This window comes from Eubalaena glacialis, chromosome X (genome assembly GCF_028564815.1).
Source record: "Eubalaena glacialis isolate mEubGla1 chromosome X, mEubGla1.1.hap2.+ XY, whole genome shotgun sequence".
Classification (NCBI taxonomy): Eukaryota; Metazoa; Chordata; class Mammalia; order Artiodactyla; family Balaenidae; genus Eubalaena; species Eubalaena glacialis.
The window spans coordinates 122,977,609-123,099,504 of NC_083736.1; the positions used below are offsets into that span (position 1 = coordinate 122,977,609).

Below are 121,896 nucleotides of genomic sequence, written 5' to 3' on the forward strand. Positions count from 1 at the left end.
ACTTCACTAATGGATTTAATATTATCATAAAAATTCCAAGCCAACCCCATCCTATCTGAGAAAAGTTAATGTGAAACTGCTTACTTTGGTTCTTCCAGAAACTTGTCTGCTAATAAAGTATTTAATATGTTTCTTTCATGAGTGGGTATTTCTATATAGTTTTCTAGAGGACATGGAAAATTCCTGGGTGCCAGTATTAATCTCCTCCTTTCTTTAATGAACTGAGAATCTGATCCAATGAGATTAAACTTTCCTCACAGACCAAGATCAGGACTCTGCTGTTAAAGTTCTGGATGAATTTTGGTTTTTGCACTAGACATAAATTCACAGCAACCCCTCACCTACAGAGGTTAATCTCTCTATCTCTTCTCCACCCTGGCCTTAAGACATCACAGCTAGCATGCTCTCCTATCCTTAGATGGCTGGCTCCCCTTGCTCTATGCTTAATTAAATAGTGAACAACTTCATCAAAACATCTAGTATATTGGTCAGAACTCAAGTACACAGTGAATATTAATATATTTCCCTTGAAACAATGTCTTCTTTTGATATTAAAAAAAAGGTTTCTGTGCTAATTATGGGTTTTAAATGTTTATCCAGATTTTGTGTCAACTCTGAAAAAGAAATTTCATAGACTGGAGGCATTAGAGAAGTTGGAAGGAAACTTAGAAAGCCAGGGCAAGGGCCCATGAGCCAAGTTCAGCCTGTAGACATGTTTTATTTGGCCCCTGTGAATATTTTAAAACTATTTAGATTAGTTGCCAACATTGAAAAATCAGGCAGTTTCACATAAAAATATGGATTTCTGGCTTTTCTTGAAAAAGTGGATAAACCTGGCCATGTCAGGCCCACACTGCAGCATGGCACATATGGGGGCAAGCATGCTCCCGGGTGTCAAGGTCCTCCCTGCCTGACCTGTCTGACCCCAGGAGGCCTTTGAGTCTGTGACTCCTGAGCTAATTCAATTCCCTCTTGAGGTTTGGAGACAGGCTTGGAGATTACTGCTCAAAACTAGTCATCAGCTGATTACTTATCAATTCCTCAATTTGTTGACTCAAATGCCAAGCGTATTATTCATAAACAGATAAAATTAGGGAAGAGCTAATTCTTCTAAATGTTCAAAGGATTTTCTTGCTTGAATGGCATCTCTACTGGTGTGTTTAGGCTTTTGAAATATAATTAACTGAGAGAGGAGCTAAAAGGAGCCGCAGCTAAACAAAGATCGGACACATCTTAAAACAATAAAATGTACTTGGAATCATTCTTTTTTAAACCTGTGTCCCACTTTAACTCTGACCTCCTCTTTACAATTTTCTTTCATTTCTCTCCTCTTCTTCTGAACTCGTAAGCTTTACTTATAGACCCGGGTAACAAGTAAGTTAGTACTTAAGCATTCATTCATTTAATAAATATTTATTTGAGCACTTGCGAGATGCCAGGGGCTGGTCTAGGCACTTGGGATGGCACAGAGGACAGAGACGAAAGTCCCTTGTGCAGTTTACAATATATTGGTCATGGCTTATATTTCTTGGGAGTCTTCTACAGCAGACTGCACAGTGTTAGGCACTTAGTGGTACATGAATAAATACTAATCAATTCATTAGCCAATTGATGATTGAGTCAAGGACCCTGGACAGTCTTCTAGGAGCAGGCTGTCAGTAGGAGAGCCTGGTATGGCAGGACTTAGGTATGCCCTATTTGCAAGAGATAATGTCCCTGGGATAAAACAAGGGGAATAAAGCAAGCATGAGGAGTTCTTCAGTCTCTACGTCTCACATAGGTCATGAGAACTCTGTAATACCTCTATGGAGAAGTGAGCAAACCTGCAACTCAGCCCCTCAAATGTGAAAGGAGACGTTGTAACTGAATGTCATCAGTGTCCATCCTCTTGGGTATAAAAGATAGAAACAGGTCTCTTCCGAGAAGAGAAGCAGTGACCAGGTGGGGCTCTAGTGTTTGGCTGTGGACAAGCCTCTTATTGTCTGGCCCTTGGAGGACCGTGGGTAGCAGTTGGTGTGTGTATTGGTGAGGGGGAGGTTGGCCTCTGGAATCTGCTCGGACTATTGAAATAGTTCAGAAATTAAGACAGAAAACTCCCAGTAGAGATCAGAGAAACCAGAGCTGGTCATATCTGATGATTACTAAATCGTATCTTAGTAAAAACTAAAGGGGTTCCACTGAGAACTCCCGGCTGCGGTCTCAGAGTTCTGAACCTTCCATTCCTTCTATTAGTAAAAGTGACAGGGAGAAGGGAATCTTGCCGATCTATGATCCAAAATTCCCCCCAAACAATTATGTTAAGTCAATGGTAAATCATGATCCAATATCTCTTTTAAAAATTATATGCAACGGTGAGGAACACATACATGAAAAGAAGTCAATCTGTGCAAGCGTAGTGGAGTCAGAGTGCCTGGGGTTGAATACCGGGCACCCCTCTTGACTATGCAACCCTTGGTAAATTGCTTAACTTCTCTGAACCTTCAGTTTCCTCATCTATTAAATAGGATAATATAGTACCTCCTTTGTAGGGTTACTAGGTTGGCATATAAGCCTCAACTGGCCGACCTACCTTTGGGTCTCATATTTTTATGGAGATCCTGGATTAAGTAATTAAATTTGTTTTTCTCTTCCTAAAAAAAAAAAAAGATTCAGTGAAGTTGTACATGTAAAGCTCTTTTTAAAATGTCAGGCACAGAGTGGTCAACAAACATGAACTATTTTTCTTTCTTTATTCCTGCCTTGTAGAACTAAGGCACTTTACATTTGTACTGAATTCGCAGCAATTAACAATGTGGTATGCGAGCTAAGAGGCTGGGGGTTGGAGCAGATAAGAAAAAGTGATGCCTTAAAGCGATGGTAATTTCAGTCAGTCTCGTCTACTTCATGGCTGTCTTCATAGTTGAGTTTTGCAGAGAAGTGCCTCTTACTCAATTCCCAAATATAGACCTAACTCCACCGAGAATGGCTCTCACTCCTAAATCATTCCAGTCTAGAAAACAAGTCAAGAATTATTTTGCCTCCATTTTTGTTCAATTTTGCCAAACCCATTAATCAATAAACAACATAAATCATCTAGCTCTTCAGAATTCAACTTCTGTTAATAGTCAGCCAACTCTAAGCTCGATTTAAACTGAGGGTGAGAGAGTGATGTGTATTCGTACTATAAGCATATATGGTAGGAGTCTGCATGTGATGATCTGGACTAAGAAAATAATTATACTGACATGATTTAATCCCAAACAGAACAAATCTCCCAAGCTTAAGCTGGCTTTTCCTCACTGGGTCTCTCTGGCCTCCCTCAGCTCTAGTAATTCTAAAAAGGGAATGCTAGGCTATGATACGTGTGACCACATTTTGAAAAAAAAAGTTTTACAGTTATCAGTGGCTTTCAGTTCTCAAGTAACAGAAAAATGGTTGACTATTACACCTAAATATTCTGAATATGTCTTTGTTTTGAATTGCTTTTTCTCCAATGATATTGTTTGCTCTTAAACAGTGAACAACTGAAAAATTAATGGATGAAAAGTAATGTTTAATTAACTTGTTTCATCAGACACCAAGTCCACTGCTATATTTAGCAACTGAACTAATAGAGAAAGCTGCTGCAGAATTAGTCAGCACATCAGCCTGTTAAATATCAAAGAGCAGAGGAGGACTTTTGTCTCAGCATTGAACCAGAGACTGAAAATGCATCTAATTTTAGCATTTCCAGAGGAGGATAAAAAGATGTGAAACACAATAATCAGGGAAAATGTCATGCACAGCCTAAGTATGTGTTTGTCAGAGGAGAAACGCTGGGAGAATGGCAGCATAAAGTAAGAGGTCTGCCCAGAAGCCAGAATTCATCATCACAAGTAAATTCTTTAAAATAATTACCATTAAGCCAAGACTCCCATCTACACAAGAGGTCCTAGGGACTAATACAGAATATTGATTAGGTGGCGGGTTTTTTTCTGAAAGCAGTTTCATGTGGTCTACTTTAGCATTTAAGGGCTCCAGGGCATCATCAGTGCAATTGAAGGGAAGGATTAAAGGGATAAAGGAAAAGCTTACTTTTCAGGGTGAGTTTTTATTTTCTATAGAAAAGCTTCTTTTATTTTGAGGGTGTATATCCAGGTACAGATGGAGGGAGGAGAAAGTGGGTGAGATGGACACTCCAAGAGATCCCAGCAATCCTAATATATTTTAATGTTTTTATTGTATTATGAAGGCAAAGTTCACATTCTTAATGAACAAAGTAGAAAGAAAAAAGAAATGTGAGCTTTGATTACTTATGATAATTTTTAAATTATTATTATTTTTAGTATCTTTATTGGAGTATAATTGCTTTACAATGGTGTGTTAGTTTCTGCTTTATAACAAAGCCCAGAGGTAAACCCACATACCTATGGTCACCTTATCTTTGATAAAGGAGGCAAGAATATACAATGGAGAAAAGACAGCCTCTTCAATAAGTGGTGCTGGGAAAACTGGACAGCTACATGTAAAAGAATGAAATTAGAACACTCCCTAACACCATACACAAAAATAAACTCAAAATGGATTAAAGACCTAAATGTAAGGCCGGACACTATAAAACTCTTAGAGGAAAACATAGGCAGAACGCTCTATGACATAAATCACAACAAGATCCTTTTTGACCCACCTCCTAGAGAAATGGAAATAAAAACAAAAATAAACACATGGGACCTAATGAAACTTAAAAGCTTTTGCACAGCAAAGGAAAATATAAGACGAAAAGACAACCCTCAGTGTGATAATTTCTTAAAATTTATTTCGGTATCCCAAGACTCTGGACCAGTGCTTGGCACATAGTAGGTCTCAGTAAATATTTGTTGAATAAATGAATGAATGGTTTCATGTCAAGATGGTGAAGTGAGCATATGCATAGTTCTCCCCACACTATTTCAAACACATAGGAATGATCTATAAGGTCTTTAAAGATATATTTAAAAGTACATAATAATCAAATGTGAGAGGAAAATCAGCATAGATCTAAACTCCAGTGGTAAGCCACGAGCAGTCGGGGCCAGGACTTCAAGTCCATGGGGGAATGGGGCCAAACTTGCCCAGTATGTGGTACAGGACTGGAACCAGGATCCCAGTATGAAGCCAGAGTCCAGGACCATGCTTTCTCCCTGCAAGCAGTGGCTGAAAAACCTCTGCCTACCCACAGGGATTGGGCCAGGATCTCCTGCTTGTCTTAGGTGGCGGCTAAGGCAGAGAACTCTAACTAACATGAGACTTATACCTGGGCTTGTGCCATGTGGGTATGGGCATTAGGACTGCTAAATCTTGCAGGGAAGAAGCCTTGAGCTGAGCTCCCAGTAACTTGAGGCAGCTGAGAAACCACCCCCACAGGGATAGGCATGCTGAAGAAAATCCCCAAAGAAGATTAACTCCCAAACAAAACTGTTTAATTTATAAGAAGTTGGACACCATGAAAAGTAGTCAACAGACCCAATAACTGAGGAAACGGAGATAACAGAATGGTCTAAAAAGGACCGTTAAGTAAGCTTGTGTAAAATCTTCAAAGACTATATTGTGTTTGCATGATGTGAAATACCATTATATAGTATGCTAGCCTTTGTGTAAGAAAGAAAGAGAAATATGTATATATGTATCTGCTAATATCTGCAAAATATGTTTTGCAGGAAGGATAAACCAGAAATTAAGGAAATTGATTGCCTAAAGTAAGTGGATATGAATGGGATGCAAGGGAAGGCAATGGGACTTCTCTGAGGGTATTTTTGTATATTTTGTCTGCTAATTACATTAATATTTTAGATTTTTAAAAAATAAAATTGAATCAGTATGAGAAAAAATCTAAAATTTAACATAAACAAATAAACTAACCTAACTGTATATCACACTGAAAATATAACTACACAGTAGAATAAAAAGGAATTAGTCCAATAACTTTTAACACAGTACTCTCACTGTACACCCTCAGTAGGCTATATTATACAGATAAAAAATAGCTGCAAAGCAATCATGAACATTTTTAGTAGGTTTATTATTGGTAAAATATTGCTATAGCAATTCTGAAGCTATTTTGTATATATCATTGGATTGAGCAAATAAGTAAATATACTGTAAATGAGCAAATACACTGGGAGTCAGGATTCTCACTGTGGGTAAAGGGAAGTACAAACTACATTTTGGGGAAAAGAGAGGAAGAACCATGTGGTGTTAGACTGGCATATAGCTATTAGAATGAACTCGTGATTTTAAAATATATATCTATCTACTAAAAGGGCTTAGAAGCAATGACATTCCAGTTGTGATGAGCACACAGCACCTTGATCTTGTACTCTAAATACCACATGCCTCGGGTTGAGTTCTCTGCAAACAGACATTGGGATGGAGTTCAAAGTACAAGATACTTACTAGGGATCAATAAATGTATAAAGATGGGGGAGGGGAGGAAGCAGTGTTGAGGAGAGAAAGAAGATTGCAAGCCTGCCAAAGCTTCAGTAAACCCAACAGGGAGCTCTGGAGCTGGTATTTTGCCCCCAAAGAGTGACCCACATCAAGGTGAAAAGCTGGGTCTTTATATCCTTGTCTCACTCAGTCACTGGATGTGGGCTCCTCCAGGAGGGCATGCATGTAGGTGAAGTGGTTTTGCAGCTGAGGCAGACCCTGAAGGAGCTGGCAGCTGGAGGCTACCCACTGACTACACTCCCCACAGCTGGGCAGTAAGTCCTTTCCTACAGGGTGATCTGGATGGCACATCTCCATGACTACCACACTGTTCCTCATTAAAAGGAGCTAGATCTCCTTGAAAAAGGGGCTCATTCCATGTCCAGGGCAAGGAAAGAACAAAGTGAGCCTGGAACATCTTGTTATGTGTGAAAGTGAGGAAATGCCCCCAATTTGATAGACTTTTGTAAAAAAAAAAAGACAGGAGCCAGCTAGAAGGGGCCCCCGCTAGCCAAATTTGAGATAATGTGAGCATCAAAATGAATAAGGGCAGGAAAGAATTATAACACATTGAATAATAATAAATAAAGAGCCCATGAGTTCATACTGATACTGAAAAAAGTTCCAAAAAAAGTGGGAGGAGAAGGGAAAGCTCTTATTTATAGGAGAATTCCAACTAATCAATGTAGAAGAAATGATAGAAAGTCATTTTATAACCACCACACTAACAACTGATTCAGGCAAAAATCATCACTGGGGACTTCCCTGGTGGCACAGTGATTAAGAATCCTCCTGCCAACGCAGGGGACACGGGTTCGAGCCCTGGTCCGGGAAGATCCCACATGCCACGGAGCAACTAAGCCTGGGCGCCACAACTACTGAGCCTGCGCTCTAAGGCCCGTGGGCCACAACTACTGAGTCCGCGCACCTAGAGACCATGCTCTGCAACAAGAGAAGCCACCACAATGAGAAGCCCGCGCACCGCAATGAAGAGTAGCCCCCAGTCGACACAACTAGAGAAAGCCTGCGTGCAGCAACGAAGACCCAACGCAGCCAAAAAAAAAAAAAAAAATCATCACTGGATGCTAAAAGTATCAGGTGAAAGCATGTTGAGGACTAGGACATTCACACTGTCTCAAAATATCACTTCCCAGATCTTACTAATTACAAGGGGGAAAAGGAACCGTTACAATGCGGAAGTCTGGTGGAAACCACCTGAACCAAGTGGTCAAACCTCGCATTACAATAACAGGACAAGCCGACATCATGCGCCTTCCGATGTGATGCACTAACGCACTAAGAACACATCACTTATGTTGTATCCCTGCCAAAATGTAAAAAGTCACACAAATCTAAACTGAGGTACATTCTAGAAGAAAAACTGACCTGGACTCTTCAAATTGTCAATACCATGAAAGCCAAAAAATAAAACTGGGAAATCATTCTAGATCAAAGCAGACTAAAGAGACATGACATGCAATGCTGGATTCTTGATTGGATTCTGGATTAAAAACAGCTATAAAGGATGTTATTGGAACAACTGGGGAAATTTGATTATGGGTGCAAATTCAATGATATTACATCAATGTTACATTTCCCAAGTGTAATAATTGTACTGTGGTTATGTAGGCATATGCCCTAATTTTTAGAAAATGCATGTTGAAGTATTTAGGGGTGAAGTGTCATGTCACATGTAACCACAGCTACCAAATACTACAGGTAGATAGATAGATAGACAGACAGATACATAGATACATAGATAGACACATAGATAGATGGATATAGACATCCACACACAGATAAAGCAAATGTGGAAAGCTATTAACAGTTGGTGAGTCTAGGTGAGGTATATATGGATTTTCATTATACTGTTCTTGCAACTTTTTGAAAGGTTTGAAATATTTCAAAATAAAAGTTGAGAAAAACAAAAAATACAAACAAAATACCCACAACATTTCCAATGATAAAAAGGGGAAATTAGCATACATAAAATTATAATAATAGATTTTGAAATCAGAACTTGCAATTATAAATCAATTGAATAAAGAATAGAAAAACAATAGAACAAAACAAAAAGATGTTTCTTTGAAAATATCAACAAAATTGAAAGCCTTTAGTTAGAATGTCCAAGGGAAAAAAGTAAAGAAGACTCAAATTATTAAAATCAGAAGTGAAAGAAGTTACATTACTACTGAATTTACAGAAATTAGAAGGATTATAAGTGAGTACTATGAACAAATATATGCCAACAAATTAACCTAGATGAAAAAGAAAAATTCCTAGAAAGACACAAACTACTGAAATTGACTTAAAAAAATAGGAAATCTGAAGAGAGCTATAATAAGTAAAGAGACTGAATTAGTAATTTTAAAATTTCACACAAAGAAAAGCCCAGGACCAGATGTCTTCACTAGTGAATTTTATCAAATATTCAAAAAAGAATTAATATCAATTCTTCACAAACTCTTCTAAAAAGGAGAAGAGGAGGAAACCCATCCTGACTCATTCTATGAGGTATTACCCTGTTACCAAAGCCAAATGAAGACGTCACAAGAAAGAAACTATACACCAGTATCTCTGATGAATATAGATGCAAAAATCCTCAACAAAGTACTAGCAAAATAAAGTCAGCAACATGTAAATATATAAGAAGTATTATACACCTGACCAAGTGGGATTTATCCCAGGAATGCAAGGTTAATTTAACATCGGAAAGGCAATTAACGTAATTCAACAAATCAGTAGAATCAATAGAATTGATATAGAATATCTATATCAGCAGAATAAAGGACATGTGATCATCTCAATACACTCAGAAAAAGCACCCTCAAAATCCAACATCCCTTCATGATAAAAACACTCAACAAACTAGCAAGATAAAGGACCTTCCTCTACAAAAAATCCACCACTAACATAATATTTAACGGTGAAAACCTGAAAGCTTTCGCACTAAGATCAGGTATAGGACAAGAATGTCCATTCTTATCACTTCTACTCTACATTGTACTGGAGGTTCTAGCCAGTGTAATCAGGCTAGAAAAAGAAATAAAAGACGTCCAGATTGGAAAGAAAGAAGTAAATCTATCACTACTTACAGATAACATGATCTTGTATGTGAAAGTGTGTACAGAGCCCACAAACAAACCTATTAGAACTAATAAATGAGTTCAAGAAAGTTACAAGGTAGACGATCAATACGTAAAAATCAATTGTAATTTGATATGCTAGCAATGAACAGTCCAATAGTGAACTTAAGAAAACAATTCTGTTTATAACAACATCAAAAGGATAAAATACTCAGGGATAAATTTAACCAAAAAAGTATAAAACCTATACTCTGAAAACTATAAAATACTATTTCAAGTAGGCCCAAATAAATGGAAAGACATCCCATGTTGATGGATTAGAGGACTTAATTTGTGACGATGACAATACTTCCTAAATTGATCTACAAATTCAATGCAATCGCTACCAAAATCCCACCTGGCTTTTTTGCAGAGATTGACAAACATCATTAGTCATCAGGGAAATGCAAATGAAAACCACAATGAGATACCACTTCACACATACCAGCATGGCTGTACTAAAAAAGACAGGCAATAACAAGTGTTGGTGAGAATGTGGAGAAATTGGAACCTTCATATATTACTGGTGAAATTGTAAAATGGTGCAGCCACTTTGGAAAACAGTTTGTCAGTTCCCCAAAAGTTTAAACATAGTTACCATTTGACCCAGTATTTCCACTCCTAGGTCTATATCCAAGAGAATTGAAAACATATGTCCACACAAAAACTTGTACGCAAATATTCGTAGCAGTTTTATTCATAATAGCTAAAAAGTGGAAACAACTCAAATGTCCTTCAACTGATGTATGGATAAACAAAATGGAATGGACAAACTAAATATCCATGTAGTGGTCTGTTATTCAGCCCTATAAAGGCTGAACCTTGAAAACACTGTGCTAAGTGAAAGAAGCCAGACACAAAAGGCCACATGTTGTGTAATTCCATTTATATGAAACATCCAAAATAGGCAAATGCAGGGAGAAAGAAAGTAGATGAGTGGTTGCCAGGAGCTGGGAGGGGAGGGATCGGAAATTGCTAGGGGAGTGACTGCTCACAGGGTTTGTTTTTGGGTCATGAAGAGGTGCTGGCATTAGATAGTGGTGATGGTTGCAACTCTGTGAATATGCTAAAAACCAATGAATTATACACTTTTAAAGGGTGAATTTTATGGTAGGTGAATTATATCTCAATTAAAAAACCAACAGGTGTTAGTTAAGGCTATAATGGCAGTCATATTGTAATATGTAAATGTATCAAGTCAAGATGTTCTATGAAAACAGCAAAACAAAACTTGTAAGTAAAATCATAAACAACAAAAACACAAGAGTTGGAGGTGGAGGTGGGAGAAGTTGTTTGGGAGAAGGATAGAGATACTCATTCCAGTAGGCTAAATGATCTAAATAGAATGTATAACTTCTAAAATGATGGTGGCAGAGAGAGAAGGAGAGGAATAAAGTCATGATGTTGAGTCAAACAGATAAACAAAAATAAGTTGCAGAATGATATATACTAATGGTACCAGTATTATACATCAAACATGAAATCGTAAAACAAAACCAACTCATAAGAGTGGTTGACTCGGGAGAGAGAAGGGAATAGAACTGAAGGCAGCGGCCAGTATTAAATATTAATCTGCACTATTTAATTATCTTATTTCCCAAAAGAGACTTAAAATATAAAGTGTTAACAGCTGTTAATTCTGAGTGGTAGAAGCATGAGTGTTTAGTCTATTACTCTTTGTACATTTTTTTTAAATGTCTGAAAGTTTAAAAAAATATATAGGGAAATGTCAAATTAGATTTTCAGCCCACTTTTATTGATTTCATGTGTAATCTTGAGCAAATCACATAACTTTTTTCTAACATGATTTTTAGACTGTAAAAAAAAGATTTACCAATTGTACTTGTAAAAATGGGCATTTCAAGGTGGAAAGGTGGGGAAGGAATCTAATATTTGCTGAATATTTGCCGACTGTATGTCTGACATTATGCTCTGCTCTACATGTGGTATGTAATTTAATTCCATCTTCATATTAAGCCTGTGATTTAGATAATGCCAGTCCCAAATTGCAGATGTGGAAACTGGGATGAGGAAATTAAGTCAAACTAGGTTACGAATATCACTGGGGATACATGAAGAATTGCCAGGAGTTCATGCGCACATTGAGTTGTAAAGAAATCAATGTCTAGACTTTCAACTTCCTAACATGGATCTGCCGAGAACAGTGAATCTCCCGCAGGTGGGTTCTGCTTTCCCACCTCCTCTTTGTCAACAGCCCTTCTCACATTTTACAAAAGAAAAACAATCCTCTTCCCCTGCCCCCCTCCATCGCTAATTTTGTTAGGACCTCCTGGTACCTAACAAAGGGACCAGCCAAAGTAAGGGTGTTGGTGTGGAAAAACGAATGACCCTATTTACTGCTTAACGAGAACTTTTGCAACACAGGTGGATTCTAATGCTTTGTTTTCAACAAAATTGCTGAAGGATTTAATGGAGTTATCAGTTAATAAAGCATTAAAATTAATTTTTGATGATAGATCACGATGGGATCTTGGGTACGCAGCTCAGAAGAAATACAAAGAATTGTGTGACAATGCTGTGAGAAAAAATTTCATTTCCTTCTAACTGTTTCTGTGACCAAAGCTTCTTGGTGTTTACGTTTTTAAATAGTAAAAAAAAGAATCAAAGTAAAATCGATACTGAACCCTATCTCATTGTAGCATTAAGTCATATTTATCCACAAATGCATGAACTAATTCAGAAACACCTCATCCACCTCTAAGATACATTTCCAAAACATTCTTACATTGTATATTTAAATTATTTTTCAAATTTTATAAAAGTTAATTTTTTGATCAATTGTTTATTAAGGATAACTCTATTCAGACAACTTTTTAAAAACACGTAGAGCCTTATGGTGATAGGAAATATTAAAAATTCAATTTAATTACTCTGGCAACTGATGGGAATGTAAATTGGTGCAGCCACTATGGAAGACAGTATGTACGTTTTCAAAAAATTAAAAATAGAACTACCATATGATCCAGCAATTCCATTTCTGGGTATTTATCCAAAAAAACAAAAACACTAACTCGAAAAGATAAATGCAGGACTTCCCTGGTGGCCCAGTGGGTAAGACTCCACGCTCCCAATGCAGGGGGCCCGGGTTCGATCCATGGTTGGGGAACTAGATCCCGCATGCATGCTGCAACTAAGAGTTTGCATGCCGCAACGAAGATCCTGTGTGCCACAACTAAGACCCAGCACAGCCAAAATAATAAATAAATAAATAAATAAATAAATAAATATTTTTTAAAAAGAAAAGATAAATGCACCCCAGGTTCACTGCAGCATTATTTACAATAGCCAAAATATGGAAACAACCTAACTGTCCATCAATGGATGAATGGATAAAGAAAATGTGATTTATATATAAAATGGAATATTATTCAGCCATAAAAAGGAATGGAATCTTGCCATTTGCAAACCATGGATGGACCCTGAGGGCATTACACTAAGTGAAATAAGTCAGACAAAGAAAGACAAATACTGTATGATCTCTCTTACATATGGAATCTAAGAAAAAAACACACAAAAAGCAAGCTCATACATAGCACTGATTAGTGGTTGCCAGGGGCAGGGGGATCGAAAGGTAAAAATAAACTAATTTTAATTCATGTTTTTATTTTTGTTGCAGAGAATTATATATAGAGAGCGATCAGAAGCCAACTTATAAGCACAAAATATGTTACATTAGGACAAAATTCTGTGGGAGAAGTGGAATGGAGATATGAGTTTAAGGAGAAAAAAAGCAATGATGTAAAATTTCCAACTGTTAAAGATATTAATCATGTATTTTTAAAATAGCTGATGGTGGGTATGAAACGGCTATTGTATTCAGATTCAATTGGACAGACTCAAAAAGTGATGTAACCATTTTATTTTAGAATGTCAGTATTTACTTTATACCCCCAAATAACTTCCCTTGTAACTATTTAAACATGGGATGAAAAACGTTTAGATATCAACTTCCAATATGTGAGCGGGTAAATAGGTTTTCAAAATTATTTTAGGGAGCATGTGAGTAAAAAATGTTTTACTTTAAAATTTTTTTCTTTGTTTTTAACCTTTTTTTCTTTTTACTATAGTCACCAGAAGAAAGTTTGAAGACACCTGAGTTTATAATTTGCCCTGGGTCGTACAAGCAACAGGTGGTCAAGCTCACTAGCCACACAGCAGTGATTACAGCACTTACTTCAAAGAGCTGGAAACTTTATAGGTGAGATAAGCTGTCTTGAGTATATTAAATGCAATCAGAGCAAGAGACATTTATGAAAAATGCTATGAGAAAAGGGAGAGGTTATTTTCAGCTGGGGTATCAGAGAGGAGTCTGAACAGGTTCTGGCATCAGAGAGATGGGTCTTTGTAAAATGGGTACAATTTGGACCAGGGGAGACGTGGGTGAGAGAAGGTATGAAAGATTAACTCACCCATCCATTCATCCAAGAACCATTAACTAGAAACATATCAGCCAAATATAATAAATGAGCCTTGAAAATATCCTGATTGGAATAAACAAACTGTAAAAAACGTTTGGGAGACATCTGGGAAATTCTGAATCCTGACTGGGTATCTGTTGATATAAAGGGATTTTAGTTAATTGCTTTGAGGTGTGACAATGATATTGCACTTATGTTAAAAAAAAAATCTCTATCTTTTAGCAACATATACTGAAGTATTTCTGGATGGAATATGATGTGTTGCATTTGCTTTAAAATAGTACAGTGGGGCTTCCCTGGTGGTGCAGTAGTTAAGAATCCACCTGCCGATGCAGGGGACACGGGTTCGAGCCCTGGTCCAGGAAGATCCCACATGCCACGGAGCAACTAAGCCCGTAAGCCACAACTACTGAAGCCCGCGCACCTAGAGCCTGTGCTCCGCAACAAGAGAAGCCACCGCAATGAGAAGCCCGCGCACCGCAGCGAAGAGCAGCCCCCGCTCGCCGCAACTAGAGAAAAGCCCGCGCGCACCAACGAAGACCCAGCACAGCCAAAAATAATTAATTAATTAAATTGTAAAAATTCCTTTAAAAAAATAAAATAAAATAGAGTGTGTGGGGGGCTTCCCTGGTGGCGCAGTGGTTGAGAGTCTGCCTGCCAATGCAGGGGACGCGGGTTCGAGCCCTGGTCTGGGAAGATCCCACATGCCGCGGAGCAACTAGGCCCGTGAGCCACAACTACTGAGCCTGCGCGTCTGGAGCCTGTGCTCCGCAACAAGAGAGGCCGCGATAGTGAGAGGCCCGCGCTCCGCGATGAAGAGTGGGCCCCACTTGCCGCAACTAGAGAAAGCCCTCGCACAGAAACGAAGACCCAACACAGCCAAAAATAAATAAATTAATTAATTTAAAAAAAATTAAAAAAAAAAATAGAGTGTGTGTGCGCGTCGGAGGAAATGGATAGGGAAATGTAAATGAAATAAATAAAATTGGTGTTGATAATTGTTGAAGATGGATGTTGGGTACATGTTAGTTCATTATACTATTTTCTCTGTTTTGTATATGTTTATATTTTATAATGAAATACTTTTTTAAATGTGAATTTTATTTTAATCTCAATTCCTTTATGCTCTTGCATCTAATTTTTTTCTTTAATAGTAATCTTTTATTTATTTATTTATTTTTATATTTATTTTTGGCTGTGTTAGGTCTTCGTTTCTGTGCGAGGGCTTTCTCTAGTTGCGGCAAGTGGGGCCCACTCTTCATCGCGGAGCGCGGGCCTCTCACTATCGCGGCCTCTCTTGTTGCGGAGCACAGGCTCCAGACGCGCAGGCTCAGTAATTGTGGCTCACGGGCCTAGTTGCTCCGCGGCATGTGGGATCTTCCTAGACCAGGGCTCGAACCCCTGTCCCCTGCATTGGCAGGCAGATTCTCAACCACTGCGCCACCAGGGGAGCCCTATAATGAAATATTTTTAAAAGAAATATTAATTGAATGCCTACCATATTCCAAGTGACTAGAGGTATAAACAGGAAAGACACATTGCCTGCCCTCAAGATGCCTATGACCTGGTGGGGGAAGCAGATCCCCAAAATCAACAGGTCTGTAAATGATCACCTGCTGTACTCACAGTATAAACCAATTGCCTTGGGAGCAACTAATTCTGACTGACTTGGTCAGGGTTTACTCCGAAGACGAGGTAAGGTTTGACTGTTTCACGAGTAGAATTTACAGGACTTGGAGACCTATTACACATGGAAGAAGGAGTAGAAGGAAATGGAAGTTTACCTTGGGCACCTGGGCGGGGGCGGTGCACCATTAACGAAGATAGGGAATACAGGAAGAGAAATGGGTCAGGGTAGGGGTAGGCATCAGGGGTATACCTTTGAAATGTACAGATGTCCAGGAAGACGTTGAAACTGTGTTCTAGGCAGAAGTAACAAAGGTTTCCAAGGGGGATGTACAGGGTGCGTTTCAAGACCCTCCTAGACCTCAGGCTGATGGCCCATAGGGTCTGAGAGGGAAGAGGTGGGAGGTAAGGCTGGCCGCAGCGGTAATGTGCTCACTGGGAGTTAAGCTGGACTCCACCATTGCCACCACGTGTGATGATCATGAAATGGTGCAACTGTCAGTAGGCTTGAGGCCCCTTGTGGAAGAAGGGGCTTGAACTCTGTGGGTTACATGGATAGAGAAGTCATGAAGATGAAATATTCAGCATCACTTTGTAAAAAGAATCATTTACCAGAAAGAAGCAGCCACTTTGGATGACCACAGTAAAAGTGATGAACTCTCTTCTTTCATTGTTTTGGAAGTATAGTATACTGATTTGGATTGTGGGCTCTGGAGCCATGCTGCTTGGTTTTAAATCCTGGCTCCAAAGTTTCTTAACCTCTTTGAGCCTCAGTTTTCTCACCTGTACAGTGTGGATAATAGTGTCTAACGCAAAGAGTAAATAAAATGAGGAACAAATAAAATGATGCATATAAACTGTCAGGTATGTAATACAGTTTCAATAACTTAGAATCATTGGTCAGAATGCACTTTTTGAAGAGAAGGCAAAGGACTCGACTACTTCATATGCCGATAAATGCTTCATATTTCCTTCCCAGGGTGCTTTAAATTCTGTCGAAATCTAAGACCCTTCTCCTCAGGCCTATTTCATTACTCAAACAGAAATGAAAAAGATCAGATCTGAGATCATACCATCTGATTTCAGTCTGTTTAATTTCTTTTTGCTTCTTGATGCTGAAAACATTACCAGAATGTGGCACACAAGTTCACAAGTTGGGCCGCCTCTTTCCTTTCATCTGTTTTGCTTATTCTGCAACACAGTCTCCCACATATTTTAAGTGGAACATTTTGTTTCCATGACCCACAAAAGTTGAGTTCAAATCCAAGGAGATGAAGTGTTCAGAGGCAGACAGGGCTGGCCTAGGGTGTAGACCAAGCGTGGGCAACGTGGGCGATCTGGGCCTTGCACCTAGTAGGAGCACGTCAGGAATATCTAAAGAAGGGAGGAAGGGAGGAAAGAAGGTGGGGGGCGGAGAGGAGGGGGAAGGAAAGATGGAGAAAGGAAGTGGGGAGGAAGAAAAGGATCTTGTGAGGAATGAACCACAACTAACACTGATGAGTGCCAAAGGATGGCCAGAAGGTTCCCTGGGAGAGGGCCCTTCATAGAGCCCTCCATCTTGGATGTCTCTTGGCTGTTTGGGGGCTGGGCGCTGGGCTGGTACTCTATTCCGGGAGTTGCCTGCAGTGGAGCTAATTGTTCAGAACCTTCTTGGCATCAGGGTCGGGCAGATTGACTTCTTTTCCTAGCAAGCATGAAGCCACAGCCTCTCCTGCCAACCAGAAAGACCAAACGTCAGTGCTTCTGAGGGCTCGTTATGAGAAAAGGGAAGGGCCACGCGCCTGGTGCCAGGGGGAGAGAAGGGAACCTTGCAAGGGCTTAGGCTCTCTCATAAGGGAGGCCAGCGCCCAGTTTGTGCACCCCTGGGGAAAATAGGAGTCATCAGACTGGATTTGCTTGATCTATACTTACGGCTGGCCGCCCTCCACCCAGCCCCCTGATCAGCATCTTTACAGTGGAGAATTCCTTTCAGCAGATGGAGGGCCCGTCCTCCTCGTGGACCCCAGCTCTCACTTCCTCTGGGCTAGGCAGGCTTCTCTCATCAGCAGTCCCTCCCTACTGATTATCCCTCCACATGCTCTCATCTCTCAAATGAAAAAGAGAGAAAGGAATCTTCCCTTGTCCCTAATTGTCCCTCTCGTTCCACTCCACTTCTGTTCCCCTTTACAGTGAAATATCTCAAAACAATTGTCTATACTATGCTGTCTCTACTTCAGCTCCAATTTCCTCTCTGAACCTCTTCCATCAAATCCTTCCACTTCCCTTCACAGGCACCACCCTAATCGAAACCACCATCCGCTTTGACAGGGACAACTGGGAAAGCATCTTAACTAGTTTCCCTGTTTCCATCCTCAGTCTCCTCTGAATCTTTCTCCACATGGTAGTCAAGGTAGTCTTTTAAACACATGAAAGAATGCTCAACATCACTAATCATTAGAGAAATGCAAATCAAAACTACAATGCGATATCATCTCACACCGGTCAGAATGGCCATCATCAAAAACTCTACAAACAATAAATGCTGGAGAGGGTGTGGAGAAAAGGGAACCCTCCTACACTGTTGGTGGGAATGTAAATTGACACAGCCACTATGGAGAACAGTATGGAGGTTCCTTAAAAAACTAAAAATAGAACTACCATACGACCCAGCAATCCCACTACTGGGCATATACCCTGAGAAAACCATAATTCAAAAAGAGTCATGTACCAAAATGTTCATTGCAGCTCTATATACAATAGCCAGGACATGGAAGCAACCTAAGTGTCCACTGACACATGAACGGATAAAGAAGATGTGGCACATATATACAATGGAATATTACTCAGCCATAAAAAGAAATGAAATGGAGGTATTTGTAGTGAGGTGGATGGAGTTAGAGTCTGTCATACAGAGTGAAGTAAGTCAGAAAGAGAAAAACAAATACCGTATGCTAACATATATATGGAACGTAAAAAAAAAAAAAAGGTCATGAAGAACCTAGGGGCAAGACGGGAATAAAGACGCAGACCTACTAGAGAATGGACTTGAGGACACGGGGAGGGGGAAGGGTAAAATGGGACAAAGTGAGAGAGTGGCAGTGTACATATGGACATATATACACTACCAAATGTAAAATAGATAGCTAGTGGGAAGCAGCCGCATAGCACGGGAGATCAGCTCGGTGCTTTGTGACCAGCTAGAAGGGTGGGATAGGGAGGGTGGGAGGGAGGGAGACGCAAGAGGGAAGAGATATTGGGGATATATGTATATGTATAACTGATTCACTTTGTTATACAGCAGAAACTAACACACCATTGTAAAGCAATTATACTCCAATAAAAATGTTAAAAATAAATAAATAAAAATACAAATAGGACCTAGAATACCACTCGACAATAAAAGAGAGCAAACTATGGATACACACAACTTGGATGACTCTCAAGGGAATTAGGCTGAGTGAAAAAACCAATCCCCAAAGGTTACAAACTGTATGACTCATTTACATAACATTCTTGACAGGACAACACTGTGGAAATGGAGGACAGATGAATGGTTGCCAATGGCAAGAGACTGGGGGGACTGGGGAGGGGGTTGAGGCTAAAGGAGCAACAGGATGGATTCTTGTAATGATGGAACTATTTTGTATCCTGACTGTGGTGGTGGATACATGAGTCTACGCGTGATAAAGTTGGATAGAATTAAATACACACACGAGTACAAGTAAAACCAGGGAAATAATAAGATTTGTAGATCGTACTAATGTCAATATTCTGGTTATGATCTTGTACTATAGTTTTGCATCGGGGGAAGCTGGGTAAGGGGTACATAGGATTTCTCTGTATTATTTCTTACAAACGTATGTGAATCTACAATTATCCAAAAGATAAAAGAAACAGGAAAGAAATATAAATCAGGTCATGTCATGCCCCAGGGGTGAAGCCATTCATTCACTAGCCTCCCATTGATTTTGGAATAAAACCGTCTGACTATTGACTAGGATGCAGTCCATGATCTGGTCTGTGCCAGCCTGCCCAGGCTTATGCTACCCTCCCCAGCTCTCCTGGTGCCAATCACAACCACCACCTCTTAGCCCTAAAGCAGCAAGATTTGCCCCCTCCTGGCTTTCATATGTCTGCTCCCTCTTTTTGCAAGCCTTTTCCCTGGCTCTTCCTATGGTTGCTTCTTTCATAACTTTCAGGGCTCAGCTTAAATGCCACCTCCTCCTTTCCTAACCACACAATTTGCACCCTCTCCTTTTGCTGCACAGGCCTAATCCCAAATTTGATTATTTTGTCACTTCTTAATCGTCTGTCTCCCCACTAGATTGCAAGCTCCCAGGGCAGGGTGGAGGGTGTCCTGCTCGACTCTGCCATGTATCCTCAGCGCCTGGCACTGTGCCTGGCACACGGTGAGGGCCCAGTAAACCGAAGGTTGAGTGAATGAATGAGTAGCCACGTGCCGCTTTGCCATCAGTGCTTTTTCGAATGATGCAAAGCCCTCTGTATGGTAGCTTTGGGCTCATGATGGGGCTCCTTTCGCTCCCCCCTGGCCGATTACTAAGGGGAAGGGTCGCCGGTGGGTCCTTCGGCGTCGCTCAGAACCACGGGGCTCCTGCAGTCAGGGGCCGAATCGGGGTGCGCTCCGGACGCGGGCCGCTTTGCAGGGGGTGCGCTGGCTAGCGTAGGCCCCCGGTGAGGCCACCTTCGCCCGACTCTCTTTGTTGCTCCCACCTCCCCAGCGCCGGCCGCGGCTGCCTGCAGTGACTCGTGACTCCCCGCCGGCCTCGAGGGCTGCGGCGCGAGGGGCGGGGGTGCCCCGGGCGCCCCCAGCCTGCCCTCCCCTCGGTCTCCGGGGCGGGAGCCGGCCCTCCAGGAAAGCGCTCGCCCCTATCTCCTCGCAGCCACCTTCCCCGCACAGCCGCGCCTTGCAGTCAGCGGACCGCCCCCGAGGCGGGAGCACGTGGCCGCGCGGGGTGCGTGGCGCCCCCGCGCCGCCCCCGGCCGGGCCGGCTCCCGCGCGCGCGCGCACACCCCGCACAGCAGCCCCCGCAGGCCGAGCCCCGGCTGGCGCACGCCCCGCCCCGCCCCGGGCCAGCCGCGCCCGCCCCCGCCCCCGCGCGCGCGCACCCTCCCTCCCCGCCTCCCCCGCGTGCCCCTCCCCTCGCGCCCCTCCCGCGCCCTAGATCCAACGCCCGGCCGAGGGGGCTCAGTCCGCAGCGCCGCCGCCGCCGCCGCGCCTTGGCTTCGGTGCTGGCAGCGGCCGCCGCCGAGACAGCCGCGCGGGCGAGCATCCCCAGGCAGTAAGCCCGCTTTCTCTCCGCGTGTGCGTGCCTGCGTGTGTGCCTCCCGCCCAGCGGGCCCGCGTCCCGGGAGAGAGGCTGCCTCCTACCCCGCAGCCGCCGGTCGCGGGCTGGCCCCCGGGGCGGGTATCCGCGGCCTCGGGCCTCGGCCGCCCGGCCGGGGGCGGGGGCTGCGGGATGGCCGGCCGCGGGGTCCCCTCCTCTGCCCTCCCGCCGGTGCGTGCCTCAGCCTCCCTCGGGCTCTCGCCGCAGGGGTGGCGGGCGGAGGGGACCGGGAGCGCCTGGAGGTGGGGGAAGCGGGAGGGAGGAGGGGGCTCTCCCTGGTTTCCTCTGCGGAATGGTGGGGAGTGGAGAGAGAGGGAAGGGGGCCCCTGGGCTTTCTTCCCGAGGATGGCGGGCAGTGGGGGGGTTGGGGCGAGGTGGGGGGCACCTCTCGGTTTTCTCAACGAGGATAGCCGGCCGGGTTGGGAGAGCGGGTGAAGATGAAATGGGGGGCTCCCCTCGGTTTCCTCCTCGAGGACGGGGAGGGAGCGAAGGGGAACCGGCCTCGGTTCGCACGACGAGGCGGGCGGGGGTGGGCGTGGGAGGGACTGGAGGTGAGGGGCTTCCAAGGTTTGCTCGTCGGGGATGCTGTGGTGGGGAGGAGGAGGGGGAGGATCCGCGCTGGTTCTTCTCTAAGGGGATGGCGAGGGGTTGGCGAATGGGGGTGGGTAGGGGGGGGTTTCAGCTCCAGCGCGAAACCTAGAGAAGCAGGAGGAAGGTTTTGTAACATGGGTTGAGCCTTAGAAGGTGGATTTTCAAAACTGCAGGGTGTGACCTTTCCGTCTCAAAAAGCGTGAAATCCCTACAAGGTGCCGTCTGTTCTAGGCTCTGGGAGAGAGGTTTCTGCTTTCGAAGTTTCTCTTTCTCTTGCATTCCTCGCGGCCTCTTCTCAGGCGTCCAGGACTAGGTGGAGGTTTGGAAATCAGCAAGGAAAGATTGTGTGTGGTTCGTGTTCGGTGCTGTATTATCTTCTGCGTTTGAGACTGTGCGGGATTCTCAGGTTTGTTTTGATTGCCCTTTACAATAAAAACCCTGTACCAGCGAGACCCCTTGGGAAAAGAAGAGAACAAGGTTTATTAAGGGGACTCCAGGTTTGGTTTTTGAATTTCCTGAAGTGCAAGAGATACGTCGTTGTAGCATTTTGCTTGGCTTTCAGAAGACGTAGAAATAGAATAAACGTATGTCTTTGCTGGAAGTCCCCTATATTCATTTAAATTATTCCATTGGGATTATCTGAGCCCCCTTTGATTTGAATTTGGAATAGATCCAGTTTTCCTAATTGGAGCCATCATTTTGTAATTGCCTGTAATTCGTTCCTGGGTTATCAAATCTGTGGCAAGCTTATAGAGCAGTAGGAATAATTTTTTTTCGTTATCTTGATTAAGACAGTTTTAATGTAAATTTTATGTTGTTCTTTGGAAATGTGAACATTTGCAGAATAGCATACATTTAAATTCCGAGCCCCTTGGAATTTTGCAAAGCCTTTCCCTCCCCAGCTCATCTCCAGGAACAGAACCCTCCCCGTTCTTTACACTGAGGAAGCAAGGGCTTCTGGGATGGTAGCTTTGCCTTTGGAAACTCATGCTCATATTTGCTTAGGAAGAATACATATTGAAAAGGTTTAGGCCTTTAATGTGGTGACACTATACGTGCTTTCCCATTTTGGTTACATAAGGTTCCAATCTAGTCTTTACCTTCCGTCTTTAAAAATGCTTATTTAACATTTTTTAGAGCAAATATAATCTTTATGCAACAGGAAATTGGTCAGATACGCCATGATTTGTGTGAACCACCTACCAGTAAGTATATAGTCTAAGACTACCATATGGATTCTGTAACCATATATAGTTTTTGAAATTCTAGGCTACCATTCCCATATTGAATTTTTGGAGAAGGAAAGCGTTTTTTTGTTTTTTGGGTTTTTTTTAACCAAGTCTAGATTTTTGAGTGAAACTTTTAAAAAATGGTGCAAGATTTAAATTGGGAAAATTCCTCATATATGACACCAGGAAATTGAAGCTAATTTAATATGGATCAAACTAATAGACCACTTAAACATGATAATTTATTTGTGTACTGGAAATGATAAACTTGAAATGTTTTAAGTGGAAATAGAGGTTTTGTCTCAAAGGTGGACGAGAATACATTTATTTTTTTTAATAAATTTATTTATTTTATTTATTTATTTTTGGCTGTGTTGGGTCTTCACTGCTGCGCGCGGGCTTCCTCCAGTTGCAGCGAGCGGGGGCTACTCTTCGTTGCGGTGCCCGGGCTTCTCATTGCGGTGGCTTCTCTTGTTGGCGGAGCATGGTCTCTAGGCGCGCAGGCTCAGTAGTTGTGGCGCACGGGCTTAGTTGCTCCGCGGCATGTGGGATCTTCCCGGACCAGGGCTCGATCCCGTGTCCCCTGCATTGGCAAGCGGATTCTTAACCACTGTGCCACCAGGGAAGCCCCGAGAATGCATTTAAACACTATTATTTGCACCATTTCTAATGTTAATGTGATACCCATTCTATATACTGGGCAATGATCTTAAAATAATACTTTAAAAATACAATTTAAATCTGACTTCTTTTTTCTCTTATGAATAGAATGCTGGGAGTGGTGAAATCTTTTGCAGAGAGAAGCATGTGATGGTGGTGGGCCTTAAGTTTCTCTAGACAAAAGGAGTAAATGGAGTGTCTTTTACGCAGCTTTTTAAGAACCTGTTGTTTGCCCTGCGGGACTGGAGAAGGGAAAAAAAAAGATAAGGAAACTTGAAAAATTAACAAAAATATGATCAGATATCTTTCTAAATATTCTTTAAATTTTTGCTCATATCCATTTGAAAAGTAATTTGTAAGTCAAGGCTTTGCGTAAGACATTGACTCTTACCTCTAACGTTTTGAGGTTAAGAAAAAAAACTGTTCACTGAAGGATGGCAGCTAACCTCCTGAGGCTGATCCATCCCTCTTTTCCTGCTTCCCACCTCCCGGTTGCCTTCTTGCCCTCTTGTGCCAGCAACTTCGGCTTTTATAATCTTGTGGGAGTTGAACAAATGTTCGTGCTTGCTTGACCTTTGGGCCTTATCTGTTTGGCTGCTTTCCCCAACTTTTGCCTACAAAATTTTTTTGGTTAATTGAATTTTCCAGTTGTTTAGGTTTGGAGTAAAAGGGAGCAGACTGTAATTATTTTCTCTTAAAAGATCTTTTCTTTCAGCTCCTGTTGGACGAGAGCAAAGAAAGTTTCTTTCTTTTTTTTTTTTGTCAACAGAGTACTTAATTAAGCAGAATATATGACCATTTATTTATTCAACCAACATTTACTGAGTTACCGCCTCTGTTAGAGGCTCTGTGCTAGGTGCCGGGATGCACAGTGGATAAGAAATGGCTCCTGCTTTCTGGTGCAGTTACTAAAATGAAAAATAGACAGTGAATTCGTTGTGCATAATCAAGAGTTGTCCAGAGTCTTTTGGACTTTAGCATAGCACTTTATGTACAGTAAACATGCTTCAGCCATGCAAACAGGGGAGCCGTTTCTTTCCAGGGTATTAGTCACTGCATAAATTCCATCTCACCTTCCCAATGAAGACATACTTTGTCAGTTTGGGTAATAACATGGCTTATAAGTCATCTTAAGGTCAATGGCCTTTTAAAATTTTATGTAACGTAATTAGGACATAGCAGATTCCTTGATATTAAAGTTCAGCATTTTGTATGACGGTATAGAGTAGTGAAAAGACAACCAGGCCAGCATTCCTTCCTGTGACTTAAAGCAGCTTCTGACAGCAAATTGGGCCAAAAAATTTATTTTTCTATGGTCACCTTTGAATTACAGGTACTAACGAATGATGGAGCCCAGAGGAGTAGATAAGACTAAATGGGAGGGCGAGTAAACCTTTGTCCTCCTGCTGGGCTGCCTACCGAGGTGGTGGAGAATTCCCATCTGCAGATAGTGCTAGACGAGTGGTTTTTAACTGGGGCAGTTTTGTCCCCTAGGAGACATTGAACAATGTCTGGAGACAGTTTTGGCAGTCACAGCTTGGGGTGTGTCTAGTGGGTAGAGGTCAGGCAACGGGCTTAAACATTCTAGGATGCAAGGGGCAGTCCCCCGCAACAGAGAATCATGTGACCCAAGTTGTCAATAGTGCTAAGGTTGATGTAATTTCCTCTATGAAATGCAGTAGAACTTAACTTCAGGAGAGTAGAGAACACTAACAGTGTCTTGACGTGACTGAGTTGTTGGCTGAGCTTACTTTACTAGTCTTTAAAGTGACTAGTACCTGAACATCGACCCAAATCACGAAGACCAATAAAAGCTACCATTTATGGTACTTAGCTCTGTGCCGGGCACTTGTATACATTGTCTAGTCTCTTCATTTTTTAAATTAAGAACCAGGCTCAGAGAGGTAAAGTAATTTGCCCTCGGTTGCACAGCTGGTCGCGGTTAGGAGACATCAAAATTAAGATTGTCTTACTCCTCAGAAGTTCATGGTTTTGAGCACAACGTCGTACTGTCTCCCTTGTGGTGTGCTCTATTCAAAGTCTTAACAAAATTAAAATTGCTACATGTCCTATATACCATTGAGTTTGCTGGAGAGTAATTAAAACCATGAACGTTAAACTTGATCATACTTGAAGTAAGTGGCCAGGAGTAGGGGGCGAAAGGGAACTGGTTACTTGAAGGCCTACTATAGTTCTAGAAAATATGTGAGTTGAATTTACACCCATTATGTAATTTGATCCTCAAAGGAACTCTGCAAAGTGGTTATGATGCACATTTCACAGATGAGGTTAGTTAAGTAACTTGTCTAAGATTGCACAACTAATAAGCAGCAGAGTTGGGATTTGAACTTCAGTCCCGTGACTAAGCCACTGTCCCTTGCTGCTTGGTCTGGAGCTTGGGGTTGCTGAAGGGGAGTGAGGCAAGGAGCCTGCTGCAGAGAGGTGGGTGTCTGGTCCTGGGTAAAAAGTCACTTCGGAGGTAATGTGTTGTAGACACAGATCACATCCAGGTGGAGAATGGAGAGGTGAACTCTTATACTCTACCTTCCTCAGCTGAGGAGAATTCAGTTGAACATGAAGTTTGTTCTAGAGATCTACCCGCACTGAGCCTGCCGTTGTCATTTTGGGGAACTTTATTGTCTATCTTCCTTGAAAATTTTACTTTTTATGGTGGTAAAGCTGGAAGTTACCTAATTGTGTTTATATCCTTTCCGCAGCTTACCTTCAACCTTTTTTGGACTGTCGTATAGAACTTAACAATGATAGCATTTAGTTTTGTAGTCTTTGTACACAATTTAAACATTTGTTTTTGCTGTGGACGTTGTTTTTATAACAAGCGTCATCAAATTCATATTTGTGTTTTCCATATGGGGGGTGTGTTTTGTTTTGACAACTAAATATTTATTTTAACTTTTGATGTGTTGTGTTTTAGAGCATAGCAAGAGGAAAAAAAAAAAAAAAAAAAAAAACCCAGCCCAATAGCAACCATATTTTGTCTGGAAAGCTTTTTTTTTTTTTTTTTTTTTTTTTGTGGGTAGAAAAAGTACCTCATGTTTCATTTCATTTACTTTAAACTGGAAAGGAATTTTAACCATGATTCTCAAGGGCCAGGATGCTGGAAAAAAAAAGTTATTTAGATAAAATGTATGTTTTGATTTCCACGTAGGACTGTGAGCCATAGATTCTGATTATAATAATAATGTCCTGATTCTGACTACAGCAGCCAGCCACTTGGGTAATCAACCACTGTGTGCAGACACGCATTGCGATACTGTCTGATTTCGTACCCCCGCCCCATGATTTTAGAGTAGACTTGAGAGATCTGGTAAAACTTGCAAGAATGCACTAATCCTTTTGAAAATCTATTTTTTAAATGGTAAGAGTGGTACTTTTTCATTGTAGGGAAATTTAGAAAATACAGACAAGCCTAAAGAAAATAAAAATCAGTTATAATCCACCACCCAGAAGTTAGTGACAATGTTTTGTATTTCTTTTTTAAATGCAGTGATTTTTTTCATGGTGGACTCAAGTCCATTGCAGAATCTCCAACTTATAAGTGTAGTCTAAGGTTTTTTAAAAATTTTACCAAAAGATCCTCTGAATTACTGTTGCATCTCTAGATAGAAGTCATGGTCATGAAGAGTGAAATGGGAACGCCACCCGAGAGTTAGAGAATGATCATGTGGCCTCCTCATGTAAGCCCCTTAAAATTCTTCCTCCTCCAACTTGAGTAGTAGAATTTCAGCGCTAGAAGGGACTGTCAAGACCCACCCCCCGCTTTGTTTTAGAGATGAGAAAACTGAGGCTCAAAGGGGCCAAGTACCTGATCCAAGGTCATATGATGTGTTAATGTCAGAGCTCCAATTAGAAGTTTTAGGTCCTCCATACTAGGTAAGTTTTAATTTCCTAATTAAAAAATTCACAGCCAGAACTTTTTGTTGCCTTGTCCCTCAAAAGAACAAGTTATTATGGTGAAAGTATATTAACTATATACTGAAGGATACCAAAAAGGCCAATTTTTTCCTAATTTCAGAAAATCATCAAAACAGTTGTTTGCAGAAACTTATCATATTATTTGCTTTACTGAAATTGAACATTAGTGGTGGGGAACCTCTTTTTTGCATCTAGCCTTTAATTTCCTCTGGCCTAGGGAGCAAGTACAAGTACCGAGGCCTATCGAATATGCCTAGAGTCACAGAAATTCAGCAACGACTTCGTAAGAGTCTTTACACATACTAGCCTGAAAGACCCCAATTGGAGCCATCGCTGCATGAAAGTTTTCTTTTCCTTTATAAAATGAAATGTCTGTTAAAATTGTGGTAAAGTTCAAATTGTGAGAAAGAAATGGTAAAGACTGCATTTGCTTCCAGACTCGGGTAGGAAGTTAAGTTGTAGCAAATGCTGGCACAAGCGCATGCGCGCACACCCTCACATGCGATTGTTGTTTTAAATCTGGCGCTGTTAAAAAAAAAATACGTTCTTCGGCTTCCCGCCCTTTCTTTCTTCGCCCTCTTTGTTCTTTCTGTAGCTGTGTGGGCCCCTCTCTCTTCGTGCCTCCTTTGCCTGGGTGTCTATTTTACTCTCAGGGTGACCTTTTTTCGGTCCAATGGACTCTGCCCACTTTTCTTTTTCCGGGCTCCAGAGTCATCATCATGTTTACCTGCCGCTGCGTCTTCCCCTTCCCGCATTTGCCAGTATTACAGTTACCCCAACCTGGGCCAGTTCCATTTTCCAGCCTAGGATGGTCAGGGAAGCTGCTCTCCAGAACAGGTGTCGGGTGAGACCTGGTGTCCCTTGATACAGAAACGTCACTGTTCGAATAGAATTAAACAAAATACATCTGGAGATTACATAGGCTGTGTACACATGTAAACCTGTGAACGCAAAATCATCCCTTTTCTATGGCCGGGGCCCCAGCAAACACTAAAGCTACGTGAAATAATGAATATGGATACTCACTGCCAAGGGCTTACTATTTGAACAAATGAGAAAATTGTACCCTTGCCTAGGGGTGTGTTGTGAAGTAGTTTTTGCTCCTGTTCCTCATTATTGCCTGCTAATGAATATGTGCATTGTCAGTGAGCCGCCAGCTCTTCCCAGCTTCCTGCAGTACACTGTATTTCTCTTCTGAAAATGGGTTTTTCTCTGTATTTAAACCAATGAGATTTGCTTGAGCTTCATTTTGGAACTACTATGGGTGTAAAATACACAGATAGAAGATACATGTGTACTGGCTTTGTAAGTGCAGTGAAACCTAGGAAAAGAAAAGAGCAGTCAAAGTAAGTCTTGGTTGCCAGCACTCTACGTTTTGTGGGATTTATATTTTATTCACGCACCTAAAAACTCTGGTTCTAGGGGCAGGACACGAATAAAGATGCAGACGTAGAGAATGGGCTTGAGGACACGGGGAGGGGGAAGAGTAAGCTGGGACGAAGTGAGAGAGTGGCATGGACATATATACACTACCAAACGTAAAATACATAGCTAGTGGGAAGCAGCTGCATAGCACAGGGAGATCAGCTTGGTGCTTTGTGACCACATAGAGGGGGGTGGGATAGGGAGGGAGGGAGGGAGACGCAAGACGGAGGAGATATGGGGATGTATGTATGCATATAGGTGATTCACTTTGTTATACAGCAGAAACTAACGCAACATTATAAATCAATTATACTCCAATAAAGATGTTAAAAAAATAAAATTAACAAACCAGAAAAAAAAAACAACCCTGGTTCTTACATATATTCAAGGCATAAAATGTTCCATAGACCTTCTAATCACAAGAATTTGTAATATCCACCGAGTTCTAAATGTGCTTTTCAATACTAAGGATGTGATAGATGGGAATGTAGAGATGTTACCGTCAAGGTTGTTTTGACGAGGATGGTACAAAAGTAAATTTCTCTACTCGATTAACAAGTTTTGTTATTCACTTTCAGTTTTAGAGTGCGGATAAGGCTGCTTGGCTCCTGTCAGATTAAAAATGTGTGATTTATTAGGAAGAAGTTAAGGACTGGTTTTTCAGTGAATCTCTGCCGGGTCTAGTATTAGACTTTATTCTTGTTTGGGAAGCTGATGGCCAGCGTCTGTCTATAAACATAATCAATCATCTGTACTTTCGTGTGACCAGTTGAACTGAAGTAACAGGTGCCCCCCCCCCCAGGTTTCTTAGAGACTAAAGAGTGCACACACACACACACATAAATTCCAAAAATTTGTGTATCACTAAGCCATGGTAGTTGATTTAGACATTTGAATTAACAAAATTTTATGTTTTTCAATAGTTTGTAAGAAACACCCTGTAAATAATGGTAGTTTCACATACTTAAAACAATTTTTATAAAAAGTCCTCAGGCAGATGGCTTCTAGAAGCTAAGGAGACACTTTAAGTTCCTTGTCAAAGATTCTACGTCTCCAGATGCCAGGGTCAGTTCAAATTTTCAAATTCTAGGCCCTTCCCTTCTAGGCCATAAGATGCAGAATTTTCCAATGTAGTAAGCACACCTAACCACACTAAGGAAAGAAACCAAGCAGCCAAGCTAATAGGAGGTGAAAATGTATACTTGCATCTACAGATAAAGCAGTCGGCCTTTGTTAGAGAAACTTTTTAAACATCAACTCCCCCCCAATTTATTAAAGAATAACTAACAGATATAATTGTATATAGTTAAAGTGTACAGCATGGTACAATAAATAAATCTATTTTAAATAAGTTACAGTAGATAGATTAGTTTGGGATGAACAAATACACACTACTGTATACAAAACAGAGGTTCGGCTGAGGGGAGGGCCGCTTCAGGGAGGGGCTCAGCCTCGGTCAGCAGGCTTGTTGCTTTTCTGGTCGCCACTCCCCCGGCCAGCCCGGCAAGACGCGCCAGTAGCGGGGCACCGATTCCTCTCGGGCTCGTGGGCGCTGCTCTGAGCAGCGTCCCCCTTTATACCAGAAAGCTGGAGGGCACCATGGGGAAAACAAAACAAGAAGAAAGTGGAGGAGGTGCTAGAAGAAGAGGAAGAAGAGGAAGTGGTGGAAAAAGTTCTCGACCGTCGAGTGGTAAAGGGCCAAGTGGAGTACCTCCTAAAGTGGAAGGGGTCCTCAGATGAAGACAGCACATGGGAACCAGAAGAAAACCTGGATCGCCCCGGCCTCATTGCCGAGTTCCTGCAGTCACAGAAAACAGCACACGAGACAGATAAATCAGAGGGAGGCAAGCGCAAAGCTGATTCTGATGCGGAAGATAAGGGGGAGGAGAGCAAACCAAAGAAGAAGAAAGAAGAGTCAGAAAAGCCACGAGGCTTTGCCCGGGGTTTGGAACCAGAGCAGATTATTGGAGCTACAGACTCTAGTGGAGAACTCATGTTCCTGATGAAATGGAAAAACTCTGATGAGGCTGACCTGGTCCCTGCCAAGGAAGCCAATGTCAAGCGCCCACAGGTTGTCATATCCTTCTGTGAGGAAAGGCTGACGTGGCATTCCTACCCCTCGGAGGAGGATGACAAAAAAGATGACAAGAATTAACTGTCCTGAGTACCAGCCCCTGTCACATCTGACTGTGGGTTTCAAGTGGGGAAAGAAAGAGTTCTACTTGTCTTGACACCATAGAGGTGGCTTGAGAAGATGTCCTTTGAAGAGCCAGTATAGTTTCTGTGCCCTACAGCAGCCCAAGTGCTTTAAAGCTGCTCCATGCTGTATAGTTTGCACACCCATCCCAGTGGAGGGGAAGGAGGGTCAGTGTTTCAAGGCAACCCGTTCTGAACTTTGCTGAGAAAAGCAAAGGACCTTCTATGAAGGACAAAACTTGCAGAATGGGATGTGGGAGGGCTATAAACATACTGTAGATCTTCAAAGAGCATCTCTGCAACCCACAGCTTTCTTCCCAATAGTGTTAACTCTGCATTTTTACAGCATAGCATGTATGTAGTTTTTGGCTATTACTGGTGTATTATTTGGGGTGGGAGGGATGGGGGGGGGAAAGAAGGGAGATGGGTTAGGGTCATTTTTGTTAAAATTTGGGGCCTGATGGGGGAAGTGGTGAAACAAAGGAAAGAACAACTAATGATGATTTGGTTCTGTGTCCAGAATATTTCATCCTTTCAAAAAATGTCATTGGCAACCTAAGTGAGGACTGTGAGAGACTGTTTAAAAGCTGTGAATGCCTGAAACTTAGAAGCCAAGGTGTTCCCTGCCTGAGCTTAATGCTGTTCCCAACAAAGGACCAAGCCAGTTAAGAAGTTACCAAAGCTGCCATTTGGGGGATGGAAACTGGTTGAGGAGGAAAAGTCTTACTGGAGTGGATACACAGGCACATCATTCTGTCTTAGAGGTGATAATTCTTGAAATTGACAAGAAGACCCTTTCTTTTCCAATTATGAAGTTATAAATATCAGCTTCTCCATCCAAGCCACTGGCTGAAGTATTTGGGGAAGGGCAGAGGATGGTATAGGAGGTGGGAGAGTAGGGAAAGACAAGGGCCGGTGCTCTTAGGGTGGAAAACTCTTGGAGCCTCTGTTTTTTGAACTTTGAAACCATTGGTGGCAGGGTTCAGTCACTGACAGCACAAGTTCACTGAATCACTTCAGGAGTTGAATGATTTCTGAAGCCCTGGTCTCAGGAGAAGATTAAACTTTCATACTGGGGCAGTGGTTCACTTTAAAACAAAACAATTTTTTTTAATCCTAAGAATTAACTAAAACCCAAAATGCTGTCTTGAATCATGAGATCCATCAGTTCTTGACATCGTCTAGACCTGCATCTAGAACTCCGTTGTAAAATCATTTTAGGCATGTGTTAGGTTTCTGTGAAAACTTTTGTTTAACTGTTAAACTTCATACCAACACTGTCAGTTTTTGTCTTAATGAAAGTATGGATTTATAAAAAAAAACACAAAAAACAAAATAGATGAACAACAAGGACCTACTGTATAGCACAGGGAACTATATTCCATATCTTGTAATGGAAAGGCATCTGAAAAAGAATAGATATATTCATATATGGATAAGTGAATCACTTTGCTGTGCACCTGAAACTAACACAACATTGTAAATGAACTCTACTTCAATCTAAAAAATGGTTTAAAAAATAACAAGAAAAAAGAAAATGAAGTGTACAATGTGATGATTTGATATACATGTACGTTGTGGAATGATTATCAAGATAATTTAATACCCACTGTATGGAGTATCATTTATGTACAGTAGACTGCATCCAGTTAAGGCACGCAGCTTGACGAGTTGCGGCAGCGGCATAGAGCCGTGTGGCGCTCAGTCCCCCCACGCTTCCTCGTGCTCCTTTTGCAGCGCATCCTTCCCCAGGGAACCACTGATCTGCTTTTGTGTGAGAGCTGCTTTCTAAACTTAGATTTGAAAGTGTGTGGGTCTTTCTCAATCCAAAGACCAGCTATAAACCCAGAACGCTGTTTTCTTCTCTATATTTAAGATCAAATAATATGACAAGGAGATTCCAGGTTTGACTTCTTAGAACCTTTTCCTGGTGGCCTAAAGACGAGTACTTAAGATTTTGCCTGCAAGTAAACCACAGTCTCTGTATTGAATAGCCTCATTACATACTTGGATTGAAGGGAAATCAGAGCCAAGAGAGAAACAATCCTGATAAAACAGAGAGGCAGCATATGCTCTTCTGAAGTAGATAGGGTGAGATGTCAAATCCCTCAAGGACAGGACAAATAAAGTAATTTGAATTTTGCTTCACACTTATTCATAAATTAAAAATGAAAGCATCAGGATAAATGTTTTACACCTGTAGGTCTATACCTCCAGCTAGTGTGTGTATGTAATCATTATTCAGGAATAACCCTATCCCTAGAGCCTTCCAAAAGATTTGAAATGGGTTTCAGAGGGAATTTTCAGTGGATGGAAGGTGTACCATCTTTACACACTTACGTGCAAAGCCGGCTTTTAACATGCTGAATGTTGCTTTCCCATTGATATATTCAGTTGAATGAATGATTAGGCAATTTAAGGGCTAGAGTATTGAGACGCAGTTTGTCCCTTCCTCACTCACCCCCTCAAAATAATTCATGTCACCGTCCTTTTATGTCTAGCTGGCTCTCCTTTCCATTGCTGCCGCTCTGTCCTGCATCTAGTGTCCATCTGCCACTCCTGATTTCTACTGTTTCTGCCCTTCCCTGCTTTCCTTTCCCAGTTTTCTTCCTCCTCTTTTCTGTCTCCCGATGCTACTTCTCTTACGCTGCTCTGCTTTCTCATGACAAAGCTGTTTTTATAAACATCTCCAGACCAAGTCATCAGCAGACTAATTCCAACATGTCAGATGTCATCTTGGAGACTGTTTTTCTTACTTTTTGTTTTGTGGTCCAAGAATTTCTTCAGACTCCTTTTTTTGGGGGCCATACTGGAGGTCTGAGAGTTGTGAATGGTTGGTTTTCACATAATCAAAGTTGAATATGTTTGCAGGGCTATGTTATAGTCAGTCTTTGAAACCATGAATCATTGAAAAGAAATGAATGATGTACATTACAGCGTTCCTGTGAAACTTCCCTTTACAAAGCTACAGCAATTAAAATGGTCTTGAGGAAAGGAGATGTATTGTTCCTCAGAATGTACTGGAAAGGTTTTTTTGGTTTGGTGTTTTTTTTTTTGTTTTTTGGGGGTTTTTTTTGCCACACCGTGCGGCTTGTGGGATCTTAGTTCCCTGACCAGGGATCGAACCCGGGCCCTTGGCAGTGAAAGTGTGGGAGTCTTAACCACTGGACTGCCAGGGAATTCCTGGAAAGGGTTGGTTTTTTTGGTTTTGTTTTAAAAAACAAAAAAACTTCAACATTTGTCAAAATCTGTAGAATGCACAGCAGAAAGAATGAACCCTAATGTAAACTGTTGACATTAGTTAATAATAATGTATCAGTGATGGCTCATCAACTGTAAAAAAAAATACAGTAATGCAGGATATTAAAGGTAGAGGAAACTGTGAAGGAGGTATTGTGGAGGTATGTGGAAACTACTTTCTGCTCAATTGTTCTGTAAATCTAAAACTGCTTTTAAAAAATATTATAAATCTATTATTTTTCACTTGGGATTCAGAAATACAATGAATATATCAGTCACTTTTTATTATTAATTTGTAGATAAAAGCGCAGTGTTTGTTTTTAAGTACTAGTAACGTAAGAGAAGTGCCTCTTCGTGAGTGCTGTAACTTGTACCATCGGTTCCCTGAATAGTGAAAATGTGAGTTCCCGGGAGAGCTGCCTGGCGCCGTTCACTGCTGTCCGGTTGCACAAGAGTTACTGAGCAGGTTAGTGTGAGCACTGTGTTGGGGCTTTGTCTGTCTGCCACCACTGGGGCATCGTGCCATCTTTGTGGTGGAGTGGAGCCCTGGGCTTGACAAATCCCGTGCCCTACAACCCAGTGAGCCCTTTTTTGACCCTTGCATTTGTGGTATCCCTAGCAACAGTGACGATCGGTGAGCTCATGCCAACTCTTGCAGCCAATATCCAGGTCAGAGTTTGATTGCTTTCGGCCAGAGGCTGTTGCTTGGCTTGTAGTAGCATGGACCTGAGACCAGAACCTCTGGGCAATTACTCAGCGTGGCCAGTGTGACAGTAAAGCATGTGAAAAGATGAGGTCTTTTAAGGTCTTATTGCCAGTGGTTTCTATATACTGGAACTGGGTGATTCTTTTTTTTTGACCTGGGTGATTCTTATGAGCAACTACAAGTACGTGTTGCTTCCTTGAGTTGGCTGTGTAAACAGAACATTCTCTGTAGGCGTTAGTAAGTGCGGGGTGGGGGGAGGGGGGGGTCAGGCCTGAGAAGGACATTGAGGCTGAGGGAGACAAGCCAACATTGGGATGGTGTTAAAGTCACTGGAAGAGGAAAAATTGAGAAAGCATCAAGAATTGGAATATAAATGACGGCAGTCACTCAAGGAATCAAGGAATGGATGTCTTGGGGATGTGGTTGTTCATGAAATGCGTCCATCAGGTCTGTGATTAGACGCAGGGTCAAAAACTTCATACAGTTAGCTGCAAAAATACTCATGAAGGGGGGAGTTGGTTATAGAGTTCACCTATTTAACTCATTAAATTTTATTGTATATTGGAAGAAAATTTTTAATGTATGAATCTGTTACGTATACTCATTGTTATACCTGTTATTAAAGAAGCTTTCACGTATTTTTTTTCTTGATTCGCTGCTTGACTGGTCGACTGTACATGCGGTCCTACCTCTGTTGGAAGCAGCAGATTTTAACGGGGAAGGGGAAAGAGGGGACAGAGAGAACCTCTCCCTTGAGTCAGAGTCCGTGATGGAGGCTGGGGATTCCAGTTTGGCTGCCGAGATCAAGGGTTACTCTGGGCTGGTGGTGAACCAAACGGTGGCACAGCCGCTGCATTCCTTGTGGTCACGTTCACGATTGACACCAGGTTCTGTGAGCTGACTTGATTGTACAGCAGTTCCTGTCCATTGTAGAGGCGGCAGAACTAACCGTCTGGCCGAAGCATCCTGTGTTTGCCCCAGGTGTAGACAGGCCCGGTCAGTCAGGAGGCCTGCCCCAGTCATGCTCCTCTCAGCCACGCTGCTGGAAATAGCTAGAAGGCCTGTGGAGGTGCAGTGGCGATGGCAGGCAGGGCGGGTATGTCACAGCGTCCTCTTGCCCCCTGTTGCTCACCCAGTCACTGCTCGCTGCCCTTTGGCTCCTCTTCATCTCCCTTCCCCTCTATCTCCTGTTTACCCTTGATTCAGTTACTTGTGGATTTTCTGTTAAGGAACAAGGAAGCAGGACCTCAGCACCAAAAAGTCAGGGCCCCTTGGCTGAAGCAGTCAAGCCCAGACTTCCCCCACTGCTGGGCTGTTACAGCTGCGTGGGCCTCTTGGGTGTCAGATGGAACTTGGGGTACTTGTAAAAGTTTCTAACATACAGCTTGAAAGTTGATTTGTGTCACCTTATAAACTTATCGTTCCTTCCACTTTTAAAACCCTATAATTTTCCTTTATGTGTGTGTTATTGTCCCTATAGCAGACACTGGCTGCGTGCATGCCGATGTGAAGGGTTTATTCTGCGGCTAATTGATTGGAGCAGGGCTGCCCAGTGGCCAGCATGTAAGGAAACAGTTCATAGGGTACCAAAGGCAGCTTCTAGAGTATGAGTCCGAACACTTCCTTACATGAAATCAGCAAACGTTTATTGACTGCTTGTTCTATGTGCTAGATGCTGTGGGGAACGTTAAAAGCAAAAAGGATCTCTTCAAGGAAGGAACATCCATTCTAATTGGAGAAGCTGTTAGAGACGCATTAAGGATTTAGTGGAAAGAGTACTGAACTGAGAGGGAGGAGGAGGGAGTCGGGAGTGTTGAATCCCAGCCCAAGTTCTACCAATAACCATCTGATCCCTTGGGCAAAGTACTTCCCCTTAGTACTTAGTTTATAAAAAGGGAATCGGACTGGATAATCCCTAAGACTTTCTATAGATTGGTTCACAAACAAATGGGTTCAAAAGGTAAACAACAGTACAAGGCAGTAATAGGATTCCAGAAGACGGTACCTTCTCTTTTGCCAAATGAAATATGCATGTAATAGTTAGTATTATGTGTAAATGATACATATATTTATACTGTATAATTATACTGACTATAGACCAGTATTTCTCAGTCGGGTCCTTGGACCAGCAGCATCAGCATTACCTGGGAGCTCGTTAGAAATGCAGACTCAGGGGCCGCATCCCAGACCTACTGACTCAGAAGCACTGGGAATTAAGCTCAACACTTTGTGTTTTAATAATCCCCACCCCCCCCCCCGGAGGCTGTCATGCCCACTAAACTTTGACTGTGGGCTCTAGGAATTCGGGGCGGCGGTTCTCAAACTTGGCTGCACATTAGATTCCTCTGGGGGAACACGGGGGGCACCAAGACGTTACTAGTTGCTCTGGCTCCCCAGGTGCAGCCAATTTGAGAATCACTGGTGTAGGGACGGTGGCGTGCACCCAAGCACCTGTTACTCAGTAGGGGTGACAGAGCTCAGAGGCACGGAGTCAGCCAGAGCCAGAGCTGAGTGTGGGAGAAGGGGAAAAGTGGGTTTGAGTATGACTGGAAGGCCTTGAATTTCATGCTAGCAATTTGGCCTTTAGATTACAATGGAGGAAAGTTGGGGGGAAAGGGAGTGATCCGTTCAAGCTGGTACATTTGAAAGGTCGTTCTGGCGGTTCTGTGAAGACGGGAGTGCATCCATAGTCAGGAAGTCTGGTGAAGTAGTCTAGGTGTGAAGTAATCATGCACCAAACTAGGAATGTAGAAATGTGATTATAAGGAAGAAAAAGTATGAAAGCTCTCTTGCAGGACAGATGGCTAGGATTTGGTGATAGCTGTGGGGTGAAGGCACGGTTAGAATGAGTCTTTGGCTCAGGAGTTCCTCTCTTCTGGGACAGCCAGTGCTCTCCAGATGCAGCTATCAGAATCGTCACGTTTTCTGCATCTGTACTTATCCTTTGTCCCTCATTGCTTTGATTTTGGAGTTCTAATTTGGGGGGTGGGTATTCCCCAGTGACTTATAGAAAGACACAAATTATAGTCGTCCAGAAGGCTACCCATGGTCATCGGGGAGGGGGGGGGAAATCCTATTTCTCTTGACGAAAGAATGCTTAGAGTTGTGGGAAAGTTGTAAACTTGGCAATGACTAATTCAAGCCTCTCAGTCAATTAAGTGAATTTTTATTTTATCATTTGTTTTATTTGGGAACTGTTGTTAATAGTCACTGAAAGAACATCAATCTTCGTATTTTTAAAACAAAACAAAACAAAAATACCATTGAACATTAGGGCAAAGGGCAAGAATTTCGAGGTTTTACCTTTTGACTTTAGCAAATATTTGCTGCTCCATTTTTCTTGCTGGATTTTGCCATTTAATTTGTTTTTGGTTTTTGGGGTTTGGGTTTTTTTTGCATTGTTCCTACTTGTTCCTCATGCCTGATAATTTTAGTTCCCTTTATTCTGTTATTAATGGCTTTTTTATTCCTAAGTATTCTTAATGTTTTATTATTTTTTTTTGTTTTTCTCCTTTTCTTTAGTCTTATAAAGCTCATTAGCCAGCAGTTATGTAAAGACATATGCAGAAAATACGTATAGTCTGGGTTTTTTTAACCTTTTGACCCCTTCACCCATTTCCCCACCCCCTGCCTCTGGCAGCTGCCAATCTGTTCTCTGTACCGGTGAGCTTGTTTTTTGTTTTTTAGTTTTGAGATGCTGTGTATAAGAGAGATCATGCAGTATTCGTCTTTCTCTGACTAATTGCACTTAACATAATGCCCCGGAGGTCCATCCATGTTGTTGCAAATGGCAAGATTTCCTTCTTTTTATGTCTGAGTAGCATTCCATTGCGTATACATGTACTGCATCTTCTTTATCCATTCATCCATTGATAGGAACGTGGGTTGTTTCCATATCGTGGCTATTGTAGGTAGTGCTGCAGTGAACGTGGGGGTGCAGATATCTTTTTGAGTTAGTTTCTTTGGATAAATACCCAGAAACAGAATTGCTGGATTATATGGTAGTTCTATTTTTAATTTTCAGAGGAACCTCCATACTGTTCTCCATAGTGACTGCACCAATTAACATTCCCACCAACAGTTTAAGAGGGTTCCTTTTTCTCTACATCCTTGCCAACACTTGTTATTTGTGGTGTTTTGATAATAGCCATTGTGACAGGTATGAGATGATATCTCATTGTGGTTTTGATTTGCGTTTCCCTGATGATTAGTGATGTTGAGCATCTTCCCACGTACCTGTTGGCCATGTGTTTGTGTTCTTTGCGAAAATGTCTATTCAGCTCCACTGCCCATTTTTTTAATTGGATTGTTTATTTTGCCATTGAGTTGTATGAGATCTTTGTATATTTTGGATACTAGTTCCTTATCAGATACATGATTTGCAAATATTTTTCTCCCATTCCGTAGGCTGCCTTTTCATTTTGTTCATCATTTCCTTTGCTGTGCAGAAGCTTTTTTATTTTATGTAGTCCCACTTGATTATTTTTGTGTTTGTAGCAAAAGTATTCTTAATGTTTTAGTGTGCCAGTTAAAAAGGAACGCATGTATTTTTATTTCTTATCCCCTCTTTGTGACCACAAATTCTTTAAATTTGCATCCAGAAATGGCCCATCGAAATTGCTCCTTAGAGCTTATTTGGGGCCTGGTGGGCACACTGCTTACCTTTCATCCTTTTGTTAGTTTACAGGTTGTGCCATATCTGGAAGGAAAGACCTTTTCTTACTAGTTGCAAACCTGTAACAGCAAATTTGATATTTTAAAGGGTTCCATATATTCCAATGCAATATTTTAAAATGGTCACCACTCTAACTTTGGAAAAGTTGTGCACTTTTTAGTTTTCTGAAGGAACTATAAAAATCTAAGGATGAATCCAGAAGGATCACAACTTGAAATGTGTAGTATATCTAGTAGATACCTTTTAAAAATATAACCTCTCTTTTCCCAGACTGAGTAAAGATAAAACCTTTCTCTTTCCAAATTTTGAAGAATATTATAGCATATAAAATAATAAATGTAGAAACTTGTGTGGAATAAATGATCTTCCAGACATAGTATAGAGTATATTATGCTCCGTCTAAGGACACAAAATTAGATTTTATTATATTTCTATAACACAATATCCTCTTGGATTTTGTTTATTAAGTTAATGTGCTGGTAAAGACTCGATGATGTTGCAGATCCTGATTATGTTGAAATTATTAAAATGAGGCATCTTTTATCTGAACCATTTATTTATACCAATTAATTATTTTGCCGGATAAGAGCCACTTTATCAGTTCTTCTGCTAAAGGAAAGAAGCCAGTGGCCATCTCGTTTGTATTTCTTATTGCGTGTTATGGTAACATTTCAAATGTGTTTTTGGATGGTGCAAATGCCGATGTCTCTAACGACCATAGCAGCGTAAGCATTTGAATCGAAGCAGGATACATGAGAAGTCTAAGCGGCTGCTCAGTACCATCACAACTGTACCTAATTAAGAAGGTATTTGGGGTTCACTGCTCTTTGGTTTCTTAGGTAGGAGAGAATATTCTGAAGGACATGATTAAGGAATGGTTACCATGACAATCGCATTCAAAGAATTCAGAGGAGACAATGAATCTGTGGGGCTCATCCATTTTGATTGATTCAACTGGTCTTTTAGATTCATTCAAACAGCTGCTGTCTCTGGATTTTATTTTCCACGTAATTCACCCAATTGATTGGTGATTTGGGGATCATTTAAGCTTGGCTGTCCATAGTGATAGGATTGCCAGTGTCTGTGACCAAAATACCATTGTTAAACCTGAAGGAGAATGACTGTGTATGTTAAATGTCACTAGAACATAGCTTCTGGCTTCTGGAATAACATAAATGGTTTGTCTAATTTCACTTATTAATTCTGTCAGGGTGGGATAAGATTAACGTGATTTATTTTAAAGCATGACTGACCCCGAAGTGTTTGGGTTTTATTTTGGATTACTTTGCTGTCATCACATTTTACCCAGTGTGTTTGGCTGCTGTTCTGTTTTTACTCTTTGACTTGCGCAATATCATCAACACAATTTGTGTTATGTCTGGTCAGAGCCACAGTTACACACTGCAGATTGAAAAGTGTACCCAACTCTACGGCTCTGAGTGCCTTTATCCCCAACTAAATGTTAAGCGGGACACAGTAAAGTGAACTGGACATAGAAATGCTGTTAAAATCTTGCTGTACGTTTTTATCTTTCTTTGTGGGCTAGTTCTTGATGGTGAAACTATGAACCGTGCAACTCAAGACTCCTCTGGCAGGGGCCCAAGTTGGACCCCCATGCGAGAGCTCTGCCTGCTCAGCCTTTGGGCCTTTCTCTCTTCTGCCCTCTGGAGGGCATCAGGGAATATGACATTCAAGGACTTCCTCTGCGAGGGAGAGCCGGCATCTTGGTGCGGTTACTAGATGCCAAGTTCTCTGGCCTCCCCTGGCCCCATCAAAGCCTGAATTTGCAGAGGTAGGGAGCAGACAGAGAGAAGGCAGGGAAGGTACTGGCAGGGTTGGGGTCTCAGGGAGGAAGCTATTCTGGTTCTTTAGAGAACGGGATTCCTTCAAGTAGAGCCCAGCATGTATCAAATCCATCTCTAGGAAAAATTGGTTCTGGAAGGGTGAGTAAAATGGGCTAGTATAATAAGGCTAGAGTGTGATGGATTCAGGTTCAAAGTTTAAGTTGGGTTCGATCTAAGTAGGGGTATATTTGGGGCCAGGTATCTGAGGCAGCATATGAAATGGTTATCCAGTTTTGATAACCTTTTCACTCTGCGCCTGCTGTAATAGTAGTGATAATTACATATCTGATATTCAGTGAGTACCTTGTATGCGTGAGGCCCTGTTAAGTGCTTTATACGCACTGCCCTGTTGCCACCTTACAGCCTCTCTGTGAGGTCAGCTAACATGAGGTTCACAGAGGTTGTACAGTTAATATGAGGCGGGGCCAGTATGTGAACCCAGGCAGTCTGACTCTGGCGCCCTTGCTATGAACAGCTGCGCCGTGCTGCATTCTCCCCGCAGCTGCATGAAAGGGTGTGGCACCTTCTAGAAACTGAGTTTTATGTGAGTGGGGTGTGGGTGGTGGGAGAAGAGACTGAGCGAAACCTTTTGTGTGTACATACCATGCTAAGTCCTGGGAGATAGAAGAGAAGTCAGGGATTTCTGTCCCTGTCACCAAGAAACTTAAAGTCCTGTAAGACAAATGAGGTATAATATAAAACCAATGATGCATTATTCATATGATAGAATAAGAAAATATTATCTCTAAGTATAGGTGGGAAGGGGACTAGAAGGTATTCTATTGGAGTCAGTCACTTTCAAGCATTTGCTTTTGAAAGTTAGCTCTTCGTCGCTGGCACAGATTTGCCTTCCTCTGGGCTTTTGATCTGGCGGACAAGACCCCTGTCTCTATAGTCAGCAGACTTGTCCATTTCAAGTTTGGAAGAGTTGTCTTCAACTGTGACAGTTGTCATTAAGGTCTCTAAACAGATGAACCCATTAGCCTATTGAACTAACTGGACCAGGTACTTATTTTCCCATTCATTAACAGTAAAAAAAAAAAAAGTCTCTCACCACTGCTTGTTTGATGATCGGCCTGGAACCGGTTGGTTGGGGCACGGGGGGCAGTTATGAGCCTGGTTATAATCCTTGGTTTATGTTTGCCTTATTTCATTGGGTGGATGCTTCTTGAGCACCTCCTGTGTGCCAGGCAGTGTTCTGGGTTTGGGAATAGAGCAGTGAACAGAGGAGACGGGGCTGGGGGGGCCCTCCTCTCTGGGAGCTGTCTTTTCCTCAGATTTCATTTGCTCGTGTACATTTTACAGTTCATATAGAAGTGCCTTTGGTGTGAGTTTCAGGATTTCACACGTTGGGGATGATACAGTGATCACACTGCCTTGCTCCTCAGCCCCAGCCAGTCCTTTCTGAATGATGGGGGGCGGCTAGGGTGGTGATGCCAGCGTGCCCGTGGGGAGGCCTCGCGGGTGTGGAGAGGGCAGCGTGTCAGGGTATACCGTCTTTGTGTCGTGATGGGAAAAGCACGGGGCACACCTGTTTCCTAGGCATGCCCACCAGCCTGCGTCCTAATCCTGTTGTTGATTGGAGATAACTTCAGCGGTCGCAAGGCACCTCATCTCCATGGCAACACCTCTAAATATTCCTCTGGTGACTCGTGCTCTACATTCTTTCTGGATCTGAGCCCTCCTGTGGCAAAATATTCTAGAGCTGTTAAAAGAGGGGGAAAAAAAGGCTCAACTAATAAATCTATTCTAAAAGACTGAGTCATTTGTTTTGATTACCCGGGTGATTGCCAAGTGTTAATTTAAAACTGAAATAGGCCATGAGCTCACTCCGCTAACAATGCTGAGTGTTTGAGCTAATACAGCTTGATAATGAGGGGGCCAGATCCACTGCCGGTGCGAATGTTATATGATAAACAGACATTTGGGGAAATATGCAGAACATCTTGGCAGTTTTCCTTTAGCTCTAAGGGTTGTAAATACAAAGTAGAACGTGTTACCGTGAGCCATTTCAAAGGAAGTTGATTTTTGTTTTTGTTTTTGTTTTTTAGGAATTTCTAACTTTTCTTCTGAAAAGGTAACTTGACCTCTTGATTCTCATTGTCTCCTAACTTAGGTACGTCGGAGGTTGTTGTCAGCTGCGTCCCGCCCTCACTGAATACATCCCGTTCTGCACACATCCAGTGTGAGGTAAGTTTTCCGAATCGCCACCCATTCTTAACACTGATCTCCACCTCCTGATGTGTGGTGTTAGGCTCAGCGTTGTACAAAGGTCTCTGTCTGTACCGTAGACTTTAAGGGGGTTTGTTTTAATTGAGCTGAGCGACATCACCGCTTACCCTAGATGCTGGGTCTCTGGGGAATGCCTTTTCAAGGGCAAACACATCTCATTTGCTTTTCATTTGGGGGCATGGAAAGTGAATGTGGCAAGCACAGCAGAACGGTTAGAGGTCTGCTTGAGGGTATAGATCTGCTCGTGTTGCCCGTGAACAGTAGGGAGCAGGAAAGCTGCATGGAGCAGACCCTGGGCCGGAGCCCGGCAAGGCTGGGCCGCCCGGTCAGCTGTCAGAACTCTCACGCCTGGGGCGAGCCGAGCCGAGCCGAGGTGTGGAGCTGCGACTGCAGAATCTGGTGATTTGGAGTGTTTCCATGGAGCCACATTAACGTGGGCCGCCAGATCTTTTTCTCACTAGGACTAAAGTTCTAAGCGCAGCCGCGTGGGTGTGAGCAGTGGGGTGCGCCAGGCCTTCCGTTTAACATGCCCTGGATAGGCATCCTCCGTCCTCTTCCTTTCGCCTCGGTGGCTTCTGGACACTCTGTGATGATGCCGGCTTACTCATTTCTCTCTCTTGAGAGATGGGGGACGTTCACCTTTGGATGTGGAAAGGGAGGGAGTCTGCAAGACGGTTCCTCCAGGCACAGTGTAAGGGGCCACGGTCTTTCTGCTTTCTGGGCCCCAGTCTCCTTGTGTTTATAAGAGAGGTGGTGACAACTACTGAAGCCCGCGCGCCTAGAGCCCGCGCTCTGCAACAAGAGAAGCCACCGCAATGAGGAGCCCGCCCACCGCAATGAAGAGTAGCCCGCGCTCGCCCGTAACTAGCGAAAGCCCACACACGGCAACAAAGACCCAACGCGGCCAAAAATAAATAAATAAATTAGTTTAAAAAATAAATAAAATACTGTTTAAAAAAAAAAAAAAGAGAGAGAGAGGTGGTGACATTTGCTGCACCGGACCACTCAGGATTTCCACTTGCATCCATCGAAAGGTTGCTGCGTTTTTGCCTTCCCCTCCACCCCGCCCCATTCCATGCTCAGTCCCACATTCAATGTAGGGCCTTTTATTTCAGTTAGGGTTTATGCTTCCTCGGTGGTGAGAGTTGCCTTTCTTACATCTACTTGATGCAGGATTCTCCAGAAATTTTAAAATATATATGCAAATATATTAAACCCTAAATACGACTATAAAATATAAACTCTAAAGAGTGAAAAAGTAGGACAGCTTTTTAGAAGTGTTTAATCTGAATTTGATCAATTTCATCCATTACAATGGTAGCTGGCAGTCGTTCCCGGGGCCTGGGGCTTTAAACTGGCCCTGTGACAAAAGCTTCGGCAGTTTTTCTCAGCTGTCAGCCTCAGTCGACTCTTCCATCTTCAGATTTAAGCCCTGGCATTACTATCATCCACAGCCTTTACCTAAAAGGGTTGTTTCCAGACTTTTTTTTTAAATGATAAAAGCCTGTCTTCGAATAAAAACATGAGGTCTAAAACCCCAGTAGAGAATACCCAGCCAGAACTGCCTGGGCTCAAGTAGGAGGCTGCGACTCTTCTCCTCCAAGGAGCCCTAGGGCAGTTGAAAAGCAGTGCCCTGTTTAAGGAGCAGAGGTTTTCACTCTGTGCCCTTTCACAGCTCTTACTTTTATTTTTCCACAGCAAGAGAGACTAGACTGTTGAAGGACATACACAGATGAGTTAAAAACACCCTCCCATCAGCTGAGTTGGAAATGCTGGCCAGGTGAGGCTTGGCCATTCACATGCATTGTTTGCCCTTAGTAATTCCACAGCAGTCTGCAGCCTTGACAAACTCTGTCAGTAAGAAAACTTTAATAGAAACTATGTGTACAAGACTGTATTCTTAAAATGGAACATTTTAATTTGAAGTCCTTTGAACACATATTTGAAGTGGTTTGTGATACTAAGAATACCCCAATGACATCTTTAATTTGACCAAAACTTAGCATCTTTGGGTTTTCTTTTAGAGCAGTGAGTTTCTCAAGCGAGTTAATGAAATAGAATCCATTAAGTTCTGTTTCACCGTGACAGAAATCTATGGGATTGATGTAAAACAGTTTAACAGTCACGATGCAGTGGTATCTTATGATCTTTCTTCCTTTCTTTTATTCATTCATTCGTTCAGCCCTACTGTGGACTAGGCCAGGAATGTAGGAGTGAGCAAAACAAAAAGAATGTGATACATTTTCGTCTGATATTCTTCAAGTATAGGACATCCCTAGATTACTTTTCCTTTTGCAGAAGAGGAAACTGAAAATTGATTTTCCTTTTTAAATTAAATTGCCCAGTATTGAGTAGACCAGTATGGGTTCAGGGGTACAAACCAAAGTCCCTGTCTCCAGTCTGCTCCTTGAGCCTGTGAATTATGCCACCTCCATATAAGTGTGTGCAAATAATAAAGGATGCCTTAATTCCTGGGGATGCAGCTGTGCCTGGGACCCAAATGCCCCCAAAATGAAAACAAATGTAAACTGTATATTTCACACTCTAGTTTTTTAAAGTTTATTTGGAAAAATTGGACAGTTTAGGAAAATGGACTCTGCAGTTTCCACATGAGGATATATATTTTTTTTAATGGTAATGTGTCCCGTTTTATGTTCAGTACAGTATTTATCACAGGTAAACTTTACAATTCAGGAACTTGAAATTGTTCCATTTGGCTGCCCTTTAGGTATGGAATTACTTGGAACAAAAACTTGAACACAACATAATTCTTAATGCGTACTTGAGCTGGGTACTCTACGTATTTGTTTTTGTAGTAGAGACGATAATGAGACATTTATTTCACATCTAGGAAATATTTGTATCATTGACATATGGTCACTTTCATGATTGATTTGGCAGTTTTTAATATTCACAAAACAAAATTGTTAAAAGCAGTAGTCATAGTTATTTGATTTGTACCATTGGTCTTTTTTATTTTTAACTTACTGGGTTGACTCTTTTTTTTTTTAACATCTTTATTGGAGTATAATTGCTTTACAATGTTGTGTTTGTTTCTGCTGTATAACAAAGTGAATCAGCCATACGTATACACATATCCCCATATCCCCTCCCTCTTGCCTCTCCCTCCCTCCCACCCTCCCTATCCCACCCCTCTAGGTGGTCACAAAGCACCGAGCTGATCTCCCTGTGCTATGTGGCTGCTTCCCACCAGCTATCTATTTGACATTTGGTAGTGTACATATGTCAGTGCCATGTACCATTGATCTTGACGTGACCTCTCTTCTTGGTGCACAGATGGGTCACACAGGCTTAAAGAGTTTGGAAACCGTCCATCTGGAGCCAAGGTCTGAAACTGGTGGGCTGGATCTGGCACACAGAGGGGTTCTTTTAAAATTTTAAGTGAATTGCCAAGCATTTAGGAATTGAGAGATGTCACATTTTTTAAAAAATGCAGATTTTCATCATCTCTTGAGATATCAGAAGATCTGGCAGCATGGAGCCTGCATTCCTGTTGGGCAACGCTAGGCTGGAGCCAATAGCCGCTGGATCTTTAGATAGAGCATGAACTCTGAAACTTGCCACAGTTGCCAGCGCTGTGTTATCTCCTTGACACTAAGGACAAGGGTCAGGTGCCATTATCTGAATGTCTTACTCATTTGTAAGACCTGCTTGGCTCTTACGTGCATGTGACTTTTCAATCCCAGGTGTGGGTGAAATTGCGACTACAAAGTTAGAGCCATCCTTCCTCTCAAAACCTCAGCATGTGAATTTTCAGGTGCATGATACGCTGGGTGATGTTCATTTGAAGGGGGTACCTTAAAAGGGTTGAGGGTAGACATCTGAGGGGAGGGATCCCTTCTGATGGTGCCTGATTCAGAGCAGGAGCATCGGCAGAGCTGGGGGGAATCCCGTGGTCTGTGTCGGTGCTTTTCAGCCTTTAACATGTAGATTCTGGTGCAGCAGGTCTGGGGGCAGGCCTGAGCTTCTGCAGTTCCAGCAAGCAGCTGCTCATACCACGGCTGCTCTGAGGACTCGCCTCTTTGAGTGGCGAAGGGGACTCTACCCTAAAGCAGTCCTAAGAAAGAGCAGTCATGCAGTGGTGGTTCTAAATATCTCTTCCTTTGGCCCGAGAAAGAGAAGGAGATCTTAACCAGGCTCTTTGGGGTTGAATCTTCATTAACAAACCTTCATTGACAAACCAGAAGTGGGTTCACTTCTGGTTGCAGCAGGATAAATTTTTTTTAATTAATTATTTTTAATACAACATAGCCTGTGTAAAAGAGAAATCCAACTTTTATTTTAAATCTTGTTTTAAATTAAGTGCTTCTGATAAAAAAGCTAGATATGTTAAAGGTCGAGAATCATGAAGTAGGAATTAGAGCTTTAAATTGTATAATTATAGGAGACTGTGAGAGACTCCTAGAAACTTATTTAAATAAGACCACAGAAAATAGGATAATAATCAAATCCCTGGAAGTATGATAACCTTGTAACTATAAAGTGATATAAGTCAGGGGAATTCCCTGGCGGTCCAGTGGTTAGGACTCCGCGCACTCACTGCTGTGGCCCCGGGTTCAATCCCTGGTCGGGGAACTAAGATCCCGTAAGCCGCGCGATGCAGCCGAAAAAGAAATGATAGAAGTCAGAAAGGAAGAGATCAATGGATTCAAATATATAAAAATGTGCTGAGAGAGTAGATCTTAAGTATTCTCACTACACATACACAAAATGGTAACTGTGGGGTAATGGCTGTGTTAACTTGATTGCGGTAATTATTTCACAGTGTATGCATATGTCAAGCCATCACGTTGTATACCTTAAATATGTACAATTGTTGTAATTATACTTCAGTAGAGCTGGGGAAAAAAATACTGAAAAGGAAAACAAAAAACTAAAGGAGATGCTCCATAACTGTTGGCTGAGTGAATTCTCCAGTAGGTAGACGGGTAAAAGACATTCATGTTCTATCACAGAGTAAATGAATGCATGAAAAAATGTTCAGCCTCACTGGTATGCAAAGATGAGCATATTCAAACAGCAGTGAGGTACATTTTCCATCTGTAAAATCAGCAAACACAAAAAGAAAGCCCAATGCTAATATGGTTACCGTGGAACCAGTAAACACTTACTCATTGCTGGTAACATTGTAAGTTGGTAAAAAGCTTTTTGGAACATTATTTGGCAATATATGGCAAAAGTCACAAAGATTGGTACCCCTTGATCCAGTAATCCTATCTGGGGAAATGTGTTCGAAGAAACAAGCTGTTCTAAGAAAAGAAAAAAGCTGTGTGTTATGGATATTCCTCACAGTGTTATTTGTAAGGACAAAAAATTAGAATTTAAACATCCAACATTAGAGAAATGGTTCATTTATTCAACAGATAGTTTTGGTTAAGTAACTATGATATCTCTATGAAGTGGAATTCCATGAATTTGTTCAAAATTAAAATGTTGATGCCTGCAGAGCAGTATGAAAGAATCTGTATAATACAGCTTTACTAAAAACTGCAGGATGCAAAACGGTATATGTGCTCTGATTATTACCTTGTGAAGTGATGTGTACGTATGGACAAGACCTAGAAGGCACCTGGACAAATGTAAGTAGCACTCTGAGCTTTTGTTCGCATTGTTGTCCTATTGTTTGTACATTTTGGAGGTTGAGAGTCTTCAGCTTTTACCTCCTTAAATCAACGCCACATCACAAGCAGTGATGTTTCCACTGATCATACAGTAGGTGCTTAGTAAATAGCTGTGAAACATGATGAGGACTCCTGCTCAGGGCCTAAACGCTGAGTTCCAATGGTATTGTTCCTTCTTGATTGCTTTGTTCCACCACCCCGAGCCCCCCTTTTGCTTCCTGTGGTCGGTGGAGAGGCATCTTGGTGTCCCACGTGACACAGTGTACATGTCTGTCTCGGAGCTTCTCATTGACGTGCAGCAGGGCTGGGGCCCGGACCTTCGCGTGCCCGGGTTCCGTGTTTGCTGCAGTAGAGCCTCGGTGGAGCCGCGAGGAAGGGCAACGCCCATTTCAGCTTCTGGTTTCCTTCAGAGAAGCAGCAAAACTCCACCTCAGTGTCCTGAGCCTTCTCCCAGCGCCCCCTCCCCTCCAGTTGTGTTCCCCATCTCCCTGCTCTCAGTATACTTTTCTCCTTTAATTAGGCCAGTTACTTCATGTCTGTTTTTCTTTTTTGACATGGTTTCCTCTGGCTGTAGTGCCACATATTTTCCCCATTTGTCATTGCCTCTGCAGCTTCGTGTTGCAATCGTTTTTCAAGTGGAACAGAGAGCACACTGCTGAGGGGGGCAGCTCTTGACTCTTTGCCTGCCCTTTGCCTGCATGAGTGTTGCTATTTCTTTTGGGCCTAGTTCTGTTTGGTTTTGTAGTCTTCATCGTCAGTTATGTTTGGACTGAAAGATACTTAAGTAAAAATAACGGTAAGTCAGAGAGATGTCTGGCAAAGGTGCAGCACATTTGTTAAGGTTGCTGGTTTATTTATCTCCCCTGTCTCTATGGTGACTAAATCCGGGGCTGGGATTTAATGGACTTAATTTTGACCTCTTGTACATCTCCTGACTTTCCCAGCCTCTGATATAGAAGGAATTCACTTTCACTATAGGAGAGAAATTGCCTCACTTAGAGAAAGGGTCCTAACTGGACTCTGGAAAAGTGGTATCTCCAGGGTCTTCGATTCTTCTGCTGTCTTTGATCAGAGCTCGTGTAGCACTTGTAGAGAAAGCGGAGAAGTCTTCTAGATAAATACGCACGCGCGCGCGCACACACGCACATTACCAGTGGCTCCAGTACAGCTCCCAAATGACCATGTGCTCTGCCACAAAGGGAGAAATGAATTCCTAATTTTACTCACATGGTGTCAGATCATCAGTTCCAAAGGACTAATGGCATATGTTATGGACAACAGCCTTCAGGGGACTCTTGAGTGGCCCTCACTTGCTTCCAGACACACCACCCGTCAGCCTTCCTGGCCAACCCTGGTCCTCTTCGTGAACGGTGTTTTCAACACCAAGTGCTCTCTGTCAGTGGGCCGTAACTCAGCCTGGCCCCCTGGGTAAGAGCAGCATCAGCATTGGGTGCGCCTCTTCTGGAGAGCCGGAAACTTTCTTGCTTTAAATAAAATACGTACACTTGAATTATGCGATGCCATTGCCTGCTTCTGTGCTAGCCCAATTCCTGGAGTTTTAATATTCACGTAGTTGGTTACTGTCAGCACGCGCCATCCTTTTTTCACCTGAATGAATAGTCTTTCACGTCCTTTAAAGTGATCTCTGGGTGTTTTGTTAATCCTACTATAAGCAGTCTTTTAAGTTACTTGACCCTTTTTTTTTTTTACTGTTAAGGAAATTGAGGTTCCCCGGGTCTCACATTGAAGAAAATATAGGTATCAATAGTATTTCCCAGGGTCATGTCTTTATTGTTTGTTAATGTGGGTGAACTTTCAGTGAGAACTTTTTATAAGAGAATCTTTTCTAAGAATATTAAATCAATGGGAACATTGATTGGATATTACATTTTTTTTTATTTTTAAAAAGTATCTCCTTTGGGCTTCCCTGGTGGCGCAGTGGTTGAGAATCTGCCTGCCAATGCAGGGGACACGGGTTCGAGCCCTGGTCTGGGAAGATCCCACATGCCGCGGAGCAACTAGGCCCGTGAGCCACAACTACTGAGCCTGCGCGTCTGGAGCCCGTGCTCCGCAGCAAGAGAGGCCGCGATAGTGAGAGGCCCGCGCACCGCGATGAAGAGTGGCCCCCACTCGCCGCAACTAGAGAAAGCCCTCGCACAGAAACAAAGACCCGACACAGCCAGAAAATAATAATAAATAAGTAAATAAAAAAGTATCTCCTTTATCCATTACAGGATTCTAAGTCTCCATGCATAGAAATGTTCGAACCATATATCAGAGTTCAAGTGTATTAAACTGTGCCCATGGAAGTCCACAGTAAAGGTTAGGTTTGACTAGGATTCGCACGGAAGAAGTCAGGTTTGGACATTGGAATTCAAGTCTAGTGTTCTGTCCATACCTAATTGATGTGAAATGAAGACATGGATCTCTGACCTCTAAGGTAGCTAGAGTCAAACCATCTTGAACTTGAGTTGGTTCAAATGATCCTTTAAAACTTTTTCTCCTCTTCCATATGATGCTTTAAGACTCACAAGGACACTCCAGTTTTAGGAAGTTTAATAATATACCCCAAATCGAGTCAGAGTGCTTTATTTAATGCTAGTGTATACTGTGTTAGTTTACTCATGGATAATTTATCTATTTGCAAGTCCTTTCATCCTCTCTAGGAACAAATTCACATGTGTGAATTTTCTTTAAAACCAAAACAAAGGAGTTAGTAAATGATTAATAAGGATTGTACAAAGACTGAGACAAGAGAAGCGACTTACGTGCCCTTACATTCTTATTCCTCAATAAAATATTAGAGTTCAGGTCTGTCATCAAGTTCAGTTCAAGTCCAATAGGAACTTGTGAATACTCAATGTTTTTATTAAGATTTTGTAACATCATAAGACTCAATGGATATGGAAGTTGTTTGAAGATTTTCTCCATCATCAACTCTTCTATTAATAGTACAGAGACTTGAGAAGCCAACACCAGATGCTCACTTGTGAAAGAGATCCATACTTGTGGGACGAATGTTGGATACTCGTTAAGTTCTGGGGTTGAAACCTTGCTCATGTGCCTTATAACCGTGAACTTAGAGAACTTGTGAGATTAGGGCCATAGCTAAATCATATACATTTTATTATGGTCAGTACAATAAGCATAGCTCAGGTCAAAGCTTTTAGAGAAATCAAAACGTTAAGGCCCAAAGCTGTTAACAGTGCTTGAGGAAGAGCAGCAAGCACTTCTATTCCCATCACTATCATTGTCATCATCATTATCATCATATCAACCTTGTGTGTTGAAAGCCCAGTGTGGAGAACTGTGCTAATAATAGTTATAATTTATTTCCTCATCTCTTTAATTCTTAATATTTCAGTTTTGTTTAAACAGCTCTAGGGATCGAATCAATTTAAATTTAAAAAAGGAGAAAGTATATAAAAATGTACTTGGAATAGTAGCCTCATTCTCCTGTCCTGTCAGCCAGATAAGCTTCCCCCTTTGTATAGCATCTCTCACTGAAGGATCTCCATTTACTGGATGAACAGTTAGTTTCTGTAACAGTTCTTCACCGAGGTAGGAAAGCAGTGGTCCTTAGGTAGTTTGGTGAGAATTTGTGGTCTTTGTGGGTCTGTGGACACCTCTTAAACCATGTGATACGTGTGTGTGATATGACCATTTTTATACCTTCTTCAGGGCTATGAATTAATAATTTACTTAAGATATTCCAAGTGTTTCTTTCCCAGAACTAGTGGAGTTTTTTCTGTGGATTCTGGTGACGGGTTTGTGTACGTAGTTCTCAGTGTACGTGCCTAGGGGATTCATAATCCATAGTGTCTTTTGCTCACTAAAGTGGTTCAAGTGCTAATTGGAGAGGCTGAGTTCCACCCTTGGCATTGGGCTCACGTGATGGGTTTGAACCTGGAAGCGGTACAACATATTCTGTTATTTGTAGCCTGTCCTTTATGTTCCCAGCTGTGTCCTCTGTATCGTCAGTCCTTGTAGACTTTACATAGGATCTTGACCCAACTCCTTTGGTCCTCTCCTGTGCGCTCTTTTTTATTACTAGGACAATCTAAGGCACAAATTGAGTCAAGGATTTGGTTGGGGTTACTGCCCTAAATAGTGCTCTCCTTCCCCAGGAAGCTCCCTGGGAGCAAGAATTACTGATGATTTCTCTGGTGTCCTCCAAGTCATTTATGATTTATGCCAGAGGCATTTACTGGAGATAGTTAATTAAATGAAAGGCATTTTATAAATTACAAACCATAGCATTACCGTAGTATTACATAGGACACTCTCAGGATCTTTGTTTGACTTCCTGTTCCTCTAATATCAGTACTCCTGACATGGTTGGAGCATATTCTTGAATAGAACAGTCCCTCCTACCTAATCCCTTATAGCATAGCATCACATTTTTCCAGCACTTTTCTGATGAAGTTTCTCAGACAGACAGAAAAGTTGAAGTTACACAGTGAACACTCCTTGCCCACCACCCGGATCCTATAGGTAAACATTTTGCTAAATTCGCTTTACTACGTACCCCTCCGTCCATTGGTCCCTCTTCATTTCTTGGCTGCATTTCAGAGCAGCCTGCGGGCATCCATACACTTTACCCCTAAACACTGCAGCATGCGTATCATTGTGTGGTTGCAGTTCTGACATTCTTAGACCTGCTGTCAGATTTGCTAAGATTCTGACATTTATTTTGCTGGTGGCTAGGAAAAGATGGTAAGTTGAATGTGAAATAAGCTCCATTTTCAGACCCGGGAGAGTTTTTGTTTCTAACTACCAGCAAGTGAACAAACGCTTTGTATCACTGCCCTTTTTCTCCCACTTTACACGGTCACATTATTTGTACTGTTGAAATTTGGAAGGCCAGTCTAGGAAATAAAGTTGAGAGTCTGGTTTATATGAGTAAAAGCGGAGAATTGGGGTTGAGGATAGCGGGGCAAGAGGTTACCAGCATGATACCGCTTACTTATACAAGGTCTCGAGAGGGTTTAGTGGCTGTTTATATCACCCAAGGGTGGTAGATTTAATAAACACTAACAGTACAAATAGAGGGTCCTTCTAACCTATTGGTTATATTCCGTGGAAGCCTAGAACTCATAGAAATGTTTCAGAGGTTTCACCAACATTTAAAAATCTAACATGAATTAGATTTCTTTAGAAGTGTATCGAGCTATTTAGAAAGCACTAATGAAAAACAACAGACATACTCAACCGTGTTTTGTAGTAAAGTTTAACATACTGGAGAACACTTACTGAATGACTTTAAAATAAGTAAAGGTTATTCATGTCAGCTTAAAATAAAATTTTGAATAACACGTGTCATTCATCAAAGTCAGGATAATATTTCTGTTGTGGGAATAAAGACAAAAGGTCTTCAGTGAGACCATTACACTAAAGCCATGGTGTTAGGGCATCGTCCTGCAAAAGCTGAAGTTACATTTTGGTTTCCAGTTACAGTGAGCACTTATCCATCTGTTATATTTAGATTTTTTTTTCTAGTACCTTTAGGAATCTGGAAACAGACAAGTATATGCTTTCAACTTGAAACCACCATAAAAGGGGAGAGGTAGCGAAGAGGCCGGAGGCTGGCTCCAGTGTCATCCCTCAGATGGGGCTGTGTGAATGGATTAGGGAACCTTTCGAAAGGTCTCTCTCTTGGCCCATAGCTCAAACCGCTCAACACAGGTCTGAAAATGCATGGGTGCAATAGTACGGTTCGTTATGAGATTTTCAGGGCTTCTTTGATTACGCCCGAAAAGCCTTACAATGGCTCTGGCAGATGTCTTTCACTTGGAGGCCGCCGTTCTCACTTTGGTCCCTTTGTTCTGGGTGGTACCACATTCTGTGCCTGTATCTAGGCCAGTACCTGCTTGTTTGTAGCTGCAGTTGATTTTTTAAATGTTTGCTTATCTATATTTTATTTTCTCCTAACATTTTATTATGAAGATTTTCAAAGTTGAAATGATGTTGCAGTGAACACCTGTATCCCCAGCATCTGGAGTCGTCTACCATTAACATTTTACTCATCAATGCATATGATTTTGGGATGCATTTCAAAGTAAATGTGGTAGATTTCACCAGTCAAATAAGTTCATATATCTTACACACTTTGAGTCTGGCTTTTCGAACATTATACAAATGTGCCTAAATTGGCATCGAGTCCTGTGAAAGAAGCTGTCAAATAAATGCCCCCTTTTCACTGGGAAAAAAATCAGGAGCCTTTTTTAAAAGTCACAGATTTTCTGGGGAACTTCCCTGGCGGTCCAGTGGTTAAGACTCCACGCATTCACTGCAGGGGGCACGGGTTTGATCCTTGGTCATGGAACTAAGATCCCCGCATGCTGGAGCATGGCCAGAGAAAAAAGTCACAGAGTTTCTGGAATTCTGGCATGGAGTTGGAAAAGAATACTGGCTTATTTTGAAATCTGAACTTTTTTGTGACTCAGACGTTGCTGACCTCTGATAGAGAAGGGGGTTATACTTGTAAATTTTGTTTTCATCCTTGAGACAGGAGCCAGATAACTTCCAGTTCTTATAGAGAGGCAGGAAGGATCATCTTTTAAAGTGTTACAAAATACATCGTGTTGGTCACTCCAACAAAATCTGTTATATTTGGAAAGCAGGGGAGCAGTTAACTAAGGACTAAATTTGGTCTATGCTGGATCCCATCCCAAACCCTGGTGTCAAGGTGTTAAGTGCAAATTATTAAAAAAACACTCTTGTTACAATTGGAACCGTGAGACCGTGATGGAGATGAGAGATTTTAGTGTGTGGCTTTTGCCCCCTTTATGCGGAAAGCACTCCCTCCATCCTTGCAAAGCTGCGTCGTCGTTCCCTTTATTCTCAATCCCCAGAACCTTGTCTAAACACTCTCCCTTGGCCCCGGGGCTTGGCTGGGTGTATTTCCTTCTGGAAGTCTTCCCTCGCACTCCTGAGTTAGCTGGCGGGAGATCCCTTAAAAGCATTTCCCCCTATAGGGGCTAATCCTGCAGTTTCCACTTCGGTTCCGGCTGCTATTGCCTGGGTAGAAGCAGATCTCTGCGATGCTTCCAATCTCTGGACCTTGCAAGAAAATTCAATGTTTAAGAACAGAAAGTTAGGAGAGAAACTCTTTGGGGCAGCAACTAGGTGGCGGGGTGTGGGTGAAGAACTGGGACATGAATTTAAAATTTACCTATAGAGAGTTGTAAAAGCTTAAGCAGCGCCTTCAGACAGACACGCTACTCTTTAAAACCTGTAAAAAGTCCTTGGCACCATGGAAGGATAATGCCCTTTGGTCTTGGAAGAGACTGTTAGGTTGCAGAGGTTTCAGTTCCTCTGCTACCGACTTGCTCTTAGATCTCAGAATGTGACTGACTTGTTCTGTGATGCTTTCTTTCATAAGCACTGATAATAAAACTGATTTACTGTATATAGTATAATAGGGACATTTAAAACTATATCTAGTTTCCGTTATAGCTCAAGTTTTTGAATGATTAACATTTAGGTATTAACATTACTCCGATTTAATTTTGTTTGAAAACTGTTGTTGTGTATATGAATACTTTATATTCTGTCATTCATATGTACAGTACCACCCTTAAGTAAATGATATGTCCACAAATCAGTTTAGAAGGTTCATTTCCTGACTGCAAGACAGATGTTTAAAACACATAGAAATTGATTAGACTGTGTACCTGTTGCTGGCAGGAAGGTGGAAAGTTTTCTAGATTTATGATTACGACAGGTGACAGTGTGAGCTTCTATTCTTAGTTTGACCTTGTTCCCCTCTCTTAAGGCAAGACACTTAATCTTCTTAACGTCTCAGTTTATCCATGTGTAACACCTGTACTCTTCTTTCATGAAAACAGTACCTGGTTTATATTTGATAGCATTTGAGGACTTGATATAGAAGGTGGCATCAAGGTTCAAATTACTCTGTAGAAACTATTTGTATGTTGAATGATAATCTTGACAAATTACTAATTACTACATTTAGAAAGTTACAACTCTGGAGGGAATTGATATTTGATATTGTTGTCCTGTGTGTTCTAAGTTACCATCATAACAGTAGGAAAATAAACCCTGTCTTGGCTGTGTTACAAAGGGATAAACTCACTTCTTCAAGTGGTTACTAAATCTCCAGCCCTTTAGACAACAAATAAAAAGTGCTCCTTGTTTTATTTAATTTTTCTGGAAAAAAAGTCTTCTGACTAACCTTGGCTTAATTTTTTCTTTTGCTGAGAGCTTGCCAAGTTGTTCTCTTTGTAAAGAATGAAGGATAAACCATGTCAGTTACTTAAAACAGCAAAAATTACCCTCTACAAACGGGCAGGGGAGTATGCTTTTGATTTTCAGATCAAAGCAAAGAACCAAGATTATGTGGAGCTAGCTTATAATACATTTGTACCCAGCTACTTGTGCCTTTGCAAAGAATCAAACATTAACTAAATAGCAAGAGGATTAAATAGCTAGATGCTGAGTAAAACTAACATACCCATATGACTATTTTTTAAATTCTATATCCTTGGAAGTTTGGGCTAATGTGAGAGAGATCGCCAGTCTTTTCACAATGATCTGCTACTAGATTTTATGGTGTATGGTGTATAACTGTGTATGTGTTTACTGTGAAAATTTTGTAAGTCGTGTGAAAAATGAAATCCACTCGAAAAATTAGAAGACACTGTCTACTTAGGTACAAAGCCTGATTTTTATATATATTTTTTCTTTCACAGATATTTTATTTTGACATTACTTTTCAGTTCATACAGTACTTGGACACACATGATTTAATTTGGTTCCCAAAACCAAATTAAATCCTATAGGGAGAGCAGGACAGGTATTCATGTCCGCATTTGATCGATGAGGAAGAAAAAATAACTTGGCTTGTGAGTAGGTCAACAGAGTCAGGGATTCTACCTGGGATTTTTGATTCCATATCTGTTGCTCATTCCTTGAGTTACAAAACAGTGAAGCCAACCAAACGTTCACTGTTCTTTTCATTAAATGCCAGCTTAAAATGAACTTAACTTTTATAACGTTGTCTCTGTTTACTTTGACAGAATTAACTTGTAATTGATTTTGCACTTGCTAAAACTTTCAGAATTAAATGTCCTGTTTCACAGCTCCTGAATTCGTCTCTTCTCTGTACACTTCCTTGTCCAATATGATCATTGATGTAGCATGTATTTAGCATGTGTTTCTGACATTAAATGAGTAGACAGTTGGAAGGGAATTGAAATGAATTAACGGTATGATTTTTATTATACTCCTGGTCCTCCACACTGACCTGCTGCAACACCATGACTGAGGACCCCTATTTTAACACCTAACAAAAACTGCTGGTAGACATACTTTTTAATGATTTACATATATTATGCTGATTTATAAACATGAACCCCTTTTCCCGAAACCCAAAGAGTTAATTTTTTAAATGTTCACTGTGAGATTGGAGTCGGGGTACAAATGACACTTCTGTTTCTTGTTTGTCGGAGAAACAGGGAGGTACAATCTAAGTTGCGAAATCAGTGACACACAGAGCACGAGTCACCTGGCTTCCGTTAGTTATGCGACCTTTTAAAAACCAAGTGCCCGTTTCAGAAAAGACTGACTTTTGAGACGACAGACCTCAAGCTACTCTTCTTGCAGGGTTCATTTAAAGCTCTGATGCAGACAGAGCTGGAAAATCCCTGACAGGTTTCCATAAGGAAGGTGTGCAGTGTTGCCTTCCAGGCAGGCAAGGTGAAGGTCAGCCTCGTGACTCAGCTGCACCGGCTTGGTGCTGAGCATGGGCACCCGTGCCCAGCTCAGCTGGCTCCAGACCCTGGCTGAGAAGCCACCTTTCATTTTGTTCAATAGATAAAGAAGAGAATGTGAACACTTGAAAGTCAAATACCATAGGTACTTTATAGCTTTTCCACCTAAAGACTTGATGAACGCTAAGCGCCTCCTTAATCCCAAGGGGTAACGTCTCCGTTGTCACCAGTGCATCACGGTGCGCCACAGTGAGCACGTGTGTATGTTGTCAGGATAAGCGTTTGACTCAGTTTATTGTCTTGTAATTCATTGGCCAAGACTTGTGGTTTGGTGCAAAGAGCACTCAACTTGGAATTAAAAGCCACTTCCTGTCTGGGTGGCTTATTAGCTGAGGGTAACCTTAGCATAGTTGGCATGGGATTTCCAGATGGCGTCTTTTCTGCCTGAACAAAAATAATCTACCACTTCAGTAAGCCTTGGTGGGTGCTGCCTGATCCACTTGAGATCCCTTCATCCTTTTCCTTTCTCTGTCTCTCTTTCCTTGTAAATAAATCACAGCTCTGGTTCTTTGAGTGCAGCTGACCGTTGTCAGGTATTAGGGGAAGGCAATCTGGTCAAACTCACTACAGTACTTTTTTTAGTTGATTCATTCCATCGTTTTAAACTTTGTGTATTTCTTACATCATTGTTTGTAATAACAGGCTGGGAACAACTTAAATGTCTATCAGTAACGAACTGTAAATTGTGGTCCATCTACACAGTTGAATACTATGTACCTGTTACAGAAGTGGAGGCTCTTGATGTACTAACATGGAAACTCTCTAAAATATATTGAATAGAAAAGGCAAGCTGTAGAAGAGTATGTATAGTATATCACTGTTACGTTTTTAAAAAAGGAAAAAGAAAAAAGTGTACGTGGCCACCTACTTTTCATATGCCCAGTACCTCTGGAAACATAAGACACCGGTATCATTGGTTCCCGATGGAGAGGGGGAAATAGGTGTCTGGGGCCGGCAGGAGAGGAAGACTTTTCACTACCTTTTCATCAATAGCTATTTTAAAAATGCAATAAATCCACGTGCAAAAAAGAATGTTCACAGCAGCATTTTTCATAATAGCTAAAAAGTAGAAACAATTCATGTCCATCAGCTGGTGAATGAATAAATGGGGTGTGGTATATCCAGACAATGGAATATCATTCAGCAATAAAAAGGAATGAAGTAGTTACACATTTACAACATGCATGAGCCTTGAAAAATGCTAAGTGAAAGAAACCAGCCACGAAGGGTCACACATTGTGTGATTCCATTTGTATGAAAATGTCCAGAATAGGCAGATCCCCAGAGACAGAAAGTAGATCAGTGGTTGCCAGGGGCTGGCGGAGGGGGAATAGGGAGTGACTGCTGATGACTATCGGGTTTGTTTTTTGATGATGAAAATGATCTGTAATTAGATAAGGCTGATGGTTGCACAACTTTATGAATGTACTCAAACCCACTGAAGTGTACACTTTAAAGGGATGAATTTTATGTCGTGTAAGTTGTATCACAGTAAATAAAATAAAAAACAACTTGGTGAAGTCATGAACATGGAAACTTTAAGAATCGCTGTGAGCGTATTAAACAAGGAACAACTTTCTTAAGTTTCCACCTAAGAAATCTTTCCGTTGTAAAATATTTTACGTAGTATCGCTGATGACGCCGGAAGACTTCGTATCCTTTAGCTACTTTCACTGACACCCACCAGGGATCTTTTTATTTTCTAGGGGAATATTGTTAACCCATATGAAGCCCTGGTTGATTGAATTTTAAGCAAAATAGCCGAAAAAAAGGATTTACAGTTATATGAGATGGAGAGATTGTGGCTGCAGGCCTTCCCCACTCCCTGCCACAAGGAGAGGAGGTTATGGGAGTTCTCAAAGGAGCCTCAGAATCTTTGGAGCAGCTGCCCTTCCTCTCCCCGCAGCTGATGTCAGAGCAACTCCTGCCCCTAGCCTGCCTTGCCAGTGAGCCGCCCCACACCCTTCCTTGGGTTCTCCTGGGTCAAGCTGAGTCTCGGGGTTTGAGGAGCCATTCCTAATAGGAGGGGGTTAGCCTTAGGGCTCTCGGGTGAGATCGGTGGACCTGACTATGTGCCCTCTCTTCCCCTAGTCACGGAGTGTTCACAGGTGCTGGGCCGTTGCCGTTATAGCATCGGCCTGTCCGTAGGGGTGTGGGGACAGGCCACAGATAACAGTCTTCTGTCAGTCTTCCCAACTCCAGGTGCCTACACCTGAGCCCGTCTTGGGGTTGGGCATGGGGGGTTGAGCACAATGTATCTTTGCTCAGGGGTGGGGTAGACGACGCACATCTCAGTTCTGCCGCCCTGAGACTTTCGGCCTGACTGTGCTCACTCAAGCGAAGTCTCTCCCCAAGCAGCCTTACCTCAGCCGAGCTGCTGAGTTCTCCTTGTAAGTGGCCTAAGAAGATAGCGTCTTCAGATGCGTGTCCTTGGCATTCATTCCGAATGAACTCACGCGATCCAAGACTAACCTGTGTTCTGGCCGGAGCTGTGGCTCCCAGTGATACAGGCAGCCTCTTCTCATTGTTGATCTTCATAGGCCAACTGAAGATCAGAGATGTGAGCTGCAGGGGGCCTACCTCGTTAATTAGTCTCATCGAAGCAAGGCCTTATTCATCGTGTAGGAAGGTCGGATCATCCATTGGTCTCACTGGGCCCTTACTTGTAGGAGGGATGTAGGGAAGATCCCTCCCCAGCCCAAGACTGAGCAGGAGACCTAGACCTAGTGGGTCTTTCATTTTCACTAGAGGATCGAAAGGGCAGAGTTTTGTTCTCCGTAGGTCTCCGTCATGTGTTCATAAACCCTCCTTGTCCATATGGGAGGTACAGCTCTCCCCTCTGGGCTGATTCCTCTGAGTTCCTAGGACTTTCAGAATTGTTCTTGGGTGCCCCAGTCATTCTCAGGCCCGTAATCCTTGCAGCTGGGCTCTGGGCCAAGATCCTGAGCTCTTGTCTCTTTCCACATATCCCCTGTGGATTGGTAAACTTGAGGATAAATTCCTCTTTTGCAGGAATCTGCTTCTTGGGACATCCGTATTTTTAGAGTGAAATTGAATAAATAATAACACGTTGTGCTTACTGTGTGCCAGTCACTGTTCTAAATGTTGCCAGTATTTACTATTTCTCATGACAGCCCTGTTAAGGTAGGTACTCTTGTTATCCCCATTTTAAAGATGAGCAAATTGAGTCACAGCGAAGTTAAGTAATACTTGCTCGCACACAACCACTAAGTGGTGGAGGCAGGAGTGGATTCTAGACATTCTGGCTCCAGAGTCCATGCCCTTAGCCACTATGCTGTATTCCCTTGAAACTTTATAAAACAACCCCATATTAAACCCAGGGCAAATTCTATGTTATTTGTCTTAGAACAATGTTGGTTGCTCAAACAATCTCATATAAAATTAAGACTTGAATTTCTTTCGTGGAAGCCTTCAAAAATAGTCATGGTCCAGTCTCAAGCATTTCACCTGAGTTCCATTGAATGCAGTGATCACCATCACTGTTCACTGGGTTTCCCTACCTCCGACAATCTGGTCTTGTTTACACTCGGTCCGTAGTCACATGCTTGTTCTCTTTGATTATCACACTGCTGGAAAACCAACAAGAAGCGTTGGAGTTTGAGGTGAACGTGATGTAATCTCTCCGAGTGCGTGACCTGTGGTGGCTTCTGCCACTCCAGCCACAGACTCCTTCTTGGGCTGTGTTTGCTGGACCTCGTGTCCCTGTCGTTCTGTTCGTGTGCTGCCCGCCTGGCACGGTGAACGTGCTGCTTGACTTCCAGAGCTTTGAAACGACTCGCTCGTGCTTCTGGAGTGTCAGCTGTTTCAGGGAGACCCTCTGCTCCTCCATCGACTGGGCCCTGCTCTCTCGGCCCCGTATCAGCTGCCGCTTCCCACTGAGCTCGGCTGAAGTGTACGGTCACTTTGACTAGACCCCGGCTGTAGCGTGAGAGAACCTACGAGGTGTTTTCATCCACAGATCGTAGAGCTGTCCCTTAGTCTCGGTGTCGGTGACTCAGGCACCCAGCCTCTGCCGATGATGACCAGAAGTCAAGGGACCGTGACCCCCATTGAGCATAAATAAACCCGCGTGCAGGTTTTCCGGCGACGTGAGTAGAGCCCTTGCTGGCGGCAGCGTGACGTGCCCGGAGCGGCGCCCTGGGGGGCCCGACACCCGGGTTCCAGACCTGAAGCTGCTGCTGACGCAGTGAGGAAGTCACCCCCCGTCTCTGGGCCTTAGTTTTCCCGTCCGTAAGATGAGGCCTCTGCGGTCACTTCCGACTCTGTCATCATGCGGTCTTGATGAAGGTGGAGCCCGTGCCCCCGTGCCGCGTCCTCCCCGTGCACAGACGGACGGGGCAGTAACCTCACGGCAGGGCGCACTGGCCTTTACTCCGTCTCGCCACTGAGTTTTCCGGTAATAGTGCCTGTCCTCGCCAACAGGGTAGCTCTTCCCGCAGAAAGATCTTCACGTTTGCTCTCTCAGACATGAGTCACCGTGGACCAGCACCCTCCTGGGCCAGGCAGACGAATAATGGCCCTCGGGGAAACTTGGCAGATGGGGACCAAGTGAGGCTTTCAATCCTCCAGAAACCCGATTGGCCCTGCTATCAAACAGTCAACCCTGTTGCCTGACAAAATCTAGACTTCCTGAGTGATGCCCAGATCGCGGCTTGACGCCCTTCCTCCCCCTGTGCTCCCACACCCACTTCTGTGCCCCATGACCAACCCCAGAGAACCACTTGTGTTTCCAACCTCTACCCTGAATTCTGGGGCTTTCCCCTGTTTCGGAGTTGAAAGCACCAGTGCATAATGAGGGGATGTAGTAATTCCAGTCCTTTGGTACATGAGCACAGGTTGTATGTTACTAGTTGAGATCTCACACCCCAAAGCAGGGCTCGTGAGTTATTATGATCACACCTCTGGTCAAGGCAGTCGGTCCCAGGTAGCAGAATTAAGAGTAAGGAGATGGAAGCTTATTTGATTTGCTGTTCTGTCCTGTTACGGATATTAATCAGCTGGCTAAATTATAGACTAGGGTCATGGAATGTTTAGCTCTCAAGCGTCTATCAGAGGCTTGAAATGTCCATAACAGGTGGGCTTGGTGAATGCCAGGAGTTAGCATGATTGAAAGGGTGTTTTGAGTCATGGCACATGGCAACGTGGAAATAAAACAGATATATCACAAGTGGGTGGTGGTGGTAGAAATAGACTGGAAGAGAATTTTAACACCTAAAATATGACAAAGATTTATCCCTACAAGCTTCTCCGTTTCATGAAATATTCGTTTTCCTCTGATCTGAAATTCTGTATTTGTATTGTACATTTCCTTCTAAAACTATTTCTGATTTCTGTTTCGTTTCTTTTATCACTTTCTCTTTATTTCCTCTTTTAAGTGCCACTTCAAGTATATATTTTTACATCGGAGATCATCATAGTGGCTAACTTTGAAAGTCATTTGTTCATGTTGTCCTGATGGTGATTTCTGGTTAGAAGCCCACGGAAATATCTCTCGGGTGCGGTTGGTACAGTTCCTACATCTTGGCAAGAGTCTAGGAGCAGTATAGGAAGGGGCAGGCTTTGGGGACAGGAGACATTTAAAACTGTTACTAGTCATGGAATGACATTTTCAAAAATCAAATGGCAGAGGCCACGGCACGTGTTTAAATGCTTAATCTCTGAGTCTTACACGGAGATTTTCTAAGCCCTGGTGAATTGTGAAATGAACAGGCCTTCACTGGAGTGAATTAGCACTTCCAAGGTGCTTGGCCATTTCCAGGGTCTTCTGTTTCATGTATCTTATCTCATTTGTAACAGGTCTTCCCCTTTCACAGCCACCCTTTCCTTCGCTCCGAGATTCAGAGGCCCTTTGGGGAGGAAGAATTCCAGGTTTGCTTTCATTCGGGCCTTACCTGATATAATTGCCCCTCGTGTGGTTCGAGGGGGTCCCCTCGTTTTATTCTTTGACTGGTTGTGACACTGAGTTGTGACACTTAAGCGGTGACTATGCAAAATTTGGCTACTCGGTAAGAAAAAGTACTCTTTCCCACTCTGAAGGTTGACAGGAACATGAGATGGCAGAAGTTGTCCTGGGCTTTTTCTGGCAAGAGCACATAGGACAAGAAATACTCTGGAGAGCTCAGCATTGAATCACATCGTGTCTCGGTGCATGACTAGGTGCCTTAATCTCGCAGTTGGAGTCGCTCGGGAAAATTGTTGGTGGAGGGACTGGGGAGTCTGACAAAGTTATATTGAGAAAAAACTTGCCGTGTGTTAATGCATTAGTAGTAGGCATGGGGAGAAGAGGAAGAATGGAAGAGAAAAATTAAGGTGAAACCACTGATACATCCACAAAGACTCCATTCTAGCTTGTTATCATTCTCTTGCCTCTGGTGGCGACTCACAGCCAGTAAGTGAACCTGAGTAAGTTTTCAGATTTCTTCGGGAGAAGAAAACTACAGTCAGGGGAGAAGGGTGACCACAAGCCAAGCCGTGAGTGAGGAACTCCCAAGATGTGGGCCAACTAGGTCACTGAATTTGTCATGTTTGACTCTTAGGTTGCACCCCTTTGAACTTTGGAAGTTTGATCCTCCCAGTGGTATTTGCGAGGTAGAGATTCTGAGGTTTGATTGCAGGGCAAGAATCCCCACAAACATGATTCCACTAGAACCTCACCCTCATCCCTGTTTCTCTCTTGGCTTGACAACTTGGACCCTATTAAAGGGGCTTAGTTGTTGACATCTCAGAAGAACCTCCTTATAAAGCCCAAAATAAAGTGCCGTTTTTCCCCACACCGGCTCCGCCTCCCACATCCCCCATCGCTTCCCCGATCACCCAGAATCATGACCTCAGAGGGGTCACGGCTCCTCCCCCTCTGACATACCTAAGCCGTCCTCTTGGTCCTGCCCCACAGTGTCCCTTCCAGCTCTCCTCTCCGTGCCCACTGCCCTGGGTGCCCTCATTCAGGCTGTTGCCCGCGCCATTCCTTGCCAGGCTGTGCTCTCCCCTTGCATGTGGCTGTGTGTGCCACCGCGCTCTCGTCCTGCGCTCCCGCCTGCAGGGGATTGCGTCCTGCCTCTGGAGCGGGCCCTGCTCTGCTCGTACCTTTGCTCACACTGTACCCTTTCTTGGAATGGCCCCTGCCCTTCTCTGCGTGCTGCAGTATCCCCCGTTCTTCAGGGACCAGGGCACATACCATCCCAGCCATCTAGTCTTGTCCGATCCCCCAAACCCGATGTGATCTCTGCCTGTGATAAATCTCGACACCCCTTTCCATCTGTCTTGTCATACTCACCGTGCTGTGCCTTGCGTGCTAGTCATCTGTACGTTGATCTTGGTACACTGCAAAGGAAGGACTGTCTCTTATTCTTTGTGACCAGCAAAACACCTTGCACTGCACAGTAGGACATGTGTTCAGCAAGTGTTCTTATAAAATCAACGATTGGGTGGGGTGGTACTATCTACAGGTGGAGCCAAAGGCAGGCTAAACGTAAGTGCAGCGTGGTTGGAGGACAAGAGTGTGTAGATAACCTGAGGCAAGTGGAGTCTCGGGGGTTCTCAGGCGAGAGGGGGCCGAGGAGCTGTGATGCCCGGCACTCACTGAGAAGTCATCCTGATGTTCGCTAGAGCAGGGGAGGCCGGAAGGCCTGAAATGCGGCCTTCAGACGCTGAAGAGGTTTGTTCCGGAAACACCAGCCAGCCCCACCAACAGCATATGAGGGTGCTTTGTAAACAGTACAGTGATTATTAGGGATGCTGGTACACACGTAACGTGTGATGTGAAATGAAGGTGGCTCAGACGCTGATGAAACCGGTGCCCGTTCGGGTGTCTGCTGAGGGCCTGTCAAAGTTTCTGAACCACTGAGCCCCCCACTCTTCTTGCTGAGAAATTGATTTTCAGCTGACAGAGGGCCTTCTCTGTTTCGGTTTTGTGAAAGTTACAGCTTTGTGACTTGAGGACATGGGCAGTGGGGACAGATGTCAGAGCAGGTGCTGGTCATACCGCATGAAGTTCTTCGGGAGGCCGACTTCACCTGGTTGGTGCAGACTGCAGAGTAAATGCTGTCGTCGTCGTCCGGGCTCCCGGCTCACCCTGGCTGGTCGGAGTGACTAACTGAGGAATGGTCAGAAAGCAGTCCTCTTGTTTTTGTGTTTTTCCTCCTGTTTCGGGCAAAAGAGATTTCAGTTTATTTGCTCATTTTATATGGCTCTCGGTCTGTCCGTAGTCTGTTGTCACCTTTCACTTCGTGGAGGAGAGCCTTGGGCGCGCTGAGCTTATCGTTCATGGCACGGCGAGAGGGGCGTTTAAAAATACCTCAGCTCTACCTAAAAATACACCTCACTAAAACCGAAAATTTAGTAAAGGTTAATCCTCTAATAAATTAAGAGCGTTTCCTCTGGGTGAAAAGTTTGAGTTTGTTTGAGGGGCGTGGCGTCGTTCAGACTGGCCAGTCTCCCTGCCAGAACGCAATCAGCCGAGATAAGAAAGAGGCTGCGGAGGCGCGGTGGGAGCGCAGTGCCCCTTCCCTTCTTTTCCCAGGCTTTCTCTCCTGTTTTTTTATTTTTATTTTTTTGACATGTAATAAATCTGCCTGTAACGTCGGGGGTTTTACTGTTATATCATTTTCCAGCTAACTAGGAGTTACCGACAGTTTTAGCTATCTTTTAGAATAACTTTTTTTTAAAAGTTGAATGCATACCATACTTTAATAATCCAAGACAGTTCAGCTGTTTTTCTTGAGTATGTTTCATATAACCCGTATATAACATTGCTGTGTTTTTAGTCAGTTTTACATTTAAGGGTCCAAAATATATTTAGAATAACTTTTCATTAAACGTTTGAAGAGCATAAGAGCCGTGAAGCTCATTGATTCATTCATCGTGAAGCGTGTATTGCTTACCTGCTGGTTCTGGGAGCAGGAAGCCAAGTAAAGCATGACCCCGGCCCTCAGCCTGGGGGGAAGATGCATGAAGAGGGTGACACCAGTGACAAGCGCTAGGCGAGACGTGGCCTGACCCGGAGCGCAGGTCGTCCCCTTTCCTTGAAGTTCAACGGCTGAAGCCACTTTTGGGTTCCAGGTGGGACCACGTTTCCGTTTCATATGTGCCTTGATTAACACTTTCCACGTCTTTTAATTCATTTTTTCAACATAGAGTTTTCGCGGGGAACAAATTGGGGAAGAGGTAGGGAGAGTGGGGGCGGGGAGCATGTTTGCGATGTTAAACAGGGTGGCCGAAGAAGACGGCACTGCAAAAGCGACTTGGAGCAAAGCCTTGAAGGAAGCAGAGGAGCAGCCGTGAGAGGCTCCGTGCTGAGGGGATGACCGCCAGGACCCTGAGGTGGGGCGTGTCTGGAGGGCGCAGGGGCCAGCAAGGCATGAGGGCGAGGGGGGCAGGGATGAGGCTAGAGGAGGACCCGGACGGGGGCTGGTGGGGGAGACTCACAGGCCCTCCTCAGAACCTCGGCTCGCCTGGAGCTCCATCCCGATGACCAGCCTCCGGCCACTGGATGACCTGTTGAGCCGTTACAGCATGTTAGGGCGCCATGTTTTCGTCCATATTTTTAACATTCATTGTTCCTGACAGTGAAGAGCGAGAGATTTCGTTTGTGGGACAACGTCTCTTCCTTGGTGTACATAGCGGGCGTGTATGTCTCTCCCTCCTGCCCTGCTCTGACACTAAGGAGATACGAGGCTAGGATTGCTGTCTTCAGTATTCTCCTGATCTCTGGTGCAGACCAAGTAGGACAGAGATAATGCCCTTGATCTGTATATTCATAGTGTCTAATCGCTTCTAATTACACTGGTAACATAAGTCTGTCTCTTATAGTTACTTTTATCATTAACAGCACAAAAATGAATTCTTCAAAGGACCAAATGCAAGCTCTTTAGGCATATAAAGTGGATTAATGAGGGTGGCTCAGCGTTAAGGTATGCCAGAGCCGAGTCCAAATTTTATTCCGGTACAGGGATCACTTTCTGTGTGGCCTCTCTGGCTCTGGAGCTAATTTGGATGCTGAGTAGCCCCACAGGTATTTATATGCAGTGTTTGGTATTTTTACTGGGTCCTATTCTTCTCCCTTGGATCACCTAAAATGGTTAAGAATTTTCTAGTGGGATTAAGGTTGTGATCTCTGGGGAGGGGTGGGCCATCTGCTCTTGGTTATTTTTGTGTTAGCCGCTTCCCCTTAAATGTATGTTCACAACTGAGCCACAGCCTTATCAGCTGGGCTTGAGGGAAGACTGGTCTAGGTGCTGCTCCTGAACTTGGTCTCTAAGCCATGGCTTCCCATAGACACTCAGGTAAAAGCTTCATATTCTTTATCTTCTAGGAAGCACAATTTTATTTGGGCACTGAATCTCATGATTTGTCTAAAAGATACTTTTCGACGAAATGATTTTAGCCTTGTCTAAATAGTAAATCATAGCTCGTCTCTGTTCTGTCCTTGCCTTCTTCGAATGCTGTTTCCAAGACAAAAGATTATTCTTATTCAAGTAAAATCAGCAGTTTGAGTGCCTTATTTTTTTTTTTAATGTATAAACATACTACTGAATTGTACATTTTCCAGGACATCTTATGAAGCTGAAAGAGACTGTGTGAGGAAGGAGGTTTTCTTTGTTGTTTTAGGAAGTTTTTTATTATTTATAAGATACAAATCTTCATCTTGACAGTTCTATAAATCGAATTTAAAGTGTTTAGAAAAGGTCAATCGAATATGGAGCTGGAAGGAGGAAGATTTATAACTAAGAAAGTCCATACTGACTTAACCACATCTTCTCCTTTTCTCAGAAAAGGAGAAGAACATCTTTTCCATGTTTTTTCTTCCTGAAGAAATTGCTATGATACTTTTGATATGACACGTAGGTTATTAATTGTTCTGATCGGAAAAAGGGGCAAAGGTTCGGAACTTCTAGACCGTCATTACCGTGAGAGTCTCCCTGACATTGAGGAAGCCCTTGGGCCATGGCCAAGACTCCCCCGGGATAGGGACTGAAGGACAGCCAGTTTCCCCAGAAAGCCCGGTTCTCTGGAGTCAGCCTGCTGCCGCTCTCTCCTGCGAAGCCAGGAATGTCGCCGTGGCTCTGCAGCCCTCTGCCTAAGTAACAGTCCCCTTTCTTAGCAACCAGGCACTTCGTCCCATCTCCCAGCTTTCAGATTAAGGGGCAAAGTATTATAATTATCAGCGGCAGTCTTTTGGAAAAATTAATTTTGAAAGCTTGTAACTGCTTGTCAATATATATATATTTTTTGCCTGTCAATACTTAAACAATGGAAATACTTTGAGAAATTTCTCTTTCGTTGTTTTAAAACAAATATGCTGTGATGGAATGCACTGCTTTAATGAATCAGTGTGCAATGTCTTCCCTGTTCCCAAGTGTTCAAGAGCTGTCTGTTTTTCTCCCCACCCCCCAGGAGCCATTTAACAAACATGGCACCACACGCCTGAGATTGTGGTAATCGGCTAACATACATATTCTCTGGGTGTAGACAACAGTCAGCTGTAGCAGTTGTTCCAATGGACCTTGAACTCACGTTAACTCCCCGTTTTATTTACTAATTAAATGACAGAATAGGGAAATGTATCTCAAAGGTGACACATTTATAACACACCCAACCTTGGTTTTTAAAGTGCACCAAATCCTGACATTATTCTTATAGTAAATCTGGAGGCTATAACTGTGACTAGACAAATTACTGACACCTTCTAGATGATTTTTAAAATCAGGAACTATCATCTTGTGTTACATTAGGTTCATAGGTCCATGAAAGCAGTTGAGAAAGAAGTGCTCACAGAAAGAAGCCCCACAGTACCCTGAAATGGACTTTGTGTGGACAAAATAGAGGCTCGGATAATTGGATGGATGAGAATCCATTTTTAGGGACTGTCCACATACTTGAGAGGACGTTTCAAGGACAAGAATTGATCCTTTTGTTATTGAACACCTACCATCTGCAGAGTTGTGCAGATTTCATTCCTTTACCCTTTGGCTTTTCAGGTTGAGGACGGGGTGGGTGGGAGGGCAGTGAAGTCACCCAGCATCCTCTCCAGGCAGGGGTGTGACGGGAACGGGTGGGCGAGGGGAGCAGACCCGGTGGACTGACTTCCTGAAATAACTGGAAAGTGGTAGTCAGAAGCCTTGGTCGAGGGTGAAACTGAACGTTTTGTACTTTCAATGACCACCAAACGACCGCCTGCTACTCTGCCACAACTAGAAAAGCTGAAAACACATGTTGTGTTGGCTACCAGGTCAGAAGTCCTTTCTCTGCCGTGCGAGAGGCAGAACGTGCTGCACGTATTGTGTGCGACGTTCAGAAAAGCCCTGTGTCGGGACAGAGTGGCTCTGGCATAGGATCTGCCCGGGCTAAGTTCAGGGGCACGTGATGTTTCGTTTGATCATCTCTATGCAGCCCTCCTGATCCCGGGTGTCATCTAAACCGGGTTACCTGTGACCAGCAAGCCAGAGGAGAGTTGGCGGGGGTTTTCCTAAACGCAGCGTACCGGCGAACTTGCTAATAACATGGAACTGTTACCTGGTCTGTTTGTAAGGGAAAAACCACTTTCCGATTTTCTGTGAAATTCTCTGAAAGCCCACTTTTCAGTGACTCGTGAGCCCCTCCCTGTCGCAGCTGTGCAGGTGTTTATCCTCCGCGTGGGGCGGCGCCTCCAGGTGCGCAGGCGCGACTGCTGCGCAAGCCTCCCCTTCATCAGCGAAGGCTTCGTTCCGTGTGTTGAATGTTCTCATACGTGGAGTGACTAACGTCCTGGTATGTTGCACTTAGCCATTAACAGACCAGAAATAACCTGCATATTTTCCCATTTGAGTTGCTGTTCATTGTTTATACTGTACATTATATACCACTCGGGGAAAGCACGTAGTTAGAAAAATGCTACCTAGTCATAATACTCACTTTTCCCCTAAATATTCTTATTTTGAGCCACTTGGGCAGGAGGGGAAAAATGAAGATTAGCAAGAAATCCATGAGAGAATACATATAAAGCATAAACAAGATTATTAAATACAAATTGGATCTTCTCTAATGAGGTTTATAGTTAAAAACAAAAACAAAACAGATGTTGCAACGTTATATTTCTTGTATGTGTACATGATTAAATCGGAAGCCAAAACTTTTTACTGAGATACTGAGGTTTATATAGGCCCCTCTTACAATGTTGGATGTACTTCAGGAATTTTCTGAAAGAGGAAGCTTGTTTATTAAGTGAAGAATGATGTGTCTTTTGAAGCAGGCATAGCAAGAAAATCAGGCTACCATCTTGGAATAAATACCTAAAATTTGACACATTTCCAACTGCATTCCAACCAGCTAAGTCTTATAAAGGACTGTCAGTTAGACATCAGCACCTTAGGGTCACAGGCGCTGCCCCCTGATTTTCTAAAACAGAAATCTTTGTTATAAAATGATTAGTCAGAGAGCTTCCCTGGGGCAAACATGTCCTGGACAAAGGCAGGAAGGGAAGTAGTGTCCTACTGGTACGTATCCAGTGTTTCATCTCACGATTGATGACGCCCTTTCCCAGATAACAGCAATAGGTCAAGGCAAACAGATCTGGAAGTTTTGGAAGGTTAAAAGGTTTTGTATTTCATGTACTTACAAATTGCTAAGGGGGTAAAAAATTATTCCCTAAGAGATACACCTAAGTCTATGTCATTCACTAAGATTAAAGAGAGCCCCAAAGAGGAGGTGAAAATGCCACCTTCATTTTTTTTCTCTATTCTTTTACTTCTAACAAGGGGAGAGAAAGGAAAGCTTAGAGCTTTTCTCTCCTCATGAAGTCAGTGCTTAACTGTGACTCATTTGGTGCAGCCCACAAATCAGGGTATTTGCTGTCTTTTAGGAACCTCTGTCAGCGTCGTCATTTATAAGCCGTTTTCTTAGAGTTGTTAACCTCTTAGAGGATAAGTAGTAACGAAATATTTTGCTCTTCTGCACATTGTCCATACTTCATGCAGAGGTCTGATGTGGTAACTATCTGATCAGCAGGAATGTATTACTCCAACTTCTTCCTAAGTACACTGTGTGAAGGTTTGAAATAGTTTTGGACCAAATAATCATAAGGTTAGAAAACCACAAGGTAAGCTCATTCCCGTTGCCCAAAGTTCCACTTACTGGATTTATTGCAAAAAAAGTACTAAAGTTCATGAATTTGACATCGACATTGTTAACATGCTTTAAGTATTTCCAGCCTGTTTACTTATTAGGCAATAAAGCCTGCATTCCTAGAAGTGCCTCTTTTATCTTGACAAATAAGTGTTCGCACACACATGAAAGAGGCTCGAGGCAGCTGTGGAAAGCTGTTCTAAAGGGTGTGCCCTTTGAAATCTGTCACTCATCTGGATACACGCTCTCTGGGTTTAAGTATACATTGGCGGGGAATATGAGATGACCCTGGGCTTTTCATACTGAAGAAAGAAAAAATAATAATGCCTACAGCTAGGACTCAAAAACACCAAGTGGTGGGACTTTCCTTAGTGGTATTCACTGAATTTCCCTTCTGCTTGGTTTTACGACCCTGCACTGTAGGTGTGATAAAGTGGTGAACAGATTCAGTGACTCCATTTTCAACACTCTCTGGTTCTGCCATGTTCATTGCTGAGCCATGGATTAGTTCATCGTGTGGATGCCTAGAAACTCTTGGGCGAGTCGTGTTCTAGAACGATGAAAATAACCAATGAAGAACTTGGCGTTGGTAAAATAATAGTTTGAAAGTGTGTGGTTTTAAGGTGGGAAAGGCTTGGCAGGTAAGATCTCTCTGGTAGTATGAAACCGTAGTGGTTTTCCTTCTCTCCAAAAGCTCTAAATGGAATTCACTGTGTCTTCTGGTAGTTTGTTTTTTTGTATGACATAAATACCTGTATTTTTACCATAAAGCTAGGATTCAGAAATACCATGAGACAGAACCATCCCTTAGGTGGGTCTCTGTATGGTACTCTAGTATAGAAATATTTAGAATCCATTTCTTCTTTGAATGACATCAAAAGAGAGTGATATTAAAATGAGTTGGGTTCAGACTTACTCTAAATAGAGACTTCGGTAAGAGAGGAGGGATTTTCAAATGTGGTCCAAGAAGATAGTCTCTAGCCACGCAGGAAGCCAGCGCTGTCTAATCTTACAAATTCTGACTTCCTGCCAAATGGCATTTAGGACCCACTGATAATTTAATTTCCTGGCACTTACTGTTACCGGAGATTTATTTGGTTTCTCTACACAGCTCTAAACAAGAAAGTAAATCTTCGCTGAGTGCACAATTTCAATATGGAAGAGCTAATAAGACAAGGATTTTATGTGACATGTGACAGGCCAACAAGAATGAATTAAGGAGAGTGATTTTCAACATTCTATCCCTGTGACAGGCGCTCTTTCCAGTGTACACGGGGGCTAAAGACAGTTTAAAAGCTGCCTTAAGTAAACAGCGCGTAGTTCAAGGAGATAGACCCTGGTTTCATCATGGCTCTACTTTTCCTTTCTAAGCCAGTTATGTAAGGGAACACCCTGGTTTTCTTTTGGGGGAAAAGTGCCGGTAAGAACCGTTCTGTAGTCTCAGTAAATCTCTGAGCTGGGACACGACTGTCCCAAGCACCTGTCTTCGCACAAGACTGTCACTCCTTGGCTTCAGTGGTCAGGGGTCTGGAGAGGAGGGTCTGCGTGCGGGAGCAGGAGCCGGCGGGCCTTGGGGTGCTGCCCAGCTGCCCTTGTCGGAGGCCGGTCTGAGTGCGAGTCCACCGCCTCAGCCCAGCCCCGGCGGTGCTCAGACACAGGGTGTGGTTTCCTTAGCTCACTCTGCTGTTTGGTTGCCTACGGCAACAGGATCCAAACAACTTGGACATGTGTTTGTATTAAAAAAACTGGGAATGGGACCCAAAGTGGGAGTCTGGGGCTGGCCAGTTAGTGGAAGAGCTGTGGTGAGTACCGGGCAACTGCTCGTTTCTTTTCCCTCGTTCTTTCTCTCTCAATTACTCCTGGGGTGTTCGCTTGCACAATAACCACGTTTGTGGGTAGTTGGAGAAATAGTCTCTGTTTCCTGGGCAAATTAAATAATTGCTGTCTATTTACCCGTGTAAGTTTCTTTCTCAGGGAGAGAGGAAGAAAATTAGCGTCTGCTTACAGAAGTTGGGAGCTAATAGAAACTCACATTTGGTACCTCTTTGGTGGCAGGATTAACAGAGTACTTTTTAGTGCCTGTGATTCCGGGGGCGGGGGCGGGGGTGGGGTGGGAGGGAGTAGTTCATATGAAGGCAATGGAGGGGGTTCTTGGAATAACCATTTTCCCCCAGATTATACTTTAAAATTGCAAATGTCCTAAATCGTATAGTTCATTGACTGTACTGACCCTTAGTTGCTTAAACAAAGGGGGATTTGATTTTGGCGCATCACAAAACCGAACGTCACTGTGACAGATAGTTCACATTTGCAAAACTGGCCGGTATGCGTCAAGAGTGCCTTTTAAATAAGTCCTCTCTTGCCTGATTGCTTGGGCCTCAAAAGTCAGTAAACTATCTTGGAAATAATTCTTTAGGATCTTTTCAGGGATTAAAAAGCGCTCTGGCAGATTTAAAATAAAAGCGGACATTTAAAATAAATTAATAAGCATTGCTTACGTGCCTAGCGTGGTCCAGAGTCAGCAGTAAGTTTCTGTTCAGATGAACTGCATTTTGCAGGTAGGAGGACAGCCGGGCGTCCGGAGGATGCTCTCCCCGCTGAGGAAGTTGCAGGCGGGGGTTCCTGGTTCGGTCTCTAGTGAGGGCCTGGGCACCTCCCTCCCTGCCACCTGGGCTGCCCGCCTGCAGACTCGGCCCAGAGAGCTGTGTCCTTGTCCTTTGGTGTAGGCTCGGCCTCCCCTCTCCTGCCTGCCCCGTCCCAGCCCTGCCCTCACTCACCCCACCACTTGGGGCCCCGTGCCCACCAGAACCCCTGTCCCCCTCCCCCAGTGTCCTCTGTGAGGCAGCGCTGTGGTGGGATGGCCCAGCGGGACTCTCTCTCCCGGGGCCCCAGGGCCTCACCGCGGGGCGCTCTCATCGCAGGAGTCACGGTGAAGCGCCTGTCACCTGGGTCCCGTGGTGGCCTCCCCAGAGCCCCTCGGGCCACGCTCCGGCCTTCCCGTTGGTCATTTGTCCCACCTGCTCGTCCCCCGCAGGTCCCTCCAGCTACAAGGTGGGCACCATGGCTGAGAAATTCGACTGCCACTACTGCAGGGACTCCCTGCAGGGAAAGAAGTACGTGCAGAAGGACGGCCACCACTGCTGTCTCAAGTGCTTCGACAAGTTCTGCGCCAACACGTGCGTGGAGTGCCGCAAGCCCATCGGCGCCGACTCCAAGGTAGCGGCCGCGGGGGCGGGCGGGGCCGAGGGTGGACCTGGACGGGGCGCCGGCCCTTCCGCTCGGGCTCTGGTGTGAGGGACCGTGTCGTCTTGACGGGAGGCCCCGCTCACGGCGTCCGGCCCCCTGCTTGGTTCCCAGGAGGTGCACTACAAGAACCGCTACTGGCACGACACCTGCTTCCGCTGCGCCAAGTGCCTCCGCTCCTTGGCCAATGAGACCTTCGTGGCCAAGGACAACAAGATCCTGTGCAACAAGTGCACCACTCGGGAGGACTCCCCCAAGTGCAAGGGCTGCTTCAAGCCGATCGTGGCAGGTACCGGCCGCACTCAGCCCCAGGGCAGCCAGGGAGGAGGCCCTGAGGGCAGACGTGGTGTGGGGTTGCTTGCGGTGATGGGGCTGGTGCTGCTGGGAGCCGCGGCCGGAGTTCAGCGTATATATGCACGCATATATATACACGTATATATGTGTACACATATATGCTCGCACACACGCACACACTCGGCAACTAAAGAACACTGGAGAGAACTGTCTGTGGCAAGAGAAGGAAGTGAAAAAAGTATGTAGCGCTTTCTCACTTGGGATAGTAAGTGATCGAAGCATGCTTCTTCCTTAGGGTGTAATTCCGGGTCACGTAGTCCCCCGTTGAATCTCGGAGTCCACGAAGGCCATGGCGGGGGGGGGGAATTCAGGCATCTGACCCTAAATCACTACAGCCGGGGTCCCCTCCCTGACGGAGTCTGGGTTGGCATGACCACAGGAGGACGCGGTAGAGAAGCCCCTGCGGGTAGGTGAATGGAAGCGTGAGGCCAAGAACTGCAGGGCCTGCATTTCCTCCCCTCTGGAGGGCCCAGGACGGCGCCAGCGGATGCAGCCCCCTGCAGAGCACTGTCAGTGGGGCTACCCCGTCTCTTCCCCCCGCAGGAGATCAGAACGTGGAGTACAAGGGCACCGTCTGGCACAAAGACTGCTTCACCTGCAGCAACTGCAAGCAAGTCATCGGGACGGGAAGCTTCTTCCCTAAAGGGGAGGACTTCTACTGCGTGACTTGCCACGAGACCAAGTTTGCCAAGCACTGCGTGAAGTGCAACAAGGTACGTGTCAAGGGAGTTCTGCGCTGACCATTGCTTCTAGAGGCGTTTGACAGTTTGCAGAGCACTTGCACACACACTATCCCATTCCATCCTCACGACAGCCCTGCGACGTAGGAATTATTATTCTCGTTTTACAGATGAGGAGACTGTGGTAGTAGAAAGCCACGCCCAGGCCAGGGCAGGCTGTCCGTGGGCACACTGGGTCTGGAGGCCGGCCTCCTCCACCCAGTTGCTGTGTAGTAACCTCGCACAGGGGCCTGCCTTCTCTGAACCTCGGTGTCTTCATCTGTAACTGGGGGATAATAATAGCGCCTGCCTCCCATGGCCGTTGTGGCGATTCAATGAGATATTGTAGACCAGAGCGCCCAGCACAGTGCCTGGCACGTAGTAGGCATTCAACAAAATGGTTGTTGAATCTGAATCCGGTGCTACACTCCCTGGTCTAGGCCATCACATCTGGAGGAATCACTTACCAGGATCAGCCCTGGCATGCCGAGTGCTTTGTGTGTGTTACCTGCTCTAAGAAGCTGGCTGGGCAGCGTTTCACCGCTGTGGAGGACCAGTATTACTGCGTGGATTGCTACAAGAACTTTGTGGCCAAGAAGTGTGCTGGATGCAAGAACCCCATCACTGGTAGGCTAAAGAGTCCTTGCTAAGTCTGCCAGGCTAGGTTTTGCGCATGGTAACCATCTCTCATTTTCCTACGTCGTCGGTTTCATCCACAAAGGCCCCAAAGAATGCCCTCTCCCCCTGCCACTGTGGTCCCGAAGGCCCCCAAATAGTTTGGATTCTCCCCCAGGCCAGGTTAGGCTTTGCAACACAGAACACTTCTGACGACTGCCGACTAACTAACGCTGCTGCCGGAGATCACGAGCCTGAGACCCACGGCCACGGGCAGGCACTGCGTGGGGATGCTGGGGGGAGGGGTGGGGGGAGAGGAGCGGGGTGGGCTGGGGTGGGGGAGGGGAGGGGAGGGGAGTGGGGGGAGGCCGGAGAGCGAGAAGCTGGGATGAGAACACCCCATAGCGGAAGGCTAGCTCAGAGGTGCCAGTGGGCAGTTCTTTTGCGATCAGGAGCCGAGCTAATCACTTCATTCCTCATCTCGCGGCCGCGGTCCACGTGCCCTGGGCCCTCTCCCCCACCTCCAATTTTCCCATCTCCCGGGGAGCCTTGAAATGTACATTTGAGAAGACTTTTGCCATCCTCAGGGAAAAGGACTGTGTCAAGAGTGAGCCACCCAGTCTCTAAAGCTAGGAAGCCCCCAGTGTGCCACGGGAAACGCTTGCCTCTCACCCTGTTTCCCAGCGCCAACCTCCGGGGCAGGCATCCGGGTGGAGAGAGGACTTGTCCCTCGTGGGTGGTGGTTCTTTATAGAAAAAATCGAAGCTTAGCAGCTCCTCGAGGCCCGGTAAGTGCACACCCCACAAACAGCCCAAGTTTGCCTCCTGGTGGCCACTTTGATGCCATGGCCCTGACCTAAATCAAAGAAACTGGTTGTGCTGGGAGGTCGGTGCGCGTCAGTCACAGGGCGATGGCGGTGGCAGGGGATGTGGGTTCTGGAGAGCAGGGGGCCCTCGACTGAGCTCTGGCATCTTCTCAGGTCCCGGCGGCGCGGGGGACGGTGCGCGGTGGAGCGGGGGGCCGGGCGCCGGGCGGACGCTGCCCGCGTGCTTGTCGGCTCTGTGAATGGGCAAGGCGGCGGCCTGGCTGCCACCTGTGTCCACTCAGCTGTCGCTTTTGTTTGCTTTTGTTTCCTCCACAGGGTTTGGTAAAGGCTCCAGTGTGGTGGCCTATGAAGGACAATCCTGGCACGACTACTGCTTCCACTGCAAAAAATGCTCCATGAATCTGGCCAACAAGCGCTTTGTTTTCCATCAGGAGCAAGTGTATTGCCCCGACTGTGCCAAAAAGCTGTAAAGTGACAGGGGCTCCTGTCCTGTAAAATGGAATTTGAGTCTTGTTCCTCGTGTCCTCGCCCTCTGCCTGGCACCACCCATAGGGCGAGAGCGGCCTTTCACCTCTTCAGGGTTGCTCCTTCTGTCTTTCCTCCCATTTTACAGTTACTACTCAAGTAAGGGCACACAGTGATCACATTAGGATTTAGCAAAAAGCAACCCTGCAGCAAAGTTAATTTCTCCATAGCTGCACTTAGCAAACGAACACTTAGCTAGATTGACTCTTCTGCATGTTTATCATAGAGCAGAAAAGTGCTGACCATGTAGCTGCTTAGTGATGTAAGCAAGAAGCCTAAGAGATAAAGCCCCCCACTGAGATGCCTCTTGTGGCTCAGCTGGGACCCACCGTGTCGGTCACGCGACACATCAGAGTTGCAGCGGCTGCTCCAACTCGGCTGCTCACCCTGTTCTGTGAGCAGACAGAACTTACCGAAATGCATGGTTTAACTTCCTCATCAAGACCTTCCTTCTGTTCTTTTGTGCTTTCAAATGACTAACACGGATTTCCAGAAAATTAACAACATTTGAATTTAGCTGTAATTCTCAACTGAGCTTTTCCCCTGTACTAACGTACGTTTGATTTCCCCGTGTGGCGTGTTTTCTGAGCGTTCCTACTTTCAAACATGGAACGTGCAGGTGACTTGGAAAGTGTAGGCAGATCTGAGAAAACAAGCCTGTTTCAGAAGAACGTCATCACAGCGAATACTTCTGGAAGCTTAACAAAACTAACCCAGCTGTCCTTTATCTTTTTTTAATTAATAATATTTTCGTTTTAATTAATAGCAACATAGCTTATTGGGTTTGGAGACTTGCATGGAAATATTTTAGCCCCCTCAGACGTTCCTGCAGTTTTGAAAGTCATCCTACAGAAGTAACCATAAAACTCGAGAGGGGTAGGTGAGCAGGCGCCAGGACTGTCATTGACACGGATATGACATTTCCCAACAGTGACAAGTGGAATCCCTTGTAACAGTACTTGTCTGCTCTGTGTCCGTGTGTTAATAAACAGGCCCGCCAAGTCCCTTCTCTTGGGATTCTGAGGACTGTTCCTCAAGAGCTTATTAGCTGGCTCTCTGGGGGCATGCAGAGGCCACTGTCCCCGCAGGCAGAACCGGATTTCCACGTAGCGCTTACCTGAGATGCAGGATTACCTACTTACTGTATTCTAGCTACATTGTTATATTACATAGTATAATGAGACGATATCAAGAGTACACATGTAATGACAGTGCATATTAACATTCTTGTAGGAGTGGTTAGAGAAGCCGATGCCTCATTTCTACATTTTGTCATTAGCTATGATCATCTGACGGTTCAGTGTATCCTTACAGAAATAAAGCAGCATATAGATAACTTGCCTCTTGACTTCTGATTCTGTCCGGTGCAATTGTTCTAAGGTGATACTGCTGATCCAGAAACCTGAATACCTTTTCCTTCCTTCGAGGAGATGCTCAGTTCAGGGCGGTTGAGTGCAACTACACGAATTACAAACAAGATAAAACAAACCTGTAACAGCACTTGGATCCAGTTAAAAACAGTAACAAAAAACTCCATTCTGACCCAAAATAACATTTCCCAGATGTTCATCTCCCTTAAAAAGAGCACACTGATTTCCTTTGGCCAGGGGGTTGGGGATGGGAAGGGAAATGCAGCTGAAGTTTGTCATCGAGAGGTCATCCTGTCCCTATTTTGTCGGCTGCCCTTTCCCTGTGGCCCCTGGAGCCCCGAGCTGTGGCGAACGCTGCTGGGCCCTCAACTGCCGCTCCTCCACCGTCGGGCCTTCAGAAGAAGGCGCCCCCCCCCCCCCTTGAGGCTGCCGCTTATTTGGGAGGCTGCTCACTGGGGCCCCTGTATCTCAGGGGTGGGGGGCATGGGGACGGTGTGGGCAGAGGTGGAGGTAGCTTGTAGATCACGGCCACACCCCCGAGGCTCAGGTTCTTCGGGCGTCCAAGCCGTCCACGCCATGTGGTCGTTTCGGGACGGCGTTGGGTGCCCAGCGACACAGGTGTCTGCTGCAGACTCCTCAGGTGGAAGGGTCCCCAGGATACTTCCGCTAAAGGCAGAGGCAGTAGGAGAGGGCCTCGTCTTTGAGGAGCCTCATGCCCAGGGTAATCAAAGGACAGAACCCCTTTGGGGCTAACGTTTGCCTTGTTTGTTAGGAGTCAAAACCTGTCTATAGGAAACCGTGAGCATTTCTATGAATGGGGAGAGTGTGAGTGTGTGTGTGTGTGTGTGTGTGTGTGTGTGTGTGTGTCTGGTCATCTCCTGGGGTACCAAGGAAGTGGGGGTGGGGTAGGGAGTTGGGATGGCACCCCTCTGCTTCCCAAGGGAGCTGGGTGACAGGCAGTGGCAAGGGACGGAGCCTCTGCGCGGGCAATAAGCCCTGGACCTCGGCGGCACCCAGACCTGCCTCTGTGACCTCGCGCCTTCCCTTCCTGGTCCCCCTCCTCATCGCACTGAATTTATTAGTTCCTCGCTCTCCAGTCCACTGATGGCTCCAACTACCTCTCTCAGCCCCTTCTCCCTCTTTATCTGCCCGAGATTCTACCCTCTATCACTTCCACCATTCTTGGCCCCCTCAATCCTGTCACCCTTTGATTCCCATCCCACTCGGCCTGCAAAACCCCGGCCCACACCAGGGCCGAAGAGCTCTGCGGAGAAAACGCTGCACAGCTAGACTCCAGCCCTCAACCCTGCCTGAGATGGCCTGTATACCCGAGCCACCACCTTCTTCCCCCAGCAACAGGCCCACCAGCAGTGGGCCTCTAGCTATTGCTTGCCACGAGACACCTGCCCTCAACGCTTAAGTAAGCGCCTTACACAATTATACCTAGTCCTCAAACAGCCAACACTGGCACTATTGCCCCATTTTCCAAGTGAGAAAACTGAAGATCACACAGCAAGTAAGTGACAGAACACCACCCTGGGCACACCTCTAGCCCAAGCGAGAAGGCTTATGACACTGCACTGTCACAGAGCAGGGACGCCGTCTGTTCACCGCATCACAATGAGGAAAGCATCACGCACAGCGCTCAGTAGTCAATTTTAAGAGTGACAACCTAAGACTCAGGAGGGGAAATTTCTAGTTACCAAATTTTCAGCTGAGAACACTTCGCTCCCTCATAATGAAGGGGAATCAGAGTATCACGAACATAATCTACTTTGGGGTAACAGGGTGAGTTCTGGAGCTGTACTGCCTGGCTTCAAATCCTGGCTGCACAGCCACTTTCCAGTTATGAGACCTTGGGCAGGTCACCTAACCTCTCTGAGCTGGCTTCCTCGCCTGTAAAACGAGACAGAATTCCTATCTTACAGAATCACATGCACATTGTGTGATAATACAAACGCTTATTTTATTAAACACGGCAACTGACCCAAGAAAAGCATTCAATAAACATTAGCAGTTATTTTTATCTCTAGCACCAAAGATACTATGTTATGTTACCCACCATGCAAGCCACAAGATACTGTTCCCACCCCCAAAGCGATATGGGGTGTGACTTGAGAATCAGACTTGAATTTGAACACCAGGTCTGCCTCTTTCTAGTTGTGTAACCTTGAACAAATGCCAATCTCCACTAATCTGTGTCCTAGGTAAAAATGAATACCCACAGCTCACAGCGTTGTTGTGAGGGTTTAAAATGATACCTATAAAGTACCTGGCACATAGAATGTGTAAACATAACTACGGTCATTACAACACCATTGTTGCGGAAATAAATTAATGAGACGAGCCCATCTGGAAACACTGGAACTGGATTGGTGGGGAGGGAGACCGAGGGCAAGGCAGCCTTTCTGGGACCTGCTTCAACTGAGCAGGCCTGCGGGGTGTGCGGGGATCAGACTGAGCCCTGATAGGACGGGCCGGGCAGTCTGCCTCCAGCTGTGCGTCTTGGCACCAGCTGCTGCTGCGGTTCTACGCCCACCTCCCGACCCTCTAGCTCTCGCCACAGTGAGTTAGCGACTCCTGAGAACTGAGGGCCCTCCGAGATCCTAGCGCAGCCCCCCAGCCCGCTCACCAGACAGGCACGGCTCAGAGGGGCCATGACGGGCACAGAGTTGCTTGGAGGGCTTGCAGCCCCCTCGGCAGGAATTCGGGTCCTCAGACCTCCTGTCCAGCATCCCTTCTAGTGTTCTTACCGCGTTTTTCCGGCTGCCGGGGATTGGAGCTGTTGAAAAGCTTCACTGCACACAGGGGCGGTGGGGGGTGCGGATGACACGGGTGTGGGAAATGCACGATCTGCAGAATCCACCGGGAGAGGCGAGGGGCCTGCCCTCAGCCTACGGCAAGCACGGAGGCCGGGTCAGCGTCCATCACCTCAGGGCTGTCAGCAGGGTGCTCTGACCGTACTTCAGGTTGTCTGCGCACCAGGGAATGTCCTGGTTCAACAGCCCCAGTGGATGGCCCGGTACTGAATGCCAAGTGGGGAATGGCTGCCGCTGTTCTCAAAGCACCAGGTGCCAAAGATCGGGGATAAACAAGGACCTCACCTTATCAAACACAAAACCTAGTGCAGTGGAACATGTTTCCAGATTAGAAACTAAACATTTATGGGCAGATCAAAACACTGGTTTGGCCACACACCGTAACAGTGATGTCATGAAGGGATGCGCATGTTAACAGAGCACAATTACTGCCTGAGCGCACGCTCAGACTTTCAAAAGCAAATGTGTTTTCCTCATGCGCAGCCAGCACCAAATGTGATGTTTAAAAGGGCTTCCCTGGTGGCCCAGTGGTTAAGAATCCGCCTGCCAATGCAGAGGACACGGGTTCGAGCCCCGGTCCGGGAAGATCCCACATGCCGTGGAGCAACTAAGCCCGTGCGCCACAACTACTGAGCCTGCGCTCTAGAGCCTGCGAGCGACAACTCCTGAAGCCCGTGCACCTGGAGCCCGTGCTCCGCAACAAGAGAAGCCACCGCAATGAGAAGCCCGCGCACCACAACGAAGAGTAGCCCCCGCCTGCTGCAACTAGAGAAAGCCCGCGCGCAGCAACGAAGACCCAACACAGCCAAAAATAATAAATAAAATAAATAAATTTATAAAAAAAAAAAGGGCTGTGGGGAGAGGGAATGGGGAGTGACTGTTTAAAGGGTACTGGGTTTCTTTTTAGGATAATGAAAATATTCTGGAACTAGATAGCGGTGATGGTTGTACATTGTAAATGTACTAAATGCCACTTACGTGAATTTTACCACAATAAAAAGAAAGATACTTGAATCACTGGCCTCAAGTATAAGTCAGAGCCGTCACAGGGAAGAGTTAACAAGCATTGAAACAGGTGCAGGAAGAAGACCAGAGTTCAAAATTCACATCTTAATGTCCCATGGTGGAACGCCGCCAAATCACCAAGTGACTGCAGAGGGGCATCAGAGGATTTGATTACTTATCAGAGGATTTGATTACTTATCGAACATACCGGTTGCCTGTGTTCATAGCTTGGTTAACAACTGGTGTCACCTTTATACCACCACCAGTACATTTTTTATTATTAAAATAAGAAGAAAACTTGCTTTACCTGCAAAGTTTATTGCATAGAGCACACACATTTATATGAAGGCGTAACAGTGTTTCAACATGTGAAATCTGTACAGAAAAATATCAGAATCACATCTGTTAAGATGACTGTCTCTGCCTTTTTTATAAAAGAGCTAGTGTATAAAAAGTTTTTAAATCTAAGGCACCAAGCTCTATTCTATAACAAAGATACAGTACTCTGAATAGCAAAGAACTAGGGAATCAGAAAGAATAACTACTTCCTTTTACTAATTGAAGACTGGTGGCTACAAAGGAACACAGGCCTGCTTCAAACTATTTGTGATTCACCAGAGAACTCAATAGCATTAGGACCACTAATTTGAATTCAAGTTTTAGTCAATGGTTTAAGCAGGATTCAATGGATTTCAGGAAACATATATCCTGTGTACACGTGTGTGCGTGTACACATGTGTGCGTGTACATTGTGTATGTCTCTGTGCCTATCAAGGGGGCCGAAGAATAACACTGCTCCTGTACTCACTCGCAGCCAGCCGCTAGAGAAAGGCAAGCAAATTTTGATTCCACATCTCAAGCCTGAGTGTATACTGAAGGGCAGGCCTGGAGAGCACAAGCAGAAAAAGATTATACACAGTAAACATTTAGAGGAATTCAACATACCCCATCAGACAACAGCCAAATACTGCCTTATGTACACAATAAAAATAATAACATGTTTTTATAGATAAACTGCAGTATGTACTTCCAAATGAAACACTGACAAAAGCAGGGAAGATGCTAAAGATCACACCTTCTAGGACTCCCAGTATTTGGGGGTATCAGTGCCTGTGTACGGGGCTGGCAGACTACGGCAGAGTTAGAAATATACGTACATAGCGGTAAAATGTGATTTAATATTTTGCAACCTTCTGTATTTGTATATTAAGAACAATCCAAACAAAGCTCTTGTGAGGAATCTTGAGGCCCTCAAATAAGCCATCATGTTCTCTACAAGATCAAATGTGAGTTTTTATTGGTAAATTAAAGTAATTGTTAAATGGAGTAAACGTGATTTTAAGATTTCAAATATATACTGAGAAAAAACTATTCCTCTGGTAGAGATTCTCTTAGAAACTCAAAAGTTAGCATTTTATAAAGACACCCTTGATACACACTCAAACGTGTTGGTAGGAAAACACAAGAACGAGAGACATGAAGGTTTTTACAGGAAAACAAAACGACTCTTTACTCAGAACCCTTGCTTGTGGGCAAGAGTCAAGATGATATGAGCATCTTCTGAGATAAGTTAAGATGACGTTTTGATGTTTCCCTTTTTTTTTTTTTTTTTTTTTTTGGAGAGTCATTTTCTTTGCCAGGTTCAAGTAGGAGGTGGAGAAATTTTGAGAGATGTGCCTGGAGGTCAAAATCCAGAGTGGAGAATGGATTCTCTTCCAGGCTGGATGAGGTTTACATATCTGACCAGAGGGAAAAAGAAAAGAAAGAAGGTTAGTAGAGAAGATGCTGGTTCCACACCAAGTGGGCGCTGGCTCCCCTCTGAGGTGGGCCTGGGACCCTCAGTAGCGCCCCCGGAGTGGCTGACACACTGGTGCTCTTATAAACGTTCCCCAACCCCCAAGTGGGCCCAAGCTGCCTCTCAATTTCAAAGACAGCTTCTCAAGGAAAGAAAAACACAGGCCTTTTGGTTTTGGAAACACAAGTTGAGAGACTAATTCCAAAAAACTCACTAACCCTCTGCCCTAAATGATTATCTGTGTGCTGTAGAGCAGCCAGTGGATCAGAAGCGCAGAGGAACCTGAGGGGTCTGGGGTTTGAAATGAACCCTACTTTGTATATCTGGCAGGAAATGCAGGACATAAAAATTAGAATCAAGTCATTTACCCTCTCAAAACTAACTTAATGGAGGGCTCTTCGACATCAACCTAGTTTTAGACCAACCACTGTCTTCTCCCTCACCAAGACGACCCTGGAACAGCTGGAAACACAGGAGGGTTCAAGGTCAACTACCTTTCAAATGAAGTGAAGATGGGATGAGGCCTTACCTGATCGAGCAGAAACAGATTTGCTCGTTTTCTTGTTGTCTATAGGCGGCTGGTGACTTAGGCAGGATGTCATGGGACCTTTCAGATGGTGTTTTCGGCTATCAGGAGGGATACTGGACTTAGGTGGTTCTATCTCGCTTGTGATGTCAATAATCTTGTCACAGACCCAATCCTGTGCCTCTGAATGTAAGCTCTTGGAAGGTCCCACGGTGTTGCTGGTTTCTGCCTTTCCGGTTTTGGCTGCTCGATTGGCTGTTCTTTTGGTGGAGGATCTGGAAAGAGATATTTTGGTTATAATCCGGATTATCCCCAAACCAAGGCTTTGCCTGAAAGAAGCTTTATTATTTAATTCTAAGAAATGCCTTGGACATAAATAAACTTCCAGAATCACAGAATGGGAAGGCTGGATGGAAGGGACCCTGGAGATCACAGAACACACTGGTTTCCAAATTGTGTCCTCCCAGGTCCTAGGGTTCCACGGGAACGCTGAGGGGGACGAGGAGCAGCTAAGCACGCAGGGCTCCGGGGACGCCGTCCCTACTTCAGGCACATCCAGGACACGGCCAGTAAGGCAGAGTGAGGACTAAATGTGGGTTTACCAGCTCCAGTGCTCTTTCCACGCCATCACTGAGTCTCTTAGCAGATTGTTTCCACAGGCCTTGCAGGTTAATGTCTTTTCAGGCCATCGCCCAAGGAGCCTTCCTTTCCAGGAATCTGGTCCTGTTCTTCTAACCTAACCTCTGACCCTCAGTTTCCCATATGTACAGTGAGGACTTTAATATCAAACTCAGAGTTGCAGTGAGAATTAAAATAGTTAAAATGCCTGGTATACTGCAGTCACTCAATCAATGTCCCCTTCCCTGACTGTATGAGACAACACTAACCAGCATGAATAAAAGCACAGTTTGGAGTCAGATGTATCTGGGTTTGAATTTGGGCTCTGCCCTTGAACAGTGGGATGCTGGGCAAATAAGGCCCATAATCTCTGCACGCCCGAGTTTCCTCACCTGTAAAAATAGGGATGCTCATCCTCACTAGGCAAGGCTGCTGTGGGGATTAGTTTGTTTCTATAAGTCGAGTGCTTGACACAGTGTTTGGTACAAACTAAGAGCTCAGTCAATAACCTCATGCATCATTCTAAGAATGCCAATCATAACCCTTCCAAGTGTATTCTGATGAACTCACCTAGGGACTCACCTGGTACTCTTTGTCTGATTCAAAGGGTCTTTCACTCTTTTTTGTCTGAAGGTTTTCATGTCACAATTTAAAAGTGTTTTTGTCTCTTTACGGATGTAGCTAGAAGTCGCATCTAAAAACACCAGCTTGCGAGTGTTCTTCACGTTTTTAAAATGTGTTTTTGGTTTTGTGGATGACTCCGTGCCATTTATAAAAGCTAGAGGAAAAGAAAAAAAAGAGCAACAAGATTAAAACTGGAGTTTCAACAACAAGACAAGCAAAGTGCCTGCCGGCTCGGGAGGGAGCCTGCCTGAAGGCAGGAGCTGTCTCATGGCAGCACTTCCCGGAGCCATGGCCTGGGCTACTGCCCAGGGCACAAGCCCAGCCGGCCCTCAAAGCACAAAGCGCCACCTTTAAGGAACTTGCCCTCTCTCCTTTGCCAGCAAAGAATGACGGCCAGAGGGCAGGATGGCACCATGCTTCTTGCCCCTCCTCCTGATGACCCTCTTATTTTCGTCTCCCCTCCGACTTCAACCTTTCCCAGCGCCCTGAGGTGGAGCCTACAGCTCAGCTGCCCCTACTGCTCCGTTCTCATGGCATTCTGGCCAAAGTGCTTTTAAGTGCGACCAGCTTGTGGCAGCACCACGGTCTGTTCATGCCTGGCTCCCCACTGGCTGTGGTTCCTCGAGGCCCCAGTAGCTAGCAGAGCGCCCGACTTGTGTGTTCGATACCCGCTACGCCATAAAGGGTGAACGAATCGTGTTTTCTCAAATGCCATTACTGTGGCCATCAAGTGGTTCCTACTCACCAGGGAATGAACGAGATTCAACAATACACCTTAGGGGCACTCATATCACGACATGACTCTCATTTTCTCTCAGTGAGGCGGGGAGTGGCATTCTACCTATGGTCAGTCATGAATGCGCCACAAGGTCCTGAACTGCGAGATGCTAGTAAGCCTCACACTGAGCTGAGAAAGAGCTGCCATTTACAGTCTCTCAGCACAACCTGAAACACAGTAACAGCTGCAGCAGCAGCTAATATTTATTGAGAGTTTGCTATGCCTCAGGCACTATTAGCACTACATGATCTCACTGCAATCTCAGGCCCACCCTAGGGAGAGAACAACATTGGCTTCCCCTTTTTCAGACGGGAAAACTGAACACAGAGAGGTTGAGTAACTTGCTCAAATCCACACAGCTCAGAAGTAGAGAAACCTTTGGATGAGCCTAGACAGTCCAGCTTCTGAACAGTGACTAACAGAACTCAGAAGGCAAGCAAACCTGATGGATGCATGTCATCAAAGGAATCACTGTCACTTTCTGACTCGTCCTCATCGTCTGCCTCGTCCTCCTCATATGCATCGTTGCTGAATGTTTCTGTAGCCTACCATGAAAAACGAAAGTCATGATTACATCTAATATTCAATCATCCTGACTTAGTTATTTCAAAGAAGACAGATTTCAGGGCTTCTCTGGTGGCGCAGTGGTTAAGAATCCACCTGCTAATGCAGGGGACACGGGTTCAAGCCCTGGCCCGGAAGATTCCACATGCCGCGGAGCAAGTAAGCCCGTGCGCCACAACTACTGAGCCTGCGCTCTACAGCCTGTGAGCCACAACTACTGAGCCCACATGCCACAACTACTGAAGCCTGCGCACCTAAAGCCCGTGCTCCACAACAAGAGGAGCCACCACAATGAGAAGCCCACACACCGCAACGAAGAGTAGCCCCCGCTCGCTGCAACTAGAGCCCACGTGCAGCAACAAAGACCCAATGCAGCCAAAAATAAAAATAAATAAAATAAATTTTTTTTAAAAAGACAGATTTCACACCTGGACTGATGGCTAATTTTTGTCATTTCAGTTAAAAGGTAAAAAAAAAAAAAAATCTAACCTCTTTGGCCCACAGAATCTACAGAGGACAGGACAGGTGGCCCGTGTCTTGCAGCTAGGGAAAGCCACTCAAGAATGAAAGACTTCCCTGAGTGGGAGCCAAGGGGCAACAGCATTGGGCTGGCATGGGGGCTCTGCCAAGGTGGGGCCTTGGCTAAGAAAGTTCTTGGCTGCTGCTTGAGGCAGGGCGTCTCAGGCCAATGGGCTAAATGATCCTTGAGATGGCGACTCGCAGCACTTTTCAGGAATGACATTTCTCTTCTAAATTTTCATGATATGAGTGACCACAACTGGGCAACTGTAAATAGGCAAAATATCAGTTTTGTAGCTCAGAGGGTAAAGAACACAGAATCTGGGGGAAAAAGACCTTAGATGCACGCAAACCATCAAAAGACAGGACACTGGGGCCGGGGAGGGAAGGGTGGCGGTAAACAAATACTTATGAGATATACCCTGAAAGCACTAACCATAAAGGAAAGAAACTGCTAAATTTCAGTTCATTAAAATAAGCTTCTGTTTATCAAAAGACATTATGAGAGTGTGAGGCAAACTACTGCACGGGGGCTAATAACTGCAATACAACTGTCCAAAGGGCTCAGAAGCAGAGCAGGTAAAATCTCCTACAGATCAATAGGAAAAAGGCAGGTGACCGAATGGAAACAGGGGCAAAGGACTTGAAAAGGCTCTTCACCAAAGCGAATCTCTAAATGGCCAATAAGGCACCCGACTCCATTAGTCATCCAAAAATATTGATAAATTCAGCGATGTGAAAATCAAGAACTTCTATGTAGCAGCAGACAGCAAGAAGAAAAGACAAGCCACAAACTGGGAGAAGATATCTGCAACACATACAAGCAAGAAAGGAGAAGTTTCTAGAACATTTAAAGAACTACCAATGAGTAAGGAAAAGACAAGTCAGCCAGAAAGTTTTGGGCAAAAGACCTAAACAAGCGTTCCACACAAGAAAAAACATGAAAGCTAACTAAAGGTATGAAAACATGCTCAACCTTTTTAATAAGCAGGGAAATGTCAATGTGATATGTTATTTCATTACCACCAGAGATTGGCAAAAATTAAAAAGTCGGCAAGAATGTGAAGCAACAGGAATTCTTATACACTGCTGGTAGGAGCACACAGACTACCTTTGAGGTATTTGAATCTGGCCTTCTTGTCCGCTTCATAATTTCCTCAATTCTCTATTTAAAGGAAAATAAAAATTCAAACATGAAAACAGATTAAAAACAAAACACTGGTCCTGAAGTAGTTTATTATTTCCATGTTCCAGAAGCGGACAATATCAGTGATTACTCCAATGCCACAGATATAACCAACGCAAGACCCTGGGCCGGCAGCTGGGTGCCTTCCTTCAAGCCCAGTTTCATGATCATCTAGAAAACACCCTGAGCAGTGACAGGTGTACTTGTTATCCTAACACAGAAATCCAAATGACTTCTCACTCCTGATTTTGCCGACATGGAAGTTTATTACTTAGACTAAGCACATGTTATTGCAAACCAATTAGAACTTGTGAACATGATTTTAGTCTGCACAGACCACGAGTGAAGCCGAGTTAATGAAAAGAATGCACCCCAACAATGCGACCCCGTCAGAGGTTTTGTTACTAGAAGGAGCACAGGCAGGAGGGATAAGAGCTCCCTTCTTTCCTGAAGGCGAGGAGAGCTGCAGCTCTCTGGCCTCCTCAGGGTGACTGATCTCCTGACAGAGACGCCGTGAAGTACCTTGGCCTGGTCCAGGGCCTTCCTTGCTCCCAGACAAGCCACGTGGGTTGCACAAAGTGAGGTCCTACCTTACAAACAGCCTGCACCTTGGCCTCTCAGGGAAGCCTTCACCTTCTGCTTCTTCCCACTCAGTTGCTGCAATTTCCAGCCCAGTTTAGAAAAAACTCTAACTTCCACCAACCCCTACCATGACCTGAGTGACTCTGTTCAAAGGAGCTTTGTTCCCAGAGATTTGCTGTATAGAGATATCCCTGTAATGGTCATCAGCGGTCCATGAGGGAGAGGTATGATCAATAAGAGGAGATCATTCTAGGGAGAAGGGATCAGATCCTTGGATAAGAGAGTACAGAGGGAAAACAACCAAGGCTAGCATATCACTTACTTGTCATTTTCAAAAACATGTTTTGATATCGTGTGCCCAACATTGTTTTAAACAAAGAATCAAACCCCCCAAACAGAGAGAAGGAGTACCTTTTTTCTTTCTAATCTCTCCTGCAAATTCTGTAACATAATTCTCTCGTGCTCCTTCTTGCGTTTGTCAGCCTCCTCCTGAGCTTTTATTTTGGCGTCACTTTTCTAGAAAATTTGTATAAAAATGTCATTTAATCTCAATATATCTGAGTGACATCAGTGAAACAGTAAGATGTTATCCAGAATAAAATAATGTAACCTTTTGATTGAGAGTACCCACATATATAACATTCATGGATCATCAGTTTTCAAAGCATTAGCAAAAATATACAAAACTAGCCTAACTATTATCACAAGGATTTACAAGCCATGTTAATCCCCTTCAGGACCTCAGGGTTGTCAGACCACGATCGTTTCAAGTATGTATGTGATTGTGTAGTCTTCCACTGACACAGGCATCAGAAGCCAAGTCTTATATTTCTCAAAAGCAGCAAGAGGATTCCTAAAGGTACTTTCTCGAGGAATGCAAATGCATACAATCATTTATGTAACATATTAATTGATTTTGATAAATGATACACTAAAACTGGAATATAAATTAGGCTACAACAATAATTTAAACTGAGTATAGTCTGAGCTCAGTTTGGGGGTTTATTTACCTGGTGATTTAAATTTACATGGGTGACATTCTCATCGGTGAATCTGATGAGGCATTCATAATTTGTATCGTATCTGTTGTGGCGCAGGTGTTAAGTGTCACCACAGAATGCAGGGCTGGGAAAACTCACACAGGACGTTTAATCTCTGTGAGCGATCTGGATTTCCCGAAACCAAGCTGTAATATTATTTATGGAGACAAACTAAAGGACTGCTCATCTGTAATTTGCTGCTTTCTGCTTTTGTTTCACTTGGAAAACATTCTGGGATTCGGCCAAGGGTGGCTGAGAACAACTCACAGCGACACTGGTAATAGCGAGACTGTAATGTGAATGCAACCAGAGCATGCAGCATCTGCTTGTTTTCTGTCTTGGAGAAATAGACTTTTGCTTTGGGTTTCTACTGAATTTTAGAATCTGGTTCTCATCCCTTGATCAAGTGGGGAGCCGGCAAACCTGGAGTTCTACTTTTTGGTCTTCTTGTTCTTGACTTCCTTTCTTCTTCTTTATCTCCTTTGGTGGTTGCCCATCTCCAAATTTTGAGAACTCCTCTTGTTGGCCTTCATCTGCTTTCTTTGCTATGTCTTTCATTTTCCTGATGACACAGAATATTTAAATAACTCTTATTATGTGCATTTTTATAGTAAAGCTGCTTGTGTACAGTAATACAATTTCTATTTACACCAGATTCACCACTTTTTCTGTGTTGTTACTACACAGGATTTGCATAATTTCATATTTTTTAAATGGGGAAAACTAGCCCTTGGGAGTAGAAAAAGATTTCTATCAAGTAGTGGGCTACTTTGCGTCTTAAAACACAAATGCGCACGCACACACACACACACACACACACACACACACACACATATATAAAATCACTCCTTCTTAACTGTTTTAGACGTATGCTCATACCCAGTCTCACATGGGGGTGTGACAGACGGAATTTAGAGGAGGGTCTGGTGGTGCTCAGAGGAGAAAAGCCCAGTCTACAATGACTGGTATTCAGGGCTTTTAAAATGTTAAACTAGCTCTGTTTACATGAAGCAATGAATAATATTCTTCAAGTTATAGGGGTGTTTTTTTCTATTCATAATGTCTCCTCCTCCTTTCTCCCAAACCCATATAAGGTATATAGAAAGCATGTGACTGTGATTCAAAAACACTTAATACTTAAAAACAAAGTCAGGACTGTAGTTATTCTTTGCAGGCAGTGGACAGAGGTTTACATTAGAAGGCCCCAAATCAAATGGGCCTTGAGATCGAAGATCAAGAAACCTTTAGATTGAGGTAGAATGCACACAACTGTACATGACAATGGCAGCCCACAAGTCATTGGAAACCCAGTAAAACACAAGAAGTATCCCTTCCAGGTTTACAAATTTTTTCTTTTTTTGGTAACTTTTTATTTTCAAACTTACAAAAAAGTTTCAAGCAAAGTTGCTTTACCAGTTACTAACTCTACGTGTGTGTATATATTATTTATGAACCGTCTAAGGATTGAATTCTGAACTAAAAAAAACTGTATAAAGAATGTCACTGGGACAAATGGCAAATTGAACTGCTGACTCTGAATTAGAAAATAAAATAATAAATTTCCTGATATTAGTTATTATACTCTGGTTATGTCAGAGAATGCTTTTGTTCTTAGGAAGTATACACAGAAGTATTTAGCAGGAAAGGGTCATGATGTATGCAACTTATTCTTAAACAGGTTTACAAATTCTAAAGTTATAAAGGACTTTTGAAATAAAGAAAGGGGCTGGTGCCAGTGAATGGCAACAGAAAGAGTCTTGTGTGATCACTCAGGTGCTCCCACTGAGATCCAGGCCCCTGACATGAGTTCAGGTCTCTATGCATCTTTACAGCACACCTGACGGCACATGACACATAGAGACTAAAAAGGACCATACACTCATCTACACACCAGCGTCCTGTCTGCTTGAAATGCTCCCCACATTTGTTTAGAAGGCGACAAGTCATTTCTGATTCACACTGAAGAAAAAGTCAGTTACTATTTGAGAATTTATAATACATCTAACTTGAGGATAAAGTCTGACTTTCAGAATTCAGGGCCCAGCCAAGATTTACAGTATAGAAAGGATGATTTTGTGCCAACCTTTGTTCCATCTCTTTTTGTAGTCTTTCTTCCTCTTTTTCTTTTTGTTCACGAGCAAGACGTCGTTTCTCTGCCAAAATTTTTGTTGCCTCCTCGGCATTCATAGGCCCTGGTGTGCTTTTATTACCGGACTCTAATTTAAATTAACATGTAAAACAGTTAAGTTTAGGGAACTTACTGCCTCTAAGTCCAACAAAGAGGTACAAAACAACCTGTGATGTTAAAAAAACCAAACAGTATGTCCGTGGTCTAAAATGTATAAATAAACTATAAGTGATTTATGTAACAGCTTTTGTTCAAAAGCCCAACTCCCGCCCCCTCTCACCCCCACCCCCCAACAAAAGAAGTAGCATATTGTTGATTTTTAACAACTACCTGTTCCAAAATGAAATAATGTACTCCTGCTTTGGTTTAGTTGTTTTGAGATACCTGACTGAATTGCCTCTATGGGAAAAAACTTAAGATATACTGAATATAGAGGAAGACAAGCTTATGCTCGGTCCAAATGAAGTGTACAGATCTTTTATTTTTTAAGTTATTTTGTCATGCCATGCAGCTTGCAGGATCTTAGTTCCCTGACCAGGGATCAAACCTGGGCCCTGGCAGTATAAGCGTCAAGTCCTTAACCACTGGACCGCCAGGGAATTCCCTGAAGTGTACAAATCTTAATTACGCGATTAAACAAAAATATATCCAGCGCACACTGTGCATCATCTTTACTAAATAAATACTGTTTAGCTCACTGTTGATAATCGTATGTTAACATATTTGGTTGATCATAAAGTGGCTAACTGTAGATAACCAAAGAAACCAAGACTATCAGTAAAATAAGGTGACCACATGGAGGCATAACATTTTAGTTCATGTGACGAATTTGTTTTAAGCATGACGAATTTGTTTTAAATAAACTACATACAAAAATGAGGATTTAAAAAAATCAGGAATAAATAATTTGTAATAAAAAGATCGTTTCTGTTACAAAGAATTCACAGTGGAATTCCTTCAAAAAGCAAAATTCACGAGTGTATTTAAAATTAAGTAATGTCAATGGATATTAAGAATGCATTTAATACCAAAAAAGAAAATTACAGGCCAATATCTTTGATGAATATAGATGCAAAAATTCTCAAAAAAATGTTAGCAAACCGAATCCAACAACACACGAAAAAGATCATACACCACGATCAAGTTGGATTCATCACAGGGTCACAGGGATGGTTCAACAAACGCAAAGCAATCCATGTGATACACCACAACAACAAAAGCAATGACAAAAACCACACGATCATCTCAATAGATGCAGAAAAGCCTTCTGATAAAATTCAGCATCTCTTCATGATAAACTCTTACCAAAGTTGGTATAGAGGGAACATATCTCAACATAATAAAAGCTTTGACAAACCTACAGCCAATCTAATACTCAAAGGTGAAAAGTTAAAAGCCTTCCTGCTAAAATCTGGAATAAGACAAGGATGCCCACTCTCACCACTTCTATTCAACAACAGTATTGGAAGTCCTAGCCATAGCAATCAGAGAAGAAAAAGAAATAAAAGGTATCCAAATTGGAAGCAAAGAGGAAAATTGTCATTATATGTAGTTGACATATTATATATAGGAAACCCACACAAGACTCCACACAGAAACTACTAGAACTGATAAAGAAATTCAGCAAAGTAGCAAGATACAAGATTAACATACAGAAATCTGTTGCATTTCCTTACACTAACAATGAAGTATCAGAAAGGGGAAAAAAATCCCTTTTAAAATTGCATCAAAAACAATAAAACACTTAGGAGTAAACCTGACTAAGGAGATAAAAGAGTTATACGCTGAGAACTATAAAACATTGATAAAGGAAACTGAAGATGATTTAAAGAAATGGAAAGATATCCCATGCTCTTGGATTGGAAGAATTAATATTGTTAAAATGGCCACACTACCCAAAGCAATCTACAGATTTAATGTGATCCCTATCAAATTACCCATGACATTTTTCACAGAACCAGAACAAATAATCCTAAAATTTTTATGAAACCATACATAAAAGACTCAGAATATCCAAAGCAATCCTGAGGAAAAAGAACAAAGCTGGAGGCATAACCCTCCTAGACCAGACAATACTACAAAGCTACAGTAATCAAAACAGTGTGGTACGGGCACAAAAACAGACATATGGATCAATGGAACAGAATAGAGAGCCCAGAAATAAACCCACATATCTATGCTCAATTAATCTTTGACAAAGGAGGCAAGAATATACAACAGAGAAGACACGGTCTCTTCTGTAAGTGGTGTTTGGAAAGCTGGACAGCCACATGTAAGTCAATGAAGTCAGAAAACTCCCTCACACCATACACAAAAATAAACTCAAAATAGCTTAAAGACTACTAAAATATAAAACAGGACACCATAAAACTCCTAGAAGAGAACATAGGCAAAACATTCTCTGTCATAAATAGTAGCAATGTTTTCTTAGGTCAGTCTCCCAAGGCAATAGGAATAAAAGCAAAAATAAACAAATGGGACCTAATCAAACTTATAAGCTTTTGCACAGCAAAGGAAACCATAAGCAAAACAAAAAGACAACCTATGGACTGGGAGAAAATATTTGCAAATAATGTGACCTACAAGGGCTTAATTTCCAAAATATATAAATAGCTCATACAACTCAGTAACAAAAAACCAAAAGCCCAATCAAAAAATGGACAGAAGAACTAAATAGACATTTCTCTAAAGAAGCCATGTAGATGACCAAAAGGCACACGAAAAGATGCTCAACACCACAAATTATCAGAGAAATGCAAATCAAAACTACAATGAGGGGGCTTCCCTGGTGGCACAGTGGTTGAGAGTCTGCCTGCCAGTGCAGGGGACACGGGTTCGAGCCCTGGTCTGGGAAGATCCCACATGCCGTGGAGCAACTAGGCCCGTGAGCCACAATTACTGAGCCTGCGCGTCTGGAGCCTGTGCTCCGCAACAGGAGAGGCCGCGATAATGAGAGGCCCACGCACCGCGATGAAGAGTGGACCCCACTTGCCACAACTAGAGAAAGCCCTCGCACAGAAACGAAGACCCAACACAGCCATAAATAAATTAAAAAATTAAACTTTAAAAACTACAATGAGGTATCACCTCACACCAGTCAGAATGGCCATCATCAAAAAGTCTACAAACAATCAGTGCTGGAGAGGGTGTGGAGAAAAAGGAACCCTCCTACACTGCTAGTGGGAATGTAAATTGGTAGAGCCTCTATGGAGAATAGTATGGAGGTTCCTTAAAAAACTAAAAATAGAGCTACCATATGAGCCTGCAATCCCACTCCTGGGCATATATCTGGAGAAAACCATTAATTCGAAAAGATACATGCACCCCATTGTTCACAGCAGCATTATTTACATTAGCCAAGACATGGAAGCAAACCAAATGTCCATCGACAGAGGAGTGGATAAAGAAGATGTGGTACATATATACAATGGAATATTACTCAGCCATAAAAAAGAACGAAATAATGCCATCTGCAGCAACATTATTAGGGCCAAGACATTATCATACTAAGTGAAGTAAGCTAGACAGAGAAAGACAAATAACATACAATATCGCTTATATGTGGAATCTAAAAAAATGATACAAATGAACTTATTTACAATACAGAAATAGACTCACAGACATAGAAAACAATCTTACGGTTACCAAAGGGGAGGGGCGGGGAGGGATAAATTAGGAGTTTGGGATTAAAATATACACACTACTAAATATAAAACAGAAAACCAACAAGGACCTACTGTATAGCACAGGGAACTATACTCAATATCTCGTAATAACCTATAATGGAAGAGAGTGTTAAAAAAAGAATGTGTATATTTATATATATGTATGTATAACTGAATCACTTTGCTGTACACCTGAAACTAACACAACATTGTAAGTCAACTGTATTTCAATTAAAATTAAAAAACAAAACAAAACAAAACAGAAACAGACTCACAGACATAGAAAACAAACTTATGGTTACTAAAGGGGAAAGGAGCAGGGGGAGGGATAAATTAGGAGTTTGGGATTAGCAGATATGAACTACTATATATAAAATAGATAAACAATAAGGTCCTACTGTATAGCACTGGAAACTACATTCAATATCTTGCAATAACCTATAATGAAAAAGAATATGAAAAAGAATACATACATAGCTGATTCACTTTGCTGTATACCAGAAACTAACACAACATTGTAAATCAACTGTACTTCAATTAAAAAAAGAATGGCAAAATACCAATATGATACTTTTTGGAACCCACATACTGACCTGACACATGTATGGTCTATGTATGGAAACTGCCCTACAGCTCCTGAAGGAAACCTGCTCAGCCACAAATGGCTGGAGTGCTCTCTCCAAGGATGGAAAATACCTTAGGGCCATCCACTATCAGAGCTGGAAGGAAATGCAGGGACCACCTAGACCATGGCGCTCATCCAACCCATCCATACTTCCAATATCAGTTCCAAAAATGGGGGTAAGAAGTTCCAGCAAGAAAAAAAAAGCAGTGTGCCAGCGTGACTGGTGAAATTCTCTTTATTTAAAAGAAAGCTCGCTTCCTAAAGTTCTCTGAACTGGGGAATAAAATGACGTTGACAGTTCCCAAACTACCTTAAAGATTTTCTGTGTTGCTGAAATGAACTTCTTAGTGAAGGAACTCACCTTCACAGATCATATCCTTTTGGCTTGCGGCCTCAGAGCTGTTAATGGTGTTAGAGATGGCTTCACTTTTCATTCCAATAGTACCTAATGCATCTTGTGCAAATACGGTACACTGCATAGGAATTGCTCTACAGGAAAAAGAAAACTGTGTCGACTGTTTTGACGTGACGGGTGAAGGTGACGGGGGGCAATTCTTTTGGATTTGCCTGCTGGGAAAAAGTAATAGTTAATGGTGGAAGTCTGGTATGGTTTTGTAATACATATGTGATGATTTTTAGTGTACCATTTCATAAACTATAATGTCTTGACTTTATGATATAATGATATTTTATAACAGACAAAGGTAAATCCATTTTTAAAGGCTTTTCCCTTTATATTTACATTACCATGCATACTACATTATTTATGAAACACTGATGTGAAGTTTATCCTGGTAAAATACGTATCAGGAACAGTGGCAAATAAGCTACTTACCTAGCACTGATGGGAGATGGAGGACACCACCTGCTTGTAGGAGAAGATGACCATCTATAACACGGTATCTGCGATGGTGGTAGGCGCTTCTTCGTAATCGGGTTTGAGGCCTGTTTGTCCGTTTCTGATTTCTGAACAGATCAATACAATCAGATAAGAAATTACTAGCATTACATTTTGCAGCTGGCTTTTCAAGAGAAAAATATTCTGAATAAAATATAATTATAGCTCCTTAAACTCCCAATTTTCCTTTCATGCATGAGAATTAGGTACAGAGATACATTCTTCCAGACTAACAATTTATATTACACAATTCAAGCATGTCATAGAAATAATTTAAAAGAATTCTTTTACTTCAAAACCTACTTTTATTTTTAAATCCTAATTGAGGTTTGCAATAGTTCTCAAAAACATTCCTTCAGAGTTTAGAAACACAGTTCATATAAACTGCTTTATTTTGTCTCTTCTACTAAAAATTAACTAATATTCCAGCTTTGGGGGGGTAAACTCTGCGACAACGAATATCATATAATTTTAAATTATTAAAGTGAATTTATTTTATCACAGAACGCTATAAATAAGGAGTTGCTTATGTTGTGAAATCTGACCTATCATAATCTATACAACAAAACATACAGATTTTAATAGAAAATTTCTCAATGAAAGGTACTTGTCGAACCTGTGGAGAGTCTTTCATTTTCACCTTGGAAGACATTCCCATGGTCACCTCAGGGGAGGCCTCGGGGGGCGCCTCCATACTTGCCTCAGAGGGCACTTCTGTGCTCTCCTCTGGGGATGCTTCCACGCTCGCCTCAGGAGATGCTTCCACACTAGCCTCAGATGACGCTTCCGTGCTCACCTCTGGGGACGAGTCCACGCTCACCTCTGGGGATGAGTCCATGCTCACCTCTGGGGACGGATCCACACTCGCCTCAAAGGACAGATCCTCGCTTGCCTCAGGTGATGTTTCCACACTCGTGGGGGGTGTTCCTGCGCTCGCCTCGGGGGGTGCTTCCACGCTCACCTCGGGGGATACTTCCAAGCTTGCCTCGGGGGGTGCTTCCACGCTCGCCTCGGGGGATACTTCCAAGCTTGCCTCGGGGGGTGCTTCCATGCTCGCCTCGGGGGATACATCCAAGCTTGCCTCGGGGGGTGCTTCCACACTCACCTCCGGGGGCACTTCCACACTCACCTTGGGGGCCGCTTCCACGCTTGTCTTGGAGGGTGGGTCTACTTTCTCCTGGGGAGGTATTACCACTGTTGACTTGTGAGGCACTATGGTACTCTTCAATTCATCACTGCTATGCTTAAGCAGGGGCATGTTTACATATTGGAATATATTGTGGATGCCTGTAGGTAAATGAGGACAGAGAGTGAAATTCCACACAGCTAGAAATTTGATAAGACAGAAATGCACCATGTAACAATATAAAAACAAAAAGATACTGCGTTTGTTAGGAAATGACAGGGATTACACACAACACAGAAATGTTTACTGAAATGGATCACAGACACAGGACAGAAGCATCACAAAGTTGGTACTTCAGAAGCAGCACCACCACCAAGAGAGGCATTGTGAAAACAACAGTCCACTCCAGATGAAAATAAGATGCTTCTCCAAAGCTGATGTTTGCCATAAGCCATTTCTATTTTAATCACACTATAGTTCAGAATGATTTTCATAGAAAATTACAAGACCTTCAACGCTTTTTTTTTAAATTTTTATTTATTTATTTTTGGCTGCGTTGGGTCTTCGTTGCCGCGTGCGGGCTTTCTCTAGTTGTGGCGAGCGGGGGCTACTCTTCGTTGCGGTGCGCGGGCTTCTCATTGCGGAGCATGGGCTCTAAGTGTGCGGGCTCCAGTAATTGTGGCACGCAGACTCAGTAGCTGTGGTGCACAGGCTTAGTTGCTCTGCAGCATGTGGGATCTTCCTGGACCAGGGCTTGAACCCGTGTCCCCTGCATTGGCAGGCGGATTCTTATCCACTGCGCCACCAGGGAAGTCCCTCAACGTTTTTTAAAAGTAATCTAAACAACGTCACCAAGGCCAGGGATCTTACCATTACAGGTGATTACATAAGGCATTCTATATATGATTGTTTTAAAATAGAGTATAAAAAGGAGCATTTTCTCACCCATACTAAAAATTGTAATAAGACATTAATCAGAATGGGCTGGATCTCCAAGGTCTCTTCCAGCTTTAACAATCTAAATATTTTTAGCCTAACAAATGGACAAAAATTATAATATCCGGTACCAGCTAAGATAGAGGAAAGTGATAATACCAATGTTGGGAACCAGGCAACCTCATGCACTGCTGGTGGAAGTATGGATTGGTATATGCTCCCTGGGAAGCATTTTGGCAATAGTGTATCAAAAGCCATTCTAAAAAGTACACACTCGGGACTTCCCTGGTGGTACAGTGGCTAAGAATCTGCCTTCCAATGCAGGAGACAAGGGTTCGATCCCTGGTTGGGGAACTAAGACCCCACATGCCGCGGGGCACCTAAGCCTGCACGCTCTAGAGCCCACGCGCCACAACTAGAGAGTCTGCGTGCCGCAACTACTGAGCCCACGCGTGCACACCAGAGAGAAGCCTGTGCACCACAACGAAGATCCCGCATGCCGCAACTAAGACCCGACGCAGCCAAATCAATCAATCAATAAATATTTTTTTAAAATAAAAAGTCCACTCTTTGTTCTTGCAATTTCACTTAGGATATTCTGAAGAAAAAATCAGATAAATAAATGAAAATGTATGTATGAGATTACTTGCTACAGCATTGTTTAATAATATAATTTAATAATTATATTTAAATATAACCTATTCAACACAAAATTTGGACTATACTAAGGCAGTCATTAAGAGTAATAATATACAATTTTTGGACATAGAAAATGGTATATGTTGAGTTTAAACAAAAGCAGGTTACGATCCCATTCTATTAAAAAACATGTAAGGGCTTCCCTGGTGGCGCAGTGGTTGAGAATCTGCCTGCCAATGCAGGGGACACGGGTTCGAGCCCTGGTCTGGGAAGATCCCACATGCCACGGAGCGGCTGGGCCCGTGAGCCACAGCTACTGAGCCTGTGCGTCTGGAGCCTGTGCTCCGCAACAAGAGAGGCCACGATGGTGAGAGGCCCGCGCAGCGCGATGAGGAGTGGTCCCCGCTTGCCACAACTGGAGAAAGCCCTCGCACAGAAACGAAGACCCAACACAGCAATCAATCAATCAATAAATCAATCAATAAATAAGAACGTGAATTTCTAAAAAAAAAATTAAAAAAAAAAAACATGTAAACGCAAAGAAAAATATTCAGTTATCAGTGGGTATTGGAATAATAGAAAATTGTATTTAAAATTTTTCTACACTAAATATTTATTGCTTTATAATAAAGTGAGCTTTTTTTTTTTTTTTTTGGCCGTACCACGTGGCTTGTGGGATCTTAGTTCCCCGACCAGGAATAGAACCCGGGCCCTCGGCAGTGAGAGCATGGAGTCCTAACCACTGGACCACCAGGGAATTCCCTAAAGTAAACATTTTAAGGAAGGTATTTGGTGGTGGCTTTGTAAAGACTTGGTAAATATAAGACTCGGTTATTTTTTAATCCCTCACTTTTGGTAGAGAAAGCATTTTACTTACATACTTGTATGTGCCTAAACAGTCACTTATTTAACACTGACTGTGCTACAGAAAATATAGTAAGTATAATAACTAGATTTCTAATAGCTACAGAAATTTAAGACAAAATATTGAGGTTTTTGATGGGAGTAATATATTAAAATAAAATGAAAGTAATTAGAATACCTTACAATAGACCGAGGGGAGACTGGTAGAAAATAATCTGACACACATACAACTAGGCATAAACAAAGTTGGGAATTTGAACCAAGAGAAGTAAAGCTGCACTACCACAAAGTCTATGACAGCACTTTGGTTTACTAATCATATGGATATTGACATAAAAATAAGCAAAGCGGGTGGGATATATTCTGGAAAGGAAAAAATGGAGAAAAAAAGACAAAGAGGATGGGAACAATGCACTAGAGCTCTCCATTACTAAGGACTTACTACCTAGAGGCATGTCTAACATGATATGTAACCTATAAATGAGAAAATCCACATAACCCTGAAGATCTGTTTTATTTTACTAACAATCTTTATGTTCTTAATTAAAAGCTAAAGAGCCACTCAGTGTTATTCTTCCACATTTTAAGAAAAAAAGAAGGGTGGAGTAGGACACTTTCTCCCTTGATATTATTTAAGTTTTTCTATATTTTTAAAATCCAGTACTTTTTACAGTACTGTGATACACTTAAGCACAGGTTAAGAAACCCACAGTTTTACAATTTAACAACCAAAGGTCCCTATCTCATCCTATAAATTACACTGATAACTATTCTACCCTGCTAGAAATCATAAATATGCAACATAAAATGTTGGGTATAATCACTCATTTGCAAAGTATTGATTCAAATTATTTTTATGTCTTACTGTAAAAAATTAAGTGATACAACCTACTTTTTAAGCACAAATACTAACACTTTCAGGCACTCTACTCTATGCCTGTTACCTGGAGTACTGCTTCCAGAAATTAATAATGAAGCAGTACTTTTGTTCCTGGCTACTGACGCTTTTGTTGGGATCAACAGGCGACTGATTAAATTATTCTCCCAAAGACTAGTATATAGCTGACAAACTAAATGATGAGAACAAACAGAAAGGATTTGATTTGAGGTCTCACAAATAAATGCAAAGCAAGAAGGAGCAATGTGAACTGCTGCAAATGATAACTTTCCCAGCCTAAAAGCAGAGGCAATGAGAGCCACACATATATAACAGGACTGAAAACTGCCACCTGATGGGACTACACTGTCAGGGAAGAGAATACCTGAATAGAGGGGCAAAGGCCCCAGCATACCACAATAACCCCAAAGCAGGAATCCAGGTAATGTATCTAGCAGAGCCATACCCAATGTATGGAGTCTCTACAGAGGAACTCACACGTGGAGAAAAAAGTTGTACATGACAAAACAACTCTGACATAGATTCCTCCAGATGTATGTCACTGACAGTCATATTGGTCAAGTCAATTGCCAATAGCTCCAAGAGACTGAGTGAATTATTCTGTTAAAAGTAAATCTTGTAAATAGCTTGCTCCAATAAATTTTTATGTTCAAAAAGATCCCTGTGGGGACTTCTCTGGTGGCGCAGTGGTTAAGAATCCACCTGCCAATGCAGGGGACACGGGTTCGAGCCCTGGTCCGGGAAGATCCCACACGCTGCGGAGCAACTAAACCCCTGAGCCACAACTACTGAAGCCCGTGCGCCTAGAGCCCATGCTCTGCAACAAAAGAAGCCACTGCAACGAGAAGCCCACACACCGCGACGAAGAGTAGCCCCTGCTCGCCGCAACTAGAGAAAGCCTGTGCACAGCAATGAAGACCCAACACAGCCAAAAATAAAAATAAATAAATTTATATAAAAAAAAAGATCCCTGTGACAATGACATTTGTTATAACAGGATGTGACCTGAATCAATTAAATGGAGAGTCTTCTGTAAGTGAACAGTTTGTTATGGAAAAAAAGGAAAATCATGTTTAACAGGGAAAACTTAGGGGGGTGTCAGAAACAACTTTACATAAAGAAGTACTTCAGTAATAATTTTGAAATCTTGTGTGTAATCATCAGCAGTGAAAACACGCCCAAAGGATAGATGTGGATTATGCTGTGAAGCAACAAAGCAAAGCTTTGAAGTTCAAAATGTTGCCGATAATTTAGAACTTCAATGTGCGAATTGATGAAACGTTTGAAGGGAATCAAGTGCTTCAGGACAACTCTGTCTATACCAACATTCTGTGATCTAGCTCCTCAGCTTCACTGCAGAATTATATATTTCATTTAAAGAGACTCTTCTGGCTTCAGCCAAATAAGCATGGCACCAAAGTACATTTTTTAGTTAAAGAAGGGAAATTTTGGCTTCCAATGTTTTGGAATGGCTTTTCAGGCAGCTGAATGTTGACATAAATATAACACTTTTAAACCACCATTTAAGATTGGTACATAGAAATAACTAACCAGGTGTTTTTTCTTCCACTTGTTCTGTAGATGAATGCAGTTTGCTACATCTTCTATTCAGAGATGAACTTCTCCTCTTTTCTGTTGTTTCTGGAGATCAAGGGCAAAGAATATTACCTTTTACAAGCTGTTTATATATATTATTTCAGGGGTGAGCCACCCGTTTCCAAACATTTTTTATCTTATTTAAATTTCAAGTGTTATGTAGAAATTTTACATGCCCAAACTTAAAACTAGTTTACTCTTTAAGTAAGTTATCCGAAGTGAAAGAAAATTATTTAGGAAACAGTAAAAATTAAGCGGGAAAATCTGATACTGACAACATCAAAGTTCCCAAATTAGGAATATACAACATTTAATTTTGGACACAGTCCATAACATCTATTACTAAAGTAATTTATAGTTTAGTTTTAACTTGTATTTTTTTTTTTTTTTGGCTGTGCCACGTGGCTTGGGGGATCTTAGTTCCCTGACCAGGGATTGAACCCAGGCCACGGCAATGAAAGCACCGAGTCCTAACCACTGGACTGCCAGGAAAGTCCCTTAACTAGCATTTTTTAAATAAAAATGATCATTAACATTTGGTATAGATGTCACAATTTTAGCAACCCAAACCAGTCATATGGGAAAAGACACTTTTGTGTCTTTTCCACTTCGCTTGAAATATTATGGCTTTTGTGTAGACACTTTTCCATTTCACTTGAAATATTATGGCTCAGGATACTGATGAAAGTCTTTAAAGAATAACTTCTCTTTTGGGAACCTCTATAAATTAAAGTACGTATTGACAATATAGCGTCTTGTGAAAATTCTTGAATTGATAATGTAATTGCACAGCATGAACCACAGAAGTGTAATCAATTCAACCATGTGATGAAATCACCTATCCCTCATTATCACACTGCAAGAAATGACAAAATAGTGTGAACAGTTATTGTAAGTCAGCAATGAGCAGAAGAAAAACAGACTGTTTGAATCAGTCAAGATTTAAAGCAACGCTATTTAAAATATCACAGGTTAGATTATGAACTTCATTTGAGTTTGAAATGTCCATCTCTCTGGATTGAACAGGTTTTATTTCAATTTGAAGGGATTTTACAAAGGTAAGCCACTGACAATATTGATTTTATTTTCAATAAAATTATTGGAATCATTAATTTAACGGCATTCATCATTTCAGAGTGCAATATACTGTAACTTTAAGCAAACTCTTTCATAAAGTATCTTCCACACATACCTTCTTATATTAAAAAGTTACTTGGAATTGTTCCTTCAGTGCAATTTAACTAATTATTACCTTGAAAGTCATCACCTGTCCCTTCTCTTTACATGTCTCATTGATACAGCAGGCACACATATTAATGAAAACACACTAGTGTTTGCTCATTATATTAAAAATGTAATAAATGTCTGTGCAAGAAATCTTTGCTAATTCCTCCAGGCAATTAGATAGTAAAACATGGCCAATGCTTATGAAACAATCAAAATAAATTAAAATGAAAGTATATAAACATAACATTGCAATGAATGTTACCTAATTTTTCTAAAGGATTGAGTTTGTGAATAATAAATTAATTACACGACAAGCAAGGTGCTAGAGAAAATCTTCCCACATTAATCTATGAATGAACCTGGGCTATACATAAAAGTGCTCTGGGAAAGCATATTGAGGGTAAGGGTGGAAAGTGGATCAACTTTTGTTGGACCATTACAAGAGAAAATTAGATGCACCAAGACACAAACAATGAAAGACCTCTCAAATTCATCGTTGGAAACTGTAAGCGTTCTAAAAGTACAAATAACGTAGGACGAACAAAACAAAAATCCTTTTCAACATATTAAAACTATAATATTTAGACAAAAATGGAAATCTTTCCTACTAAGTTAACCACTGCTACAATTAACTAATTATACTTTAAATGAGGTCCAGAATCTTTTGCTGTAGTGGAATTTTAGAGCAATCAGCATTGCTCAAAAAACTGCCAAGGCACCTAATAATACAAAAGAAACATTTTTAATTCAAACTATAATTATGCCTTTGTCTCAATTCACAAGGTACAAAGGTGGTATTTCTTCTTTTCTTATGGCTAAGTTTGAGGGAATGATGTGGAATATGCCTGCCATGTCTTTTTCCTGCCCAGATCACTTCTGTTTTTTTCTCCGGATGGGTATGGTTGTCTAATCCATTTCAATTATCAATGACAAGCACCATGTACTACAAGCCAGAAATGGTCACTGACACACACTCTGGTAAAGATTTTTTTAAAAATAAGGAACTCTAGGGAATTCCCTGGCTGTCCAGTGGTTAGGACTCCGTGCTTTCACTGCGTAGGGTATGGGTTCAATCCTGGTCGAGGAACTAAGATCCCAAAAGCCGGGCGGCCAAAAGAAAAAAAAAGAAAAAAAGGAACGCTAATTAAAAGTGCAAACACTAGGAGCAAAAGGTATTTGAAGTATCCATAGTAGATAACTTTGTTTTATTTTAAAGAACACTGCATTACCTCTAGGAAGAGCTGTAAAGTGGAGCTTAGCAATACTTCTCTCATTAAACACTGTTACCACTTTATTTGCTTTGGGGGAAAACATGGACTTGCTAGTGGAATGTACAATTTAAATACCATGATCCATCTATCAAATGACCAAAATATAAACCATAAGTAAGTATGGTGGAGTGGAAGTCACCGAATTTCTTGGGGTCTTAACTATACAACTAGGAAGGTAATTATACTCGCCTGTCAACTTTCTATATATGTGAAGCAGATCAACCTGTCCACTGCTATATATATGCTATTATTTTACTTAAATGAGGTAGTATTCATGAAACTTAATGAAAATTGAATGACTAGTCTAGTCCCTAGAAAAAGTGATTTCATTTATAGGTTAGATAGAATATGAATTAATTCTAAAATAAATTACTGTGCCACCTAATGGCAATGTCTTTTGGTCAAAAGATGTTTCATATTTGTTGGGTACCTAAGCCCAACAAACCCATCTGATATGATTAGTACACAAATCAAGAAACAAGGATTTATACTGATGAAAATACAGGATAGTAATGACCATCTCTACTGTAAAACAAGGTGGTGCTCTTCTGAAATATTTAAATGTCCTACAATCTAAAGAATAAGTGGTACTGTGGAAATACATATAAAGAATTGATTTCATTGGTTTGAAACTCAGTAGAATACATGAAATAACTACTTACTCTTGGCAATAGAATTTTGAGAACTTGCAGATGACATTTGTTTATGTAATCCAGAAGTCCCCTGTTCAAGCTTTTCAGTAGATATAGAATGTTTGTTGGCTGAGAAAAGATATAAGATTTACTGTACTCATATTTAAAAAAGCATCATTAGCTGAAACAAAATGAGTTCATGATGTACTTCTATGGAGCATAAACGTGTATTAATTAGGTACACAATGCTCACTGTCAGTCATTCCTTACAAACTATATAAATTTAACTTACATTTTATGCAACTGTATAGAATTATGTCCACACATAGGAAAAATTTACAGTATATCAATATTAAACAGGACTATTTTAAAAATATGCACTGGATAAAGCTGTGTAAAGCTTATCAATTATTATTCATTTTTACACTGATTACAAGTTTAAATGGTAAGATTTTGGATATAGTGGATAAAATAAAATTACTGTAAAATTTCACCTGGTTCTTTGGCGATCTCACATGACACAAATTTAAACGCATGCCAAAGAGTAAGTACATGGCAGTGTTTTCACCTAGGATACAAAGCTCAAAACCTTTTGTAGTAAATGCAACCTTATACTAGTAGCCAGTATTTACATGTGAAAATGAATGAACTTAAAGTTTAGCAGTTGTATTAATTACCAGTTTTATTCTGAGAGTTTACTGTTGTAGAGCCTTCCCATGACCATCTTTTTTGATGATCAACACGGCTGCTCCGTTCCAGTGTACGATGAAGGACAGCTTTGAATCTCTCCTATTTAAAATAAATGCCAACAAATTTTTACATATGCATTATATTGGTTAGTATAATTTTGATCTGTTGGTTATAAAATACCCCCACCACCAAATTTTTCAATCAGGCAAATTTTTTTTAATAAAAGAATAGAACTGGAAACATCTCAAGTAAAAAGTTAAAGTTCAATACATCTCGGGTATCAATCCATGTTCTCCCGAATAACTAGGTTTTAATCTTATGGACATGAATCGAGGAACTGACTGTGCTTCCATCTTTGCTTATATCATTAGGAAATTTAGAACCAAACGCGTAGCCTATTCTAGCAACTATACAAAGACTGAGTGGTACACTTTGGTGTATGCTAATCATACCTTATGTTTTATTATTTTCTTACTTTAATTTCCCCCTCTGCTTGATTCCCTCAACCACTTATTTTCTCATCTGGTTGTGGTATGTCTTTTTTAAAATATACCTTAAATTCTTTGCAGAATGAGGCAGGAAAAACAAATCAACTAATACACGTATGTGAAATCTATGCCAGATCATCTGTTATACCCACATTTGTAACATCTGAAATTCTGGTGTTAACTAATCAAATTTTTAAAAAGAGGTGTGTTTGTCTTGACCTCAGCTTCAATTTGAACTGGGCAGGATAACAGCTCTACAAATGTAAATGCTACACTGTGGCGAAACAAGGCCACTGCTGGAAATGAGAGGCAGTTTTCTTTTCTCAGCTATTCCTCATCCTGTGCTGTAACACATCATGGACTACACTCAGGTAAGCAAATCAACTCAGGGCCAGAAGGTTTTCTATTCTTCCCTGACAACAATCGTTTCATAGCAACAGCATCCTTACGACGTTCCCACCGTTTCTCTGAGGGCAAATAGGGTAAACATACTAGGAAAACAGAGAGTCACCCATATCCTCTGAGGAGCAAAGCAACTGCAATTCTTAAAATAAAACTTATCTAATGGCAATATTTTAAAATTATATTTTCTAACAGAAAGTAAGTTGTTCTAAATTACTTAGACACCCAAAAAGTATAATAAAGACTAAAAACAGAGAATATTCTTGTATTATTAAAACATCTCTGATTCCTAAGCATTCTAACCTGCCGTTTCCAGATGTGCTGACCCGCTGTGCTCTTTCAGGTTCCTTCCGGCACCTGTGGCTCACGTGCAAGCTCCTGTCCTGTCCCCCATGTAGCCCTGCCCACACTCACCCCACCTCAGCAACACCGAGTTTGGGCTTTTCCCTGCTCTACTGAATCATTCTCTCTCTTTCTCTCCGCGCAGCCTCCTCACAGTGTCGAACGGTCCCTGCTCTGTCTGGGACTCCCCCATGCTGGCTCTCTGGGGTCGGTTCTCTTTTGCCCTTTCTCCTTGTCTTCTGGCCTCTTCTCCTGCCCTGTCTCTGGCTCCCGCTCTGTCTACAGTATCATTTTGTTGCTTCTTCTTTCTCTGTGTTCTCTCTCTCAGGTTCCTCTTTCTCTAAGATGGTCTCTTTTTCTCGCAGTCCCCGGGACTCTCTCTCCTCCAGGGACCCTCCCTGACTCTGCGCATAGTTTTCTATTTTACTTTCTTTGGTTCTCTCTTTACCTAGTTCAGTCTCTCTGGCCTTCACTCTCTTTACCACAGAGAAGTAAATTAAGGAGATGTTTCACAGAGGGAGACAGAGAGTGACACAAGTTCTGAATGAGAATTCATTAAATACTGGAATGTGCTGGAAAAAAAAAAGACAGACGGTGCTAGTGGACCATGGACAGGGAAGAAACAGCACAGGAATAGTCCTAGAATAAGGAAGATTCGCCAATGGGGGTAAGGGCTGGGGGGTGAGGCATTTGCAAGAGCCAACTGTGTGCACAAATTAGGAGGAAAAGCGAGCACCACAGAGAAAGACACAGAGAAGGGGGCTCTTGGGGAGAAATGAAACCAAAGAGAAAAAGAGAGAAAAAAACATTTAAAAATTGGAGCAACAGAAAAAAAGAGAGGGAGATAAAAATCCACATACTGAGAGAGGCAGAAACTCTAAAGATGGGGAGAGAAAAGAGGGACAAGCTAAGACAAAGAAAGCAGAAAGAAAAGGGAGGTGCCTCGGGCAGAAAAAGGCCAGAGTCAGTCAGACAGAGAGCCGAAGACAGACCAAGACTCACTCAGGGACACTTGAGAGTCACTGGAACAAAGAAAAGAGAGAATGACAGCAAGGAACAGGACAGAACATGTGAATTCAGAAGGCGCCAAGGACACTCAGAGTAGAGTTGTGGAACAACCTACAGGAGAGAAACTTGGTGCCAGAGAGAATCATACAGATTGAGACAGGCAGCCAGATGCCCACACAACAAAGACAAACTGAATGAAGAGGGACAGAGGGGGAAAGAGAGGGCACAACAGAGGCAGTGACTCATACCAACAGAGTGCCAAAGACACCAAAACAGAGTCCAGACAGGAAAAGAGAGAGCAGGGCTACAAAACAACAGAGAGAAAAAAAGGAACAAGAAGGGGAGGGGGGAGAGAGCGCAAAGGAGAGGGAGCCAGGGCACCGTGGGAGAGTGCAAGGCTCTGGCGTGGCTGGGCCTCTGCCACTCACACAATGAGCCGAGTGGTGAGAAGCAGAGCAGAGCAGTGAGAAGCACAGAGGGTCAGGGTCAGACGGGGGCCTCTCAGGGGGCCTGGCACGGTGGGTAGGTGTATACTAGGCAATGGACAACACCTTTTGTAGGAGAGAAAGCCGCTCAGAGCAAAGCCCAGGCCGCAGGCACCCTGCAAGTGGACAGGGTTCTCTCCCTGGACGTGCAAGGCTCTGATCAGGATGGGGCAAGAGGTGCTAATGCTGAAGGAAAGACGAAAGAAGAATTGGGATTGGTTCCCGTAAAAGCAGAGAAGGGCTACGAAAAAAGCACTGCAGAACCAGGCAACACAGTGCATCATCTGATTAACAGGCTAGAAGAACATGTACCCTTTCTTCCTGTAACTTTTCGTTTCTCTTTTTTTCTGCAGATATTCTCCGTTGTTCATCCTTTTCTTTCTGTTCCCTCAGCTTTCGCTGCTTTTCTTCCATCTGTTTTTCGTATAGGATCTTAGACTTTCTTTCTTTTTCAAGTAGTTGTGTCTCTTTATTAGCTGAAATATTCCAAATGCAAGGTAAGAGCCAAGAAAATATTTAAGTTTTCCACATTACAGACAGAGAAGGAAAAAGTTTATATTTTATTCTCTTTCTTAAAAATAACATAACCTGTGCTAATGACTAAAGACTTATTATATAAGTGAATAGAGATGGCCACAAAAGAATCATTTCCACTGGGTGTTCATTTAACTCCTGAGAACTGAATTGGCTTAGATGACTCTCCTCCTGTCCGAACTAAAATTCCAAATTCAGAAGAAATATTTTCTTTCATGTGATGTTTCTGCTGACTTGAGCTGAAGTCAAACCCCATCAGATTAATATGCTATACATTAAAATAAGACGTAAAAAAAACACATGGCCAGAATATATGTTTTTTTCCCTTGTACTAGGAAACTTCTTTTCAAAGGCCTCATCTAGACAGACCATATTAAGCATGCCAGTTTGACCTTCATGGGCTTTAGGCACATACCACATTACTGACCAGCATGATGTTTTCCTACGTTCAAATTTCCCCTCACTAAAGCCTGCAGAGCCACCTATGCAGTTGTAAAACACTCTTCTAAAGAGCTACAGGAAGACACAGCTCCTCACCAGAACAAAGACAATTGCTATTTTATTTGAATGAAGTTGAGCACTAGTTTTGCAGTGGATTTACAGGGCCAGATGGGAAAAATACATAGTTGAAAAAGCATTCTCTCAAGGTGTAGAAAGAGTATTCTTCTAGATCCTAATTGATCCAAAGTTACACTTGAAAAGCATAGCAATCAGTGAAAGATACCGTATCTATGTTAGGATTATTAGCAACTCCATTTTTTGTTTTTTTGTTTTTTGCTTTTGTTTTTGAACCCACCCCCGGCAGTGAAAGCAGACTGCTAACCACTGGACCACCAGGGAATTCCCTCATTTTTGTTTTTAAGTCATTTTTACTGAAATCTCATTTTGCTTGTTTCTACAAATGTTGAAGAAATTTTCATACCTTAATTTTCAGAAAATTAAAGCTAACAGAAACTACTAGTTCAAAAATAAAACAATTTGGTCAAATATTTTTCATGGACCTTCTTTATCTCATTTAGTATAAGCTTTTAATCCAATATAACACATACTGTAAAATGTGTAATCTATCATATGAACAGATTAAAAAGTAAGTAAAACCACTTTGGAAATATATAACCTTAACATAAAATTCATTCATTTTAATTTTTTTAAAAAGTCTAAAATATACCATCATCTTGTCTTTTTTTCTCCTCTCTGCGCTCCTTTGCTAATCTTTGCTTTACATCATTTTTAAGCACAGATCCATCTAATACTAAAAAAAAAGAAAGAATACAGTTAGACATAACATATCAAACTTTAAGGATATAACACTTTGACATCTATCAAAGCATTCTAGAAATTATACCTGGTTTAAATGCTGATTTTATATTTGAGGGCTGTGACGGAAGAGCGCTAAAGCTACCCTGACTCCGTCTTTCTTCAGCAATGGCATTAGCAGCAGCAACTAAAATACAGGGAGATAAAGGAAAGGGATTCGATATTAAGAATACAAACAGCGGGACTTCCCTGGTGGCACAATGGTTAGGAGTCCACTTGCCAATGCAGGGGACGCAGGTTCGAGCCCTGGTCCGGGAGGATCCCACAAGCCGCGGAGCAAGTGGGCCCGTGTGCCACAGCTACTGAGCCTGCGCTCTAGAGCCCGGGAACCACAACTACTGAGCCGGCGTGCCACAGCTACTGAAGCCCGCGCGCCTGGAGCCCGTGCTCTGAGACAGGGGAGGCCACTGCAGTGAGAAGCCCGCGCACCACAACGACCCAGCTCGCCACAGCTGGAGAAGGCCCGCATGCAGCAATGAAGACCCAACACAACCATAAATAAATAAATTAATTAAAAAAAAAAGAAAAAATATGAACAGCTAATCCAGGGGTGGCAAAGCACAGCCAATTGTATCTTCGATGATAAAGGACAGAATCTCTTCTACAAGGCAAAATCATGACAGACTCTGGGTCAGGAAAGACATACTGAGTACCTATGATGTTCAACAATAATTCAACAAAGAATTAACAGTGTTTACCGTAGACATGCCAGCCTATCTGTGCACACAGAGTTGTCAGTAGAAGTAGCAGCACGAGCTGGTGGGTGAGTAAGAGCTAATGATTAATAGCTTTCAAAAATGCCTCAGACAGACATTATAGCAAGTACTAGAAAAACTGAGCTGGCAAGGATTTGGAAAAATGTTTCGCCATAAATTGGGGGAATTTAGAAAAGATTTGGAGTTTATGGATCTGAATTTGGATGCAAAAGTGTCAACGGTGAGAGCCTCAGAGATTGGGCCCAATATAAGGAGTACATTTATAAATTACCTAGATCTGGGGCTTCCAACCCTGGCTCCACAGGAGAGTCACCCAAATTGCTTTAAAAAAAAATTAGCAAAGCCTTCCCCTCCCCGCCTCCACTCTCTGAGAATGGGGCCCAGGCCTTTGCAGTTGCTAAAAGCTCTATTCTGATGCACAGTGAAGGTGGAGAAAACATTCAAGGAATTGCCAATGTAATGGTATTTTTCTAGGTAGGAAAATGTCAAGCAAATAAATATAAATTATATAATATAAATTTACACATCTTGTGTGAACAGGTAGAAAATGGCAAATAAACTTCAATAAGGGTGAAATATAAGAGTATGGGAGCACGATTTGAGGGAAAGTAAGAAAAACTAAAATTCTAAGATGATACAAAAACAAGTTCTTGGGGAATTCCCTGAACTCTAATTCCATATATGGCTGTATCTAAAATGCCCCATAGTACCAGGCATCTTCAGGAAGGAGCTGGAGAATAACACTGAAAACTCTCTTCTACTCTCGTATAAAAGCACAGGAAATATGCCCCTGTGATACTGCATACAATTCTGGGTTCTACATATCAAGAAAAACATAAAACAGCTGTAGATGGGCAACTATAAAATAAGTGAATAGAGGGATTGTGGTTGTACTCAGAATGAATGGACTTTGAGATGTTACTTGCCACTGAGGAAAAATATCTGGGAGCCATTTTATAGAGTAACCTTGAAAGTGACGTCACAATTGTTGCCATAGAGATCGCCATTTCAAAAGGGGAAAAGGATTTTTTTTTAAATCTCAGAGACCTAACAGCTCAGATAATCCATGATCTAGCTATTTGAATTGAAGATTAGATTCTTGTCAGCTTCTTCAGTTATTTAACTAGCATCAATTTTGTGGACCACGATTATCCTCTGAATTTGAGTACTAGTGTATTAAGAAAATTCTTAACTATAGTCTACAAGTTAATTAAACCATCCTACACACCCTCCCTTCCACTCACAACATTTCTATGTGAGCATAGAGAAAACCACTGTTGCTTCTGCACATTCAGTTTTCCTGCTTAAAAATCCTAAGGAAAGTCCATATTTTGGCATAATTTAGTTGGCCATAAGGACGATTCTTCTCAAAATGTACAATTTTACCAGATTTAAGATCTTATTACTCAGAAGTAACCTTAGAAATAGCTGTGGTGGCAATAATGAACCAAATCATATAAAGGTTATAATATCAAATCTGATTTTTATTTATTTTTTCTAAATTTTGGCTGTGCCGCACCACTTGCGGGATCTCAGTTCCCCGACCAGGGATTGGACCCGGGCCACGGCAGTGAAAGCACTGAGTCCTAACCACTAGACCACCAGGGAACTCCCCTCAAATCTTATTTTTAGATCTTTACGTCCAAATTCCTACTGGCAAGAAATACATTCACCAAAAGAACAGGCTCTAAAAATGTCCACACAGTGGGAGAAAGCCTTTATGTCTGGACTTAACAAAATGAACATTTTATTCAACTCCATTCAATGAGAGAATTTACTTAATTCACTTTCAAGTAACAGGTGCAATAGAGTACTTCTACAGTTCTTATACTAACTCTAAATCCAAAATTAAAGTTAAAAGTTACCTTTTGCCTGGAGATTACATAAGAAAACAAGTAGAGTTTATTACTAAAACTGAATTATGAATCTTACTCTGTATTTCCAAAAAATTGCCATAACAAATAATGTATACCACCATTTATGAAGTTGTTTTCATTGGTTATTACCTCATTTAATTCTCATAACAATCCTATAAAGTGGATATTATTATTTTCCTCATTTTTTTTTAACAGATGAGAAAACTGAGGCTAAACATAACTTTCCCAGATCACACAGGTAGCAACTGGTAAAGCCAAAACTTAATTGTAGATTAAGAAGCAACTTAACTTTGAAACATTACATAATTATCAAGGACCAGACTGTACAAAACCCACATCAACCTTCATATGACTTAGTTTAGTATTCCCACCTCAGCTACTTCTAAGGTTACTTCTTTTTAAAATACCACAATGAAGGAATTAAGATCTAAATGTGTAAAATTTATTCAACAATAAGTAAATGAAATATATGGGCTTTGGTTTAAAATATACTTTGGAAATACAGAATGGAAATATTTTGGAAATGGAAATATTTTAAAATAAAGCATTTACTTTTTTTTTTTCTCTAAAGTAAGCACTGTTATGCTGTGGCTAGGAAAAGCCTAAGTTTAGAGGAAATGTGTAAAAGACATTACAAAAAGAAAATCATTCTCCATTTTTTTTTTTTTTTTTTGGCCACACCTCGAGGCTTGTGTGATCTTAGTTCCCTGACCAGGGATTGAACCCGGGCCCTCGGCAGTGAGAGTGCGGAGTCCTAACCCCTGGACCACCATGGAATTCCCCCATTCTCCTTCTATGATGGGAAAACAACAAACTCAATCATCCTAGCCATCTAGCCCAATAAAAACCTCAGAATGAAATGAACCAAAAATAGATGCCACTAGGATGCCAAGATTAAAGAATGCTTTACACTTGATTTGTAAAAGATGTCATTGAAATTTTGAGGCCCCTTCTGGACATAAAGCATTTTAGGTCACTACTGACTTCAACATAGTGGAATATTTCTGCTTCTCTCCAGAAACACCACTCCCCCTTCCTCAACACACACTCACACGCACACACGCGCGTGCACACGCACACACACAATCTGTGTCACAAGAGCTCTGCTCCACTAGGGCAAGCTAAATGCAAGAAAGGAAGAAGAACACTTTTCCATGACAATTAGTTCAAGAATCTTCCTAAAGCTGCACCCAAGCACAATCACCCCAAAATGCTTAATCCCATGAGATGCCAATGATAAATACTCATCCCAGTACTTAATAGCAATTCCGTATTGTCTGCCTCAGCTGTTGCTCTAGACATCACTCTCAGTCAGAGTTCGATCTAAAATCTGTAGCCCCACCTCTCCATGACCTTTCTTCTGTACTAATTAGAAACATTAGATCACACAAACTAGTAAACTAGTATTTCTCATTAGGTAGCAAAGGGCGTAGATTGCAAAAAAAAAAAAAAAAATGATTGAAAGGTTTTTAAAAAATTATTATAAAAAGGGCTACGGTTGTGGCAGACAGCAACCGTACTAGGAAACTAACTGCTACAGATTAGTGGATACAGTGCTACTCACCATTATTTGGATAACAGAATAAAAAGAAGCAATTGCTACAAAGCCTTATCTTGCGCTCCTGCTGGATGTAGCCCTCAAAGTGTAGGCTGGGGGGTGTCTAGCAGCAGACTGTCTTCCAGCAGCCCAGTCCCTGACCCTTCCGCACAGTTGCCGGCCCAGACCTGGATCCACCCTCATTCAAAGCTGAGCAGTTGGGAGTGCAGATCCATTCCGCCCATACCAAGGGTCTCTCTTCATGGCCTTGTTACAGTTTGCATGTCATTAGGCCAGGGAGAGGGTGAGAAAATATTTAGAAAAAAATAGAAAACCAAAGACATTTGCAATCAGGGAACCACAAAAATAAGGCAGATTCAGGGAGCTTTGCCTAAAACAGCAACGAAGTCTACTCACTGTTATTCGGATAACAGAAAAGAAGCAATTGCCACAAAGTGGCAGAATATTTCACTGACTCTTTGTCCCCTTCAGGAAAACGCTGAGACCATGAAGTAAGTTCTTTCTGGTCAAGGTGGTCCTCTGTAAAAGTTTAACATGTGATGTTTTCAATTCCTAATACAAAATGGGCAGCAAGGAGGTCAACTAGGGTTCTCGGTTAAGCCTTTTTTTGCTTAAGTTTTTAGTTTAAAATACTGTGAATTCAAGCAACTGTCCCATATAAAATTTAAAAATACTTTTCAACATTCAGTATGCAAATACTTTGGGGGGTTATCCAGAAGGCCGGTCAGTTTAAATCAGTGAAATAATTCAATGTCAGAGGACCTTAGGTGTCACTAAGCAATAAAACAATGAATTTATTGCAAACTCTCCCTGTAGGTGAACCATAATAAGCTAGAGACAGAAGAGTTTTTCACCCTGTGCAATAATGAAAGTGTTTTTGCTTCTAACATTATTCTCTGGGGAGTTGATTCAAAGCGTTCTGAAGTAACATAAACCCTCCCAATCGCAGCCGGTCTAATTTTTCAACTGCAAATGAAAAAAATCCCTAAGGATTTCAATAAAATCATCAAGGCTGTTTTATTCAAGCTCATATAGGAGGAAACTAGCCCGAGAACTAAAAGCAACCTCCCACAAGCAAGAAATACTGTCTCGCTCAAGTAGTGAAGCAGTCTCCTGGCCTAAGCAATGCCAAATCCTGACAAATTTTATAAAATTAACGATTTTGGGGGGGGGGAACTTCTTGGCGATGGGACCAGTTTAGAAGAAAGCACTCTGAAGCGCTGAGTCCCGTTCAGTTCAGCCTAGGGTCTGCAAGATGTCCCACGGAAGGTGACATCCTGGCGAAGTCATGTGCTGAAGCAAACCAGGAGGAGCAGGGGGACCAAGTTTCATCCCAAGTTTCAAAGCCAGACCCCCAAGGCCCCCTCCTCACCGGATCTTAACCAGACCTTGACCAGGAGGATGCGGGAGAGACCGGGGTTGCGACCGTGGGAGAGGATGAAAGCGCGAGCGCCCCGGGCAGAGGGAAGATTCCAGGGCTGCCCCGAGCCGCGAGGGCCGTCCCGGCGCCCGCACCTCCCGGGCAGCGGCGCGGCCGTTCCGAAGGCTGCGAGGGCGTCCGCCTCTCCCCAACGGCAGGCGGGGCTCGGGACCGTCCGCGGGCTACGGGGTGCCAGGCCCCCGCCCTCCCGCCCCAGCAGCGCCCGTTAGTTCTCTCGCGCCCCGCCCGCCCGCGGGGGTACGGCCGTTGGCGGTGGCAGTTGGGCCGCGGGACTTGGGCCGTTGGTGGCGCGGGCCGGCCGTCTCCCCTCCCGCCCGCGTCCCCTCTCGGCGCCCCGTCCCGTCCCAGGGCGCTCCGGCGGGGGTGAGGGGAGCACCCGACGGCGCGCAAGGCGACTCCGGAGTGAAGTTTTCCGGCGCGGGCCGCGCCGCTCCGACAGTCCCCGGGGCCGCGGGAACCCCGCCTCCCGCGCGGGCCCGAGCCCCCCCGGGAGCCGCCGGCCCGCTCACCCATACGTTCCCGCAGCCCCCGCAGGGATGTGCCACCACCAGCGCGCTCCGCCATCTTCAGAGCAGCAGAGCGGGGAGCCGCCGCAGGCGCTGGGGCCCCAGTGCGCAGGCTCTGGCGCGGCCGCCGCGGGGGCCGGGGCCGTGGCGCCGGGGGGCGGGAAGGGGCGGGGCCCAAAGGGCCGCCGCGACCGCCTCGCTTGGACAAGCGATTGCCGCAGCGCTGCTTTTTGCGCACCACGTGGTGAGCCGCTGGGCGGCGACCACCCGGTGTAAATAAACCCTCTCCTATGTCCCGCGCTCTCCCCGCACCCTCCATCCTGGATGCCAGCCAATCATCAGCCGGCGTGGCCCTCCAACATTCCTTTTTTCTTTTCATCTCTTTTACCTAGAAACGCAGTAACGTTCTTTCCTTTCTTCATTCGTTCACTTAGGGAGCACTTCCTGAGTGCCTCCTGGGTGCGCTTGCATCAAGAGTTTGCTAGTCTTTGAAACACGACAGAAAGGCCCAAGTTGGGTGAAGAGGCCTAGAGAGGGGTTGGGAGAGAGATAGGTTCCTGTGAGGTGCTAGGGGTCCTGATCATGAGTAAAGACTTTAAGTTGTTGAGAATAAATCGTGACACTGTTAGGTCTCAAAGTTGTGTGAATTATCTTAGGGTGTTTGTGGGTCTTTAAAGTGAAGGAGAGGACTTATTGGTGTTAATCTCGCCAGATAGATAGATATATAATATTCATAAATGATTAGTATCCAGAATGCATAAAGATTTAAAAATTACTTAAGAAATAGGCAACCCCCCAAAAGTGAGCAAAAGGCATAAAGATGCCTTTCACAGGAAAGAAAACACAAATGGTCAATAAGCATAAGAAAAGATGCTCAAACTCTTAAGCACTCAAGAGAATACAAATGGAAACCACAGATATCATGTTACACCTACAGATTTGGCAAAAATTAAAGAGTGGAAAATAAGTGTTGGTTAGGATGTAGTTTAATATTAGTGGAGAAAAATAATACTGTAAATCAACTATACTTCAATTAAAAAAACACTAGTGGAGGGAAAAAGTTTGGCATTATATCACCTGAAGCCCTGCTGCTACAT

The 121,896-nt window shown here is 43.0% G+C and overlaps 2 protein-coding genes across 10 annotated transcripts; one reads left to right on the top strand and one right to left on the bottom strand.

Annotated features, from left to right (window-relative positions):
• Positions 1–20,775: 20,775 nt before the first annotated feature.
• On the top strand, positions 20,776–80,840 carry FHL1 (four and a half LIM domains 1). 6 transcript variants are annotated; one of them, XM_061178458.1, is made up of 8 exons: positions 20,776–20,892; positions 43,553–43,626; positions 76,257–76,438; positions 76,580–76,754; positions 77,363–77,532; positions 77,979–78,165; positions 78,741–78,940; positions 79,295–80,840. In XM_061178458.1, the coding sequence occupies exons 3-8, from the start codon at positions 76,283–76,285 to the stop codon at positions 79,376–79,378; spliced, it is 972 nt and encodes a 323-aa protein (XP_061034441.1). In that variant the 5' UTR covers positions 20,776–20,892; positions 43,553–43,626; positions 76,257–76,282; the 3' UTR covers positions 79,379–80,840. The 6 variants fall into 6 exon arrangements, with proteins under 6 accessions (XP_061034441.1, XP_061034444.1, XP_061034440.1 ...); XM_061178461.1 differs by lacking the exons at positions 20,776–20,892; positions 43,553–43,626 and adding an exon at positions 45,394–45,448; XM_061178457.1 differs by lacking the exons at positions 20,776–20,892; positions 43,553–43,626 and adding an exon at positions 69,300–69,405.
• Positions 80,841–85,161: 4,321 nt separating this feature from the next.
• MAP7D3 (MAP7 domain containing 3) lies at positions 85,162–120,899 on the bottom strand. Of its 4 annotated transcripts, none has more exons than XM_061177812.1 (18): positions 120,803–120,899; positions 114,730–114,828; positions 114,553–114,636; positions 113,163–113,326; positions 110,113–110,224; positions 109,466–109,564; positions 106,261–106,350; positions 100,863–101,533; positions 100,184–100,314; positions 99,710–99,837; positions 95,014–95,146; positions 93,354–93,492; positions 92,302–92,406; positions 91,234–91,287; positions 89,482–89,584; positions 88,220–88,415; positions 87,023–87,294; positions 85,162–86,437 (listed from the first exon to the last, which is right to left on the bottom strand). In XM_061177812.1, the coding sequence occupies exons 1-18, from the start codon at positions 120,855–120,857 to the stop codon at positions 86,430–86,432; spliced, it is 2,643 nt and encodes an 880-aa protein (XP_061033795.1). In that variant the 5' UTR covers positions 120,858–120,899; the 3' UTR covers positions 85,162–86,429. The 4 variants fall into 4 exon arrangements, with proteins under 4 accessions (XP_061033795.1, XP_061033793.1, XP_061033792.1 ...); XM_061177810.1 differs by having other exon boundaries at positions 99,710–99,915; XM_061177809.1 differs by having other exon boundaries at positions 99,710–99,918.
• Between the last annotated feature and the right edge of the window lie 997 nt (positions 120,900–121,896).

Bases quoted from the DNA above. Each gene is read 5' to 3' on its own strand.
- MAP7D3 (XM_061177809.1), bottom strand. From the start codon at position 120,857: ATGGCGGAGCGCGCTGGTGGTGGCACATCCCTGCGGGGGCTGCGGGAA. The intron at 100,315-100,862 runs GTTCGACAAGTA...TGATCTGTTCAG, and splicing joins AAATGAAAGACTCTCCACAG to AAATCAGAAACGGACAAACA. The intron at 91,288-92,301 runs GTACTCCTTCTC...TCCTTTAAATAG, and splicing joins AGAGATTAGAAAGAAAAAAG to AGAATTGAGGAAATTATGAA.
- FHL1 (XM_061178457.1), top strand. From the start codon at position 69,384: ATGGCTTCCCATAGACACTCAG. The intron at 77,533-77,978 runs GTACGTGTCAAG...TCCCTGGTCTAG, and splicing joins ACTGCGTGAAGTGCAACAAG to GCCATCACATCTGGAGGAAT. The intron at 78,941-79,294 runs GTAAGTGCACAC...TTTCCTCCACAG, and splicing joins TAGCAGCTCCTCGAGGCCCG to GGTTTGGTAAAGGCTCCAGT.